The sequence below is a fragment of the Cucumis sativus genome, chromosome 5 (assembly GCF_000004075.3).
Source record: "Cucumis sativus cultivar 9930 chromosome 5, Cucumber_9930_V3, whole genome shotgun sequence".
Lineage (NCBI taxonomy): Eukaryota > Viridiplantae > Streptophyta > Magnoliopsida > Cucurbitales > Cucurbitaceae > Cucumis > Cucumis sativus.
Window position 1 is genome coordinate 2,519,875 of NC_026659.2, and position 144,179 is coordinate 2,664,053.

At 29.9% G+C, this 144,179-nt stretch overlaps 15 protein-coding genes and 1 long non-coding RNA gene across 21 annotated transcripts in view; 8 read left to right on the forward strand and 8 right to left on the reverse strand.

Moving 5' to 3' along the window:
- Positions 1-2,480, forward strand: part of LOC101220931 (elongation factor G-2, chloroplastic) — a 3,550-nt gene extending 1,070 nt beyond the window's left edge. The window contains exons 2-4 of the mRNA XM_004147564.3: positions 1-1,147; positions 1,270-1,782; positions 1,911-2,480. The exon at positions 1-1,147 is cut by the window's left edge and continues 268 nt beyond it. Coding sequence (XP_004147612.1) covers positions 1-1,147; positions 1,270-1,782; positions 1,911-2,078 — 1,828 coding nt within the window. The 3' untranslated portion in view covers positions 2,079-2,480. The remainder of the gene's footprint in view (positions 1,148-1,269; positions 1,783-1,910) is intronic.
- A 1,570-nt stretch (positions 2,481-4,050) lies between these two features.
- On the forward strand, positions 4,051-6,945 carry LOC101221167 (legumain). The gene is made up of 9 exons (XM_004147565.3): positions 4,051-4,539; positions 4,606-4,770; positions 5,120-5,276; positions 5,359-5,444; positions 5,548-5,747; positions 5,824-5,872; positions 5,971-6,183; positions 6,279-6,485; positions 6,585-6,945. Exons 1-9 carry the CDS (start codon positions 4,327-4,329, stop codon positions 6,765-6,767), a joined length of 1,473 nt encoding a protein of 490 aa, XP_004147613.1. The 5' UTR covers positions 4,051-4,326; the 3' UTR covers positions 6,768-6,945.
- Positions 6,946-20,933: 13,988 nt separating this feature from the next.
- LOC101221404 (NAC domain-containing protein 7) lies at positions 20,934-25,995 on the forward strand. The gene is made up of 4 exons (XM_004147566.3): positions 20,934-21,301; positions 23,713-23,900; positions 23,975-24,249; positions 25,006-25,995. Exons 2-4 carry the CDS (start codon positions 23,741-23,743, stop codon positions 25,558-25,560), a joined length of 990 nt encoding a protein of 329 aa, XP_004147614.1. The 5' UTR covers positions 20,934-21,301; positions 23,713-23,740; the 3' UTR covers positions 25,561-25,995.
- LOC116404156 lies at positions 24,804-27,973 on the reverse strand. The gene is made up of 2 exons (XR_004217096.1): positions 27,697-27,973; positions 24,804-25,518 (listed from the first exon to the last, which is right to left on the reverse strand). It is a non-coding gene; the product is annotated as an uncharacterized LOC116404156 (long non-coding RNA).
- A 4,474-nt stretch (positions 27,974-32,447) lies between these two features.
- Positions 32,448-36,798, reverse strand: LOC101214507 (thylakoid lumenal protein TL20.3, chloroplastic). 2 transcript variants are annotated; one of them, XM_004147537.3, is made up of 7 exons: positions 36,498-36,798; positions 36,188-36,389; positions 36,076-36,105; positions 35,706-35,812; positions 33,181-33,215; positions 32,885-33,013; positions 32,448-32,786 (listed from the first exon to the last, which is right to left on the reverse strand). In XM_004147537.3, exons 1-7 carry the CDS (start codon positions 36,637-36,639, stop codon positions 32,592-32,594), a joined length of 840 nt encoding a protein of 279 aa, XP_004147585.1. In that variant the 5' UTR covers positions 36,640-36,798; the 3' UTR covers positions 32,448-32,591. The 2 variants fall into 2 exon arrangements, with proteins under 2 accessions (XP_004147585.1, XP_031742192.1); XM_031886332.1 differs by having other exon boundaries at positions 36,188-36,393; positions 36,498-36,795.
- On the forward strand, positions 34,295-35,786 carry LOC116404108. Its single transcript, XM_031886333.1, has 2 exons — positions 34,295-34,512; positions 34,816-35,786. The coding sequence occupies exon 2, from the start codon at positions 34,837-34,839 to the stop codon at positions 35,563-35,565; it is 729 nt and encodes a 242-aa protein (XP_031742193.1). The 5' UTR covers positions 34,295-34,512; positions 34,816-34,836; the 3' UTR covers positions 35,566-35,786.
- A 4,597-nt stretch (positions 36,799-41,395) lies between the features above and the next one.
- Positions 41,396-43,826, reverse strand: LOC101214748 (axial regulator YABBY 5). The gene is made up of 7 exons (XM_004147538.3): positions 43,461-43,826; positions 43,148-43,306; positions 42,931-43,054; positions 42,437-42,485; positions 42,233-42,308; positions 41,997-42,071; positions 41,396-41,729 (listed from the first exon to the last, which is right to left on the reverse strand). The coding sequence occupies exons 1-7, from the start codon at positions 43,641-43,643 to the stop codon at positions 41,649-41,651; spliced, it is 747 nt and encodes a 248-aa protein (XP_004147586.1). The 5' UTR covers positions 43,644-43,826; the 3' UTR covers positions 41,396-41,648.
- A 9,082-nt stretch (positions 43,827-52,908) lies between these two features.
- Positions 52,909-57,318, reverse strand: LOC101214991 (monocopper oxidase-like protein SKU5). The gene is made up of 9 exons (XM_004147539.3): positions 56,926-57,318; positions 56,579-56,688; positions 56,220-56,490; positions 55,973-56,111; positions 54,556-54,922; positions 53,997-54,362; positions 53,835-53,913; positions 53,424-53,623; positions 52,909-53,314 (listed from the first exon to the last, which is right to left on the reverse strand). Exons 1-9 carry the CDS (start codon positions 57,067-57,069, stop codon positions 53,212-53,214), a joined length of 1,779 nt encoding a protein of 592 aa, XP_004147587.1. The 5' UTR covers positions 57,070-57,318; the 3' UTR covers positions 52,909-53,211.
- A 6,723-nt stretch (positions 57,319-64,041) lies between these two features.
- LOC101215227 (acid beta-fructofuranosidase) lies at positions 64,042-67,371 on the reverse strand. Its single transcript, XM_004147540.3, has 7 exons — positions 66,719-67,371; positions 66,422-66,430; positions 65,469-66,325; positions 65,225-65,386; positions 64,907-65,142; positions 64,733-64,820; positions 64,042-64,639 (listed from the first exon to the last, which is right to left on the reverse strand). Exons 1-7 carry the CDS (start codon positions 67,128-67,130, stop codon positions 64,346-64,348), a joined length of 2,058 nt encoding a protein of 685 aa, XP_004147588.1. The 5' UTR covers positions 67,131-67,371; the 3' UTR covers positions 64,042-64,345.
- Positions 67,372-69,398: 2,027 nt separating this feature from the next.
- On the reverse strand, positions 69,399-73,572 carry LOC101215470 (transaldolase). Its single transcript, XM_004147541.3, has 13 exons — positions 73,387-73,572; positions 73,174-73,288; positions 72,991-73,069; positions 72,811-72,886; positions 72,583-72,666; positions 72,392-72,496; positions 71,921-72,001; positions 71,747-71,811; positions 70,923-70,992; positions 70,727-70,804; positions 70,304-70,401; positions 70,073-70,208; positions 69,399-69,797 (listed from the first exon to the last, which is right to left on the reverse strand). The coding sequence occupies exons 1-13, from the start codon at positions 73,468-73,470 to the stop codon at positions 69,651-69,653; spliced, it is 1,218 nt and encodes a 405-aa protein (XP_004147589.3). The 5' UTR covers positions 73,471-73,572; the 3' UTR covers positions 69,399-69,650.
- Positions 73,573-74,258: 686 nt separating this feature from the next.
- Positions 74,259-79,531, reverse strand: LOC101215700 (3-oxoacyl-[acyl-carrier-protein] synthase 3 A, chloroplastic). The gene is made up of 8 exons (XM_004147542.3): positions 78,872-79,531; positions 77,834-77,982; positions 77,339-77,478; positions 75,648-75,753; positions 75,442-75,560; positions 75,222-75,286; positions 74,920-75,142; positions 74,259-74,750 (listed from the first exon to the last, which is right to left on the reverse strand). The coding sequence occupies exons 1-8, from the start codon at positions 79,060-79,062 to the stop codon at positions 74,529-74,531; spliced, it is 1,215 nt and encodes a 404-aa protein (XP_004147590.2). The 5' UTR covers positions 79,063-79,531; the 3' UTR covers positions 74,259-74,528.
- Positions 79,532-87,098: 7,567 nt separating this feature from the next.
- Positions 87,099-89,629, forward strand: LOC101221644 (hypothetical protein). The gene is made up of 4 exons (XM_011656489.2): positions 87,099-87,495; positions 88,055-88,129; positions 88,233-88,430; positions 89,178-89,629. Exons 1-4 carry the CDS (start codon positions 87,307-87,309, stop codon positions 89,457-89,459), a joined length of 744 nt encoding a protein of 247 aa, XP_011654791.1. The 5' UTR covers positions 87,099-87,306; the 3' UTR covers positions 89,460-89,629.
- Positions 89,630-92,800: 3,171 nt separating this feature from the next.
- LOC101221869 lies at positions 92,801-96,349 on the forward strand. Of its 2 annotated transcripts, none has more exons than XM_031886401.1 (6): positions 92,801-93,150; positions 93,669-93,902; positions 94,044-94,223; positions 94,385-94,472; positions 94,560-94,760; positions 94,858-96,349. In XM_031886401.1, exons 2-6 carry the CDS (start codon positions 93,792-93,794, stop codon positions 96,096-96,098), a joined length of 1,821 nt encoding a protein of 606 aa, XP_031742261.1. In that variant the 5' UTR covers positions 92,801-93,150; positions 93,669-93,791; the 3' UTR covers positions 96,099-96,349. The 2 variants fall into 2 exon arrangements, with proteins under 2 accessions (XP_031742261.1, XP_004147616.1); XM_004147568.3 differs by having other exon boundaries at positions 92,807-93,150; positions 94,560-94,754.
- Positions 96,350-108,377: 12,028 nt separating this feature from the next.
- Positions 108,378-114,093, forward strand: LOC101216186 (adenine phosphoribosyltransferase 3). Of its 2 annotated transcripts, XM_004147544.3 has the most exons (6): positions 108,378-108,797; positions 109,054-109,164; positions 110,717-110,809; positions 111,513-111,662; positions 112,278-112,336; positions 113,619-114,093. In XM_004147544.3, exons 1-6 carry the CDS (start codon positions 108,716-108,718, stop codon positions 113,670-113,672), a joined length of 549 nt encoding a protein of 182 aa, XP_004147592.1. In that variant the 5' UTR covers positions 108,378-108,715; the 3' UTR covers positions 113,673-114,093. The 2 variants fall into 2 exon arrangements, 1 of the variants encoding a protein (XP_004147592.1); XR_004216788.1 differs by lacking the exons at positions 112,278-112,336; positions 113,619-114,093 and adding an exon at positions 111,002-111,141 and having other exon boundaries at positions 111,513-111,654.
- Positions 114,094-115,555: 1,462 nt separating this feature from the next.
- LOC101215943 lies at positions 115,556-116,959 on the reverse strand. The gene has a single exon (XM_004147543.3). It carries the CDS (start codon positions 116,754-116,756, stop codon positions 115,881-115,883), a length of 876 nt encoding a protein of 291 aa, XP_004147591.1. The 5' UTR covers positions 116,757-116,959; the 3' UTR covers positions 115,556-115,880.
- Positions 116,960-143,687: 26,728 nt separating this feature from the next.
- The window catches only part of LOC101216432 (oxysterol-binding protein-related protein 2A), a 7,692-nt gene continuing 7,200 nt past the window's right edge, over positions 143,688-144,179 (forward strand). For 2 of the 3 annotated variants that reach the window (XM_011656491.2, XM_004147545.3), the window contains exon 1: positions 143,688-144,179. This exon is cut by the window's right edge and continues 278 nt beyond it. In XM_011656491.2, the coding sequence (XP_011654793.1) occupies positions 143,999-144,179 (181 nt within the window). In that variant the 5' untranslated portion in view covers positions 143,688-143,998. The other variant, XR_004216765.1, reaches the window with a different exon arrangement.

The following is a 144,179-nucleotide window of genomic DNA, read 5'->3' on the forward strand; positions in this document are numbered from 1 at the left end:
TCTTGAGGTGGAGCGGGCACTTAGAGTACTTGATGGAGCGATATGCCTATTTGACAGTGTTGCTGGAGTTGAACCACAATCTGAAACTGTTTGGAGGCAGGCTGATAAGTATGGAGTGCCGAGGATTTGTTTCATCAACAAAATGGATCGGCTCGGAGCCAACTTTTTCCGAACAAGAGATATGATTGTGACAAACTTGGGAGCCAAGCCGCTTGTTCTTCAATTGCCAATTGGCTCTGAAGATAACTTTAAGGGTGTTGTTGATCTTGTGAGGATGAAAGCAATAGTTTGGTCAGGAGAAGAGTTGGGTGCAAAGTTTCAGTATGAAGATATTCCAGAAGACCTTGTGGATCTTGCTCAAGACTATCGGTCACAGATGATTGAGACTGTTGTTGAGTTGGATGATGAAGCCATGGAGAACTATTTGGAAGGGATCGAACCTGATGAGGCTACAATTAAGAAGCTTATTCGGAAGGGAGCAATATCTGCTTGTTTTGTTCCAGTACTGTGTGGCTCAGCTTTCAAAAACAAAGGGGTCCAACCATTACTTGATGCTGTTGTAGACTATTTACCTTCACCAATTGACTTGCCGCCCATGAAGGGAACTGACCCCGAGAACCCAGAACTGATAGTTGAGAGGGTTGCCAGTGATGATGAACCATTTTCTGGACTAGCTTTCAAGATCATGAGTGATCCTTTTGTCGGATCACTAACATTTGTGAGAGTGTACGCTGGTAAACTTTCTGCAGGATCCTATGTAATGAATTCGAACAAAGGAAAAAAAGAGAGAATTGGAAGACTTTTAGAAATGCATGCAAACAGCAGAGAGGATGTAAAGGTAGCCCTTGCCGGGGATATTGTTGCTCTAGCTGGTCTTAAAGATACCATTACTGGCGAAACCTTGTGTGATCCAGATCATCCTATTGTACTTGAGCGGATGGACTTCCCTGATCCTGTGATTAAGGTTGCAATTGAGCCCAAAACTAAAGCTGATGTTGATAAGATGGCAACCGGTTTAATCAAGCTGGCTCAAGAAGACCCATCGTTCCATTTCTCACGTGATGAAGAGATAAATCAGACCGTGATTGAAGGCATGGGAGAGTTGCATCTTGAAATCATTGTTGACAGGCTCAAGAGGGAATTCAAGGTTTGTATATGTTGCTTGACATTTTACTCCGAATTTTGAAACTTTTTATTGCTTGAACTTCCATTTTTGTAAAAGCTAAGCTAACAGTAGAATTGGATGATTTGATTGCTTGGTTTAAACAGGTTGAAGCTAATGTGGGTGCGCCGCAAGTTAACTACCGAGAAAGTATTTCAAAAATTTCAGAAGTAAAGTATGTGCACAAGAAACAATCAGGTGGTCAAGGACAGTTTGCTGATATTACAGTGCGGTTCGAACCCATGGAGGCAGGCAGTGGATACGAGTTCAAAAGTGAAATCAAGGGTGGAGCAGTGCCAAAAGAATACATTCCGGGGGTGGTCAAGGGATTGGAAGAGTGTATGAGCAATGGCGTTCTTGCTGGTTTTCCAGTGGTTGATGTTCGTGCCGTGCTAGTCGATGGTACTTACCATGATGTAGATTCAAGTGTCTTGGCCTTTCAACTTGCAGCTAGGGGAGCTTTCAGAGAAGGGATGAGGAAAGCAGGTCCTAGAATGCTCGAACCAATCATGAAAGTTGAAGTTGTCACACCTGAAGAACATCTGGGAGACGTAATTGGAGATCTCAACTCCAGGAGAGGCCAGATCAACAGCTTTGGTGACAAGCCTGGTGGCCTCAAGGTATGCCACTATCCTAAATGCATTCACACCATGAAAACTTCACTGACACACAATCATATTCATTAATGAACAACTATTATACGTTCAATAGAGCATATGATCAACAACAAAGCTTCCATTGAATGCAGGTCGTGGATGCGCTGGTTCCCCTAGCCGAGATGTTTCAATACGTCAGTACACTAAGGGGGATGACAAAAGGAAGAGCTTCATACACAATGCAATTAGCCAAGTTTGATGTTGTTCCTCAGCACATCCAGAACGAGCTTGCTGCCAAAGAGCAAGAAGTTGCTGCTTGATTTTGGTTGAAACAACCTGCGATTCTTTGTCTGCTGGAAAGAGAGATCCGTTTTCTATTATTATTTTATGCCATGTTGTTCAAGGATTGGTGTTCGTGGAAGATTTGAAGAGCGACCTCTCTTACTTACTTAGACCATCCTACCAAGGTGTAAATGTAATTATTCAAATGCTTGGCTGTCGGATCTGTTCAATTCGATCCAGATGCAAACAATTTTGAATGTATAATTTCTTCACCAGGAAGTCAGAATATCTATTTAAATCCTTCTACAAAATTTTACTATTGATCAATGTTTCAACTATATGAAATGGGAATTTTCCATGGGTGTCATGGCAAATTCAAAGTGAATAATTTGTAGTCGTGCCTTCAATTGCAGATATGGTAAAAATTCTCAAATTTGAAATTTTGCTCTTTATGTATTTCAATTTTGCTATTTAGCAGTTGAGTTATCACTCATTTTAACTTTTGTACTTAGCTACACTTCTTATCCCTTTTGTAATAGTAAATACCAGTAGTAATATACATAAATATCAACTTTTTAATCTTAGTATGTATTTTCAAATTCTCACTTGACAAAGTTTTGATCATCTTACTAGTTTTGCCATGAAGAAGCTAAGCCCATATATATGTTTTCTACAGATACTGTAATGCGTAGTTATACCAAATATCTGTCACTACATTTCAAGTATTTTAGCAATATATCATTTATCAACTGAGTTCTTAAAAAATATGGATAATATATAAATAAGAGTGTACTATATATCAAGCAAAATTTTAAGTATTGAATCCTATATCAAACATCAAAAGCTAACACTTTCAATTGTATTTCACACATCTCTTATTATATTTCAAGTACATGTGTAGCATACGGAGTAATATTAACATTATATATATTGTATTCCATACATCAATTATTACATTTCAAGCATTGCAAAAGAGGACTTTTTGAACATTCCAAATTAGTAATTGGTTGGGTGCATGTTAACTACTACAAGTTTTTCTATTTAATAAATTTTTTAAAAAGGAAATTCATAGAAGCCCATCGGAAGAATGATATTAACAAAAGAGAAGTAGTGTAGTCGAAATTGAGAACTAATGATTTGCTCCATTTTGTTAACTTAGCTGTCACTTTATATTTAGAGTTTGATTGCGTTTGTATTTCTAAATCCACTTAACTAAATTATTAGTTTACAATAACAATCTTATTAAAACTATTGAAGAATAGTTTTGGAAGTATTATTATTGCGTAAATTTGAATGTGGTTGCTATCAACTCCATTTTAGTGCTAATCAACATATTTGAGCTTTCTTTACAAAACTGCCTTCTAAATTTAGTTTTCTTATATGTAAACAAAAAGACATGATTTGATTTAGCTTATAAGTATGCATCAAGTTTGTGGCTAAATTCATTTGTCTCGACTTAATTTTCATTTTGGTCTTGTGAATGTAAAAGTTATAAGCTAGCTAGTTTCTACAATGAATTTTACTTCAAGTGCAGTCATTTTAAAAGTTTCAATTAGTTTGTGTATTTTGGTTAAACCTAGTAAATCCCTCCAAAAATTTCATTCTTTTTCTCTATTTACTTTAACATGACTATCTTATACAACTAATCAAATGGAAATATATGTACTAATTTTCAAGTAAACACGTCTAGTATCGTAAGATTTCTCGTATGTTTAAGTCAGTAATCAACAAAAGATCAAGCATATAATAAATAGTTTATGAATTATGACAACTTAATCAAAGCATATGGATGATTGTTTAGAAAGAGAATTTAAAGCATAGAAGACAGAGTTGGTGTGGTTTCTTTTTTGAAGAATGTAAATATGTACACGTAAATTAAAGACTTGGAAATGCCAAATCTAAAATTAGAATAAAGTACGTTAGAAAGTTAAAGTTGAAAGGAAGCAACTTTACTTAAAGAGTTCATACGAATGAATGGTGACAACACGATAGATTCCGAGGAAAATGAAAAAAAAAGAGGTTTGAGAAATTTGAATGAAAGAGAAAGGTCTGCTGAAAATCACTCTCTTCAACACCACCACGAACAAAACAAACAACAATTCCGTCACTCAAATGACAAACCCACCTGTTAAACCCATGAACAATCAGGACCCACCATTTCCAATTTCCATTCTTCTTCGTGTCTTTCTCTAATTTTGCATGCCTCTGCTCTCACCGCCCACGATTTCCATTCTCTTTTAATCCACACCCATTTCTCGTTTCACGCAATTTCAGCTTTCTTTCTCCATGGCTTCCCCATCTACCTCCAATCTTGTCCTGTTTCTCCTTCTGTTTCTTGCTTACGGCTGCGCCGACGCCTCGCCGTGGGACCGGTGGGAGAGGACTATCCGAATGCCGACTGAGAAGGAGGAAATGGGTGGTGCTGGTGATCGAAAAGTGGGTACCAGATGGGCAGTTCTTATAGCTGGTTCTTCTGGGTTTGGGAATTACAGGCATCAGGTATTTAAAATTTGAAAGTTATTTGTGTAAACTAGATTGATAAATGATTGATTTTGGTGGGAATAGGCGGATATCTGCCATGCTTATCAACTGTTGAAGAAAGGAGGATTGAAGGATGAGAATATTGTGGTGTTTATGTACGATGACATAGCCACAAATGTGCTGAATCCAAGGCCTGGAATCATCATCAATCATCCACAAGGAGAGGATGTTTATGCCGGCGTTCCCAAGGTACACGTTAGATGATATGATATTAAATTTGTCGATTATGCTGCTTTTGGGTCCATTGGTGATTGGTGATTTAAGAGGGTATCAGGTAGATGAACTGCAATGTTGTTTCATACGCCTATTAAGTTAACCTTAATCCAGATTGAATAAGTGTGTGGAATTCAGAGAAATGAACTGATTAGCTAAAGAAATTGTTAGATAAAGAAGCACAAACAACAAAAGCAGATGATGGTAAAACTTGTTGAGACTTCTCTGTTTAGATATTATGTTGGATAAACCACTAACCCAAAAGCTTAAATGGAGTAGATAATGATGAATTTAACGTTTTGTTCATATTGTTTATACTGTATAGGATTACACTGGGGAGCATGTGACTGCCCAGAATCTGTATGCTGTGCTTCTGGGAAATAGAACTGCTGTTGATGGAGGGAGTGGAAAAGTTGTGGACAGCAAACCAAATGACAGGATTTTTGTTTACTATTCTGATCATGGAGGCCCTGGAGTACTTGGTTCGTTTTCAACAATAACACTAATTGAACTGATTTCGTTTGAATTTTGTTGAACTAAGCTTGTACATTTACTCTTTTCCAGGCATGCCCAACTTGCCTTTTGTCTATGCCATGGATTTCATTGAAGTTTTAAAGAAGAAACATGCTGCTAAAGGGTACAAAGAGATGGTAAAGGGAGAGAAAGAGAGGAAGAGATCAAATTTCTAAGCACAGTGAAAGTTTTGTAACGTTAGATTGTGTAAACATTTTTGTAATATTGCATTTTTTGCAGGTGATCTATGTAGAAGCATGTGAGAGTGGGAGTATCTTCGAGGGCATACTGCCAAAGGATCTGAATATTTATGTAACTACAGCCTCAAATGCTCAAGAGAGTAGCTTTGGAACTTACTGTCCTGGTATGGAACCGGCACCACCACCAGAGTACATGACATGCTTAGGAGACTTGTATAGTGTGGCCTGGATGGAAGATAGGTAAAAAAAAAAAAAAATCTTAATTACCAATCAACAAATCATTCAACTTTTAACATTTGCTCATCTTTTTTCCCAGTGAAACTCACAATCTGAAGAGAGAAACAATAGACCAACAATACCGAACTGTAATGGCTCTTTCTCTGCCACTCAATCACCATTTTATCCTCACAAAAATCACCACCCAAAAATTCAGTTAATCATTCTTCCACCATTTGTGGTGCAGGTGAAGGAAAGGACGTCAAATCCTAATAATTTGAATACAGGATCTCATGTAATGGAATATGGAAACTCAAGCATTAAAGCAGAGAGGCTGTACTTGTATCAAGGATTTGACCCGGCTTCAGTAAACTTGCCTCCTTATAATGGCCGGTACGAAATGAAGAGTATGGACGCAATTAACCAAAGAGATGCAGACATCTTCTTCCTATGGCAAATGGTAACAATTTTAGCTTCAAATACAATCCCTAAACAGTAAAAAAAACATGGGTTTTCCCCCCCAATTAAACTATGGCTGTTTTGATCTGTTCTCAGTACAGGAAATTTGAAGATGGAACAAACGAGAGAGCCCAAGTCCTCGAGGAAATTAGAGAGACGGTGACACATAGAACTCACTTGGATGGAAGCATCAGAATGATTGGGTTTCTTCTGTTTGGACCAGAGAAAGGTTCCAATATTCTTGATGATGTGAGAGCTTCCGGTTTGCCTCTTGTGGATGATTGGGAATGTCTTAAATCAATGGTACAACTCATAAATCTTAGGCCCTCATAAAAAGGCAACTCATTTGAATTTTTCTAGACCGAATGTTTTATCAAACGGAGGTTCGTCTTTTGTTTGCAGGTGAGAGTGTTGGAGAGTTATTGTGGTTCATTGACCCAATATGGTATGAAACACATGCGGGCAATTGCAAACATATGCAACAGAGGAGTTTCAAAAGCTTCAATGAGGGAAGCATCAATGGTGGCTTGCAATGGAGGGAGTTATGGGCTGTGGCATCCTTCAAATCGAGGTTACAGTGCTTGAATAAGGACACAAAACCATAATCTTCGTGTACAAAAATGTTGAAACATTTTCATATTTTATATACTAATAAAGCCATATTCTGTACCCTTATGTTTACTAATCAGAAATTTACACTACTCTTACAAGTTTTGTGCAATATTGATAGCTATTCTTTAATATATTTTTAACCATTTTCTTATTCAGATTTTTTCAATAGATTTAGTTAAAAAAAAAGAGGAAAATTATGATAAATTTACTTCAAGTGTTCTTTTTTTTTTTTTTTCTTTCTGATTTCTTCAGTTTCTTAATTATTATATGATAACCTTCTTTCAGTATCAAAACATTAATTATAAGCTACTTCTATACTTGTACACTTTTGTTAGTGATGAGATTTATTCCAGACAAAAGAGTCTGGATATTTCTTTTAGCAATTATAGAAACAAAATTTTAAAATACAAATTTAAATTAATAAATATTTTATTATTTTTAGATGAGTTAATATGTCTATTATTTACAAATATTAAATTTAGATTAGTATACTTGTATGTTTTGTAAATTTTTAAAGATATAATGGAAATATGAAACGTAAGAATATGAAGATGACAAAATTTCTGTTATTGACATGTGGAGGGAAGTTAAATTAAATACTATAACCTTTCATTTTATAATTCATTATTATGGAAAAAGACATCATAGATTTGTGATGCAGTACTACAAACAAATCTAGTGGATAGAAGTTTATGTTGGAAATTATGATGTTGGCATCGTCCTTGGATCTCAATTCAATCCATTGCTATTATTATTATTTATATCTTTTCAAGGAAAAAGGAAGGAATTAAAAATTGTTATTTTAATGTCCATATTAAAAATGAAATTATGTATCCAATATATGTCATGATATTATGGTTGAAACTAATCTATTGTGCCCTGATTTGGGCGGGCCAAAATTGGTATTAAAAAAATGAGTATAGTTGCATAATCGGTATTGTGTCTATATAAACCTCACATATTAACATATTAAGTAAACACATCATCGTAAAAAATTGCAAAGTAATCTATCAATTGAATAAACCTATCATATAGATCAAATTGATATTGTAAAAGTTAGGTTATTAGGCACTTGAAATTAAGTTATAAAAAATAATTGATCTTTTAAAAGTTACGTTGTTATTAGGCACTTGAAATTAAGTTATAGAAAATAAAGCCAAAAGTGATTTTAGCTTAATAGAAATTGCTCTATGTTGAGATCAAATAGGCAATTGTAATAAAAAAAGTCATTAAAAAAATGAAGCTTTGAAACTATATCAATAATAACTTTTAGTCGTATTCTGAATTTGTGGTTGAGAAACAACCACATAGATGAAAAAGAAAAACGACACAATAGAGATGGTCGTATTTACAAAAGAAAATCATGAAAAAGAATAAGAAAATGGGAGGAGAAAAATTCACAATGATCAAATTGAAAAAAATAAAAAACAATTAATTCAAAGTATTGATAACAATTTAAAACATGATATATGGAAACGTATAGATAAATGGATACTCAATATGTAGATAAAATGAGTTGAGACGTTTTACCTCACCTATAATGTTTGAACAAATAGGGAAATAAGTAGTGTAGGGGGAATGATGCTGTTGGAAGGGATAGAATTAATTGCAAATGCAAGGATGTGGAATATGAACCTATATGATATGAAATAACTTATAATTGAAGAAGAAAAAGAAAGAAACACAAATGATTGAGAAGTGAAGAGGCCCCAAAAATCTTAGCTAAAAGAAAATTCAAATCCAAATCTACATTGGTTTCACACTTTGGTGGAAATATATATATATATAAAGGAATGAGTTGAAGATGTGAATGCAAATTTTAATAGGGCACTTAGCCAAAGTATTTGATGACCCTTATCTCTTATGGAACCCACACCCACAAGATGTTTCCCTATTTTTAATGTCACTTTTTCCTCTTCTTCGTTCACATATTGCAATTTGTAATCTTTCCTTCACCATCTTCAAATATATCATTGCCATGTATGGCCATTTTTTCCTTTTTCATTCAATGTATACTTTATATCATTTTGTCTTTGAATTTAAATGACGAAATAATAATATGACCCTTCTTTCATCATCTTTAAAATTTGAATAATGGAATAAAATGACATGACATTTGAAATATTTAGTAGATTTCTTTTCCACAGAAATTGTATAATTACATTCAATGGGTCAATTTCAGTTTTAGCCCTCAATTCTTTTAACAATGAAACTAATTAATGTTATGTGACGTTCATGCAAGCATAAGATTCAAAATTCATTGATTTCTAAAGATCGAGTTAATCTTTATTTGGACCCTTGAAAAAGGGTCACTCGTACAAAAAATTCTTTATGTAATTAGGATGATGTCATGGTAGTTTGGACTTGGAGCGCCTGAGGTTACATGACAACAAAACGAACATGCCATTGATTTATTTTTCAATTGATATACATGTACTTCACCAATTTGAAACCAACTCTAAAATTTTTCTTTTGGGACACACATTTCTCCACATCCACTCATAATTTTCTTTGGATTTGAACCTGTATATGGACTTTTTTTATTCTTGTTTTAACGTGTACTAAAGTAGAAGTATCTTCTAACTTTGCTATGATTTATGGCATAGCATTATGTTTCATTTGGAGGTTATTTAAAAGCTTTAACACCACCTATGGTAACTAGTTTAAAAAAAAAAAAAAAAACTAATCAAGAAAGCTTCTCGAATTTTGGCACCTATGTGCTGATCCTTTCAAGTTTAATCAAGAAAGCTTTTCAAATTTTTTTAATTCATGTGCATTCAATTGCATGCCTAAGAATATTGATCAAGTAGGATTGATCATTCGATCGTGTGGTGTGTTAGAATCTTGGGATAAGAAAAATCCAATTTTGATAGAGCGTTCTAATCTGAATATAAAAAACTTGTTTCTTGATGGCTTTGTATCTAATTTAATACTTAGAATTCAAATCAAATTGATTAGAGAGTTTTTTTTTGTAATGTTTGAGATAATCAAGGGTTCTTTCTTAATTCTTGAGTCTCTTGTAATAATAATAAGAAGAATTCTCATGCCTAAAGCAAGCATAGTTCCAAATTATTAAGATTTTTCATATCATTTATTCAAAAAGAAAAAATATATATAAGACTTAGTAGTTGGTTATAATTGGATTTGAAATGACACATGTCGTTTTTTCTTCTTTCAATTGTTTGAGATTGAGATATATACGGGCATATCGTATGTCAATTAAAATGAAATCATCCATATTGAAATTGTATAAACAAAATTTAATAACAAATAAAATTGATTACTTGTGGAGAGTAAAGATTTGAGAAAATAGACTTTGAGAGAAAAAAGTGGCTAGACCTTGAATTAATTAGTGATGCTAAAATATGTTACATTCCATATGCATGTAGGAAATGTTATATTATTGTACAATTTATTAAAATATATATATATATGGAGACATATAATTCCAACAATGTAATCATAGATAAGTTGATTTTCTGTGTGCGTATTTATTATTCCAACCTCCAAGACTCGAAGTTAAGGAAAAAAACTATGGTCTTAATTAGATTATTGTTAATGAGTGTGTGTATAGACTACATATATACTAATAATTAGTCTCCAAACCAATAACCCAACAAACAGAAAAATAATGGCTATTCATTGGTCCATCTGATTTGGTGCCCCAATATTGTCGTTGACTATTGAAGTCAATGGTAATATACATAAAGCCAATTAAGCATTCTTATTTTATTTGTACCAAACAAAAAGAGCAAATGAACCCAACTAAAGTATTGTCTTTGCCTTCTAGATCTCTTAACTTTGATTATTTTTTTGAAAATATGTCTCATCTTTTCTCCCCTTTTAACTTTAACTATATGAAAGCATTTTAGGTTGAAACTAGATTGGTGGATATTAGTTTTTGTCACTCTCAAGTTTAATGCCTTTCATGGCTAATTTGACTCTTATCCTAACTTTAAAAAGATTCAGTAACTTTAATTTGTCAAGGTTTGAATAAGCTTAAAACGGTATCCACTAATATTAAATTTAAGTACTTTTTTTTAGTAAGATCGTGGAAATGGAAGAACAAACTTCCTACATCTAAGAAGGAGGGTTAGGTCCATGTATTAATATATTATACATTGAGTTGAATTCATTTTGAACTATTAAGATTTGAGTTAATTGAAAATTAATTAATGATAAAAGAAAGAATGAAATGATTTGTTTTCATGGTCGGTAAAATATTCATATATATTGAATTAATGATTGATTACATGAAAGAAAAAAAAAAAAAAAACTCTCAGGCATAGTTTGAAAATTTTAATTAGAGATCTATAATTTCATAACTATGTCGGTCATACTTTGACTTGAACGAAACTTATTCTATTATTATCTAATGAAGTGGAGATTATAAGAGTGCTAAAAGAGTGTCCATCTATTAAAAATACCCGAGTGCATATATTGATCCATTCGTATCTTTTTTAAAAAATAAAACTATTCAATGACAACTAAAAAGGTCAAAATTAGCCATCTTTAAACATATATAGATATCTCTCTACCTCATCTTGGCTTTTCAAATCCCAACTCAATTGCTAGCAAAAGTTTAGCATAATCGGTATCAATGAATGTTGAAACTCATATATCGTTCTTCGAATCTCTCCGCCCTAAATTTGTAGAGAAACTTTTTTAACCCTTGTTACCTATTCCTCCTCATGCATTACTCTAAGCAGAAATATATGAAATACAATATTACATAACTTTCTTTTCTCCATATGTTAAGTCACATATATGTATTCAGTAAAATCATTTCTTTCTTCTTCTTCTGCTTCTAATTTCTTAGAAAATGGGTTGGTTGAGATATACTTTATTTTGCCTATTCTATTTTAGGGTTTAATTTAAAAATAAATAAATAAAATTGAAAAGTTCATAGGGTTGGCCTTGGCCCCCTCTTTTCCACTTAAACCCTTAGATGATATCATGAGCTACCTGTATAAACATAGAGTTCAATATTCATTTCAAGATACTGGAGAACAAAAGTTAGTCGTAAATTAATTAATGGAACATATATTCTTTCAAGAAAAAGCTTTTAGCACTTCATAACTGTAAGTGTAGTATAATAAGAAAACGAGTTATTGATTATATCATTTCTTTTCCTAATAACTAAAGATATAATAGCAACAATGATTAGATTTGAAGCTTCAAATTTGAGAGACTAAAATCTGACTTTGCAAGCTTTTAATTAAGAGCGATATTAAGGAATCACTTATACAAATTCATTGTATATGTTTTAGGTTAATTTAATTTTGAAATTTAAAAGAGAAAAGAAGGCAGAAAAAAAGGGGGAGGTTTCATGTGTGATTGAAATGAAGCCATGGATGACATTATTATTATTATGGTTTTGGGACCAAATTTTAGAAAATGAAAATGCAGGTAAATGGTCGTGTTCTTTGATATAATTATATATACATATATAAACGTATAAACAATAAACTATAGATTATAAAGTAGAGGTATATAGGGTAGGTCTTTTTTCTCTAGCGTATATGCTACGTGTGTCTTCATGTTTGCCATATCTTTACTCAATATTTCACTTTTTTAGGTATACATATATACACCAAAAACAACTTTTGGTCCACAAAGATTTTCCCAATATACCATCACTCTCATCCCAATATATACTAATATCTTTCTCGATTCAACATCCTAGGTTTGATGATTATTATTATTAGATTGAATTATAAAGTTACCAACATGATCGTATTATATATAGTTTATTGTTAATTAACATGCATTTCTTTAGCAAGATCCGCTCCATAGAGAATACAAATCACTATGTATAGTATATCTTATATTAGAGAAACATATATACTTTTCTTTTTTGAGGTCGAAGGTTTTTAAGTTTAATCTTTGAACTTTTAACTTAGGTTCAATTTAGTCTCTAAATTTCTATTTTGTCTAATATTTGTCACCTTTGTGGACATACTCTGGAGTACCATTGTCAAATTTTAATTAATTTTATATCCACATGGAACCAATTAATGTCAACTTTTTATGAACATGTCATGCAAGGGATTTATTGAACACAATCTCAAAGTTTAAGAATTTGTAGGTTCAACGCTTACCCATTTTAAAGTTTAGAAACAAAATAGAAGTATTGATAATTTAAGCTAAGACTACGCAAAGAGAGTAATCAAAAGCTTTTTAATAACAAATGTCAAAGAAGCATCGTGGAAATATTAGTAGTTGCATTCAAGCATCTCAACTAGATTAACGCAACGTACATTCCATAATTAGATTGACCCATATTAAATGTTTCGTACAAACAATAAGAGCTAGAAGGCTAGAGAAAACTTCCAATCAAGCATAATCGTAAAAAGATTGTAATTAAAAGAAAAGGAGAGTGAGAACAAAGATCAATTTCAATCCTTCTAGTAGCTTGCTAAATATATTAATGCATAAATTTAAGCCCTAAATCTGTATTTGTGATTTGAATAATATGAGGAGAACAAACTTCTCTTGTGAAAATGTAAGGACTTGATATAGTAGTAGATGGGTAGCAAAGAACCCTAATGATGCATGAAGATAGTCCAAAGCAAGAGTTTGCTAGAGGAGTCACTGCAGATATAGATGGTTAAACATAACATAATATACCCAAACATATCCTAATATTCTTATTAATAACACCAACTTCCTTTGTGAGAGATTCATATATTTAGTTTATAAACAACATGATGAAATGCAGATATAAAATAGTGATGTCTCCAACGAATCTTTACAACCAAAATATTCAATGAATTGAAAATTGATATTTTATAGTTTGTCCTTAAAAATACTTTTATATATATGATTATTATTGTGATAGCCCAATGTATGAAAGTGTTCTTGGCTTTTGTGAGACACAAGTTTGCAATCATACAATGGAGAAAATTTAGGAAAAACCCTTGAGTGCAGCTTGGGTGCACTCATTTTTTCTTTGCAGTTCTACTAGTTGTACAACTACAATTTGTTATGTGGGGAGGTTATATTTAGATAGGTGGGGAAGGTAATAGGTAATAGTTAGTCTAAAAACCAATTGAAATTAATATAGATATGATAGTCAAATCTTCTTATTTTTTTTAATGTGGAATCTTCAACATAGCTCCCTTTAATATTATTAGTGTACTTTTATCACTCGATTTAGATCTCAAATTTTTCTATAGACAACATTAGTTTTGATATTATGTTAGATAACCATATGGTGTCATCTCACCAATTTACCAATGGTGGATGAAAGGTCTTACTTATTAAACTATTTTAATATTTTGGTTTTACTTATGTGATTAAAATGAACTAAAAAAAGGAAAATAGTTAGGTTGGAGTCACGATTGATTTCGTCAGAGAATTTGAATCTTAAAAAAAAAATGTTATGAGAGAGAGATGATAGTTGAAAGTGAAGTAATCTTATGATAGAAGCCTTTGGCTTTCATATTGGCATTGAAAATAGGAGATGGGAAGGGAAAATATCTAAGAGGAACCCCCTTTTTAGAAGTGTTAATATGTTGGGGTAATAACCATATGGTACAATATATATCTTTCTGTTGAACGTGGGGAACCGAGACAATAATGACTTTATATCAATTATCATCATCATTTTCATCCCCACCAATTTCTAACCATTTCATCTTCCCTTTTTTCCTATCAATTTCTTTGCCCTCTCTATTCTCTATCGTAACTAGATTCACATATTCCATTCATCTCTCATGATTTAAAATGGGCGTAAATGATTATCAATATGTTTTCTTTTTAATTAAAGATTGTGTCATACACGATTTGAATCTCTAATTTCTTTTATATATGTATTATGTAAATTAAATTATAATATTATGTTAAATCGTAATTGAATCAGTAAGAAGGTGCAACTAAGTATTGGTACGTACTAGGGATATATAATTAACTTATTAACATATAATTTAAATTCACACTTGATTTAAAATTTATTAATTAAATAGTGGATTAAAAAAAAGGGGATTCATCCAAAAATAGATCCTATCACTTTAATAAGTTTTAGTTAGATGATGGGTCAAAAAAGATAAATTGTTCATCTTTACTTTAATCGAAAGAGATACTAGAATGATTAGGGTGGTTAAGCCAAAGTTGATTTTTATTAGAAACATTAATGAAAAAATAGAATAGGTTATGAAAATTATATATATGTATAAGGATATTTAGAAATTTAAGGTTGATTTTTAAAATTTGTAAATATAATAAAAAAGATTATTTTAAAAAGGAATTGAAGGTGAAAGATCAATGAGCATACTCAAATATTTTAACTATTTAACTATGTTGACATATCTTTAATGTTCTCATTTATCACCCTTACCTATCCAATATAATAGAATGCATTGATACAAAGAGATAATACATAACAATAATCCAAAAAGTTAAAATAAGTAAAGAGATGGCTAGACAAAAGTCTTCCAATTTAGAGACATGTATGAAGCAGTATAATTACAAAATAAATTGGATCTAGTACTTCAAAGTGCATATCTACTATATATATATATATTTTATATTTTGATATATCAATCAACTAATATACTTTATATTTCAACATACTTTATTTACAGTAAACCATTTAGTATATGGATATCCAAATTACATACGACTAATTTATTATATATTCATCCTATCGTGTATATATATTTTATATTTTGTATGTAATAGTTTACTGAAAAACCAGAATTAAAGAGAGTCTACATAATCAAAATGATATATTTATATTAAAATATTTGCAATTTCAAATTCTTTTCCGTGCTAATTTAAAATATGTTTTCAGTGTATTAATAATTAGTTCAAAATCAAATATTAAATATTACATTGATGTATTAGTGGTTTTTCGATACTCTTTCGAAATTTATTTACAATTTTAATAGTAATATATCAATAGCATATATATTGGAAGTAAATAAAAAATTCATTTCAAGCAGACAATTGTTGTATCAAGTAGTATATTAAATATGTATCAAGTCTATTATTGGCATATCAAATAGTATATATTATCACTCACGTTTATTCCAAATCAAATTTTATTTAAAGTATAACGTAAGTATCTCAATAGTATATTTCAATGTTAACTTTAAAATTCATTTCAAGTATAACTTAGTGTATCATTAGTATACATCAGCATTAGTGTACCAGTATATAGTTTACCAACTTGCATTCAAAATAGGGTTACTTAATAGGATAAATTAAAACAGTGTAAGTTGACGATATATACTAAAACATCAACACTTTGAAATAAATTAATAAAGTTGGAAATTAAATCTATGAATAATTACTTTTAAATTAATATTATATATATTTATTTTTAGAGTAATCTTGCTTTTAAATACAAACCATTTGCTTTGTTTTGGTGTTTTATAATTTGAGATAAACGAATGAATTTTGTCTTAAAAAGACAAGAGACGTGATTGAACTAAAAAAAGATGGTTAAACCCTATTGCAATTATAATTAGTGTAGTCTATATATCTTGTTTTTTTCCCTCAAATTCAGCAAATAATGTGTGAAATCTGATCAACTTTTTATTTTAATTCTTAAAGTTTATTTTTGGAACAATCTAGATATATGATGGTGCATATCTATCAACTATATTTGTTGTTTTTTTCCTTTCAATTTCTTATGTTGTCAACGGTAGAAAAAAAAAACAAATGAACATGGTAAATTGTTTAAAGAATTTTACATTAATTATTAAATACTCGATAAAAAAAAAAAGTCTTATATACTTGTAAAAAGGAGAAAATCTTAGAAAATTAGTTATAGGAGTCATAATTTGTGTAGAAATTAGTAGTTGACTGCCAAAATGGTGTTTGGTAAGTCTGTAATCAATGACAAAACTTTAAATCATGATTATTAATTTATGTTTAAATAAAATCATTATTAATGTTAATAATTGACCTTTTTCTACCATATTTTTTTTGTTTCTGTTTATTATTTATTTCGTCAAAATAAGAAAAAGGGTGTTGCCACGGAAGCAGGATGTGGGGCCAGAAATGACACTTGGCTCACGTGTAAGACTTTTGCTTCACTTCTGTACTTTCCTATCCTAAGGAACTGCGCGCAAGAAAAGAAAACCCTAAATATTGTTTATATTTTAAGAAAAAAATATAAGGTTTATTAAACAATAGGTTGTCATAAATTTCGATGATTGTGTCTCTTTTTCCATTAAAATGTTAGAGAATACAATTAAATATATATACACAACTATATGTGTGTATATATATTCAATCACATTTAAATGTGATATTTGACATAGTTGAAAATATATACTATCCAAAATATCATCTATGTTTAGCAATCAGGATAGGAAAAGAAAAACATTATATCGATGCATTAAAAAACACTACAAAAAAATAGTTTAAACTTAAGAGATAATCATCTCGCACTATCTTAAGTATCGAGAAATAGAATCAATCTTTCACCAATATATTTTTGACATTGGAAGATTGATACCGTCGTATTGTATACTTATATGTCATTAGTGTTTTAAATAATATAGATGCATCTTATATGATAGGATAGAAAACACGAAATGATAAATATAAAATGGTAAATTATGGCTCTTTTATTATTGAAATTTAAAAGTTTTATAATAAACTTCCTATCTAATAAATTTGGTAACTTTCAATATTTTTGTTTAATAGACTTCTAGAATTTAAAAACTTTAATTTCTATTAACTTTTAATAAATATCTTATACACAAATACTTTATTAGATATAAATTGGAGGAATTAAAATAATACGATTATTTTTTCTAATTTAATATAGTACATACAAGTTTTTCTTAAAAATAGTTTCAATCTGTTTCTATTAATTTCTCAATTAAATACTAATACTCAGTGTAAATTACAAAATTCAAAATTTAGAAAGTAATTAGTTACGTTTTTTTATAAAAGAGTAAGAAAATAATGGATGCATTTTAAAATTTAAGAAATATTTTGGTAATACTGTGTTAACATATGTACATCATTTAAGCTGAATTTAACATTTAACAAACTATTGAGCAAATAGATATTTTTTAAAATAAAGAAAAATAAAACTAAATTATTTATTTATTATATTTTTGTTTTTTTGAGGAATAATCAAACTAAACTATTTATTATGATACGAAATGGTTAGAAGTAATTTTGAGTAGTTCATAAAGTAGGGTTAATATTTAATTTAGTGGCCCCCCTTAGGTGTAGGCGCGTAACCGGCCCGATTATAAGGAAAAAAGGACAAATAAGTAAATAAATAAATAAAATAAAAACCGAAACCGAAACAGAAAATGAGAAAAGTGGTGACTTGACTTGACTTATCGGCATTCTCAATTCACCAAACAGCGTGGGACACGTGTCATGTCAGCTTCTGTGGCAAAAAAGCGACCAATTCAGGGACCCAGTTATAGGATAACGGATGGACCCCACATTTTATTCCTTTTTTTTTCTTAGATATATATATATTTTAATTTTTTATTTACAACCGGGCATGCACCCCCCAAGTATTGTGAGCTTAATGATCGTGGGCTAGCCCACGCCGGACCATTAGCCGCCACGTAGTCACTCCCAAGAACAGAGAATCATTGTGAGTGGGACCCGGTCTCCACCATAAGTTCCTCCCAGCACGGAATTTCACGCATACATATTTTTATATATTAGACTTAAAACTAACCTTCACCAGCTCTCTTTCTCTCGGCTTAGCCGATTTAAAGCCGTCTCTTTCCGGTAATTAAAAGATAAAAAGGAATATATATATTTTGTATTTGGAGAGGCGTCCCCATCGTACTCTCCACTCTCCAGTGGTCGGTTCCCAGTGGGCCCCCACTAAGCTTCCCCTTCCCACACAAAAATATTACAATCATTCTTACTTATTTAAATGTGTTTGCGTTTTACAACTTTAATCACTTTCCATTTTAATTCTTAATATCTGTCTTTAATAACTCATCATCAAAACACTTTTTTTTTTTTTTTTTTTTTTTACAAATATTACATAACATATCAATACATTTTTTAATTCTCAAAATCAGTCTTTACCCTTCATTTTTTAATTTTAAAAACTTCAAAACCAATTACTTAATCATATATTTTGCTTTCGCCTTTTTTTTCTTTTTTTATTGTGAAAATTTATTTTACTTCCTCCTAATTTTCTCTACCCTTAAATCATGATTATTTGAAATATTGGTACACGAAAAGTATGAAAAAAATTGAGTTTGAAAGATAAACTAGGTCAACTTTTAAAAAACTAAAACTAAAAAAATTAAACTTTAATAAATTTAAATAGTGTTTGTAATCTTAGTTTTTTTTTTTTTTAAAAAAAAAAAAAGACTATCCACAAGATTTTAGACATTAAATATGTAATACACAAGATGATGAATGGAAATTTTTTACCTTCAAATTCATAGTTTTACGTTTACTTTAACAAAGCTATATTTTCAGGGGTTGAAAGACGAAAATAAAAACAAATATAAATTTGGGAGGAGATTAAAATTTATAATATAACTAAATAAATAAATAAAATGCGGACCAACCAACCAACCAGAGGCCGCGTGCAATAGTGACTTTACTTGAAATAAATAAATAAGTTTGTGTAGTTTAATTTCCTCAAACCTCAAGATAAAGTTTATAATTCTCTTTTAATTTCTTTCCTAAGTTTTGTTTGATATATTAAAATATTTGCACTTTTTTTGGGGTCTAAAATAGTGTGTGTATATAAAAAAGGCATTTATATTTGCACTTTATCTTAATATTCTATTGGGTGTCTCTCTATGTAATTGTACGTGTTGGTGGGGGTACATTACATTTTGGCCCTTTTTTTAGGACAGAAATGGTACGTGCGAAGAACCCCACAAAGCCACATCGATATTAAATGATTTTCATATATATATATAGAAATACAGATATTTTTTTTTTGCTTACTTTTTAAGATATTTTTATCGGACTTATTGTATTTGGATGTTCAATAGCTTTATTTATTTTATTTATTTTGTCATCATATTTTTTGTTTTAATAAGAAGATAAAATGATATGTTTTTTAATGGGTCGGTAAATGCTGGATAATGTGTGGTTTATTTTAAATATGAATGATAAAAGTTGCTTGCCTTCTTTTGCAAAATTTTTTTAGCTCGGATTCAACTTTAATTTGACCTATTTTACGAGAATTCAGATACATTTTATAATTATTAATTGTATTATGAAAGAGATAAGTTTTTTTAAATATTTAAATAAATGTTTCTGAATGAAAAAAAATTACCTTGAAAGTTGTGGAATTCAATTCCTTGAAATGTTTATAGATTATCATTATATATTATGATCTAATTTTTATCAACCCTCCACAAATTATCATTGCCCAAGGTCATTGAAAATTTGTGTTGTTCTATCTCCAAGGGAAATCTCTTCGATATCCATGTAATAAATGTCAAAACAATTTAGTATAGCTATTAGTATACATAATATGACATATTGTGTATAACTCAATTAGTTAAAAAAAAGAATCAAATGTTTATAATGTATCAGTCCAATAAGACAAAACATATCTTTGCCCAAAGATATATATATTCTAAACATTACGAGACAAATTTTCATAGACAAAAAAAAAGAAAAGACAAATTAATAACATTTAAAAAGAATAAAAAAGGAAATTGGAGAGGAAATGATAACCCATCTAGAAGGAGCTAAATTCTTTACAAGTAGAAAGAGACAGATGGGAAAAAAGAAAAGAAAGAAAGAAAATTAGTTATATTATTGATTAGATATTAATAATGATCATAAGTTTAATAATGATATGAATTAAAATTGTATGTGTAATATTCACTTTTTGTCCTTTGGAGTCATTTGAGAGCCTTCCAACTAATCCCCACCATTGGATCTCTCCATCTCTTTCTTCTCCTTAAAAAAAAGAAAGAAACATTGCCTTTATAGTCTACATCAGTTGCTGGTGGGTATGTTGTAAGAGGTTGCTGCTTGTGCTGTGATGAGCCATTTTAGCGCCACCCTTTAATTTTATTTTTCTCTTTTTTATTGCTTCAAAGCTTTTGTAGCAATCAAGCTCCCACATTTAAAAAGATAAGACAGACATAAAGAGAAATAAAATAATAATAATAAAAAGACATGAGAAGAAAGAAGAAGAAGAAGAAGAATATAATAGATCATATAGATTGTTGGGCCATATGTTTTTTTGTTTCTTATTTAACCCTACCTCTTCCATTCCCTCCAAGTCCTTTACTTTCTTCACCTTTCTCTTTTCGTCTACTTCTTGGGATCTGATCTCTCGATCTCTCACCGAGAGATCGAAAAAGAGAAAACGGAGAAGAAGGAGAGAATGGAGAAGTGAAAGACACAATTCCCAAAACACAAAGACTCTGTCTTTTTACTTTTTGTCAAGCTTCTTTGTCTCTCGATTCCATAAAGTTTTTGCCAAAAACAAGTGTTTTGGCTCTAAAAGCTATTAGATCTCTATGAACAAAGCTCTATAGAGCTTTGGATTGGCCTTTTTCAACTCTCAAAGCTTCCCCCAGGTTCACCTTTTGTCATTTTAATTCTCTAATTATATCATTCTTCTTCTTCTTGTCTTCATCTTCTTCACAACCTTCTTCATATTATTGTATGATTTGTTATATGCTTTTGTTTTGTTTCTATTTAGTTTATGGAATGTATAATATATGATCATTATTAGATGAATTAGTTATGAATATATGGTAGTAATTTCTTTGTCAAAATGTTACCTTTTTTATTAACCGCATAATTAAATAGCTTCATTGTTTGTTTCTTCTAATTAGATCTTGTACAAGGGAAGGATGGCGTTGGTTTAGATTTGGTTAATATTGATTTTTGTCTTAAAACTTATAGTGTTTTTTTTTATAAAAAAAAATAATTGCTCATAATTATTGTTTTTAAGTTGCTAATTTAACCTAACCAAGGCGAAAACGTTAAGTTATTTCTTCCAATATTTGAGTCTGAATTTTATTTTTAATTTGGGTTGCTACTTGATTGTTGCTTCTAACTTTTGGTAGGGTTTGGTTAACTTTTTTTTTGGACAATAGGGTTTGGTTTACTATTTAAAGCTATGATTACTTCTTAAAAACCTTGATTATCATAAGAGAATTGAATGTCAAGCTTTGATATATAGTGTTTTCATTAGGAAACTAATGCGTAGTATTGAAAGAAATTACAAGTGTTTCTTCCATCATAAATATACAATGCACTATGAACTTGTATCTTAGGTTAGAAAAAGATTGTCAGGATTATTCTTTGATAATCTACTTTAATTTTTATACATGATCAGAATTAATCAGAGCTAGTCTATGAAATTTATGTTAAATGTAATCTCAATTAGTAAACCTACTATTATCTTGGTTTTTAATTATTTAATAAAAAGAAATATACTATTTTACTTACCAATGGTGAAAATTTGAACCTTTTTACAACAATAATATGAGGGGTTTGAATTTGAATATCCGTTCACAATACGAGGGTACGTAGAATGCCTTTAAACATAAGTGGTGATGGAAATTCAAACTCTTGATTGGTTTATTTTTTCAAACATATGAACTTGGAGAATCAAACATTTGAATATGAATGTTCTTTGTTCTTTTTTAGTACAAATTTTATGTTATTTAAGTTGGGCTTATTTTAGGATTGTTGACCAATATAAATACTCACACAATTATTTTTGACATTATTTATGAATTCACGATATCATAATTTTAGTACTATATTGATTCATTTAGTTTTACATAACTAATTAAAAAAGAACCTTCATTTTGGTTGGGTTCTTTGACTCTAATCTTCATTTTATCGCTTTCACACATGTATGTGACTTTTGAGTTTTGAAGCGAATGAATCTCTTGTGGAAATGAGAAATGATAAAAGGGTTACAAATCTGTCAATCTAACTGAATATCATGATGCACCTATTTGATTCCTTAATCATGCAAAAAATAAATAAAATAAAATAAGAAACAACCTTAGACCACCATTCAAATGTGCATTCAGTTTAGTTTTTATATTTAAAGTTAAATAATTTTCTTCATACTTTTGCATTCATGGTCACATGGAGTATACAAGAGGATACACACAAAAGTAAACGTAACAAAATAGCTAGAATTTGTGTATCTTAATTATTATTTCTTTCAGGGATTACTTAGAATCTCTGTTCTTTTGTCTTCGTAGAAAATACTGTCTTTACTATAGCTCCGAAGTTGTAGGTGCACTCTTTCTAAAATAAATATTATTTTTTATGTATTTAAAAGAATGTTAATACATAAATATTTTCAATTTTTTTCCTATAATGTTATAAACTTTAGAAACAGTGTGTCATTTTTAAACTTGTATTTTTGTGTGTAAATCTCTGACTGAAAAAGGTTTAATTACGGAAATCTTTTACTTTCAATTGGTTGTCTAATAGATTTTTTAAAATTAACTTGATTATTAGATTTATAAATTAAAATTATGTTTATGTTCTAGTACACCTGCTCTCTCAAAAAATTTAAAAATTTCATATTATTCAAACTTTGTGCCTACTGCTCTACTAGGTATGTAATTTTTTTAAGAAAGTATCAAATTAATCAATAATATTATTGACTCAAAATTGGAAAATATACACGACCTCTTGGTTTTCTAAAGATATTTTGGAGCACCTAATGATCAATCAATCCTATCCCATCTTTCTAAAAAAATATGAAAATTGTGAGATAATAGACTTAATTTTCAAAAAAATTAAAATTAAACTACTATACTGAATCAGACCTTAAACGGTTGTCAAATGAGATCTAACAAAATCTATTATATATTTGATAAAAGTTTACAGACCAAACAAACGTGGAAGACTTAAAAGTTGAGAGGGTGTTAATTTGTAGATAGTAAGTTATTTAATTAGGGATGTTTATAATGTGAGTTTCTAATTTGGATTGTTATGATAAACCATGCAGGATTGTTGTGTAAAATTGGATCGTGGATATGAACTGTATTCCACATGTTCCCCCAGGGTTTAGGTTTCACCCAACGGATGAAGAACTTGTTGATTATTATCTCAGGAAAAAGGTCGCTTCCAAGAGAATTGATTTAGATATCATCAAAGATGTTGACCTTTACAGAATCGAGCCATGGGATCTTCAAGGTACAAATATATAGATGATGGTTATTATTATTATTATAATTATGAAACTAAGGTTTGCTTAATTATTTATGTAGAGCTATGTAAACTTGCTGGAAGTGAAGATCAGAATGAATGGTATTTTTTTAGCCACAAAGACAAGAAGTATCCGACGGGAACTCGAACAAATCGAGCTACCAAAGCTGGGTTTTGGAAAGCAACTGGTAGAGACAAAGCTATATATGCTCGTCATTCTTTAGTTGGCATGAGAAAAACACTTGTTTTTTATAAAGGAAGAGCTCCCAATGGCCAAAAATCTGATTGGATTATGCATGAATACCGACTCGAAACTAATGAAAATGCTACTCCTCAGGTAAACTCCATTAAACTCACTCATACGAGAGGTTTGTTGGCCAAATATCAGATACCCAATTATATTAGACACATTTAGGTTGAATGTCATGACCGTCATGTATCTAACACACTATATAACGTTTGTTGGACATAGATCGGATATATACTTGTTAAGTCATATAGTAGTGTGTCAATCAAACACTTTGATTTGTTATGGAACAGATAATGTTCATATTTGTTTACATAAAATAGAACTTTTTACAATATACAAGAAGTAAGAAGAAATAATAGGACCATCATAATATATTGCTTTTCTTACACCCGCATCATGCCACAAATTCACTGTAGAAATGTTTAAACAATAACTACACAATTTTTTTCACCCACATTTATAATTGCGTATGAAATAAGTATATATACATAAAGAAATAAAGTTTGAGAGTAAAAACTCATCAAGTTCATTTGTTCTTTTAGCTAAGTATATTTACTACTTTTCTTGTATAGATAATACTTACCAGGTTCACGTGTTCTTAATCTAAAAAAAAATGTTCTCACCAGTATTGGACTCTTATCTGTATAATTTCTTTCATTTTCATAAACATATAATCGAGGATGGAAGATTGGAAAAGAAAGAGGAGAAATTATAAACATACCCTAGTATGTGTAATACACAATCTAAATGGAAACATCAGAAATCAAGCATTATTATTACTTAGGTAAGAAAAATGTTATTATTCTAACATGGCTTCAACAAAATTGTCGTTGTGTATACCAGGAAGAAGGATGGGTTGTTTGCAGGGTTTTCAAGAAGAGGATGCCGACTGTGAGAAAAGCCGGTGACTATGGCTCACCGTGCTGGTACGACGACCAAGTCTCCTTCATGCCAGAGCTTGATTCTCCAACCACCCAAATCTTTCACCATCCAGCTTATCCTTGCAAGCAAGAGCTTGAGTTGCACTTCCATGCCCCACCACACGACCAGGTTTTCCTCCAACTCCCTCACCTCGAAAGTCCAAAAATCCCCACATCTTCAGCCACCAACTCTCTGCTCCCTTACGCCTATGACCGAGACACTGGAGTCACTCCGCTTTACGGCGTCGAGCACACCGTGGATCACGTGACCGACTGGAGAGTAATGGAAAAATTTGTTGCTTCTCAACTCAGCAATGATCAAGATTTGAAGCAATCCAACTATTCTCATGGAGCTATTTTTCAAGTGCCGCCCAACTCAGGTGGTGCTGCCACCGTGTCGGAGTGTGATCGTAAAGATATGGCGCCGGAGTTTGCACTGGCATCCCCATCAAGTTGCCAAGTGGATATGTGGAAGTGATCAGAAAGGAAAAGTTCAAAAACGAAAAAAGAATTATTTTCTACATGGTGTGTTTCAATAAAAAAAAAAAAAAAAAAGATTTAGAAGATATACAAAATACTAATTATAGGAAGTACAGTTGAAAGGAGAAGCCAAAATATTAATGATCTTATGAGGTTGCTGTACATAATAAAGAAGCAAAATGGATGGTATGCCTTTTAATTAACTACTGCTGAACTTTTTAATATATAATCAAAATATATATATATATTGATTAATATATTAAATACACACATACACACACATATATAGGGATAATTTTTAGAGTAGAATATATATATTATTAATTACTTATTATATTGAATAAATTTGAGGAAGTTTGTTGTCTATGATATTGATCCCGAGGGTTTATTGGAAATCAACTCGGTGACAGTGAATATATATGGTTTGAATGTATTTTTAGGTTATATTATATATTCAAATATTTACATGCAAAAAACCAACTCGGTCTTTTCCCATGTAATTGTTATATATTGAAACTTTATTTTTCTCTCTTCTTTTCTTTCTCTATCTCTTTAATTCACATTCTCTAGCTATTCGACAATTTCTTTAATTTAGAATATTGTTTAATTTAATTGCTTTTAATGAAAACAAAAATGAAGTATGATATTTGAAATGTAGGAATTCTGATGAATCATTTTGTGTAGAGAGCTTCGTTTTCATTTTTTTTTTATTGTATTGATAAAAAAATATTTGCTAATTTCTTTCTTTTTTTTCCCCCCCAAAAAATCTTACTTATTAAGAGAGATTTATTTGAGAACATACCAGGAAGAGACCATGGAAGAAGTTACATGAAAATATGTCAATTTAAGACGATATGTAGCAACATCATAAGAGTGAAAAATATTAGATTTAGTTGCCAAATAGCAACCACAAGTAGTGCGTCTTCTCAAATACGGTTAAAGATCCTAAATTGTTCGTTAAAAGTTCTTCTATTACGCACTAGTCAGGGATTCCAAAAAACAGTTTATTTGTGCATAATGTTGTACTCGTTTTCTAAATTAGGTTTCTAACCTGCTAATGTATTATGCCCATACAAATTTCTCAGTTAAGCATTTTTTTTAGTGAGATCAGTAGTATCTCGGTTAGATTACTATTTAAGAAGTCTACCTTAAAAAAATCAGTTCTACACACACTCTTATTTACATTATTTATTACCTTAGATATCAACATGTGTCAATATATGAGACTATATAATAATCAGACTACTACTTAAAATAAAAAACCAACTGAATATATATACTTTTAATGTAAGTATGTGGACATTTTAGGCTTTAAAAAGCCATATATAGGTATTATATGCTTTAGATCTCGCATTGAAAAGATAAAGAGAGCTTATATATATTAGAGAGAGAGGGGACAGAGTTAACTAGCCAATTTCATCATTGTCAAAGAGCTCGTGATTTATGCTTGTTAGTTTTTTAAACAATTAAATTTAGTTACTAAACTAAATTAATATTATATGGTCAATCTATGAATTTGGTAGATAAATAGTTTCTTTTTCTCAAAGAGATTGAATTGCAACCGATAAATAGTTAATGATTAATATTACTTAACTATAACAACACTTAAATTATCTTCTGCGCTTTTCTTGTAATTAACATTATGCTACACTGTTTCAAAAGTAGATATTATGCCATTGTCGAACTCATTAAAAAGGGAAAAATAAAAAAAGAACAAAAAAGGCTATATCCTACACTACGTATTTGGCTTGAGAATTAATATAATACAATGATCAAAGACTAATAATAAGAAGCTGACAATATATATAGTAATAGTGTTGATAATGTAAGGCCGACTTAAAAATGTTCAAATATAAAGTTATTATTACCAAACAAAATTCAGCATTAACTAATGCATTTTTTTAATAAATTAGTTTGATGCATCTCTTTTTTAATTATAAAGGGATGGGTAAGAAAAGGTGATTCTTTTCTTTCTTATAAACTTATAGTAGTACATATTATTTTATACAATAAATACCCAACACTGTTGCTCTTTCCCTTTGCTACTTTTGGAAAAATATATAGATAGAACAAAGTAGAGGCGCCCAATAAACAATCCTAGCTATAGCTCTTAGAGTTTTGCTTTGGAACATACCTGCGTAAACAAATCGGTGCGACGGTGGTCATGCATGGGAGGTTGGAGAAACCACAATGTGGCAGAGGAGATGGTGGAGCCGTGCGGTGCCCGGTCGACGAGGAGATCAGAGTGGCAATGGGAATAATCAATAAAATGAATGGTGGTTGGGGTTTGGTTGTGAAAGGGGAAAAATAAGAGGGAGTAAATTTTGATGATAACAATATGTTTGTTAAGTAGTAGTAATATTGAGAATGTTGGGTATCCAAATATATGTTGATTACTTGAGTTGAAGGTGAAGCATGAAAAGCTTTATAAGTCCCTTTTAAGCAATGAGATCAATCTTGCTCCACCAGACACAATAATTGGGCGTGCTCTCCATGGACTTCCAAATGCATCGTTCTCTCACTTTCACACTAAGAGATAAAAAGAGAAGGACAAAACTATACTTCAATTTCGTACCAAAGTTTCATTAAGTGTGTGTGTATATATATATATATAGTCTTATCTTCTTATGGTCCACAAAACCAAAGTTCCTGATGAAATTGACACTTTTTTTTTTTAACTTATAGTAAATTTGATTTTTGTAAGTACATATTATTCTCTTTGTTTTACCTATTCTATCCTTGAAAATTAGTGTAAGATTTAAAAATAAAACGGGAACGTAACTATATTAAAGAGGAAATATATTCTAATCTAAGATATATTTCAAAACATAAAGTTTATAGATTATAATATATTCTATTTTCTATATGATTTGTTGAAAGAGGAAACTATTTTTTAATCAACCAAATTACTTCTAAGTTATATTCATAATTATTTTATTTTATTTTATTTTATCATGGAGTTGAAAGATTTCAATTCAAACTTCTTGATAAAGGAGGTGTGATTTATGTGTATAAATTGAGTTATATACTTATTTTTTTCTCAATAATTTAATTTGACTGTATATATTGTAATTGTTTACAGGTGTGGAATGTGATCATTTTTGGGGCAAATGAAATTTGTCATTGTTTTAATTTGTGGGAAACCTAGGATGGATTGATCAAGTGTGTGTGAGAATTATAATTTGAGAATTATTAATTTGTGTAGAGAGTTGATAATGTAATTAGGGTTTTTTTTTTTTTTTTTTTTTGTAATTAAGAATGTAATGGTTTTGGTTTGAAGAATAAGATAACATAATTGACCATGTGTGGTTGCAATTATTTATGCACCTTTCTCACACTTTATTCCTATGTCCACAGTTCAAGTAGTCCAAATCCTTCCAAAGTTTCTCATCTTAATTAATAATATTAGATTTTTTGAAAAAAAATTATACATCAAACAATTTTGGAAAAATTTACTCCAAACCATTTTGTTGATTAAGTAAACACCTTTCCATTTTTTAAAAAAGAGAGAGGTACTAAAGATTAAGTGATCAGTAATTAAATGCATCTAGATATTTCAACTAGGTTTGACACATTTTTGATGTCCTGATCATATCTTGAATCCAAAAGTGATACATTTACTAAAACTTATATAAGACAAACTAGGACGAAAACTAAAAAAACGAGAAACTAGGAAAAATCCTTCCCGTCAAGAAAATTTTAATTTTTAAGTAAAAACAAAAATATTTCTAAAGATTACTTGAAGGTTTCGAAAATTATTTTTTAAAAAGAAATTGGGCTAAAATTTTCCATGTCTTGAGAAGTAAAATGTAGTATAAAAAAACAAAAAGTAGTTATATATAAAAAAAAAAATCTTTTTAAAAGTGAAACAGAAAAAAAAACATTTCTACCTCTAATTTTGACTTAAATTTAGACAGAAATTAAGTTTAATAACTTTAATTTGGCTTGTGTGTGAATTAAACAGACAATACTAATTGTTTTTGCAAACCCTATAATTAGTTGTAATAATTTTGTGTTTATCTATAGTGTTAACCAACAACAGACAAAAACACTTTCCAAGAGAGCTAGAAAAAAAATATGTTAGAATTATCAAATTTTTTATTTTCAAACAATTAAGATTTGAAGCTCAAATTCAATATATATTTTGAGAAATTACATTTTCTGAACTTAAAATTTTATTATTTTCTTTAACATTTCTAATTTTGTGTTCTAAAATTAATTAATTAATTACTTTTTATGGAATTTTTATGAAACGACTCTTTGGGAAGCAAAGACAAAGTAATTGATTAAAAACTTTACAAAGGATAGAAAAGAACAAAAATGGCCCAGTAATTATACTAAATATGTACGGAATGTTTAACTATAAATACTCTACAAAAAATAAAATAAAAAACTCAAATCATGATTCAAATACTTGTACGTATGATCTACCAAAACGTACAAGAGGACTAAACTTTATTCATTTTTTATCCTTTTTTCTTCCTTGTACCAAAATAATGTCCTTGGTACACTCATCATTTTTGTTAAATGATTGTGTGGATCCATTTCATTATTCTCTGTAATAATATAACATTGTGTTTCATTTAGATATTTAATTAGCTCTCATAGTTTTGTTTTATGTTCGATCTATAAAAACTATATCATTTAAATGAAACTATTGTCTACTTTTGTAGTTATGTTTCCTCTTCTAACGCTGCCTAGTTTGGACTTTAGTCATAGTCATAACAGTTCTTCCTCTCAAAACATAAGAACTTCCTAACCTCCCTTTCAATAGTCATTTATTTGTTCACCTTTGTAACTTCAGTAAAAATTATCTTTTCTTATCCAAGCTAGGATTTTCTTCTTTGGGACACATGACCACTTTTTTAGTAGAGTGCATGTCCATGGTGATGGAATATTATTGCTATGGTCATGCAGTCAAAGGCTTACCCACCTTTGTTGTTCTGTTACTCGGGGATTACATACATACATGGCCAAGTGTAGAGAGATGGAATGATATTCTGAAATCAATTGGTAAGGATCACCACAAATAATCCTTCATATATCTCCACATTCAACATAAGTGTTACCATGATCACTTTGTTTTTAACTTCACCTAGAAATATAACTAATGTATATTCATGGACGAGACTGTTCATTTCATAAGCCAATATATAGGAGACTTTTTTTTTTTTTTTTTGTCATGTTTCTAACTATTCCCTATCACATTTCGAGTTAATTAAAAATAAGAGAAACTACAAAGATATTTCTTTTTAATATAATACGATTGCGGTTGATGGATCAATGAATAGATCAAGATATTTCAACTAGATCGACACATCTTTAACCACTTTTTGTAAAAACAAGATGTAAACTATATAGTAATTTGATATAAATTTTTGGAGGTGTGTTAAAGCATGAGATGGTGCTGGTGTAGATATATCCCAGAGAGTAATGTAATGTTCTCTCTTTCTTTTTACTTCAAATCGCTTTTTGTCCAAGCTAGGTGGTAAATATGATCAACAGTGAAAGATATTATTAAATTAAGTAAAAAGAAGTAATGATTGTAGATTGGGCATGGGCATGACAAAGATGGAGAGACCAATTAACGACAACGCATTCCTCCATTCTTGCAAATGTTTGCTTTCCTTAGGGAACCACATTTAGACACAACTGTCTTTTCTTTCTTTTTCCTCTCATTTGAATAAGACAGTGTTAGACATGTTTTGGTTTGGTTTCTCTTTTCTGTACAAAGGGACTAAAACAAAAATTAACACACAGTAATCAAGTATAAAGCTTGTATCAATATCCCATGCATGATAATGTGCATATGAATAATATATTTTAGGTTGATCAATTGGTTGAATAATCTATTATTTTAAAATTCATATGAGATTTGCACGAGGGCAGCAACTTCAAAACCTAAATTTTTTAGGTTTCGAAAAAGTGCATGTTATATAAACTTTCTTTCTTTTATTTGTGGTTGTTGATTAAATCAATTATTTTATCTTTATTTGCTAATGTCGTAACATATATACTATATGTTTCAATATATATATTTAATTTTTTATATTTATGTAAATGTGACTTTTTAGGAGACTCAAATCTGTATGTGTAGTTTAAATTAAGTGAAAGGAAGTATGAAAAGAGAGAATTAATTCTTTTGGTGAGGATTGTATTGCTACCCTTTAGTTTACCGATGAACTCTAAAGTTTAATATTATATCAATAAACATAAATTATTTTCACTTTTCTTTTAGTCATTTAACTTGCATTTTAATTAGGTCTAAAATCACTCATTAACCTAAGTAATCTTTATTCTCTAACTCATAAGGACACGTGGTTTAATATTGTTGAAGGCATATATGTTGTTTAGACCACCAGTTTGAACTTCTTTTGGTTGGAGGAATAATGTTTGGGTTGGTTTATAAGAGACAAACTCGCACCAATGTAATGCTAAAGCCGAGATTATGTCAAATACGTTCCATATTATTTTTTACCTTTTATTTACCTATTTTTCATAAGTAAAAAAAAGTTAAGCATGTAATTTTGTGACCTCAATTATTGTCCTAAATCAAGCAAAATGATCCCCCACACATGTTCTCAAATAAAGTTTAGGGGAGGATCAAATTGGCACCTTTGACAAAAGTATTTTTTTTTTCCAACTATATGTCACACATCACTTTCCTTTAGTTTATTAATGATGGGAATAGCCTATGTTATGAATAATTTTTAAAACTTTCCAAAGTTGAGTGCACCCAATTATAAAAACATGTTATTTCAAACTTTTTGTATGCATATATGTAAAGAATGGGGAAACCATGTATTAGGTACAGGCTAATTACTCCCCTTTGAAATCTATGTATAGCTCTCACTTTCACAAGTTGGGTTAGAATCAGAAACTAAATTTTTTTTAAAAAATATACATAAATAACAGTAATTGCTTCTTCTTCTTCTTCTTCTTTTGCATGTAAAGAGTATATTATATAATATATATACAAACCAATCAACACTTTTTTCTGGAAAGTTCCTTCAAAGTGTATTTATCTACCTATTTAGTGGCCTCACAAAGGCCAGTGTCTTGGTCGCAGAAACCATCGCGGTCAAGCAACTGCTGCGGCGGCGCGCTCAGCAGTGGAGACGACGGCGTCCCATACGCATTTCTCCGGCTGTTCCCGCACCCTAAGCTCGCCCTCGTGCTCACTCCCGTCACTGGGTTCGTTCCACTCGCATACTTGCAAAGGGCCTGAAAATTATATTAATCACAATCAATTAATCAAAATACCCTTTTCCAATTTTTTATTTAGCTCCAGGGTAAATATAAATTGAAGTTTAAACACCAACTTGCTTCTGAGGAAGGTCAATGACGGCATCGCTGAAGTCGGCACCTACGATAATGGCACCGCCTAAATCGCTTCGTGTTAGCACCGATCTAACTAGTACTGCATTTGTAAAATTTGCTTCATTTAATACCTGAATAATAATCCCAAACTAAAGTTATCCTTTTTACCAATCCTTAAACAAAAACAAAAACAAAAAAACAAAATTGTATTAGGTGAATCTAAAATTGATCATATTTGTATTTTTTTTTTTGGTATTGTGTACTTCAAAAATATACATTCCTTAATTCAATAACTTACCATACGATCCATCAATGTGTCACTCAAATCTGCACCTGCAATAATAGTAAAAGTTGAGATGATATTTGATGAGTACAATCTGATATACTTTTCTCTGTCTTTCACTTTCTAACACACATATAGATGTAAACCAACATGTTGATATTTCTATTCAATAAAATAGGCCGATAATATGTAAGAAATCAATAGATATTATTAAAAAATTTATATAGAAAATCACAACATAAATAAACCTTTTATAGTACTTTTAAACAAGTTTAACTAATTCTTTGTTTATATCACATTTCTTTAATGATATTTTAATACTTATTTTTTAGGTTTTTATGATTGTTTCAATCATTTATGTTAATTTATAAACATATGAGAATGTAGAAACATCCCTACAATTTTTTAAAAGTTAACACAAGGGTGTTTAAATAACCTCAACAATCCAAATAATAAGAATTTAGTTAGGTTGAATTCTTTGTATATTTTTCTAAGTTGGTTTGGATTCGACTGGGTTGCTCCAACCAACTCAAAATTTTAATAGATATATTAGATTTTGAGATTTATTAAATGTTAGTTATTAAGATCTGTTTGGACAAATTTAAATAATTTAAGTTAATAAAAAAATATACTTACAATAAAATATAAAAAATAAAAAAATAAATAACTAATCAACAATCCAATCCACTGGCAGAAAATGATCTTATTTAACAGCTATACGTTGCTAACATTAGAAAATAAAATGATGAAGAATCACAAGCTAGGTTGGTCAAGTTGCCAAAGGAGATAAAGTGGTGATAAACCTTGTAAATAAAATGGGTCCTATGAAAAGTCCATCAACTCCCATTCTCTAAAAAAGGGATTGAATCCTCCATCGATAATAAAGTGCATAGGTTATTAGAAGCAACTCGAGTACATAGATACATAGATACATGTAGTGTATATACCATATCATTACTTTTATTTCCTCTAAAGTGATTCGAGTTGTGTTAAAAATCTTATTTGAATTGGTAACTCGACCAATAAAAAAAATTCAGGTTGGTCCAAAAATGTTGACCCGACCAGCAACTTGCGTATACACTGTATCATATCGAGTGTGTAAAGTCCCGGGTGTTTAATACTATTATTGTTCTAGAAAATGTTATTTTACATTTTACTTTTTCAGCTTAAGCGACGTCGTATCCGGTGTGTAAAGTCCGTCCATCCTCGCGGGAAATTTTAATTTCAACAAAGCTCTAAAGAACGGAAGAAGGAAAGTGAAGAACGGTCCAGCAAACCCTAGAACTTTTGGAGATCACATTGATACTGACGAAAAGATAAAACTTCACCTTTTTTAAGGATTCGAAGGTTAGATTTTATTTAGATTAATCTATTATTCTATTTCAAATATTCACTTTTCTGTAAATCGTGCCTCTAAGAACCATTAACTTGTTTATCTGTTTTTTGCGGTTCTGATTTGTCTGTTTTTTTTGTTCATTCTTCTTTTCTTCTGAATCTTCCTAATCCATTCTTGTGGTTTGTCAAGAAAACAGTGGTTCATTGGTTGGTTGCTTCAATTCAATGTTTGTATAACATTAAAGATCGTTTTGATTTAGTTATTTTGATGTTGTTTTCGTTAGAAGTGTTTAATTTCTTTTGTTATATGGTTAGGTTTTGATTTACCCACTCTCAATGGAGTCATCAACTCCGGAGGTTTCAATGGAGGACCAGCAACAAAAGATTTTTGCTCTTCTTCATTTTTTGATGGAGTGTAATCAGAATCATAGATTAACTTATAGGGTGTTGGAACCAGAGGACTACTCTTTTTCAATGATGAAGGATGCAGTACATGATTCTGCTATGGTAGTTGACCCACTTACTGTTTTAAGTCCTTCTGAAGATGAGAATGAGATTGTCAATGTTCCAAAGGAACATGTTGGGGATAACTTGCCTAAGTTTCATCCACCTCGTAAGGGTCTTTCGGCGATTAGAAGCTTTCCTCCTGGGTGTGGAAGAGGTGCTCCTCCGCTTACAATTCGAAATTCCTCAAAATATTTGCAGATGGATGGTTCAAGAGTTAAAAAACGAGTTTGGAATGCTGTATCATTAACCAAAGTTGCAAAGAAATCAAGTGCCGAGAGCTTCTCTGGAGCTTGTTCAATCGCTCGCAGGATTGGACCTGAAGACCATATCATTTTAGAGGATCCACTGAGGAAGACATCTAGGAATGGGGATGGAAGTATAGGGGAAGGGATTTCGAGAGGATTTGATAATGTGAAGTCCAAGCAAGGAAAACTTGCAAGTTGCCCTGAATCTATTGCAAAAAGAGTTGTGGTGCAGGGTTTGACAGCATCGTCAAATTGCCCGTGGAGGCAAGGCAAGAAGTTTAAATCAGTAAATCTTGAAGGCAAAGAGACTTGAGTCCGATGATTTGATCAAGTTTCTCCTTGATATTATGTATAAATCCATAGAATGAGTTTATGCCATACAAAGTTCTGCCAGCTCATGTGTAATGGTTTCATGGTCATTCATGATTCTATGATATTTAGTAATTAGTTTACCTGAGAAATTTGTCTTGTATGCAACAGCTTTTTCAAGATATGCGCCATTGAATGTACAGCCACTGAAATCTGATTCCCTCATATCAGCAGATGTGAAATTGGCTCTCCTGTATCAGTCATTAGGTTCAATTGGAATCGGTGAGCACCAAGTAAGATTGCGCCAGAAGTTATCATTTCAAAGCAAAGACTAGACTTCATTTACGTATTGACTGTTATAAATTGGGGAGGGGAGTTGGGGTTACTTTACGACTCCATTTTACTTATAGCTTTCCTTCGATCCTGATTTCAAATTGTGCTTAGTTTCAGAACAGGGATTTTATGAATCAAAGCAGCATTGCGCAAAGGAATGATGAAACAGGTGGGAAAATACCTGAAATTTTCATTAATATGCACTGCTTTCCTGTTCATAGAAGAAGTATATCGACTATCAGTATAACTAAGTGGCAACAAGGGACTGAATGGTAACTTCAAAGCCTAAACACCTGAGATCTGCAGAACCATATTGAGCGGCGGATCCAATTCCAAATTCACCACGGGTATCAGCCTCATACTTGTTGAGTTCAGCAACTGAAGGCATGCCTGAGCTAAAACCAATGACTGCAGCAGCAGCCAAAGCAGTTGAAACCAATTTTTGCCATCTCTTGGGCTCTGTAATCTTACCAATGTGCTTCCTCTCGGAACAATCTTCCTTTTCAAGGAAATTCAAGTTAGTGAAGGCATCAACAAGCATGGAAGGCAGAATTCGCCATCAGAACTAGAGAAACAAGGATGAAAAAGAGTAGCATGGTTCACCTTGAGTTTGATCCTTTTGTGGGTTTATCTGAGATACCATGGAAATTTGTTTCCTAGTTTGTAGAGAACATGGATGCCTTGATTTAGAAGAATTCAAGGGTAAACATTTTACCGATAGTGAAGAAATGGAAGAAAGTGCCATGAGAATTTGAAATTTGGGTATCTTTTCTGCTCCAGGGAAGAAAAATATTTTGCCGGAAAAGCTGAGAAGATGAGAAAGAGGGGAAAGAAAACGATTGGACAGCAAGCGATTTAGTGTTTGGAGTGATTTATCACCCGTTTCTTTCCGTAGGTTGACAACTTCTGGGTAAGGATTTGCATACGTGTTCGCTTGTTATTTGCTTTCCCTTTAGTAAAAATGGGCTGCTTTTACTTGTGAAGTCCTTCGACTTCATTCTCTTCGTTTGTGTTCTTCTTTCAGTCTATTGGGCCATATTAGAGTTAGTATAGGCCTGGCTTACAGGCCCAGTAGGCCGGACACCAATTTCCTTTGGATGCTGATCTGCATTCAACCAACATAGCGTTCATTCTTCAAGTTTCAACTTCCAAATTTTCAAACTCAATCCACTTTCTTTTTTAGGGGGTACTGGGGATAGGAACTTCCAACCTTGTGAGAAGGAGTACGTGCCAATTATTGTTAAACTTGTTTCACTTTGTCAAAATCTTGGTTAGTCAACAATGGTGTGTTGTTTTCAACTTGGGAGTTTATTTTCTTTGTTAGAATACTAAATCTCACATAGATGCGGAGATTCACATACAAACTCTTATAAGAAGTAAAAATGTCTTAATCAAGTAAAGTTTATATTGCATTATAAGCTCAGCTTTCTAGACTATATTACATTGTTAATACCTGTCATGTAACTCAATAGTTTGGGGATAGGTTTATGTTTTCACCTCATGGATCTCATTTCTTAATTTGACAAAAATGGTAATATTGTTTGTTTTTTGTAGTAAAAAGAAAAAGAAAAACTTGTAGAAATATAAAGGTAGATTCAAAACTGTAGAATTCCATCTTATGGTAACAATTTTGAAATATGATAAAAGAGAAAGCAGACATTTAACCCTTTGTTTGTTCCCATTACCTTTCCTTCCCAAAAAAAGACTACCCACCAAAACCCTAATTTTGAGATGGGACTACTACTTTCCGACCATCACTGAAAGCTTAATTAAAACTTGTAATAATGTCTTCTTCAACCTTGAGAAAGTGACCCAACACACACAAAAAGTGGGTAAAAGCTTCTTCCTTTCAGACCCAGCCACAACAATATCTTCTCAAATAATCAAAGCTCTTTTTTGCCTTTTTTTTTTTTTTTTTCTTTTACCTGTTGGTAAATGGTTATTGAGAATTTTACTATGCATTAAGTCACTGTCTCTTCTTTTGATAAGTAATAAAAAGTGCTTTAACCGAAAGCTGAATTGTGGAACTGCTGGAAGCATGCATGCTAGCATGTCGTAGTTGAAGTTGAAGATTTCATTTTGTTCTACCTTTCAAAAATCCCTATCTTTTTATTTATTTATTATTATTATCATTTTAATGTTTATAGAGATTGAATATATGTGGAGGGACAAGCATCAGAATTGTTACCTTTTTCATCAGCCAATGCCCCAGACACACAGACATTGTGGTTTCTGAAGCTCTTTTTTTCTTTTTTTCCGCCAAATACCTTTTTTTTTTTTTTTTTTTTTTTCTTTTTGTCAATTATTGCTTTTGGCTTTTACAAGTCACGCTTATCTGCCATAAAAAGATTGATGTCAAAGAGGATGAATGTTGAAGCCTTCATGAGTATTACATAATAATATCTTATCCGTATCTCTTTTGGATTCATTATTCTCGATTGGATCACAATAGATTTTATAGGTTTTGATATTATAATAGACACTATAAAACTCATCTCAATTAGTCATCTCAAAACTAATTGATAATGGTAGTTTATTTATTTTATAAAAAATGTAAATTTTTTAAAGAATTAGTTAGTATTGTGTTCTCTATTGGTTTTCTTTTATATTTTTTTTATTGGGTTTATTCCTCAATTTCCTTATCCATTTGTTTGCTTAAAAAGATCCTAACTTTCTTGTCTTGGAGAAAGGAAGCCTCTTATGTTGGAAGTACTTTGGGATGCATATTTTCTTTCACTCTTCTTGAAATTTAGTGGGTTTGAGTGGGTATCAGTGCTTCATCAGAAATCTCTCAGATGGCCCATTCTAAAAGCTATGCCCCCATTATTAGAAATCCAAAGGGATTTCTTCAATCTTAGATTGTTATGTATTTCCTTTTAACTGTCCATCTTTTTCAAACCATTGAGACTTTCCTTGTTTACACCTATGCTCACGTCTTTAGGTATAAGATTAAATATACATTCTTTTTTCTTTTAATCTCATGTTGCAATAATTTGATGACATGGTTATTCATTGAGAAAAAAGAATGTAAGCTTGAGAAGTTAATTAAAGTGTTTGGTATAGCTAGAGAGAGCTGAAGTTCACTTAATCAGAAGTCATTAGCAAATAGATTGTATGAACGTCTACCTAGCCCTCCATGTGTCAATGAAATAGTCTCGTTTGAATTTTTGCTACCTATCCAAGGCAAAGTGAATCATCCAATATTGAGAAATAAGACCTTTTACTGATTGAAAAAAAGGTAGTAACATTCTAGGCTCACCCAAATTACTATCTAAACTCATTGACTTGCAAGACCCAATTCATTGGTATGTAACTCCCCATTACCTTTTCATATCCTCAAATATTAAACATGTGTGAAGTACTTTTTCACACGTATATCTATATTGTCCAAAGATTCAGTCCCCCAAGATGGCATTCAATTCTATTCATGAAGGCAATAATATATTTAGTTTATCATCACATTCCTTATTAAAAATGAGGTACAATATACAATGATATAAAAATTGAAAGGATAGAAAGATATATAATAAAAATGTATATAATTGAATAGTGGTACGTGGGAGATATGTTGTAAAGTAAAGAAAAGTACAGTGGGCAGGTTTTAAATACAACAACTATTATGTCAGCACCGATCAATCAAAAAAGTGAGAACTCTCTACATCGTTATGTGTGTTGAAATTAATAAAATCTACTAAATTCAATTCAACATCATTCTGATCTAAATTCTTGTCCCAAATCACCAACCAAATTCACCATCTAGTTTGTCCACATACTATTCTTTCCTTTACGATTTTAATACGTATGATTCTGTTAGAAGTTTACGTTTCATAATCCTTACTGAGTTCTACAAATATTTGTGATTTAAGACTAGGAAGAAAAGTAATAATAAGTACATAAATCAGAATAATTATTTCTATCATTACAAGATCTTGTACCAAAAACAAAATGAATATTTATTTAAAGTAGAAAATATCCTACCATTGGTCGAGATTTATAATTTATAAATACAGTAACAAAATATGAGACGTTTAAATTAAAATTCAATTGTTAAATTTGTTTCTAGTGTATATGTACATATATAGATAGATAGTTTTATTTTCATTAAATCTATTTTATTTTGAAATTTTTTACTTAGGCCTTTTTACTTTTCAAATTTTTTAAAAAATTATGTCTATGATCACTCATTTTCTAAATCTAAGACTATATTCAAAATCAAATTAATGTATTAAAACCTATATTAACAACAATAATAATTTATAAATGTAACTAGAAAGTCAAATAATTTCACAGGTGAATCATTGTAAAGATTATTCAATGGTGGCTAAGTTTTTTATTGAAGACATAAATGAAATGGATGGAAAGAAAACTGCTTTTCGCAAGGAGATTTACTTGGAGGTACTTACCTATCTAAAACTTAGAAATCGTGAGAGTTTTCGTAACATTCAATTGTGTTGATGATATTGTCATACAAATATAGTTAATTTCATTAGTAATATTGTCTATGTCATATGAACTCGGAGGGATGAATTTAAATTTTTCTATATTGATAAATTCTTTTATATTGTACTAAATTCGTTAATACTTTTTGTCAAATTTTTATATTTGTAACTATTCGTGAAAATTGGAAATTAAGGAACCAAGCACAAAGTTCAAAACAAAAACAAAAAGTAAAAATAATTACAAATTTAAATAATTTGAATCTATATCTCCAATTTGTAAGTAGTTAAAACATTGTTTTTATAACGAGTAGGACTTGTTATACACAAGGATTCCAGTAGAATAATGTTTATTTTGAATTACAAGAGAAGAGACGTGATAGAAAAAGTAAGAGATTGGTTATTTCAAAGTTATAAAATTCAAAACCGGTGAGATATCAAAATTAAAAGGCAATAAGAGAACACATCAAAAAAGAAAATTGTCAACACCTTGGAGTTTGGGCCAACTGGCAAGTTGATGAATACATATTAATACAAAATTATTACCGAGAGCTAGATCTAATCAAACACCCTACAACACAAGTATCAAACAAGACATCAACCGAAGCATCTTGCCTAACTAATTTGTTTCGCAAAGAATGTGCTAAATAACATACTTACAAATAGTTTTATTGGACCCCTAAAAGAAAAAGGTAAGTAAGGTCCAAATATAATACCTTATCCCAAAATCTATAAAAAAAAATTTGTTTGGAGTATAATTTAACCTATAATGAAATAATAGAATCCCAAGAAAAAATTATCAAAATATAGAACAATATTCATTTGATTAGATCATCAAATACATTTTCCCTCAATATTCACCTACACAACACCCATCTAACCACACAAATATACATCTTAAAAAAGTACAATAATCCTCATTTCCAATACATTGAAAACACATGGACAAGTAATTATAGCTAGTCAACTCCAAACAAGCAAATTCACATCCTCCACAACTAAATAAATCCTCATATATATATGATAAAAAAAAACATTATTCACAAAGAGAAGAAAAAAAGGAAAAATAGTTGAGTAGCATCACAACACAAAGATGCATTGATCTAAGCAGTCATATTAGTGAACCAAATACATAGTAATTAAGCTAGTTCACAATTAACATAAACCTTAAATTAAAAGGAAATTACAAGGTAGCTAAACTTAATTAAATTAGAACTAGTAGCTAGAGAGAGTATTTAAGATATATATTAATATATCAACACATGATGATATCCCATATGTATTAATAATAATAGTAATAACCCCACCAACAATTGAGTTAGAAATGGGAGACACCAACATTGGCTGAGGCATAAAATCCATTGTCTTTCATCAGAACATTCTGAGCATCTCCTTGTTCCTACACAAATTCAAAATATATATATAAAAACAAACAGTCACCTAATTAAAAGGACAACGATCACTATTTTTCCTCTTTTTACTGTTCAAACAATTATAATATATTTTTCTATTCTACACACATATATATATATTACACACACACACACTATTACAGTATTACTATTACTATTACTATTCATTCTCTCCCTCCAAAAAACAAGGAGAATTAGAATAAATAATAAGCAAACAATGTATATATATATATATAAATATGTGTTTTGTTTACCTGCTGGCGGATATTTGTCTTCTTCACAGTCTGGTCGGGCATGAGACCAAAGTGAATGTGTGGAAAGTGGGCCCACTGCCATTACCATTTATTTAATTTAAGTTAATTACAGATCAACAATATGAATAAACCCTAAACCATATGAACAATATCACAGTTTATCCCAAATGGATTAGGGAAGAGTGATTATTTGAAATTTTCTTTAAGATTTGGTTTAGGGTTAAGAGTTGCTTTACATTCTTAGCAGCGGCACTGAAGGCTTCTCTATGGGATATATCGGGATTCACAGACTTAATGCGTTGGATCTCATCCCTGCATATCCAAAATAAATTTTTTAATTTTCATCATCCATTGATTAATATAATTTCTCTCTCTCTTTCTAAATATGAAATTGAAAAATAATAATCATAATAATAAAAGAGAAATGAATCATTACTCACTTGATGAAACGGTTGTATGCAGATGGCACTCTCTGTCTCTTCTCAGGAGCTGAATCATTAATTTCATGTATTATATTATTCAAATAACATTTACATACAAAAACATAATATCAAATATTAACAATTATCTTTTATATATATATATGTGTGTGTGTGTGTGTTTTCATCGCTCTGCTCAAGGAAAACCTAGCTTCCTACCCTATCCCACCTACACAACAAAATATATATTTCTCTCTTTTCCTAAAATTAACATTATCTGCAGGCTTCATACGTACCCTACATTATTATTCATTAATATTCATAAAATATATATATTTTTTAAAGCTATTTAAAAACTTTTATTCATCTCAGCTTTAATACAAAAAAGTACTTGAACAAGATCTAGCCAAGATTTATATATTGAAAAAAACATGCTTAAAAAAAATTGGCCTTTTTTTTTCCTTTTGTCATTAGTGAATATAAGAGTTTAATTAAAATCAATAAATGAATCTCACGTCTGTTGACGACGGGTGGCCTAGGGAGCTCATCAGTAACTCCTCGAGATGGCATACCAAAATTGTTAGTAGTAGCTCCAAATTGGTTGATCAGATAATTAGAATTTGGTGTAGCCATATTTTCCTTTTTGTCAAAATATAACACACAATTAATAATCAAACATTATAAGATAAAAGATGAAATTAGAAAGGGAAAAAAGAATTATAAATTAATTACGAGAATGTTATGAGAAGGAGAAAAGAAAGAATGGCCAAGCTGATGAAATTGATTAGGTGAAGGCAAAAGAAGGCCACGCATGTTGACTGGCAACAGATTAGTGCAATGTCCACATCTCACTGTCACAGTTTTAAACAAACTACAACAAGGAACACTAACCTGAAAAACACAAAAACAAAAAAAAATTAACCAAACCCCGTTTAAAAGAAAAATAAACACAAAAGATCAGAACTTTATAACAGAAAAAATAAAACGAAAGGAAGAAACTTTATTATAAATTTTTTAGCACATATATATATATACACACACATACCGCAAGGACAGTGTCACAAATGTTGCAATGGACATAACATAGCTGCTCAGGTGAAGAAGGAAGGTGGTGGTCCAGCAGCTGTTGTTGTTGAGACAATAACGTAGTCGTAGTCGTAGTAGTCGTAGTGGTAGCAGTAGTTGTAGTCGAAGTAGGAGAAGAAGATGAGCAAGAAGATGATGACATATCCAAGAAGAAAAAGAAGAAGAGGGAATTATTGTAAAATTGAAATGTTTGCTTTTACAAAAAATTGATTGATGATTGGTAGTGACTGATTGATGGGATTGACAGATTAACCACCTTCCTTGGATCTGCCTTTTCTTTTTCTCTTTGATAATGAGTTTTTGAATAATATTGGATCATCTATTGGATCTGCTAGATATAAGAGAGTGAGTGAGTATATGACTTTATGTATGTATGTATGTATATATGTATGTATGTATGATAAAAAAAATTTAAAAATGGGATTATAATATCGAGAAAAAAAAATGAAATTAGAAAGGGACGTGTGCATGGGAGTGAGATAGCTTTCACACACTCACCTGTTGTTTTCATAAGTTAAAGAGAGTGTTGTCTTGTGGTTTTGTGTGGTCTTAAATCCACAACCCACTTTTTTTTTTTTTTTTTACTTTCCTCAATTTCCGAACCCTTTTTTACATTTATTAATTAATTTCAACCATTTTTAAATAATAATAATACAATTAATATTATATCTATGCTGTAATATCTCTTGGACAATTAAGGGTCATACCCAATTGTTTGGTTGGAGTTTTAGATATATGGTCACACCTTACTCTTTTTTTCTCAGGAGTTAGGGATAGTTATAGCTCTCTTTCAATTCTTTCATAAACTTCACTTCTCATCACTTCCCTCATCATAACTCAATTATAGCGTTATCATCATTCTTCTCTCTCTCTTTCCTCATCCAAAGGACCCATTTTGTGTATATCTCTTCTCATACAAATTTATCATTTTTAAGTTGAATACGACTTATCAAATATAAAATTACAAAAAATTTATTAGGTTGCTGGTAGATTTTTGGACCAGAAAGTTGGGCATTGAGTACGTATGTATAAATGTAGTTGAAGTATTCTCGTTTGTCTACTAATTTATTTATTTATTTCTAGTTTTTTTAGATGGTTAAATTTTAGAATGTTTATATATATAATGAGAAGAATTATATTTTTTTAAGAAGAAAATCTCTCTATTGTTCAACGGTTATTGGAAGTAGTCTCGTTCAAATTTCTTTTCTTTTTGGGAAATGAGTGGTGGAGACATGTAATATATATATATATATATATATATATATATATAATATTAGAAAAATATATTTCTTCCGGTTAAGTGTGACTTATGAAGCACGGATACTTTATGTGAGGCAAAGAATCTATATTGATACTTCCAAATATGTATTTGATATTCAATTTGGTGTATCTCTTTTTATGCTAACGTAAGTATCTATTTTTATGTTGATTTTTATTTAAAGAAAAAAATATAAAAAGACTTATGTAATATTTCTCAACTAAAAATTGAACAACCTATTTAACATGTTCATTATTCTCGTGCCCAAAACTAGAAGGATAATCTTTAAAAAACAAACAAATCTTAGAATCATTTAATTATCATCATCACATTGAAATCCTACAAACTTTTGTAAAATGTAACCATTTTGAATATATTCAATAATTCTATGAGGAAGTTATTCACACATTTTTTCTTTAATTTTATTCCGCTCCTCTAATTAATTTGTGTTTTTTCTACTGCCCTCTATTAATTATTATTCCACGACTTTGATGATGTTTTTTTTATATAGTATTTGTATCATTGCGATTAGTTTGACACATTTTATGATTTTTCGTAAATCTAATAAATTATATTTTAATGATTTTATATTAAATTTAACCTATATCAACTTAGATTTTATTTTTAACGTATTAGTATCTTAATTTTTTTAGAAATTGATATATTAACGTATTTGATCATATTTGTACTTCGCATCTAGACGTGTGTTTGTGCTTTCTAGGACATGAGGAAAGCACAAGTTTAGTTTAAAATATAATAAGAAAAAACTAATTTCTTCCACCGTTTCATATGATATTTGTCATAGTACACCTTTTTTATATAAATATATATAGCATTGTACAGACATAAATTCCATGGAATTGGTTCAATTTCTAAATGTAGAACTCGGGTTATTTCTTTTTTAAAAAATAAATTGATTTGATTTATTATTAGTATATGGTTACTACAAAACATGATGAAAAGACATCGCAGACATGACACAACACATCCATGAAAAAGAAAAAGAAAAAGAAAAAAAATTGTATTCATTATATTTATGTCATCATGGTGATGATGAATCTTTCAACAAATAATAATATATAATTAATATACATTGTTTTCGATTAAGAAAGTTTGAGGCTTTTATGATCCTTTGTCGTTTGTTCTTCTTCCCCACCAAGAACACACAATAAATAAAATATATATTACTATGAAAAATGAGAATTAAATATATAATTAAAATATAAAATAGATTTATAGATTTATAGAGATGATTTGACTACTCATTCTCTTTTCTTTCTTACACATAGACAGATACGTATTTAAGTCAGTAAAAACCAAATCAGAATGCAGAGGTTCTCTTTTTAAATACCACCTTTGTCCTTTCCTACAATTACCCTTTTCCTTTGTGTTTATGTTAACTAATTTAGTTACTTTCTCTTTTACTATTTTCCCATTTCTCTCTTCCTCTTTTAATATTTACATTAATATAATATATACAAACACATATTTGATTAGGGCATTCTTATGAAAAAGATGGTTCCTTTCCGTTCCATAAGTTTTTAAAATTTTCATATCTCAAAACCCTTTTCTTCTCTTTTTTGATTTTTTCTGTTTTGGGGAATTCAGAAACCATCACCATCGACACTCGGTAAAGTCTTTGGGTTTGTGGCCTCTGGAAATTAGCAGCAGCTATGGCAGAGCCCTTTTCCCTATAAAATTTAAAAATAATTAAAGAATGATTTCTTTTCTTTTTATTTTTCTAAATTATACAACTCTTTATCTTTCTCTATCTGAAAATTTTAAGGCGTGAAGAAGGGGAGTCCTTTGCTGTTGCTTTGCTTTGTTTGTGGGCATTTGTTGTTGAATGTTTTTTCTTTAAAAAAAAACAGTAAGAAATTCGGCTTGCCTTTTTGCAGACCATTGAGTGCCCAATTCAAAATTTGAATTATAAGTGCAAAAAGAAAAAACCCATTTGAAGGAAAGGAAAAAAAAGGTTCTTTCAAATTTATTTATTTTTGGTGGGTTGTGAATATATGACTTTGCATGAATGTTATGTGTCTTTTTACAAGTCAAGATTGAAAGAGGGGATGGGGGAAAAGAGGTATTAATTTGACGGCCGCAATCACATTTCATTTAAATGAACATAGGTAAAAGGGAAATAAAACTATTAAATAATATATATATATATATATATATATATACATACACACACACATTCTTCATAAATATTTATATATTTTTGTGGATTCAATATCGATTTGAACTAAAATGTAAACAAAGATTTGTACATTCAAACATCAAATACGAATATCACTAATACGATATAAATTGTTAAACAACATCCATACTTTAAACTTTGTATCTATGATTGTTGAGTGATGTTTTTTTTCTTTCTCTTTTTGATATTTTTTTCATTGTTTCGCTGTCCTTTGCTTTTGCTATTGTTGGTTGCTTTTAAAGTTAGAACATCTTGAGATTTGTGCATCCAATCTAGGCATTAGGGTTTGGAAAGTGGAAATGCATTATATTATTGTTGTTACTATTAGTTTATTATCACCTTTTTTCTAAACTTTCAAGTTGCCATGAATTAACTTATTATTTTTCATATTGAACTATATCCTTTTATTCAATAATATATATATACTCATGTTTGTTGTTGTAGAATATCTTTTTAAGATATTCATAAATTTAGGAATCTAGATACCCATAATTATTGTATTGTATGCCTTTGAGATTCCCACGAAATCTAATAACTTCAATGTTTTCCTACCATGCCCAAAATAATGGAAAAGGAAATGTAAATTTTAAAATATTCTTATGTAGAATTCATTTTTTTAAAAAAAAAAAATCAAACCAAATATGTTGTTACCTAAACAGGTGTGCCTATTCAATTTTAATACATCCAAATTTTTCATGAAAAATAAACATTAAAAAATGTAGACTAATTTTCACATTTATTAATTCGGAAAGAAAATTAAAATGGCTCTATTGATCCGATTATGAGTATAGAATTTAAGAATCAAAACAATATTCATTTTTCTTATTGTATGATAATTATATTAATAAAAAGAAAAAAGGCATACCATAATGCTCTTCTTCTTCTTCTTTTTCTGTTATAAGTTATGTTTTAGATGAATTGTAAAGTGTAGTATACTTAATTTGTGTATAAATATGTGTAACTCTAAAGTCACATAATCATAAATACACAATTTTTTATCAATCCAAAAAATTGAACTAGTCAAAACATATGATGATATCAAAATCTGAATAGGAGAAATATATGGTGACATAAATAGTGATTTTTTTTAGTAGTGAAGGATATACAAAACCTACATATCGGTATAGTGTTTGCTACACATATTTTGATGCTTAAGTCATTGAGTGAAAAGGAGAGAAAGCTGTAGAGTCTTAAAGTAGAATTAATGGTTAAAGTTATATGAAGTCATTGTAATGTATATATTTATAGAGCTAGCAATTGATGTATTTATAGATGTAATTGATACGTCGTTATGTTAGGATTCTGGAGTGAAGAATAAATATGAAACCTACCCAGCTAAGGAGAGGGACCAATTTCATGTTTGGCTAGCTAGGTCGGTCGTAGATAATTTGGCCAAAATCAAGCATCTCCCCCTAGACCAATTTTTGGTCCTAAGTGATGCTTTGGGTTGGGACATTCAAGGAACACGTCCTATTATCTATTTTGTTCGGGTCATTCTCTGACCTTTGTCTTAGTTAAAGATTAAGGTTAAGCACATGAATTTAGGCTTTAACACAAACTAACTATTTTTCTCAAGTCCATTATTTAGGTCTAATGTACTATATTTAGCCTAAACCTTGTTATTTTCTCCTTATGGCTTCTATTATTTATTTATTAACAAATTATACCATTTTAGTTAAAAATCAATTTTAACAACATATATCTTATATATGGCAAAAGTTAAGTGAAAATCAACTAGCATTTCAATTAAACTTTGTCAACCAATTACTTGAGTTTAACTCAATAATAATTGACATAATATTTTTATTACAAGGGAAAGATTCGAATATCCCACATTTTTTTTTTTTTTTGTTATTGTACTGAAAAAATCAATTACAATCTATTCATTAATTTACATAACTCCCTTACCTATTACACAAACTTAAATACATTCTAACCCTAAACTTTATTGGATAAACCTAAATCTAAGAGCGTGTCAAACATCCCTATTCCTATATCCCTATCCCAATGGTGTCCCCTATCTCCATGCCCAAGTGTGTGTGTGTTTTGAATTTACCAACTGATGTCATGTTTAGTCAATTTATTATAAGAGAAAAAGTCAGCATGTATACCTAGCTAATCTAATAGTAGAGAGGGAGATGAGGAATAAGAGAATATATATAAAAATTAAAATATGATGTGGTTGTGTAGATGAGAAGTGACAATATTTAATGTATATGTGAAGTAGAGGGATTTGATCCAAAGCATATTGGAAGAGCTAAAGAGATAGAGATAATCAGATAAATAGGAGAAATTTTGGGTTAGGTGAGATTAGGGCAGGCAAAGGAATCTGATCCAAAGTCCTTCCTTTTCTCTCTCCCTGCAAACAGCACAAGGCTCGAGCTCTCAGTCACCGTACTTTCAAAATAAAAAATAAAAAGCTTCAACCCCAAACACATTCACCTTATACTAAACCCTAACTAAATAACCCGGGATAAACCACGTTTATATGACCTTTTGTTTAAGATTTCATATCGGAAGAGAATTTGTAATTTTTATAAGATATATTACGATCCGTAGCTCTTTCTTAATGAGATCAAAACTTATGTTTATCTAACGTGTGTATTAGATCCCAAGTTATAAAACTAAAATGAGTATTCAATAGAAAAAAAATATATAGATTTGATGAAAAAATGGTAAATCCAAAAAGACATCAGTTTGAGGAGCATATAATAAAGATCCCACAGTATATGAACAACTTTATCTCTCACTACCAACTAGTTTTGAAGATGGAACGTTGTCACTTTTGTCTAATATCCCTTCATATATCTTCATATAATGTATTGATATCGATGTTCAATTTGGCTATAGATCACCTTTGTTAATTAACTTTACATTTTAAGTTCACCCAAATCGCAAATTTTTATACCAGTGTTGACATAGTCGCTCATTTCAGTCTTATATATGAACCAACTCTAAAGGTCTATCATGCACTTCCATCCAACCCTATTTAAAGAAACAACATATATGTATGTATGCATGTATGGTAGGAAGGGGAGGAAAAGTTATTATAAATTGAAAAAGAAAAGAAAAGAAAAGGGTGTGAATAGGGGAGCTATTTAGGATGCTGTAGGTTTTGGATATGAGGATCTTTCAGCTTCTTTTCAATCTCTCTATGTTTGTCTCTCATGAGGTGTCATTGGATGTTTTTGTTGGTAGAGAATCAATAAAGTTTACTTAAAACATTTTCAAATAATCAAATTGTTTTGTGTTGCTTTTCTTTTAATTTTTTTTTCTTTTGTTTCTTTGTGTCTTTTTTCTTTTCTTTTCTTTTCTTTTCTTTTCTTTTCTTTCTTGAAGTTTTAACTGATGAGTGATGACTAGTGGATTTACTCTTTTGCCTTTGGCTTTCTCCTTTGAGTTACAATTTACAAGTACTTGAAGGAATTGACTCTAAAAGGCAGTGAGGGGATCAGTTGGTACCACCATTTCTTCTCCTCCCTTTAACCTTTTAACTCTTTTAATTACCATCTCTATACATATAACATAAACTCTCTCACATGTCATTTTTATCAATAATAATGAGTTTTGTCTTCTTTTCTCTTTCCTTTACATAAAAGTTAAGTTATGTTAATGATAATAACATATACAGTTAAATTATAACTTTGATCACTTCTCTGTCTATTGAGTACAATGTATATCTTTAAATTTTATATTTGTATGAAACCTTTCATCTCTTTCATCTTCCACCCATTTAGTGTTTTTTTAAAAATCATAAATCTACAAGATAAAAACTTTAATTTTGAATTCCATTTGATATAAAAGGTCAAATTAATACATATTTAGATACTATAATTACTTTTTAAAAAAATTGCAAAATATATGTATATATATAATAAACATAAATTAAATTGAAAATGCAATTATTTGTTAAACATTTTGGATTTAGTGACATATTAAACTAACTTTTAAAGGGTTTAAAAATCAAATAGATGGAAATTTAAGAGCAAAAAAAGTAAACTAGTAATTTAATATCATGAAAAAAAATAGCCTAAGATTACTTGTGTGTTTCTATAAATACACTAAAAATAAGGTGAGAAGTTTAGACATTATTAGGAATAAGAATATATTTGTTTTGAGTATGTTGTAATTGAAATCTGAAAATGGAAATTTGAACCTACCATTTTAAAAGGTGACCAATATTACCATATAAAGAGTTGAGTTTGACAAGTAAATATATATGTGTGTGTATATATATATATATATATATATAGTTACAAAGTTTATGATTAAGTAATGATGGGATTGTGAAATTTGGAATTGATAGTAAATGAGGAAGTTGTTGGGTTGAATCACATGGTGAGGCAATGGGATAGAATGGCCCACCCCAAAAGGAAATAGAAAAGAAAAGAAAAGAAAAGAAAACATATGGATTTACTTTTGGGAGAAGACAAAGGGAAAGAAGTTGAGTGTATGTTTCCTTTCTCTCTATTTTGACCATTTCTCCATTCCCTCTCCCATCAATGCCTTTGTCTTTCACATCATTTTTCATTCCATAATCCCCTTTCCCCCCATCTTTTCTCTACTCTATATTATCATTCTTCTCAATTCCCCATTATTCACTATTTTGTATAAATCTATTTCCAAATTAATTATATATATATTAATTTATCCCACAACATGTGACACTTTATCACAACATTTCTCTATCAGCATTTGCTTTTGTGTCTTTGAGGCAGATGAAATGTGTTATATATGTGTTAAAATGTCACACTAGTTGAGATATTCAAGTCCATAATTTGTTGATTAGACATAATACTACACACCAGAATTGATTATATATTCAAGTCCATAATTTGTAGTAATCATAGAAGATAAGGTCAAAAAAAATTTGATGTCGAACATGTAAGATGATAGACGAAAAAGAAATAAATGGGCAGAGTAGATAAAGAAATTCTTGAAGGGAAAATCTACAATTTATACTTCATAAGCTTTTTCTTATTTTAATGGTAAATATTTTTCAATTTTGTTCTATATACTTAAATTAACCCAAACAACAATGGGAAATGACTACCATAATACCCTTTTATATTTCTAATTAATTTTATGATGCCCTATTCATTCTTTAATAGTTCTTTTTTAAAAAATATGTTGAACCATTTTTGTACTTAAACAAAAGAATTTCAGGATTTAAAATATAAGTATTAATTATTTTAATTTGATTGTAGATTTAACTTTTAAAAGTCATAGTTATTTTTTCTCAAAAAGAAAAGAAAAGAAGTCATAGTTAATTTTGATTGGGCTGATTTATGACATGTATGAATTTAAGTGGACTAAATTGTTTCATGGGGTAGATATGACAAACGATGTGGATTGGATCTATGATATGGCCCGATCTAATTTCATTATTTACGAGGTTAATTGTAATTGATAACCATTTTAAGAATAATAATTATTTAAAAAAATTGCAAATATAACAAAACTATCACGAATAGACTCGTATCGTTGATAGACTTCTAATAGACCAATATTTGCAACATGGTCTATCGGTGATAGACTTATATCATTGATAGAATTTGACAAATTTAGCTATATTTGCAAATTTGTTTAAATGTTACTATATATTTAATTATTTTAAATTTAATTACCAAATTTGCAACTATCACTCAGATTTTAGGCATAATATTACACACCAGAATTGATTATCAGAAATTGTACCTTCTTAGTTTTGACCTTATCTTCTATGATTACTACAAATTTGATAATGCCCTCTTTATGTGTATCAATTATATTATTATTCTTGGTTTATTAATTAATTTGAGCTCAAATGTGCTTGCACTCTATCAATTGAAGTCGGAACAATTTTGCAATAGAAATGAGCTGTGTAAAAGTTCAGTATATGTTTTTGCGAAAAGAAATGAATAAAAACTGTCCTAAGCAAAAAGCAAAGAGAACTGAAAAGAAATACGATGATAAACAACACGTGAGAAAGCAGTTGAATTGAACATCGATGAATCGTTAATGGGACAGTTGGTGTATCATGACTCGAGAATTAAAAGAATGATTAATCCAAATCTAATGAACTATGAAAACCAAAGATACATCTTCTACAGCTTGCAGCATGTTGGAAAAAAAATGCTATGCAAAAATCATGAAAAATTGGGTATCCACAAGACTTACACAGACCACCTACACACTCAACCACAAACCTTACTGAGACGCCCGACATTTTTGACAACTTACATAACACGAGCAGCCATAGAGCAACGGTGCTTACTGCAAAGCACAGATTACAGTGGAGATGATCATCAGCAGAGTGAATAACATCTTCAATCTATCGCCAGTGATTGAAGTTGCAGAAGAGATATCTTGAGGCCTGAGTGATAGAAGAAAAACAAGAAAATTAGAGTTCATATAATCAATACAATTTTTCAGTTTCCAAAAGATGAATAGAAATATAGTTGAAAAGGGTATTTGTTCCATACTTTTGTAATTTACCAAGCTGGCCACAAAAGAGAGCATTGTCTGGCATAGGCAGTTCTGTTTTGTTAGTAGCTTCAGGATTGACAACCCGAACATATGTCTCTTGCCCAAGATACCACGAGTCGAGATTCTCTGTTCTGATGTTCCATATTCCCACGTTATCAAGAGATACCAAGATGGCAGTCCATGCTCCAGGATAAACCTAGACCAGGAGATGAACAAGTCAGATTTCAGCAAGCATAAAACATATAATCATACATCACCCAACAAGCTTCTCAAATTATTGAATTTCAATTTTACATGTCAACATAAGGTTAAAAAGATTACTAGGAATTGATTATACTAGTAAAAGAAAAGCTATAAATCACATCTGGGCAGGCACAGAGGTAGCAGATTACCCCATCAAAACGTACCTGAATTGTCGAGCGAGCGATTCCATCCCATTTATTGTATGTACCTCTGCTATTCTCGCTCCACTCGCCATAGTCCATCCTACAACCATTCAATCATTGAGTGAATACAAATGTAATTGTGTCTCATTACTAGTGCTCGTGAACATAAATGATAAAACATACCCCACGACAAAGAAGGCATATCCATTCATGTGATAGCTCTGCATCTTGGTGTCATTATTCTGCAGTATAACCTCCATAAACCCTCTATATGTTCCATTAATCACTGATGTCTCTGCCTTTGGTGGTCCTGTAAGCGGCCTAGTGGGGAAGTCGAGCTTATAAACACCCTTTAACTTGAATTGGTCAGCCAATCTGATTGGTGTAGACGGATTAACAAATGAGATTCCACTTAACGTTGTTCGCATTTTACCATTGATCGATACAGGAGGCTTATTTTTCAAGACATAAACATCAGTTACATTGATTGAACCATATCTGAATGATCCTTGTGGATTGGGACGAGCACCACTAGCGGATACATTCCATCTGCAGAATTTATTAGCAAATTTCTTAGATAGCACAAAATATTAAGAATGCCAAATTCTCAAAACTTACAAGTTTGCTTTTGTGACTGCATATCGTGCAATTTTTATTAACCACAAAAGTCAAATCCTTGTAACACTCCACTAAAAGAATAGAATCTTCCTAACTTTCTTGGTACTTGTGATTGTGGACATACCTGATTGATCTTGCCTGGTTCATTGAGAAAGTTTTGTCAAACTCATCCTTTGGTGCTTCTGGAAGAGGGCCAGCTGCCTTTCCTTTGGAATTAGAGTAATGCAAGATAGCAACTCCTGTAACTCTTTTCCAAAGTGATTCGTTGACAAACCGAGCACTAGCTACAATGTAATAATCAGTGCTCGCATTCTGATCCATGGTGACCAAAAAAGAATACGACTGTCCTACATGTATGTCTAAGCTAGTATAATTCTGTTGCACTGTATATGACCCCTCTGTTTCAGCTAAAAGAAGATTGTGGTTTTGGATCCTGAAATTCAGACTAGTAGATATTCCAACATTGTGTACACGAATCCGATATGTTTTTCCTGTTCAACAGAAGCAGAAAACCCATCAATCTTTAGACGCCTCCACCACAACAACCAAGGACTTGCTAACAACATTGAGGAGTACGAAAGAAGTCGAAATGCTTTTATCATAACTGTGTGAAGATTTTAGACACATAAAGATTCTTAAATATTGGATAACTAGGCAACCATCTTAGTGCCCAAACGTGAAATCAAGAATATATTGTGTTGCATTGATTCGTACAGTATCCACAGCATCCAATTCAAAAAAATAATTATATGCCTTCCAACTAGTCTTATACTCCCACAATCAGGTTGGTCAAATGAAGGAGAAGTTAGGAGGAAGGATTGGTTAGCTGACACGCACATAATTGACAATATAACTAGCATTTTTAGAAGTCCAATAATAAGAGATTCAGACTCCCAAGAACATGAGGGTGAGCCTAGTAGAAAGTTAGTAGGCTTGCTTTAGGGAGAAGAGAGTAGAAAGAGAACCAAGAACATGGGTTTAGGGAGAGTTGGCTTATCTACCCCACATTAGTTGGAACGAGAGTTAGTAGTCTTGTGTTCAGAGCCCCTTATTAAATGTGTTCAAAGCCCCTTATTAAATGTGTTCAAAGAGGATTTTCCATAGGAGAAAACTAGAAAAATAATGCCATGTTTGAACATTAGAGTGTCCCACTAGGTATGAAAACCCTGCTCTTTGAGTCTGCCAATCGGGTTTATCACCCATGCAGATGGACCCAAACAAAATAGGCTTAGGGATTCTCCTCTCAGGCTAGAACCTAGATGATGCTCATTGCTTAGTAGTAGATTGCGCACTGTCCACAATCAGAAAAGCAATCCAATTGTGCTCAATTATATAATGTTGTAGTTTTAGCAAATACACAAATTAAAGTTGTGACATCAAGCATCTAATACTGAGATAGAATTCCTGAGGCAATTCAAGTGAGAGAATGATATCAGAACACGTTAATGCAATTTTGGTAAAAAGAAAGCACATTTTAAACCAAAGACAGAGTAAGAAGACAATCTTTCTCTTCACCAATTTTGTTGAGGTATTGATGTTACCTGGATGAACTTCAATTGTTTCATGGTCAATACCATCAGGGACTAGCGTGTCATTATATCTGTAGGGGCCTTTGCCATTAATAAGAACACCATGTGGCATTCCAAGATCCTTCCCGTCATCAAGGGATTTTCTCAGAGCCTACATACCAATCCATAAAGTATTAATATCAAGCCAAGAACCATTACATACATTTACAACATTGCAATTAGCTAGACCAGACATTTTGTTCCTTCAGCAAACACTAACCGTGTGATTCCGTGTGTACCAATCGCCCATCAAAATTGTAATGTCTCCATCTGGGGTTGAAAAAGGAATGGGGATTACATCCCTATTGTTAATAATAATGCCACCAAATCCACCCGACGCTCTCTGGAAATGGAGTGATGGAAAGTAAAAGAAGCTCCCTATCTGATCCTTAACTTGAAACTGGTAAGTCCAGTTCCACTTGGGAGGAATTGGACAATTTGTTCCTGGAACTCCATCTTGCCACGAACTTCGCCGTTGTTGAACTCCAGACCTATTACTCATCAAATCAGTCCTTCCATTCTCACAAATCAACATAAATTCCAAAAAAAAAAAAAATTGAATTTTAAATCAAACAATACCAATGCATGAGCATGCTCTCATCCAACTTGTTCCGGACATTGATAACAACATTGTTATTAGTAGTCACATTGACAGTAGGACCAGGAAACTCCCCATTAATAGCAATAACCTGCAGAACCCAAGTCAGAAATCACAACAACTACTTAGATATAGTCTTCCTTCAGCTCCTCTTAGCTCAATTCCAACAATGTACTCTGTTTCTCAAAAACATAGCAACATAACAAGAAGATCCAGAACTAAAAAAAAGAAAAACACACAAACCCATCTAAGCATGCAACTAAAGAGATCCCCCAGAAGTGGAAAAAAGGAAAAACAGAAGAGGAAAACAAGATCCAACAAAACATACCTGTTGAGGGACACCCAGAGGAGAAGCAGTGATGTAGGAGACTTCAAAATCAAAGAAAGCGAACGGATCTGCGGCGGATGAGAAGGTAAGAAACAGGCAAAATGGAAGGAGGAAGAGAGATAAGTAACCAAAAGAAGCCATCATTCTAAAACGAATCTTGTGTGAATGAAGGAAACGCGAATTAAGAGCTGAAAAACTTCACTGGAAAAACCTCTGTTTTACATTATCAGTGGAGAAATGCGTTGAGAAATGGAAGAAAGTGAAGAGCGAGAGAGAGAGAGAGAGAGAGAGAGAGAGAGAGAAGAAAGGGATAAAAAACGGCTATATTTCACTGCTTTTGATAATGGAAGGGATGCAGAGTTTTGCAGTGGTGTGTTTGAGCTGGTGGGGCGTAGTGTAATGTAGCTAAGAAGAGGAGTGCGTGAAAGACAGAGCAATTGCGTTGGCTATTGGTTTTTTTTTTTTTTTCTGACTAAGATGGACATGGTTCTGTCGGTTACCGGTCACCCCTTAATTCACGTTCAAGCCAACGGAGAGGATAGAGAAAGAGATAGTAAGAGAGACAAACTCCATTACTCTCTAATTATTTTTATATTTTACTCTTTTTTATCATCTACGCAACTGTCTCTTTTTTATTATCTAACCTACACCTTTCTTTTTTATTTCTTTAATACAAAATTTAATTGGGTTACTAACAATTTTGTAATTGTAGAAGAAAAATGGATAGAGTATTTTAATTTATTATGTACGAAAATTATGTATTTATTAAGAACCAATCAAGGTATGGGGGATTCATGCAATACTTCTTTCCATTTTTGTTCTTATTAACTTTAGATGCTTTTATTTTTGTTTTTTTAACTTTCAAATCTCTATTTTGTACTCTATCATTTTTTAATAATTATTTTATTGATTTGGTTTGGTTTTGTTTTTAACAAATTCATAATCTTAAAATTATACACAAATAACTTTTATTAAGGCACCAAAGTGAAAAGAATTGACAATTTCATTAAAGAAAAAAGAAAGGCTAAAATGAGTATAAGTTAGTGTAATTTATGAGTTGATTTAAGGGGAGAGTATGATATTCTTAAACCTGATTGATAAGATTAATTGAGGTAAGGTGTGTAGTGTTATTTTTACAAGAAAAGGTTAGCAGCTCCAAAACATAATATTGAATTGTAATTGGTAAACTATTATATAAAATACATTAAATGTAAAAAATGAAAAAGAATGGGGAATGGGGAATGGACATAGAGAGAAGAGTCTGATATAAATAAATACATTGAAAGGGAAAGAAAATAATAAATACAAAGAAGAAGAAAAAGGGGGGAAACGGGAAACGGGAAACGGGAAGAAGGGTAATATAATATAAAATTTGGGAATTAACGTTTTTATAAAAAATCTGTCTGAAAGCGGCACGTGATTGCCAGCCGTTAACCATTTTGACGTCAACAATACTGGGCCCCCACCATAAATGTTTAACCCCTTTGTTTCTGTGGGCCCCTTTCTCTTTCTTTTTTCTTTTTTTTCTTTTGGCTCATACGTATTAATGAACATTAATAATTAAGATTAGAGAGTTATTAATGATTAAATTTCAAAATTTTGACACACCCATTCACTTTATTCCCCCTCCTTGTTTGCTTAATTTAATCAAAATTTAATTTTAGAATATGTATATTTTAAATGGAGTTATTAAATCTGATTGTTTTATTAGCTTTTGACCTATTTTTTTAGGTTCAATTTCATCTATGTTAGCCTTTGCATTACACTACTTTCATCTTTTTCATTGCTACGAGTATCCAAACTTTTGAATTTGGTATTTAAGAGGTTTTTGAATTTTGAATTTTCTTATTACTCGATTTTTTGTATGTTTGATAAATGTCATAAATAACTGATCTATAACATACTCCTCCTCAAAGTCCAATTTTCATCAATTCAACAAAAATTTAAGACCCTTCAATAAGTTGAGAGCCCAATAAATTTATAAGATCCAATGTTCTCATATAATCAACATATTTTGGAATAATGTTAAAGATAAACAAACTTCTTAGGATGCTTTTACAAACGCATTTCAAGAGTTTTTTACACGTTCTCAAGATTTTAAGATACTCATAAACAACATGTCCGCTTTTTCCTTCTTAAATCTAATTAATTAATTACAAGTCAAAGAATAGTAGTGAGGTTGTTTTTTTAACATTATATAAATTAAAAACATTTTCGAGTATAATTCCAAAAAAATAACATATAGTTATCCAAATATGTGTAAAATAATTATGAATATTTGAATAGGTAAGACATTTGTTACTTTAGACCTCTCAAATTTTGGACATTCAAACGATCAGTTATCTCCATTAAAAAAAAAAATCCACAAAAATTGATATTGGAAGTCTAAGGATTAAACAACTTTTATAATTTAGAGACAAATAGATGCATACATGAAAGTTAAATTATAAAAATATATTTTTGCATCAACTTGGCAAGAGATCCTATTCTTTGGTGGTAAAGGAACAATTGTAAATATATCAAACAGACTCAAGGTATAATTTGGAGAAACGATAAAATTTAGATTTAATTTTAAAAGTTTACTAATGATTGACCATATCACTTATAGAAGTTTAAGATTATAATAGAATATTATTGCTCAAATTTAAACACAATTGAAAAGATAATGTAAAGTCAAAATATTTGTCAAAGAGCATCGTTTAAAATAATAATGGACATGCTTATTTATTTTGGTTTCTCAATTTTCAAAACCTTTTTCTTATCCCATGTACATTAAAATGACAATTATTTTGGCATTTTCTCCATCATATTTCAACATCTAATACCTATTTTGTCAAATGCGATCATGTTCATATTAATATATAAATACATGTAGTCAAATTCAAGCTTTTAATCAATTAAAAAAATTAAATTAAAGGCAATGGGAAATCAAATTTTTTTGACTTTTTCTAAAATAGCAACAACTTGAAGAAAACTTATTAGGTGCAGAAAAATCAAAGCCACCATTTTTTTCCGGAGAGAGTGGACACAAGCAATAGCATCACAACAAAAAATTATGTATAAAATTATCAAACTCAATCATCATTCGAGCGAGATGATAAGTCGTTTCGTTCGACACTCTAAACCAAATAGAAAAAAAAGAATAGTTTGAAAGGTACATTTTAAAAGAATGAAAAGAAGCTAAAGTGAAAGATGTAGGAAAGGAATGGAAGCAGATTAATTAGAAAGTGAGGAGATAGACAAAGTTTCTTTTTCTTTGCCGTAAAAAACAAGAAAAGGGGGGAAGCAAAATAATGGGTACATTTAGGGCATTACATTATTAGGAGATGGTGGGCATAATTTTATTGATTAAAATTTGTAAGAAATTGAAATAATTGAATTAAATAAAATTAAAATTATTGAGATTGATATTGATATTTAAAAATTATTAAATGATAATACAAAGAAAGAGGATTAACTATTAAGGGTGGTGAAGGTGAAGGTGAAGGTGAAGGTGAAGGTGAGGTGAGGGCAGGCTGTCATTCAGAGTGAAACATCAATATCTATTGTACAAATTCTATAGGCCCATTTTAGACAATTTGTACCTTTAATTTACCTTTTTCAAATTTCACCCCTTTATGTAACTTTTGTTTCCACCAATCTATAATTTAACAAACCATTAGACATAGAGCTATTCAACGTTTAAACTCTTTTTTGGGAACTTAATTTCAAAAATTTAAAGGGGAAATTTATAATTTAAGTCCCCACATTTTTAAAGAGAAAAGAAAGAAAAAAAAGGTAATACGTTTTCTATTTCTTTTTCCATTTTGATAAAAGTGTTTTTCATTGAATTGAATATTTTTATGGGATAATTACAAACCCGAAAAATTGCACAAACCACCTCTAAAAATATGGACTTTAAAAATTACACGATCTATTTTTAACTTGTTCTATTACCTCCCTAACAAATATCTAAAAATTGATTGTTTAAATAATTTTAGTTATATATTTTGAGTTGAAATAACCAATAACTAACCATACTCATTTTCAATATAAAGTTGTAAAAGAGCATTATATTATGCACATGTTAACTCTTGTAGCCTTAATTTAGTGGTGTAGGAAACTTGCATCCAAACTTTGTATCATCTTCTTACTCCCATGTCGCTTGAGATTGCTTCTCCATTTTGGAACGATTGAATTAGGTTATTAATAGAGGCGTTTGCAAAAATAGCAATTTTTTTAATTATAGATTTGATATCACTACATTTTCTAAATTACAAAAATAGCAAAATTAAAAGTTGATAACCCTAGATAACTTTCTTATATCACTAATTCTTTGTCATATTCGCAATATGCAAAAAAATAGATGTCATTCATTACTTTTTTCTAAATATTTTGTCATTTGATACAATTTTATTCATTTATATGACATAAAAGATGTATAAGATAAAAGGGTCATATAAATAAGTAAAATTGTATCAAATATCATGTCAGGTTATTTTCTATTGATATAATTTGGTATGTTCTACTGATTGATTTAAAATTGAAAGGACTTTTTTATTTTTTACACGCGTTCTCCCATACCATGCTTGTTCACTTAGGTTTGGGTCTTACCTAAGGCAACTACCAATAATGTGAGTATATATACACATACTTATAGAATAAACAATATCTTGAAGTTAACTTTTGATTGTAGAGTTGAAAATATAAAAGAAGATGAAAAATGTATGGAGAGAGAGAAGAGGAGGGGAAATGATGGGTTGGCATTAGAATATAGAGCGTGGAGAGATGGGTGTAAAGTTTTGTTTGGTGGATGATTGTTCATCACCCATCACATGTAAACATCAAACCTTTCATATGCCAACTCATTATTTATACCCACCCACACCACCACCCTACTAAATCTTTACCTCATCACATACCTATTCCAATATTCATCTATTTATCTCTACACACCTTCCATTCTCATTTCAATACGCCAATACAAAATAACTTCGACTAAATAGTTTATATTTTTACTCTTAATTAATTATATTATACTAAAACAATGAATTTAAATAGCTTAGGAAAAAATTTAAAAAAAGTTGAACAATTTGGTAAGATATATATATAAAAAAAAAAAACAAAAAAACAAGAAAACTTAGTTCAAATATATAATTAAAAGATTATACAATAAAGTTTTCAAATGTGTCAAATCATGCCTGTATTAAGTAAGCGATCATACAAAACCTATAGAAATGTCATGCAGTGCCAATTTAGTCATGGATTGAAAACTACTATTCAGCCAAATATATTATAATAACAAGAAGGAAAAAAAAAGTACAAAAGCTATATATAAAAAAATGGCAATAATTAGAATTATAATTATAACACTTATATAAGTTTGATATTTAATTAATTATTTCCTTAAACTTGAGATGAGAGATTGGAATTAAAAAAAGAAAAAAGAAAAAACATTGTATCAAACTTTCAACCACTTGTCTACATTTTGATGTGTGTAAATAGGAAAAAGGGTACCATAAGTTGAAATAATTGAGCCATATCCAAAAGGGGAAAAGCTGTCAAATGGGTGCACAAAAATGAGGAAGCATAATTATAATTTTTTGGCTCCAATGTTTCCCAATATCTTTTAAAACCATATCATAAAAGTTTTGCCTCAAATTATACATTTTTCACTTTATTTTATTTTAATGTATGGCCGTTGGAATAGTAAAGTTTCCGAATCAATTTTAATTTATGTTTCATCACACAAGTATGTACTAATTCACGTACATGATTAAATATCTTTTTTTTTTTTTTCTCTTTACTTTAAATAAGTTGAATTCATGCCTCTATTTATGATAAGTGTTATTGTTCTCATAATTATCTTTATGGTATAACAAATTATAACAATCATAAAAACTATACCTATCTTTTAAAAGAACAAGTTCAAACATAAGTCATTCATCTATTGAATCACAATGTGTTTTGTTTAATTTTTCAAGTGCAAAATTTTAAAAATAAACATGTATTGCCTCTCTCAAAATTAACTTTTTTTTTAACAAATTTTTAATGGAAGAGTTAAATAAAAATATCTTTTTTGCAAAAACAATTTTTTCTCTAGTCAATCCAATTTGAATTTAGCTCCACCTAATCTTCACCTTTAAAGTCGAATATTTAATTTAATCTGTAGGGATAAATATTTTAGCAATAATAATTAAGGATACACCAAAATTTTAAAAAAAATTGCAAATATAGCAAAACTATCACTGATAGATTTGTATCGCTGATAGACTTCGTATAGTCTATCAGTGATAAACTTATAACATTGATAGAATTTGATAAATTTTGCTATATTTGTAAATTTTTTAAAATGTTTCTATATACTTAATTATTTTGAATCTAATTGATAAATTTGTAACTATGTCTAGTTTGTAACGAATAGTGAAAAGGGTTTGGATTAAATTGAAATAAGCCCAAGCAAAAAAAGTTGTTTGGGCTCAAAGTCACTAAACCCAACTGGCCAAATCTATACGGTATCCTCACAATCCTATAAATAGAAAGATAAAAATTTGTTAAAAAGAAAAAAAAAAATACTCCACTTTAATCATTTCAAAGTGAACAGAAAGTTAAAGCAATTTGTCAAAATTCAAGAAAATAAATTTTGAAGTTTAAATCTATTTGGAAGCTCAAACATACAATCAATCAAAAACTATTAATTTACTCTAAATGCATATTAACAAATCGGCTCACATAGAAAAAAAAAAACTATAAACAAAATGAAGTAAAGGAGAAAAGCTTGCATACTTACATTTTTTAAAATAACAAAATAAATTAACATCACTCATACAATGTCTATTATTGATAAAATTTGAATTTGAAACTTTTGCTACATATTTGTAAATATTTTATCAATATTTTATCAAGTTTGTTATTTTTTACAATTTTTGGGTTAAAAATGGTATAATTCATATAAAAATCAATAGAAATTATTTTAATTAAAAAAATCATTAACAACAAAATTTATTACACCTTTTAAATTATTTTAATTCAATGAAGCTCGTTAAATCCCTCCACAACACTTTTAAACGCCATTTCTAAAAAAATCAAACCTAAAATCTCAATAGGAAATGTAGAAACATTAAAAAAAGTAAAAGAGAGAAAAAAAATGTATGTTCATATTTGTGTTCTTCAAATAATTACAGAAAAATGGGAAATAATAAACTGAATATAATCATTTTATTCCTAAACATTCATGCCTTGAATATGTCATATTAAATATATCAACAAATATGACATATTTAACCATCTACATGTAAGAAACAAAAACACTATTCTCTTCCATCATCTTTCAAATGAATTTCATTTCACTACACAAATATAGAATTTATAGAAACGTCAAACATATGTACAAATAACTCTTCTTCTCTGCAGAATTTCTTCAGGCTTTACTTGTCTCGACTCAAACTTGCACATCCCATTTAATCAGATGCAACAATGAAACTAGTAGGAACAGGTAGATTGGTAACAAGACCACACAACTTTTGGATGAGTCGTGATCTCCACCGGGGTGGTATGGGCGGATAAATGCAGGATTCATCTGCCATATCGTGAGGGAGGCTGTAATATTCGTATCCTTAGCATTGTTGAATACGAAGAGCCGTGCAGCACCATAGATGGCTTTTGTTGGATAAACTCTTGATGTGATGCAAGTTCTTCCACCTTGAGCAAAACTTTCCACCACTGAATGATCAACCTGAATGGCCACACATGATTCAATCTCAACTCTGTTCAACTAACTGATTTGTTTACATGTGAATGAATGAAAGAAGGGACTCTTGGGACTTACAAGTATTCTTAAAGAGAACTTTTCACCCTCTAGTACTGGAACGGAACTTCCATAAATTGGCTTGTAAACGTCGTTAGCCTCCGAGGATCTGAAGCACCGAAATGTTTAGACTTTAGAGTTCATTCACTATCTCTATTTGGACAAAACTGAATTCGAATAGGAGAACTTGTATACCTTGATTCATCAGTGCAAAAGAAAGTCTTGAGAGTACCATTTTGGCCTTTTGCAACATAAAAGTAGACTGGAGTATGCTCGCTGAGGGTCTCGTCTGCAAGTACCAAAAGACCAAATGGTCCCAATGCGCCACGGATAGCTGCCCCACCCCTTCTTTGACAGCTGAATTCTACATTGGTTTCAATTGCCTTTGCCACAGCCTCCTTGTCCAACTCGAACTCAGCAAAAATATCTAGCTGGGGAGTTTCACCCTGATTGTTAGCAAGAAAATACATCTATCACATTGGCAATGATTGAAGATGTGTTGCAAAAACAAACCTGAGTTGATGAGCCAACTTCAAGGGGTACCACCGATCCTGGATGGATCACCAAATTGTGGAAGGCATGGCTTCTTTGTCTCAAGTTTTCTATCTCCTCCACTGGCCATTGGAGTAAATTGGTTCCAGTTTTGTTATCAAACAAAACAGTCCTTGGAATTCCCTGCCAAAACGCCTTTGTATTAGAATGCTACTAAAGATGAATCCATTAGATAATTTGGGAACTTATAAATGAATCAGCTTACTTGCAATGATGCCCATCCCTTCTGAACGTCAGCATATTCACTGTCAGCTTCTCCAATCCAACCCCACAAAACTCTTCTTCCTTTCTTATGATCAAAGAAAGACTTGGACGCATAGAATAACCCATAATCGTATCTCAAGCCAATCCCAACATCAATCTTGGGATTATCAGGAACCCAAGTAGCAGTCTTCTCATCATACGTTCCAAGTGAATAGTAATCGTGTCGATCATCATCAAGGCTTGTCTTTACAACATGCTTCACGTCAGGTCCATTAACTGAAGTATCCAACCCAATTTTCCCATCTTTAGATACAGGAAAGAAGTCTAGACATTCCCACATTCCAGTACCAGCAACAGCACAAAGCAGATTGTCCAACAACTGAAAATGTTTGAAGTCCTCAGTATCATACACTAAAGAGATCCCAGTTCTATTGACTTTTGATCCAATCGCTATCCGCCATTTTCCTTCGGATGTGAACCACGCAGTCGTGGGGTCACGGAAGTCCCTGAAATCAATGCCAGGTGGGGGAACAAGAACTGGATTACCAGAGAATTTGACCCAATCGATGAGCAAAGGATCAGACAAGTTGGCTGGATATGCCAGGTTTTGAACTTGGACATGCTCTTTTGTGGAGCCAGTGTAGAGCATCATGATTCGGCCATCAGGAAGAATAGTGGCAGAACCAGTCCAAACTCCATTAATATCATACCATTGGTCTGGAACTAAGGCCAATGGAAGGTGAAGCCAATGAATCAAATCTGTTGACACAGCATGCCCCCACACAATGTTTCCCCACACTGCAGCACGTGGATTGTACTGGTAGAAGAAATGGTACCAACCATTGTAATACAGAGGACCTATTACATTTTCAAGTTTCAATCATTACCCAAAAGGGGAGGCAAACACAATCAATACTCAATTCTGATTGATGAGGCAAAATAAAAATGGCTTACCATTAGGATCTGAACCAGAAACAAGTAGATTCCCCCAAGAAGCACAATCAGAAGTTGCAAAGAAGCAGAAAACAAAACAAAAACACACATTATAGAACATGTTATAGTGGTATATAGGATGAACATTGTTTTTTTCTTGCTTTGAAAAGTCAAAAAGGTAATGAATGACTTTCCATTCCACTTTTTGTTTGTTTCTTTCATTTGAAGATTCATAAACGTTCCACCATATCAAACCCACGTAATTATAAACAAGAAGAGATTTAATTCCTCAAAGAAAAAGGGAAAGAATAAGAATACCATTCATCCAATTCTCCTCTGGTTGGAAATGGAATGCGGTTCTCTGCCATGACAACATACTGTTATTCCAAGGAAAATAAGCGAGATTCTGTCCAATAAAGTGCCGGTTGGCCTTTTCCGATACACCTTCCGACACCCCACGTGACACCGGAGGCAATATCTCCGGCGACTTGGAGCTCAAGAACGAAAGTCCTGGAAATGTGGCAACAAAATCCACATTATTCTGAACGATAATGGCGACCAATAAGCAAACCAAGAAAAAGCCAGATGAAATCAAGAGGGTCCGCTTAACGGGTCGCCGTTGAATGGAGGGAGATTGAAGGGGATCGCCAGGAAGAGGACTGTAAAAAGGAAGATTTTCCGGGTGATGACCGGAGGCAAAGAAAGTAGGAAAATGATTAAAAGTCACCATATATGAATGGGAAGGGGAATGGTTTGAGATTAATGAGAATCAGGTGTTGATATTAAGCACTTACAAAAGAAAAGAAAAGAAAAGAAAAGAGAAGAGAAGAGAAAGGCAATAAAAATGGAAGGTATTGATTTGAAGGAGAAGGGGTATTATATTTAAATTTGTTTGGTTGTAGAGAAAGAAGAGTGGAGAGAGAAATTAGGGAAAGGGAAAGAAATGTGGGGCTTTGCTGATATACCAAAATGGAAGGAAGAATTTATATAGAAATGTATATAAAGATGAAAGAATTTATATAGAAATGGATATAATGGCAATTTGAACAACAAAAATGTTGTCTTTTTTCCACAATTCTTGGCTCTCCCAACTTCCGATATTCATTCGTTCTTAGATGAATCACATCCGATTTCCATCTCTTTTTTTCTCTTTCTTTCTTTCTTTCTCTCTTTCTTTCTAATAATCACTCTCTACTCTTTAATTATCAACACATACATCAAATTTACACTTGTCTTCTCCTTTTACCTTTATTAATCATTTGTAGAATTACTTTACATTTTCAAACAAATATCAGCACTTTAATGAAACAATTAACACAAACCACCCAAATTTCTATTCTAAGTTTTTGTTTTCTTTTTTCTTTTGAAGATTCATAATGTATTGATAGTAACTTAGAATTTAAAAATAAAAAATAAAAAAAAAATCAGCCATTTAATTTAAGGTACTTTCAAATAAATAAATAAAAATTGGATCGCACATTTTATAATTAGTTTTGAGTCGTTTTCATTTCATCCCTAGATTTCAAAATACTCCATTTTATCTTCAAGTATTTTTGCTTAAATCTAGTTTGAAATTGCCTTTTATTTGGCCTATAAGTATAAGGTTCGATATTTTACACGTTTACCCTTAATTTCTTTAGCTAATATAGTTTTATTTAGTATTTATTATTTATTATTAACTTTCACTTCAATTAATTTTAAATAGTAATGATGTTGAATTTTCTTTTATTAATTTTAATAGTGAAAAGATTGGCAAAAAGAATAATTTTAATAACATCTTAAAACCACGAGAACAAATATAAATTAAACACAAAATTTATAGATAAAGGTATAATATTTTAAATCAATCCGAAGTGTTTGGCTAATAGAATTTTTCATCAATTTTGAAAGCGAAAATGAGAGGAAAGAGGGCGATGTGTGATTATATAAAACCATTTATTTAGTACATTATAAGTATAAGTATTGAGATTGGAACTATAAAATATGATATGGGAAATTGTTGTTTGGTTATGGGATGAAAATGTATGAATAAAGATTCAATTGGTGTTTCCAATTTGCATATGCATCACTCCATTAGGTTCTCTACTATTTTGACTTTGGAACATGACGTTTTCTTGTCCTTTCATTATTTTTTTTTAATGGTCCTGATCCCAATGACCTAACTTTTATTAAACTCAAACGATATCAAACGGCTGAAACACTTTGGTGTACGAAATGAAATCTGACTCTAGCTTTTTCTCCATTGTCGCTCAACACTCCCTCAATAATAAACTTGTATGTATTACTAATAGACTCGTATGGTATGAGGAGAGACCATTGAGAAAATGTATGAGTGGTTTGGTTTTGTTAGGAATCGAATCATTTTGTGCTAACTAGGAGATTTAAATTAAAGTTGAGATGGGGGTATGCTGGTTGATATAGTATCTATCTACTACTAGGAATATTATTATGAATGCATTGCATTTCCAAAATCTAATTATATATGTATTTTAGATAACAAACAGCCCATTGTTTAGAGGATTTTCAGGAATTACGTTTACATATTTTAGGGCCAAAACCAACCCTCTAAAGTCTAAATATATGGTTTTCATGTAGATGAATGAGAAAGGAACAAAACAGCAGAGAATTCAGTATGGTATTTTATGAATTTACTCTTCGTTTTGATTCTTTCCCTGCTCGGGTATTGATCGGGATACCTTGGGGTGAATGTGTGTGACCGCATAATTTATAGTAATCCATAAACCTAAACTTTTAGATCAATTGGTAGTATATAATATTGTATCAAAATATGACATTCTACGTCAAAATGAGCTTACACATTGATAATTTGCGTGAAATTTAATCTTAGAGGTAAGAGATTCAATCTTTTATTCTCATAATCGTAGTACTAAATACAAATATAAAATATAGTTTTGAAAGTTTATTTTAAATAGTTTTTATAAAAAGAGTATAAATAAAAATAACTTTTTAAAGGGAAAAACACTTTTCTTCCACAGACTAATCCAAACATACCATTGGAAATTTAAAATAAGATGGTAGAGCGGGTAGCCACTTTCAATAATTTCTACAAAACAGAAAGTTGAAACGGAAGATTATACAACAAACACATCTGATTTTCTATCATTAAGGGGTATCAGAAAAGCAGAAGTTGTAGAACAGAATTTATTAGAGTATTCAGACACAAACCATTCACCAGCTCTTATTCATGAAGAAAAAGCAACATTTCTGTAAATACCAAAGGCCAAGGGTTTCATACATTTGGGGGTGGCCAAATCTTCTCGAAAAGCTCCTCAACTCGCTTTGTTTGGTCAGCATAACCTTCCAAACCATTAGCAAGCAGCTGCAAAGCTGCAGGCCCCATTCCTGATGCAAGGCTTAATTGGTCCCATTTTTTTACCTGCAAAAATTATTCATTTTCCAATTATACATACCCATTTGATGAATTTTGTAAGAGTTTTCCAAACTTGAAAATTAGCAACTGATGCCTTCAGATAAAATAACATCATTATAGATTTCATTTCACACAAACACTTTTCAAAGTTCTACCTCTTCCATAGGATATAACATTTCTTGACAAAAATAAACAAAGTTGAATAAGGCAATTTCTTGACACTCATGTTATAAAAAGCCTAATGTGCGAGTATAATTGAAGGTCAAGGAAGGAAAATGGACCTCGTCCTCACTGAAAATGTAATTAGCTGCGGACTGCGGAGAGAGTTTCCTAATAAAAGAGTACTTATCATCCGGAGTGGTAACTGATTCTTTAAGGGACTGCAATACCTTCAATGGAGCAATGATATAATCCACGCTGAAGGAAGAAGAAAATGGTGATGTTAGCAGGAAACGTATTTAGACAAGTATGACAATTTCACAAATTTTCATTGATGCTATCATATGATTTACCCCAGAAGACTGAATAAATCTTGCTTATTCCTAACTGCTGCTGCCATCAACTTTGATCTGTATCCATATTTGTGAATGTAATGGTGAGCCTTTGTCACCTGCAATAATGGAAGGGCCATTGTATGAGCATTCTTTGTACCGTTCTGTTCAATTTCTTGACTCAGTAAAAAGATGCTGAACAGATTTGAGAAATATCGAAATAGTGTTTGGATAGAAAACTCCAATTACCACCTTAATGTCACAAAACTATGGGCTTAATGTCACAAATGACAAAACAGTGATAAGTGGAACTGTAGATATATTGTACTCAACAAATTGTCTGCTTGACATTCTAGAATGAAGTGACGCTTGGGGGTAGAGAAAATAATTGAATAAAATGGACAGTATTTCTTCAGCTGAACATCATTATCCAAGTCAACTAACCAAAGCCAGCCCAGGATCCTCTCCTCTTTTGAGTGCAGCTTCTATTTCAGGGTCACCAGAGTGATTCCGAGCCCAATCCTGAAGGGTAGTTATGTGTATCAGCAATGTAAAATAAAAAGTTTCTGAGTAACATCATGAATTCAACAAGATAATTTAAGTGTTTCTGATTAGTATTAGAAAGAGGTAAGAAAATTACACGTAGACGACCAACAAAAATCTGAATGACAGAGGCACCAGCTTGAGCAGCAGCTGCTGCTTGGGCAAAGCTAAAGAAACATGGAGAGAGACTGTCAATAAAATATGAGAGCTAAAAATGAATACAATAAGGGTATTGGTTGACTCGTGTTTTTCCTAGTGTGATAGGCACTGGCAAGGCGATGGCAGTTGAAATAGACCACATATTCTAACTGAATTTATCATATGCTAAAAATCTTCTTGATTTTGTTTCATCTTAATTATATTGAACAACATTGATTTGACAAAAGAGAATTTCCAGGAACTAAGATTAATGATTAATGCGGGATAATTATCAGTTGGACAGGACAGCACCATGGTAATACTTATTTTACATTTTATACAATGCAATCGGTTAGACCATACAGAGAGAGAGCCAACGATATACAATCTCCATGTTTTAGCTTGAGGAATGAATTAGTTGGTAAGCATGAGGCGAAGGCTTGACATAACAGTTAGTACATGAAAGGGTATATATGTAGACTGACAGAGAGATAGGAAGATAGACATCTGTATCATATATACATAAAAAGATTGGCATATAATCATAACAATTAATGAGAAGCAAAAACATGTCAAATAAGTCCCTAATCTTTCAATTTTGTGTCTAAAAGGTCTCTAAGCTAAAAAAATGTTGAATAAGTCCTTTAGCTTTTAATTTTCTGTCTGATAGATCCCTAAAATATTAAAAAAAAAAAAAATCAGGATCCCAAACTTGCAATTTAGTGTCTAACGTATTTCCAAATAAAGCACAAAATAGGTCCTTGAGCAAGGAGGTTAGAATACCTATATACAAAAGTCAAATGTGTCTGTATTCCCTCTGATTCCAACAATCTTGAGGCCTCAATACCCTAATATCGTAATTGTTGGTTTGCTGATCAGTATCATGACCCCAGATCCATAAAATAAAATTTTCATAATCAACAAGACAGACTGTTCTGCCCATAAGTCAGAATTCACCTGCCAAGTTGCTGGAATTTTGAACAACAACCGCTCAGGAGGAACATTGATTTCATTGTACAATTTCAGCAGGTCATGCACCTTTGATCCACAAACAAAAAACTATAAAATTTCTAGGTACACAAGTGAAACATCCAACATCTGCATATGATTTATACATCCCTGTAAACTAGACACACAAGCATACCCATTGTACTGAATGGGTAAAATTATTATGCAATATGAAAACTCTGACGAATTGAAGAATCTCTAGTTAGAATGCTAAAATCGATATTCAATCATTTAGATCCTCCCAAAGGAAATCATTATTGAAACAGAACAAATATAAAAGATTGAAAAAAACTAGAGGTTCCCCCAAATGAAAAAAGAATTAGTTCCAAAAGATCACACAAGCTAGGAAAATAAGGCTAGATCCGACATGATTGAAGTTATGTAATGGTTTACAAGGATGAGACTTAAAGAAGGCTAAACCTTTTTTATAATGCCATGTGTGTCATACGCAACACGCGCATCCACCTCAGTCGAAACACGTCCAGGAACTAGTTTTGCCAAATCACCACCAACATTTACTAGAGCCTGCAAATCGACCCAACTTACCATTTATTGATCTCTTCAAAATAGTGAAATATTTCCAACAAACAAGGTAAAATGAAAGAATCAACCTTGTTAAAAATACAGGAATATTTCAATTGGGGGTTGTCTAGCCCAAAACATTCGGAATCAGCCAATGCCATATCAACCGCATTCTGTAGAATGTCAGAAAATTCAAATTTGAATTGCAACACCATAACAATAAATAGACCAAATGGTGAAGCTATTATCTAATAAATAGAAAATTCCATTTTGTAACTATTATCTAAAACAAAGAAAAAGAACACTGAATCGCCTACTCTAAATATGGTATCAGGAAGGCCACATATGCCCAGAAGGAGAGAAGAGCTAACAGTAGCAGCAGTAGGAGGAAACCTGCAGTTCCAAATTAGAAATATAATCTCACAATTCCAAACAAGCACATCCAACTAGATTTGAATCAAATGATAAGAATGTAACTAGAGGGTTGGAAATTATACCTCTCGAAATCGTCAAAAACGACAGTGTCAGGAACGATCTGACTGAAGCTAGAAACAGCGTCTAACTCAGATGTCAAACCTGAAAACAAGAACATGGGGAGGTAAAAAAAAAAAAAACAGCACGTTGTTGAGCTGAAAATAACGGTAAAGGGTAAAGAGAGAGAGAGAAAAAAAAAAAAAAACCGGTGTCGAGGGAAGAGGAGAAGCCGGAGGAAGCAGAAGTTAAAGGAAGAGATGTAGGGGAATGGGAAATTAGAATGGAGGGTGTGAATAATCCAGCTGAGAAGCCCAATTTTTTCTGAAGAGGAAAGATTTGAAGGATTGAATCAGTCAGCTCACCGATATCATAATGAAGGATTATGGTAAATGTAAAAAGAAAAGATAAGGGAAATTGACCTGAAGGAAGGAAGAGGAGGAGGGCGACGGCGAGAGAGACGGGGGGATGGTTGCAGACGGCGGAGATTGCAAAGAGAATGACATTTTGGAAATGGAAACGGAAACGGAATTGGGAGTGAGAGTGAGTGAAAGACCGTTAAAATGAGATTGAGACGAAATAAATATTCTCTCTTTTTCACTTCACATTTCTAAAACTAAACGCCTTTTTCCTCAATATCAACCTTCCCAACACAAATCATTATTACACCCCCATAAACCAACAACCTTTATTAAAATTTTAGATTCACAACTTATTATATACAATCTAAAATTTTCCAATATTTTGTAAATATTATTATTTACAACTCATTTTTCTTTTATTAATTCTTAAAACATATATATCTATTTTTAAATATAACCAAATATCTTTAAACCTATTTGGAATACATTTTATATTTCACTATATTTATAGATATTTTTAGAAATTTTTTCATTTGAAATAATTTTTCAATATTAATAAATCTCTATTAAATTAAATTATATTCCAATGAGACATTAGATTTCCAAATTGAGTTCAAAGACGTATTAATACTAACATCTAATATAAATGTATTAATACTAACATCTAATATAAATGTTTTAAGTAGTAGATAGACTTTTAACTCTAAAAGTAAATGGAGAATTTCCTTAAAATCTAACTTAAAAGAGTAACAATCATGACCACTAGAACAATACCAATAGTCTATAATTTTGATTAAAGAAACAAAAGCCTGAATTTTATTTGTAATTCAAAATAACAAGATATAATGATTTCATTCATAAAGATTAAAGAAAAAAAAAGATTTATCTTCCCTAATCAAGATAGATTTGACAAGAACAGAGGTTGAGAAAAGTGGAAAAAGAGAGAAGAAGGGGGTTACATTAAATTAAGCAGCACTCAATTATTTGTGAGTCAGAAGGAAAGAATGAAAGTTCAGCTCTAGTGTTCAAAATCTCTAAAAAGAAAGGAAAAAAAAACCAAACAAACAAGTAGAAGAAGCCAAGGGGGATTGGATTGTCATCAAGCTAGTGTCACTGTCATTGCAGCATCCCAAAATCTGCAATAACATATACATTTTCTCTTCTTACTTCTAGTAGAAGATGATATTTGGGACTTTCAAGTTTCAACCCCATCTAAGAATTGCAGACCCCCAGGTTAGACCTGCCCCGAAACCTGAAGTTGCAATTGTATGCCCCGCCTTCACCTTCCCACTTCGAACTGCTTCGTCCAATGCCAATGGAATGGAAGCTGCACTTGTGTTACCGTAGTTTGCCAGATTCGATATCACACGCTCTGATGGAACCTCTAATCGAGCAGCTACTGCATCGATGATCCTTTGGTTCGCCTGCATATTTTTTAATGAAGATTTTAAGTAAATACTTTGTTATTGAATCCCTACACAGAACTTTTTAAGTCACAGTTGAATTTAGAATTAAGAAGATTAATCAGTTCGGCTGGATTTTCCCTGTTTCAATTCAAACTTTAAACTAAAGACAATAAAGTCCCACAGATACCTGATGTAACAACAACCAATCAATGTTAGATGCATTTAGACCAGCTTGTTGAAGGGCAGCCTCGATTGACTGTGGCACACAGCGAACAGCAAATCGAAACACCTCCTTGCCGTTCATATGAATACAAGAATATGACACATTTTTGGGAGGAAAACCAGCCACAAAGCCGTTAGAACCCAAACTTTTATCAGTTTCCTTTTCCTTGATCCCAGCATTCAAATGCCTGTTCCAGACTTACGTTTCTAATCATACACCTCACGAAACCATAAAATGGAACAAGGAAAAATATCAGAAAAGCACACCTTTGGCCATCCCCATCACTGTGCAAGTCAAAACCAAATAAACCATCATCCTCAGTATCACATGCCTGAAACCAAATAAATTGTTGAAAGAAATTCTTAAGTAATTCCACTTGTTTCGTAGGAAATAAACGTTAGCAATAAGATGTAACATATTACATACGTCAGAACCTTATTACAAAACGGTTTCTATTGTTTACTGTCCTCACTATAGAACTTATACCTGCAGTAGTACAGCACCAGCAGCATCTCCAAAAAGAATGCAGGATGCTCTATCAGACCAGTCGACATAGCGAGAAAGAGCATCAGCACCAATGACAAGAACATTAGAAAATCCACCTCCTGCAGTTATAGGTAAGGTAGTTTATTGCTTTAAAACCCAAGGGGAAAATTGATCTAAGCAACAGGACTAAAACAAAGATTCTTTACCCCTTATGTGACAAGCAGCAGATACTAAACCCAGTAGAAATCCACTACATGCAGCTGTTATATCATAAGACAGAGGATTTCTTTTACAACCAAGAGCTTTTTGGACCTGGAATGCAGTGGAGGGCAATTAGAAAAGCATGTGATTTAGATAAATCCAGTAATATCCACGGAAAAATCAATCGAAGGTGAAGTTTGCTAAAATAGAACAATTGCAAAATACGTATCTTTGGTAAAGTACAAACATGGTTGATCAGCAAAATGGCATCAGTACAATAACAAGACAACAAGACACAGAAATAACCAATTTTGGGGTTTGGATAGTTAATGCATATCTTGTTTTTTTTCTCTTGTTTGTAGCTTTCTGGGGAATAGGCTGCTCAGCTTGTTTGGTGTTGCCTAGTAAAGCTCCGGATCCCTTCCATCAGCTCATCAACTCATCATTGTCATAAAAAAACCCTTACCCTAAAGCACCAGCGAAATTTTTTTGGTCCAATGGTGGCTATGCCCTCCTCTAACGGTTTTGGTTTAAAAGGAATTCCAAAATCTTTCTTAATCAAAAGACAAACAAGGATGTTTTTTGGGACTTGATTACCTTTTTTGCTTCTACTAGGTCGTTTTCTTCTTCATTTTTTTTTTTCATTTTGTTGCTGTAATTATAGACTGACACAGATTTACTCTAGTTAGGTCTCCTTTTTTAAACCGTGTGTATGTGGGACATCTAATGTCCCCCTCCTTTTGTATTTCTCTCTTTGATTATGAAAGTTTTGTTTATTATTAAAATAAATTAAATTAAATGTGTGTGTATATATAAAGGGAAAAAAAGGATTTCATCACTTATATAAACTATTATTAAACCACCAATTCACCCAAAAGCTTAAGTTGGTGATTGAAGGCAAATTTAATTATATATCACCAACAATAAGTTGAGGAGGTACAATCTAAATCCAAACTAGAAGTTAAGTTTAAGTCAAATATATCACCAACAATAATGTAATCTTTTAAGCCAAATATTACATTCTTATTTCAACTTGTATAAGCAAAGCACGAGAGAAGTTGGTGAAATTCATAACAAATTTTACCATCCAAATTAGTTGTGCAAACATTGATAGGGAAAGAACACCTTAGACAAGCTTCAAGGCAAAGGCAATATACAAGAATCATGTAAATCTTCTTCAATAGTTGCTCAATAGCTATGCAAACAAGAACTAGGGACAAAATCTTCAAAATAGAAAGGAATCAGTGGATTTAGTTTTCTTATATGTCCGTGAGTGTTCAAGCTTGCTTGTGCGTATCTCCGCTAATCTTATGGAACAATCAATAGACTCTCCTACATTTTGTTGATAAAGGAAACATGATTTTAAATCTTTAGTTAGTGGCATAGTTTGAAACTATCCCCTCCAAGCTCATTTTTCTCATTGCCCCAACTACCTCCAAGTCAACCTGTGGTGGTTAGAAGAAGCAATGGATTTTTATGAATGGAAACAGCTATATAACCGCCCTAATTAGGTGGCATAGTAGAATGGGGAGAAAAAGAATGATTCTCACTCCATATCCCCACAAAAGACAGTAACGGAACTTTCCAGAATCCAGAGAACCAAGCAACACATGTAGTTCAGTTATGAACTTATGTCTTCTACTTCATATCGAATTATTATTTAAATATTGGGATAAATGATCTGCGAAACACATACCTGTGGAGCATTGCCAAAAAGATCCTCTGGTGTCGAAGTGCACATTAATACCAAGTCTACATCATCAGGTTCAACTTGAGCCATTTGAAGAGCTCCTCTTGCTGCCTCTGCTGCCAAAGCTGTCAGGCTACCATCCTTGCCTGTGAATCGGAAGAAGAAAGCTTAAGTCTTAAAACCACCATCCCATGAGCAGAAAAGGCTACGAACCTTGAAACTAGAAAGCCACGAAGTTGTCGACTTGACATTCTGTTATTCAAAAGAACTCATGAAAGGCTACTTAGTAAATTAGGATCATCATGAAAGATATATTGTACAAGGAAATCAAATAAAGAAGTGAAATAATTGGCTAGTAAGATCCATATAACAAGTTCAAGAGTAACTGTGCTACGGTTACTATCTAAACTCTAAACAACAAGTGAACGAAGTCATGCAATTATGGTAAGTTGTTCATTTGGTTGTAGACTCCTACTGTTTACTTCATGAGGTAGCACACACCTGCAATCACCCTTCGATTGCGAATACCAGTGCGAACAGATATCCATTCATCATTTGTATCAACCAATTTTGCAAGATCGTCATTTGAAATCTGAAGACTTGGTACAGCTGAACCACACCCAACTAGCTTGCAGCCTCTGGTGAGGATCCTGTAAAAGTAAATTTTTTTTCCTTTTTAGCATGACCATCTTAATCAGCAAAAGAACATACAGAGGTTCTCTCGAAAAGAATTTTGTCCAAAAAAAGAGATCATATAGAGGGTTATCTCCTAACTAAAAGTACTATTTTTATCCTTTTATTGATAACCTTTTATTGATGTAGCAAATGTCTTTATCATAAGATGAAGGCCTGAGCTTATCACTCTAATTTTTATCCCAAGTTAAACGCCAGTTGCAAAAGGACGTAATGGGGAAAACATGAAGGCACCAAACTAGTTAAATGTCAAATTGTTCTTCCAGAATTTTCTTTCCTTCATATCCGTAAAAGTCTGGACCAGCTTTCACACATTTGAACCATTCTCACAATCTCACTGCAGTCAGTTTGCACGAAAATATTCTTCCAGAAAATTGAAACAAAAATGTGGACCATCTTTCACAAATCTAGATAAACAAGATAAAATCTGCTCCGAGCTATCCTCTAAAATGCATGACTATTGTAAGTTGTCTCCCAAGTATCCAGATACTGTAAAAAGTCCAGACAGCTACACTCTCTATAATCACAAATCCAAATCCAAAACCACACCAACTACCGCCACTGTTCTACCCGCCGAGAAGGTTCAAATAAATTATCATCTCAGGAGTTTGTGCTAAATTCTAGGTACATGATGATTCAACTATAGATTTTCTTGCACTAATCCACGAAATTCATTCATTCAAATTAAGTTCCAGTAACAACTCGTAAACAATGCTAGCAATCTCAACCCCCTCAAATGAGCAGGAAACTATGCCGCTCTCAAGAACCATTTCAATCCAGAAGAAACCAATGAAACAACCAAACCAGATAGAAACTGAAGATGAAAAAGAAGATATAGTAATTTACCTGGGCACACGAGATTCAGAAGGGGAAGCTCCAGAAGAAACCTTCTCTGCGCCGATAGAACTAGAACAGAATATTACTTTAGGAATTCTATCAGATGATCTAAACCCAGATCGAAAACAGGCTCCTAATGGAAAATTCCTCGTCCTTAGACTCGGGACTGACGTTGCAAAGAACCCAGATGTATTTGCCATTGTACTAAACACTGAGAACCCACAACACAAAAAAAAAAACAAAGAGAGACTTGGGAAAGTAACAACAACTTAAAAAAAGTGAAAAATGGGATGAAAACAGCATTCAAACCCAGAACCCATAAGACGGAGAAAAAAAAATGGAAATGGCGATTTTCGATGCTTATTCTGCAAAAAATCCTAGAAAAGTCCGAGAAAAAGAAAAGAGAGACAGAGGAGAAAGGGAAAAAAGAGAAAATGGGGGCGATTACTCCAAAACCCAAATAGCGGAAACTCCAATGTTTAGCAAATTCAGCTGAAACAGGAAGGATCAGACATGCATTGCCTTGCCCTTTCCCCCACCAAGATTTGATTTTTCATTTATAAAGTCTCTTGTAGTTAGAAGGAAAAAGAGAAACGTATAAATCTTTCTCCTCTAACGCATAAAATAATTTCACTGCTTCGCAAGTCTAAAATTACTTTGAACTCCCTAATGTTCGTGATGCAACTCCCATTTTCCTTATGCCTATTATGTAATCTCACAATCTGAGGCTGAAAGTTGTTTAGCTACTTTCGTAGTCTCGTTTTTCAAATTAGTTGCCTCCTCAATTTTCTTTTTCTATTCAAAATTTATTCTCTTTCTTTTTCTCCTTCAACCATCACATACAATTGATGTAAACACACAAATACATACTTCCACTAGTTTTGTGCAACAATTCGCTCCACCTTATAGTATTTAGGTATAAATAAGCTTAAGTGAGACTAATTTTTAGGTATTCTCATATAACTTGAATTTAAAATATGTAAAAAGATGTACAAATATTTATTTGAGAAAAAAAAAGATTGACAAATTATATTTTAACTTTTCTCAACCAACACTTATTTTGTGTAGTTAATGCTTTAATAATGGTTTATTAATGTTCTAATAGTGTAGGTTTATAAATAGTCATTCTTTATTAATGTTTTGTAAATGACTTTATATAATATAAGGAAAGAAATATGATGGTCAAAAGATTAGTCATCTAAACTCAATTCAATAGGATACACTCCTTTGATTTAAATTATGATCAACTTCATGTAAACCTAATCCTTTATCTCAATTGGGATTAGTTGTTGTCTCTTTTTAATGAATTATTTTAACTCCTCTGAATGTAATGAATTTATGTATCATATATTTTGGTTATGTGTTTGAGTTGGTGAAATTAATATTAATTTTATATGTTTTACCTATTAATTCATTACTTCAATCAATCAAAGTTTGGAAGGTTATTGAAAATCTTTCTTGGTAACTACTTTTAAACCATCTATGCTTCAATTATAATAACTACAGACTTTAAAGAGTAGTGATGAACACTGAGGGACGTATATACTTAGATGTCAAATGTATAGGAAGATTCATTAGTAAAATGTTGAAATTACTTTTTGTCCATCCAACTCAAATAATACAATTGTCAATAAATAAATTAGATGAATTAATTATACCTTCTGATATGATATTAATGATGGAAAAATAGGCACGTGGAGCGAAAATTGGATCAAGTTTTACCATAATTGTACTAAGTTAACGTGGATAAACCCTAAAATAAAATCAAATTAGGATTTGGTGATTATACATATCTTTGTAGTTCCTAATTTGCTCGTTACTTTTCACGAACATGAACTCGGACCGCCCGATCTAGCGTTCATTATCCACTATTATTTGGACTTAAAATCAAGTCGTAGGATCCGATGAGTGGAAGATTTGTGTGTGAGAGAGAGATGGAAATTGAAGGTTGGACTTAAGGTTGAGAGTTGGAGAGAAAATAATTTTAGTGATTTTTTTTTCTAAAAGACAATAACTTAAATTGTCAAAAAAAATTCCATTTGGTGTGATCGTCATGAACCTCCACTTAACTAACTAATGGTTAGTAAAATTATACAACGTTGTACTTTCTCTTAGTCGGCTTTGTGTCATCACTATCAACCTCTACATAGCTCACTAAGAGTTAGTGAGATTATCTCGAAATTGAATTTCTCTTTTACCAACGAGAGGGTGGGACCCTTTGTTCAAGACTTAGATTTAATGTTTAAGGGAACATCATATTTTACTAACTCTATAATGAGTATAAGTGAAATTTCGTCTTGCACCACATGTCTCTAACTGTACACTCAATTTTACCTCTGAAATGCAAAACTTGTTGGGTCAACGTTGATGAGTTGCCCTCACCTATATAAATCTAAGGATAATGTCGTGTGAACATGAGTTTATAGTTAGCTTAGAAAAATTAAGTTACCTAGGTGATTAATAATCGATATAGTCAATTTTATATCGTAAACGGTGTTATAACTTAAAAGTGATTATTTCATGCTTCAATCTTATGTAAACTCTTTACATATGATGGCCTCCACTTTGATGTCTCTACGTAAACGATTTAAATTCACATCATTTTTATTAATTACAAAGCGAACCATATTCGTAATGTCTCCAAAATAAGGTGTCTAACGTTTTATTCATATACTATATATCGTTTAAGCTATGCACTCGAACTTGGTCCATATTTAATGGGATTTTTTCTATTAAAATAAATCAAATTACAAACAACAAAAATCCAAACTTTGTAGATAACTACAAAAAAACATTACAAAATATCGTTAACATAAATCATTCTCAGGTCAAGAAACATCAAGTAATAAAGTCTGAAGATGATTGATTCTTTAAAACTTTTGTATGCAACACAGTGCGCCGATGCATTTTAACTACAACAAATATCAGAAAAATCATAAACCCATGGTAAAGAAGTTTGATGAGACTTTAGAGGAATCAACAGCAACAAAATCATTCACCATAGAAAGCAATCAAATTCAACCTATTGAAGTGATACTCTCGATCACACCTTATTCAAAAAGTTTGAGAAAGTGACCAAATTCCGATTGGTCCAAGGCCCAATGGGCCTATATTGGGTCCAAAAGATATTGACATACGCATGTTTGAACGGAATTCAAGATTCCAAGCGTATTTTAACGGTGAAATTCGGAAATGTCATGGATTATTTACACATAAGAAAAGGTAAATAAATTTTGCTATATTTTATAAATTAAAACGTTTCTTGTTACAATATATTGTAATTTTAGAAATAATAACTAAATATATTGTAATATTTTTTTAGAAAAGAATACAAATATAATAATTTGATAGACTTTTTTTAATGATAAATTCTTACAATATATTACCAATATTTGTAACATAGTGTGTTATGTGATAATTTTGATAAATTTTATATTTACTATTTTTAAAAACTGTTATTATGTAAACTAATATTTTAAATCTAATTAATATTTCAAAATTAAAACAGATTGATCCATACATTTTCTTTAATAGGCACTATATGTGTTTCATAAAAAAAGAAATAGGCAGTATGTGATCTTTAAGAAAAATAGGCCTCCATTTTTTTTACTAATGAATTTGGTACCGACTAACACATTTCATTACATTTATGACAAATCAGTAGTTTTTTTTTTTTTACTTGAATAGCATTGTCCCTCTTCTATAAAGTAATAACATCCCTAAAATAATAAATTTTCCCTCTCTCAAGAAACAGAAACAGAAACAAAAATAAAATTTACTGTGTTTGACTTGAGCCCAAGGGGTAGATCAATACTTCTGGTAAATTAATAAGATAATAACTTTTTGAAGGCCCATATATAAATTTATGGTCCCTTCAATACTATAAATTAATAATTTCATAAAATTACACATATAATTGGAACAACTTGGTAAAATATGATTTGATCACGGTCTGTTTTTTCTTAGAGTTTCTATTCAACGATATTTCAATATTTAAATTTTCTCGTCACATTAAAAGCTCCAACATTGTGTTTACATACCGTAACAAGATTGCAAATAGCTCTTATCACTCTAAATATTTTCTTAAACTTAATTGGTTACAAAAGCTCTTATCTTTGTTGTTCCATCCTCAATAATATTTTCAACAACACACTTTCTTTTCGAACTTTGATCATCTCATATATTTAGATAGTAATGTTTTGCTTATTTGATAGTTATGGTTGATTTCTAGACACCTTTTACATAAACCATCATGAATTGATTAACAAAAAATGTTTGATGCATGTAGTGGTTTCCTCCCTTGCTATATATATAAACTTGCATTACGTTTTAATTAAATAGCAATTACAACAAAGATTACATGTTTTTTTTAGGATGTAAATCATATTTAATTATGAACATGCACATTGTATATGTTTTATTCATAAAGATTAAGGTAGGCCATTGAATTGGAAAGGAATAAATAATGAATCTATTCATTCATAGCTTTTTAAGTTAATAAAATTACATGTTTTAATTTTACTTAATTAATTATATTTATTTCGCCATACCCACAATTAATTGAGTTTTATAAATTTTGTAATACAACCTTGGCCAATTTACTTTTCATGTTTAGGTTATTAGTCTTGAAAAAAAAAAAAAGGATAGTTGGGCATAAGATTAATTAAAAAAAAAAGAAAAAGAAATTAATTGATTATGTAGCCATTCATTTGAATGCAATGCGTCAATTACACAATCAATTTTGGGAAGGAAGAGTAAATGAAAGTTTAAATTGAAAGAAAAATGATGTAAAGTTATGTGAATACCATTAAATAATTATGATAGGAAAATATGAATAGAAATAATTGGTTGCAAGTTGGAATTGCAGCTTACTATATAATAAAGCTAAGAAAAAGAAGATGAAGAAATGAAGGGTTAGGATGGGAGAGAGAGTATGAAAGTAGGGTATGGTGGAGTTGTAGAGGATTGAAACATACAAAGGGAAAAAGTCGGCTAGTTAAAAGGAAAAATGCTACCCCGCAGGCGACCACACTGTATGGGACATGGGTACTCTCCCCTCCCGGTCCCTGATTTCAGTCTCATTTTGTGATCACATTAATTTCCTTTATACGATGGCCCCATCCATGTGATACTCAATTTCTTTTCATATCTAATTCTAATCTTTTCTTTTCTTTTTCTTTTACACTATACTAATCATCTTTCATTTTTTCTAATTAAACATTATTACTTCATGCTTTCATGATTTTGAGATGCATATTTCACAACCATATTCGTAGTGAGGAAGTCGATGGCAAAGGCAAGAAAACAACCATTCTACTCCACATCTTTTGTTGCTCATCTAAAAGTTTTTCTTAGAGGTTCAATGTTGATGTTGCTTGGTTTTCGGTTCTCTGTTACAGTTTCAGTGGTATGGGTTGGACATGTCAACGTTGAGATTACTTGGATTATATTCATCTAGATAGCTTGAAGTTTATCTCTTAACACACATGAATGAAACTTCTTGCAGCAATGATGATTTGCTTTAATCTTGAATATCTTGGTTGATTCTAATCGTTGAAAAGTAATCAATTTCTTGAATGTTATTAACAGACAATTTCTCTAGAGTTCCCTTTATTATGAAGGCCAAGTCAATAATGATCAGTGAGCTAGAGTTTATATCTTTCTGTCATGTTCACTGTAATCATAATGTATCAATCAATTATATTGGACAACAAGTTTTGGAAGATCGAGTCTTCAATTAGGTTGAGTGGTGTACTCTATTTATGTCTATGTCTAAGTTTTTTATCTATTTGATTTCTATCCTAAAAATTCTTTTAATTATTAGATTATATACCTGCCGTTTAAATTTGGAAAAGCAATAAATACACATACCTTTTATTTGAATTATATATATATATATATTACTGTAAACATATTTAGCATAATGATCGTGTAAATATTGTGCTTTTAAACAAAAAAAAAAGATCTATCATTAATATTTTTTAATTTCTAGAATATACCAACACCAATATAATATAGATTTAGTATGAACATCCATATCATTGACTTCAATAATAATAGCTATTGGTCAACTTTCTTATTAATTTACTACATTATGGTGGCTAATTTATAAATTCATGCATTTATTTTTCATTATTATATCTATAATATCTCTTATCCGTTAGTTTCTTTTAGTTCAACGTATATATATATACATACATATTAATTAGGAAATTGAAGAGCTATGAATTTTGATGTTAGTTATATTAATTAGGTTAGACAAATAAATTAAATAGTTTCTTTAATTTAGGGAAAATAAGTCAAATTTTTGGAAGACTACAATTTAGTGGATATAAAATATGAGAGGTAATTAATATATGAGGGCAATATGTATATATATGGTCCCTTAGTTGTTCGTTGGTTTGAGGTTTCTAGCAGTTTCCATTCAATTGGAATAACTTTAAGTAGTTGGGTAGGGAAATAATTGATAATATTTCCAAATCTCCAATTCTTTCGGAATATTACACTTTTCAAAATAATAATATTAATAGTTTTTATTACATGTGAGTTAATTAATTTGCTTAATTTGCCGACATGACTACGACTCTTTATCATATCCTATATCTCACTCTCGACTAACTTGATTAAAACAGTGTAGAGTAATGAGATTGATGTCTCATATTTTTATTTTGTATTTTAAAAATATATACGGCTAGTTGCACAATGTAAAGTGATAATTCTAACTTTGAGAGTTATATGAATTATTTTTCACTATTTATATTAATAAGTATTTTTTAGTAGGGACTTGTAAGCTCTAATTGGCTAAGTTGATTTTCTAACTTTATTTGTTAAATGATTTATTTTTAATTAATAATTTTAAAACTAGTAGTTTTAAAAAATTTGTTAGCTCTTGTAATATGGTTAATTACTCACTTTAATACCTATCTTAAGGACACTTTTATGTGTTTATTTATCCTTTGATTGCACTTAAAAACATTGAAAACTTTTCAAATTATGTAGTTATGTGAGAAATATTTATAAATCACGACTTGGCTTTTAAATATACAAAATCAAACCGTTTGTAATAATAAAAAATTATTATCAGATAGTTTATTATATATATTGTACGTTTTGTTTAAAAATAACGGAAGAAACAAAAACAACTAAAAAAAAGTGGTCTAAGAAAAACAATTATAAAAAACATATATAGAAATTTGAAAAATAAAAACACATATCTAAATTTAGAAAATTGTTTTAAATAATAAAGTTGTTGATAAATATTTACAAATATGGTAAAATATCACCGTTTTTCAACAATAGACCACAACAGATTAATGTATCTCAGTTATTGAAGGTAACATGAATAGTGGTTTTTTACCGTGTAATAAAAAATAAATTTTAGTTATATTTATATATACTTTTTTTTTTGTTATATTTTGAAAGTTTCCATCTAGATTTTTATATTTAGCTTTTTTTTTTTAAAGTTGGGTTGAATTTCTTAATCACAAATTTAATATTTTATGAATTAAGTGGTGGTTAATATAATTAATTTTAAAAAACAGAATTAGTTTCAAATCAGTTTTAATTTTTTTTAAAAATGTACTAATTATCTTCTCAAACATTTTTTTTTCTGAAAAAAGAAAACAATAATTTAGAAATCTATAACTCTTCCATCATTATTATTATCATTATTTAAAAACGTAGCATATATGTGTGTGCCGAAAATACAACTTCTAACCCCTTTGCCACCCATTATATTGAGTTGTTAATCATTAAGGTATCAAAACTTGATAGGACATAAATGGGTATCCATCAATAATGCTTCCATTTCCCACTCTGACAAATTCTTACGCATTGCAAACCATATATCTTTATTATCATTATTTTCTTTTGTTCTATATCCCTAAATATTTGAATTTCAAATAATAAATATGGATATATAAGTGGGAAAAATAATTGAAGAAAGAGCCGCCTTTCATATATATGCATTTAACTAATTTACAATATGGAAGTTATTAGAAGAAAATAAATTGGATGAGATATATATTACAAGACTTGCAATATGATGGTCTCATGTGGTCACCATTTTCCAATAATTTATAATTTGATTTTGAGAACAAAATAATTTTTTCTTTTAAGAAAAAGGTGGAGAATAAATAGATTAATTAATTGGCATTCTGCTGCCCTCGTGATTCTTATTAAATGTTCATCTTTCTCTCACAAAAATTCAACCCCAAAATAAAGTTTTGAAATAAGTTTTTACATAGAAAGGGAGAGTTTTTTTGAAATATATAATTTAATTACAAGGCCGCTTTAAATTATATATGATGATACTGATGCTCTTCAACAATTCATCAATCTGATCATCTCTGCTTCCATAAGTACTTTCTCTACCTCTTTTTTCTTTCACATATTCTCTGCTCCTTCTACAACGACCGTACACACTCAGTTTTTAAGAGGTGAGTATGGTGAGAGAAGTTGAGAATAATTCAGTTCCTGAATGGGTTGAAATTCTTCTGGGGGAGAAGTTCTTTACTCCATGTTCCCTTCACATCTCTTGTAAGAAGAATGACAAGACTTTCTTTTGTTTGTTTTGTCGTTCTGCTATTTGCTTCTCTTGTTTCTCCTCTCATCGCACTCATGCTCTTCTTCAGGTATACCCTAAACCACTTATCTATATTTAAACCATCTTTTTACATATACTTGATATTGCACATCTCACACTCTAATCACTCCCAACTATAAATATATAGGTTTAAGATTGTGATTCTATAATTAATTTATCTCTTTCTAAGTCTCGTTTTTCATGTAATTAACATTTCTCAATTTGTTAATTAAGTTATATACACTATTGCCAAAGCATATTGTAGAACTCTAAAAAAGTACATGATAATAATTATAATAGTAACTAAATTAAAATGCTCAAACTTTACCGGCCTAAACTTTTAGTGTAAGTGATAGTTTAATTAGCTTAATTATATGTACTGTACGATGCATGGCATACACAACCGATTAACTGTATAACCTTTACAAAATCAATTTGTATTTAAATGCATACACCCACAATTGATTATTAAACCTACAAAAAGCACAAAGTGAGTTACAACCATCGATAGTTCACTCTCTCATTCTCCTTCTCTAACATAATTACTATGGATATTAAGTTTAATTTTGATTCAATCATATTGTAAAAGTTTCTTTTTTGTTGAACAGATAAGAAGATATGTGTACCATGAAGTTGTACTGCTAGGAGATGCTGAAAAACTCATGAATTGTTCTCTCGTACAAGTAATTTAGTAATTTAATTTTCCATTGAAAATTAATAATTAATTAGGTTATTTATATATATATATAGTGATTTGTGTGTAATATTAAATAACTGTGAACGCAGCCATACACAACAAATAGAGCAAAAGTGGTGTTTCTAAAAGAAAGAAGAAGGGGAAAGAGAAGGGGTTTGAGATCATCATCATCATCATCATCATCAGGAGGAGGAGGATGGAGAAGTAATAATAATAATGGAAATTTGTGCATCACATGCTTTCGCAACCTTCAATATCCATATCTCTTTTGCTCTCTTTCATGCAAGGTCTTCTTTTCTTATTTATTAATTATTCCCTTTTAATTAACTTTAACTTTAATTATTCAATTATATACATTACATTCTTCTCTTTTCTTTGTTTTTTAAACATTAATTATTCTTCCACCTTATTCTTCACTTAGTAGTTACTCAATTTAATTTCTATTTTCATAAACTAATTTATTTAAATTTAAACTTTTTAAAAAATTGAAGATGCATGTATACAATTTGGTAGTTTTTAAAGTTTATATAAACCAAATAGATGTCTACATCTTTAAATTCATATACTAAATTTGTAATTTAAATTATATAGTTTATTTTACTATTTTCTTTGTTTTTCTTTTTAAAAAATTAGTACAAACAAAATATGAATATTTAAAGTGTACCTCAAATTATTATTGAGTTATATATTTATGATAGAACAATCATGACTATATAAAGAGCTAAATTTAGTCTCACCCACTTTCTTCTTCTTTTTAAATTCAAGATTTTCTTGATTTTGCGTTTTTATCACTCTTTTTTATAAATATATTATCATTAAATAACCTAACAATAAAATTTTAAACTCGTAGTTTTCTACCAACTTAGAATTCTAAAATTCAAATTCTCTATACATAGATATTGGAAACTTATAGTTGTAGTTAACTTGAAATTTAAAATATTGATATCATAAATACAAGGATGGAATCTACACTTTGTTTGCTACCAATAATTTAAATGTTAATATTTAATTATGGTATTTTTCTTTTTCTTTAGATCAATCAAAAGGTGAATGAGAAAATTGAAATAATAAACAAACAAAAAAGGAAGTATGAGAATCTTCCACCCCGAACCACAACAGAAAATCAAACCCCAACCTCCGTTCTGGACCGGGATTTCTCCTCCGCTGCCGCCGTTAAGTTAGCCAAGAAGAACAACCGTAGCTGTGTGAAGTCGTTAGCGGCGGTTCTTTGCCGGCCGAGATGCTTCCCTATATCCGGTTTCGCCACCGCCGTGAACCGCCGAAAGGGCGTTCCTCAAAGATCGCCCTTAACTTGACTTTTGGCTACTCTACCATGTATTGATTATTATATATGTTTTTTTCATCATGATCATAATATATTAAGTATGTAATTAAATTTCCTATTATATATATATATATATTGTAATTATGTCCGATTCAATGTGTTCCAATTTTATAATCCACACCTAAACTAAATGTTTATGATTTTGAATGTTATATATCATCGATTTCAAAATCAAAATAAACTACATGTTCTTGAATAAATGACCTACTACAGTTTGTTTCAGTGGAGAATGGTCTAATTAACCAGCTCATAGCAACTCTATCATTATCTAAAATATTATTGTGTTAGGGATTTCCTCACCCTATCAAAAAATGGTTTTTAGAGTGGTAACAAATTTAGTACATTCAAATCTTGTATGCATTTCTAAAAGGGCACGTTTAATCTAGCTAGTGCATCAGTGCTGGTAATGTATATAAAATACAAAGAAGGTAAGTATTTTAAAGCATTGGTCACATGCAAGTATTTTAAAGCATTGGTCACATGCCTGTAGCCATGGATAAGGACCTATCAAAGCTAAACAAATTATTATATATATATATAACTAAAGACTATTCACACATGTTTTTACCAATTATTTTCTCTATGAATAATTTTCTACTTTACACTCGATATTATTTGATTCGTATCTTCAATCAGTTACCTTAAATTCTTATTTCACCTTATATTATAATGTGATATCAATTTTATGGTACATACATTTATATTTTGGACAACTCGATACTCATAAAGCATTAATAATAATTTATGGTTGTCGGTCAATAATAATAGTGTTTTTGATACATTTATACACAAAATTATTCAAAATAACATTTAATGTATCTATACTTTAAACCATTCATTTCTTTCTAAAAAAAAATCATTTCAATTTTCGAATCAATGTAGCAAATATGGTTCTTAGAAAATGTAGAGAAAATATTGTTATGGTCTCTTTTTTTCCCTTTTTTGAAAGTGTGTTATTTATTAATAATGTCCATTGTTTTGGTAGGAAACCCACAACAGAAGATAAGCATAAAAAGGTAAACAGTAAACAACTAACACTAGATATACTAGAGAGGACGGGTGTAACAAAAAAAATAATTATACAACCCGACCTGAAAATATGGGTTGGGTTGAGAATATCTACTGACCAAACTCGATTTCACCCCTATTAGAGAGTTATAAATATAGTGCATTCATCTAACCTTTAGAGGCAAAATTGCAAAATAATGTAAGTAATCCAGCAGAGAGCTTCATGTTTTGTAGTTTGAAGTATCATAATAATAGATTCAAGACATTTCAACATTGTTATTGGTAGATAATATATACGATACATAGTCCAAATAAGTCCAAACACGTTTAAATTTCTCAAATTATCATGTTGTTCCCAACAAAGTGAAACTACTTGTATTCATCAAAGAAATAATTATAAAATTTTGCCCATAGTTGTTCAAACTTTATGTTAAAACGTTTAAATAGAAAACATGCTCCCTTCAATAAGCTTCCAATGGGGGACTTTTATAGTTGAATATAGATGACTTATGACTTAGAGACATTAAAAAAGTACTATATATAAGATTTTAATTTAGAAAGTGTAACGTATATTTGTTTATCAATTTGGACACGTCTTACTCGTTACAAAAACTTAAATATCCTACCAAAATTGTTGGCACTGACATAGAAGGAAAATATATTTATAAGATTTGGTTTGAACTTCATTAGTGATAGTGAAGGGGACCAAGCTATAAAATTTAGTATATTGCATAATAAAAGCAAAAAAGAAAAAGAAGACAATAGGTAAACTAAAAGTAATGAGGAAAAAGTTGTTTATTTGCCTAAAAGGGAATGGAGTATACTTGTGGTAATTAATTAAAGAAAAATTTAAAAATAAATAACACATAACTTAATTTTAGTATCTATAGAGAATTTAAAATCTACAAAGTGAGATAAACTGGAGGGAAAAAGAAGAGAGAGAGAGAAAATAATTATACATTTTCTTCTCCAGTTAACCCAACTCAACCCTTCCGTAACGTCACAACAAGTTTCTGTATCTCTAACAAAAGGTGGAAAAAGAAGGAAGAGAAAGTTGAAAGCTTTTGTTTGATGTAATCCATGAGTTAGCAACCCATTTTTATAGCCTCTAAAGTATTGATATTGAAATGGTGAGAAAATGTTATAAAAAATTGCTAAGTGTAGGATTCTTTCCAAGTCTGAAAATTATGCACTACTAGATAGTAGCTGGATAGGGGAATTGGCAATTGCAAAAACCATTTGCACTTCTCTTGAATTTTGTCCCTTTCTACATAAATGATAAAAACCACGAGAAACACAGTAAGGTTAATTAACACACCAATTCTTAAGTTAAATTCATTATATATAACGTGTTAATAGTTAAAATACCCATATATGTTACGTAAAAAAATGTGTAATCACGTTGAAGAAATAATTTAAGATCTATAGTTGATGAATAATTAAGATTTTGGTGCATGTATGTACGTGCATTAATGCGTAATCGTTACAAACAATTTAATCAATTATTTTTTAAAAAAATCTATTAATGTTGTTTAGCAAAATATTCCCCATCTATATTTTTGATAGAGAGTGAAATATGTATTAAGTAATAGATACATATAATTATATAATATATATTATTAGATTTAAAAACAATATGTAAGGGATAATTCAAAATTCTTATTATGAAATTAGAAAATTAATGAGGCATGTTATGTGTTAGGTTTGTGGAAGGATAAACAGATTTGTACGAGATTTGAATGATTCAATTAAATTAAAGAAGAAGAAAATGTTGGTAGAGACAGAACCAGCTGTCCCCTAAAGTTGAAGCTACAATTAAATACTATATTATATTAAGAAAAGAAACATTTTTGAAACTTTATGTACTAATAATAAAATGTCATTTGTCTTTATTTTGAAAAGAGATTCTTTAGAATAATCAATGGTCTGTATTTTGTTTGCAATTTAGATTCATTATTCATTTCAGAAATGTGTATTAGATTCTTTAACGCTAAATGGTAAAAATGTTTCTCAAAAATATTTAGTCCTTACATGTTTGATTGAATTAGTTTATATCCATTTCTTAAAAACAAAAATCTGGTTTTTTTTAAAAAAATCAAATAGAGTGAGTGAGTAATCAGGATATCCACGTCAGCAGGAAGGGAGTGGGCACGTAAGCAAATTGTAAGTTGAAACGGTCGTCCACACAAGAAAACCTGTGATGATCGGTTTTGCAAAGCCATGAAAAAGAGAGCTACCAACTGTTATTATTATCATTATCATTATCATTATAGCTTAGAACAAAGAATCATATTTCTTTTGAGAGAGAAAGAGAGAGGAGAAAAGAGAGCACAAATATCAAATATTGAAATGAATTGCAACAAAAAGGTTGGTCCAGAAGAATTTTTCCTTTTTCCTTTTCTCTTTTTTCTTTTTTATGTTCAAGAAAGACGTACTTTTTTCTTTGCGATCCTTTCCCAACGCACGCATTTTTGCTCTTCTTCTTACCCTTACGCCCTTACCCCCTCCTTCTTTCTCTCTCGGAATCCCAACTACAAGCGAAAACTCAACAAACCCTTCTCTAATTTCACCTTATCTTTCTTCTTCATTCATCTCATTCCCTTCAAGCCACGAACAACAACCCCATTTTCCCTTCTTTTGGATCTTCTCTCCTGGTACACTTTCTCTTTCTCCCTCTCTGTGTTTTTCCCCTGTTTAATTTCTTATTGCATTTTCTGGGCTTTTTATTAACTATGTCGAACTTCACTAAAGGGTCTTCCATTATGTTGAACTACTCTTTCTTGTGGACCTTTAAATGGGTAGAATCGTTTTTTGTGTATACTATGTATGATTTGTTAACAACTCTAAAGATGAGCTGAAACAATGGTCAACTCCGGGGATCTTGTGAATTCTGTCATTTGGGACATGTTTCGATGGATGGAGTGTGGACTTTTTATTTAATGATTTCAGAATGAAATGAACAAAATTCTGTTCTTGTTATGTTACAATGTTTTAGTGGAATAGTAATAGAAATTTCACTTCAGTTTATCGATAAATTGTTTAGTATTTCTAAAGGAGGGGTTTGTGGTAGGTAGGATTTGCATCATACATTATTGACTGTTATAACGTTTAGCATTTTCTTCGAGAAATCTGTCTCGGTAGTTATGGAGCTGAATTTTACAATTTCTTTTAGATAATTTACAATGATGGCTGCTGGTTATTGAAATCATCCACGTGAAGCATTCGCTTATGTTACGGCTAAAGACAGAAAGTTTTGTTCCAATGTGAGGTATTGTCTGTTCTAATTAAGGGAGAAATGTGGGTGCAAGGAGAGTTTAGTTCAGATTCAATGCAAATGTATTCTGATTCATTTAAAGAAGCACTGAAGCAAACCATGCTGAGCCAGGAGGTTATGTTTAGGAAGCAGGTATTGGGGATGCGCATTTCATCCTCTGTTGTCATTTTTTTTGTATTCAAGAGTTGGTACCTTTCAGAATTTATGATCTCTGATGATGCTCCTTACCTGTAACTTGTTTTGTTATTTATTCATCTCCTCAAATTGCTCCAGGTTCATCAATTACATCAATTGTACAGTGTACAAAGGATATTAATGCAGAATTTTGGCTTCAAGGAGCTTGATCGATGCCGTTTTAAGAAAGCAGGGATAATACCAACATTCATGCCATATGCATCTCCCACAAGATATGATCCATTCATGAAAGAAACCGTAGTTTCCTCAATTTGCATGGTAAATGAGTTTCCTGACTTTTAGGAGTGTAGTGTCGTTAGTGTAAGAGTTAGTTTGTAGGATATAGTCAAATTCCTTGCAATGCCGAATGACTTAAAACTTTTATTTTCGAATTTTCAAGTTTCAATTTTCTAGCTTTAATGAGAACCCCTTTTCATCAGCGTGAAAAGCACCCAGCTAAAAACCACAAGCTTCGGCATGGTCCACTCGATTTACAGCTTCCTCCAGATCAGTACGTTAGCCTCATTGGTAAGGGTTCTCAAATGTACCTGATCTAAATATAATGAAATTCAAAAAGTAAGATTTCTTGTTGTCGTGGTAATCTTTGAGAACCAGACTTGGAGGAGTTAGATCTTTCCCTTGATCTCAAAATTGGGAATCCAAAAAAGGAGAATGACAAGGAAATACTTTCGTACAAGAAGTCTCGTCGTATGCTCTCTGAAGAAGTTATTGATTTGGAAGATTCAGTTGATGGGGATGCAGAAAATGTATATTCTTTGGATCTAAATGTTCCAACAATTCAACCCGTAGGTAAGGGTTAGTCTCATGATCCATAGGAGGGGGGGTATTTTCAGTCTGCTTTCTGTTTATCTTATTTCCATTTAGCATTTCTCAAGTGCTGTCTTTTCTGCAGAATTTGAAACCAGCCTTAATCATATCTCAAGTGACAATCTCCGTATGAAGAATGAGCAGTTGAGACCCCGTGAAGCAAGATATCTTGACCTTAATGAAGCTCAGAGCGATGATATGATTACAACTCACTATTCAACCTCAAGTTCGTCACCCGGCATCAAGGAAGCAGATATCAAGGGACAACAAGCCAATTGCTCCTCACGAATTTGGGTCAGAGATAAGAATAACTACTGTTCTGCTGAATCTTCCACACTTGAACAAGATGCAAATCTAGATGTGACGGATTGTGGAAGTGGAAATGAAAGAAATGAAACTCACTCAACAGAGTCCAAAATTAAGGAAACAAGTACAGGTGAAATGAATAACTGTCAATGTGATGAGGCTCCAATGGAGTCATCAGTAACCTTTTCTAAAGAAAGTAAAAAATTGGAGGCAGTAATTGAGCCTCCTGCTGACGTCCATGCAAGGCTTCAAAAGAGTGAAGTATGCTCTGATTGTAGTCATGCTGTGGAAGATGGTTGCAACAGCATATTGACGGCGACTGTATCTGGTGCATCTACCTGCAACGCAGAAAATGACTCAGGTGGGGAGAAGAAGGTGCAAAATTTGAGTCTCCCCATGTCTAACCAATGCTATGAAACTCAAAAGGAGCTGCATAGTACAGAAACCATCTTTTCCAGTGGGCAAGATCATAGGTCTTCTGGTAGCATTGAATCAGAACATGGTGAAGAATCTTCTAAAATGAAAGTTCTACTTCAAAATGCGGTTGAAACGCTTATTTATATGTCTTTGAATGATTCAGCCTTTGATCATGATTGCGACACAAAAACAGAATCTAGTGAGATGGTAAAAGATCAGGTGGATCAACCACAACACTCTTGTGATTCCTTTGAGTTACTAGTCTTAAAGCAAACAGAAAACAAAGAGGATGATGAGTTCTCCATGTCATCATCACAGTTATCTGAAGTAACTGACATGGAAAATATGAATTTTGGTGTTAAATTAAGAAGAGGACGAAGACTGAAAGACTTCCGAAAAGAGATACTTCCTGGTCTATCCTGTCTTTCCAGACATGAGATTTGTGAAGATATTAACATTATGGAGGCTGTTTTACGGTCAAGAGAATATCGAAAAAACCAAGCTAAAATCCGAGATGGACAGAAAGTCTGCAGTCCCGTAAAAAGCAAACGATCTCAATCTCGATCTCGGCTAAACAACACGAGACGAAGAATCATTTTGTGAAAGTTGTTTGTAATTGTGTGAGTGTTGTAGTTAAATGGAGATTTAATTTATTCTGACCATTTAATTGTTGAAACAAACATGTATAGGATTGATTAGTTGCATCATGTGTCCTACCAAGCTGCTCAAGAAATGAGATATTTAAAGATTTGATTGTCAAATTATTAACTCATCAAGAAAAGAGATGCCTGAGAATTATCTTTAGACATCTCTTTTATTTAATTCCATTGTCAAAGATTTCTTGGTTTGAATTATATTAAAGTTTTTTTAGTTTCCTTTTAACAAAATGTAAAATTAAATTGTGTTGGGCAAAGTTGGATGATGATTAGACATTGTAACATAGGATGCCTCTTTGATTTGATGAGGGCAATGTTGGAGTTGAAATTCCATTATCGGGTAAGTAGACTTTCTCCTTTCCATTGGGCCAATCAAAGGGAACATCGTCTTTTACACTTTTCTTTTTTGGCTAACAAATGAGATACACAGACAATTCATCTCAAAATATGGAAATTGATTTCAAAATGATTGATTAATTAATTAATAATTTGTGAATGTTCATAAATCCCTTCATTCTTCTTTCTACAATCTAAATCTTTAAATCTTAAATGCCTAAAAAAATTGATAAACAAATATATAACCAAATCCTAAATGACCCCCCCAAAAAAACAGGAAATAAAAAATCAATTAGTAAAATAAATAAAAACTTGATATAGGGAAAAAAAAAATGAAAGCTTTCCTTATTGATATGGACATTTGAATTTGAGATTTTGTTAATCTATTAGCTCGAACAAGAATAAACGTCAACCACACATCCAAAACCAATTTCACTTTCATCCATGAATGTGAATATGGTAGCTTCTTCAGTCAATTTTCACTTTCATCCATCCCTAAAATTAAACTGACTTGAAAGTAAACACAATTTTCCATATATGTAGTTAATAGATTGAAGATAATATGACCATTACGCAATACTACTATATGATAACAACATATGTGAATATGGTATTTATAATTCAGAATAACAACGCCCATGCATATTATTCCTACTTTTTCTAACAGTTCAAATTAATAACCCATAGTTATTGCCTAAATAAATTATGAGTATTGAGAAGGTATTGTAAGGAAAAAAACGATCATTAAATATCATATAGAAAGTGCAAAAGAGGGCATCGTGCTCAATGATCATTACATGGTATTAACTTACACATTATCCAAAATATGGAGCTTACAAAATATGTTGGAAAACTATTAAACTTAAGAAAATTATGTAAAACAAAAAATGGTGAACATTTCTTCTTCTTCTTCTTCTTCTTCTTCTTTTCAAACCTAATTGTTTTATGTTGTTTTTGCATATTTCTTAGATCCATGCATGAATTGAATACTTTGTAGCCAATTCTTTTTTTTAAAAAAAAACTAACCTAATAAGTTTTAAATTTTTTGCTTGATTTTTAAAAACATTGGTAAAAGATAGATATGAATTCAAGAAATGTAGAGGTGAAATTAGTGTTTATATATAACTTAATTTTTTTAAAAAAAAGTTACTAGATAAGATGAAGACTCAAAGAAGTTAATGATATTCAAAACTATTATTTGAATTTCTAAAATCAAACTTAAAAAACACAAATGATTTTACCTATGAATTTATTGATTTTGTTTTGTTTGTCTTTTTTTTTTTTTTTTTGATACTTTCCCGAGTCAAACTAAGTTTTGAAAATAATAATAATAATAAAAGAAGGTTTTATTTAGAATTCGTTAATAAATTCAAATATTTTCTCAGGAAAAGATGAAAATTATTGTAAAGTGCAAAAACAAAAAATAAATGTGAAACATTGTTTATTAATGAATTGGGTTAAATCCTAAACTTTATTTTTTTTTTAAAGAAAAAAAAATCTTGAAGAAGAAAAAAACATAGAGCATTAAGTGAAAAGGAAGAAGGGAATCTCACATTGCACATTGCACTTTGAATGTATTCAAGCTAAGAATAATAGCTCTTTAGACATCACAAAAGGAAGATTGAGTTTCTTGAAAATGATCCATACACACATTACAACTTTTTCATTCAATCTCCATCATTTATGTTGAAATCCTTTCTCTCTTTTCTTTTTCTTTTTCCTTTTAGAAACTTAAAAATAAAACACTAACATGACCCACTAACATCTTCGTGGAAAGTCCATTTTTTTGTTATCAACATTTCATTTCTCTTTGGCCCCATGATATCATTCACCATCTTGAAAAGTTAAAAATGAATATAACCCAAAATACACAAAAGTCAAGCATGATGATGTTTGTAACAAGAAAACTAACAAGCATATAATAACTTAATATCAAGCAATAGAAGCAAAGACAGTGAGATACATAGATTAGTAGCTAGTTCGATGCAATATCATTACATTAGGAGGGTTATACGTCCAACAGAAATGAACTTCATTATACAAAAAAAAAAAAAAGTAACTACAATGGATGTACTTATTTAATATACCCTCTCTTTAGTATGTCCTCACTTTAAAATTCCCAATTTAGACTCTTGTAAGTTTGAGTTCTCCCAACTTTTAGTATAAAAGCTTCTCCAAACTTAGTAGAAGGTGCTTAAGCTTTCCTTAAGTATGCAATCTCCCACCTTCATGAGTTTTTCTTAAACTTTGGTTGACTCCCTTCAATACAACATAAAAAAGTACGTAATATATGAATGTTACGATTTAGATAATCTCTAAGTCTAAAACTTTCAATACAAATGTAATACAAAACGTGTTGCAAATGGGTTAATATTAAGTAACTCGTCTAAACCATTGTATGTAGACAATTGAAGTTTCATTTGAAGCAAAATATATGTTGGAGAATTTATGGTGAATTTAGTTCACAATTTAATTTTAGAATGGAAGGATACAACCAATTTTAACCTTTAATATTGAGTTTGTAGGGTGAAGTATTTTTACTGAATGACAAAAAGAATTGAGTAAAATAAATTCAAATGAAAATTCTAACAAATATATATATATATATAGTTTAGGTTTTACTTTCAAATGTTTATACTTTATTTTAATTAATTAACTTTAAATTTGTCACCTCACTACTATTTTTCTTTTTAACTTTGTTATAAAAAGGAAAGTTTGAATTATACACACAATAATATAAAATTAAAATTCTTAAAATGGTTATATTTTATTTAAAGATTTTCCATTAAGAAAAAAGATGTTATGTAGAGAGATGTGTAAAAGAAAAGTGTACAAATGAAATAATTGTAATCTCCATTTTAATGATATAGAATGGAATTGAAAGAGTGGATAGAGTACTTTGACCTAAGAAGTAGAAGTTAAAAGAAAAATGTAACTGCTAACTTCATACTTCACTTCTTAATGAATTCAAAGAGAGTTTGTGGCTCAACAACACAACTAAAATAGCAATTTGGTATTTCTTACTAATTATTTAGACCATCATCAACAATGAAATAAGTATTTGAGTTTTTATAATCTCAAATAAACATCCTCTAAAGTTGAAAAAATTAATAAGGACAAAAAAAAAAAAAGGGTATGAGTGCATTAAGAAGTGTGTGTGTGTGTGTGTGTTTGATTAGAGAGAAAGAGAGAGTAGGGACAAGAAGATCTTAGAGCCCAATCTTCTAAGATCTCCCATTTGTGAACCCTATACTCAATAGTATCTTCATCAATTCCCTTCATCTGTGGGGCACCTACCCCTAAACCCTAAAACCCTATATACATCAAATATATATATATAGATAGATTAGTTTTTAGTTATACAATACCCTATCTCTGCCTGCCTCAATTACTCCCACTTCCCACTCATAACAGGGGGGGCCATTGGGCCAATGTCCCTCCCCCTCACAACCCTTTCTTTAATGTTGTGGTTTTTCTTTCATCACAATTATTACTTAAATTTTTAAACAAACATAATTTAAAAAGGGTTTTCACCATTTTTTTTCTACAAATTTTGACTTAATTTTAGTGAAAAACCAAAAAGAAATGGTGTTTTTAAACTTAATTTTCAAATTTTCAAATGAGGAATCATAGTTTTACAAAATTAGGACTAAAGTATTGGAAAATAAAGTAAGGATTGGATATAATATGAACAAAAATAACCAAATATGGAGAAAACTTGAAAAATATCAGGTAGATTATTACATAATATTTTTAAAATATATATATAGAATTTTGATGTTTAATATGTTGGAGAATTGAAAAAGGTGAAAAGGTTTTGTAGAATGAAAAGTTGGAATTTAAAATTTGGAGAAAAAGGTAAGAAAATGGAGATGTAATAAAAGTTGGAAGTGAAGTTATAAGTAAATGTCGGGGGACGGCGGTGTATATTTATTGTTATTGTAAAGTGTAAAAGAGAAAGGAAAGCAGAGAAACCGACTGCCGACAGTTAGGAGAGTGTCGGTCGGAACTTCACCAACACCCTTATCAACAAACACTCCAAATTGTTACCATATCACATACAATATATATCCCTTCCCCTTTTCTTAAATATTTATTATATTTACACACCCAAATTATCAACTCTTTAAATTCAAACATTCAACTAGTTGTTGTTATAATATGTGGGTTATAACATTTTGTAGTTAATTGTAGGTTATAATAGTTAAAACGCCAAGTACTATATATAATAAGTGTTTAGATGAGATTATCTTTGTTCTTTTATTTTTATTTTTTAATCAAAAATAAAAGTAAATAATGAGTGAGAGATTGAGCTAGAGTTTGTATAAATAAATGTGAAATGAGAATGTTAATTCATTTAATCTCATGGAAGTTTTGACCAAAGTTTGAGTTATTGCATGAGAAAAACAAGAAAGGTTATTTTTGTGTATTTAAAAAGAAGAAGAAGAAGAGATATTTGGAGAATATTGATAATGTGGAAAAATTAAAATAATATGGACCGTACAAAATGAGAGTATCCATTTGAGCATTCACTTCCACTACTTTTGGTCTCTTCCTCTCCATCCTTACAATTCACAATAACTCAAATCTATTTCTTTCTTTCTTTCTTTCTTTCTAACGAAAAAAATAATATATTGTTTACTTACAAAATTTAAAAGTATCGATTATAGGCTTAATTTTCAATAACCCACAAATTTTAGGGATAATAATTATAATAATTTTAAAAATTTATAAATATAAAAAGGTCTATAATTCTATCAATGATAGACTTGTATAATTTATTTGTGATGGATCACCAATGTAATAGTTCATGAGAGCCTATCAATATATATAAAGATAACAAGAAACTTTGTGATATTTTGTAATTTTTTAAAAATATTGTAATATATGTTGATATTTTATATTTGATTGTTAAATTTGTATACCGTTCTTTTTAATAACAAAATACTAAAAGTCAAATAGTTATCAAATTAGATCCAAAAAAAAGTTTTAAAGTACACTTTTTCTTTTTATTTCTTCTTTTAAACAAATTTGACTAATGATTCTAAGGTTCCATTGCTTTGTTAATGATAGTGGAAATTTTAATTGAAAAGGGGAAAGGAAACAAACAACTTTGCTCAATAACAAATTTTGAGACCAATCACAAATTGTCAAATTTATTAAATTAACTATGAAAAATATAAATAATTGAAATTGAAATTAATTAAAAAATTGATATGTCCCAAATTAAAATTGATGACATAATTGATCGATTCTATTGATGCAACATGTTTTTAAATATGACCTAAACTCATGTTGTTAAGCTCATGGGTGTGATTCATGGACCAATCAGACTCAAACTCATAAATTCCACAAAAGAATTTTATAACTAGATGAGTTCTTTTGATTATTTGTAAGGGGGAAAATTTTTACTCTAGAAAGTCTATAGAGAATTATCTGAAGAGCTAGAAGACTCCTGAAGCCGACTACGCTCGAAGATTGAAACTCCTCGAAAGATACAAATTTTATTCCAAAACTCCAACTTCAAGAACATCATGTGCTCTCTGCTTCCTCCAAATCAAGCGTAGACGTTTAGCCAATAGAGAATCAAAGAAACAAATTATAGAGATCGGACCACATCGCATCAAATCAACACAAATACAAGTTCAACTCTACAAATTAAATTTCTCCCGAAATCTCATGTGAACAAATTTACAAAATCCAAAAACCAAATAATAATAGTTATCAACATAAGACCTTAAGTATTCTTTTAACTCATTTTTAATGTGGAAAAATATTGTGTTTATAGTCTTTTGAGTATGATTTTTGATTTGATCCATAAATTTCAAAGTAAGGCTAACACTTTATTTCAAAATAATATTCTAAATTCAAGTTAATATTACACTTCACCAATATTCTTGTACTCATGGATTAGAGTTTAGTTTTTATTTCAACTCGGCTTTTCTTTTGAATTTCTACCGATACTCATTTTCTTTGTTGTTTTGTAATATTTTTTTATTAATTTGTTGTATTAAATTAGGGTTCATTTGGATTGAATTAAGAAGAAAATGTTTTTCAATAATACATTCCTTTTAAACATTTTTTAAAAAAATGAATTTAAAATTTAAACAGTTAATGTTTGGTTAGACTTTTTTATAAGCTTTTATATGCGAATTTGGTTTTTAAAGATTTCTCCAAAATATATTATTTTATAAATTAATTTTTAAAATATGCATTATTTTAATTTGCAAACACTACTTTTTTCAAAATAGTTTTTTTTTTTTTTTTGACGAAATTAAACACTTTAGAATCTCAACCAAACACACCCTTAATTTTTATTGATTCTCGGTTACTATTAAAAGTTTAATTGAAATTTTCACATTTGTTATTTTTAATTAATTAATTGAATTTAACACCAACCTTTGCCAACCATGGTTCTTTTCTTAAATAGAAATATAAGAGACTACGTAAAAACTAAATTTAAAACTCAAGAAAAATGTAAAATTGGGAATTTAGAGATCAAAATATATAACATTTTGAGACCAAAATAAAAGTAATATTCAAAACAGATTAGAAAGATACATTGTTTTTTTCTTAATTTTATTTGTTTACGTTCGTTTGTTTTTAGCTTTTTTTTTAACCTAGCCATTTGAGAGGGAAAGAAAGGAAAATTATAAAAGAAAATAGAACATCTAATCAAATATTTAATGAAGTTTAATAAATTTTGTCGGTTTTGTGTAAATAATTTGTTGATTTTTTTCTATTTTTGAAAACAACCCCATATAATAACACACAAATTTTTTTTTAACAAATGGTAGAGAATTGTGAGGATAAGAGATTTAGCTTTCAACTTGTAAGACTCACTTTGATAATGAAATAAAAACCTTACTCATATTGAGAATAACATTCACTAATTGAGCCGACCTACACGTAACAATTCTTTAGATTGAGTTGAAAAATGTAAATATGAGTTTATTGTATATAATGACTCATGAATGTTATCTAATTGGATTCGAACTTTTCATTTTTTATCAAAAACAATACGTGAAAAGTATAACATTTTCTATAAAAGAATGACAATGGAAAAAGTTGAAATAATGAAAAAGGACATCAAATACGGAAGGAAGATCGAAGTTAACCGTGTGTGTATTTTAATTTAAGTGGCAAATGCCAAAATTTGAATAGAAAAAAAGAGTAAGACAACACGTGATGATAATGATAATTTTGTTTAGAAACGGAAAAGTGTGATTTGGAAAAAAGTAATTTGTACGTTAGTGTGGTGTTTGTCACATACACTTCAATGCTTAAGTCAAAAAGCGAATTAGTATGAGAATCAACTTTATGATTTGAGAGTGAGAATCAACTTTATTTTTCCTAAAATTAGAATGATGTATTCACATAAAGAGATAACTTTAGTTATCCTTTATAGAATTTTTGATCTATATTAAGATAACTCTTTATCCCATCGAGTCGAGACATGCCTTATTGGCCATTTTGCTAGGTTGAGGCATAACACATTTCTCTAAACCATTTTTGGTCTTAGAACAATGTTGTTTTGGTTTGAGCATATGCTTATATTAGGCATTTTGTTAGGTTTGGCGTCACCGAAGACCCAAGTTGAACCTTCTTCATCACCTAGCTAGGTATGTTTCGGCTATAGGGTGCTACCATTTAACTCGGTTCTTGTTATTTCTTTAGTTTTACAATATTTTCTTGTTTTATGTTGATGATATTTTGTCAATCAAAATCATCCAAAACAAAAAGAATTCAAATCAAATTTAAATTCTCATGATTTAATAGGAATTGTCGTAAGTTATTTGTGTTATAACATTTCAATAAAAAAGTGCTAATAATAACACATTCTAATAAATTTGATTAACCATCTATTAAATAACTATTCTTCAATTAAAGATAATCCCAAATTTCCAAATGTGAAAAAGAAACAAAACTAATAGATAATCACCAACAAATTATGACAAGATCTTAATAAAATGATTACCATCTAATTGGCTATATATATTATTTCTCTAGGAGTGATTATGGGTAGTTAATTTTGATAAGCCATCTTCCATACCAAAATTACTCAAATTGGTGGTCGCAAATTAAAAAGAGCAAATCCTTTTGTGCCAAATCCCTTTCAAACTTTTTTAGCTTATAAAAAATATATTTATTGCCAAACTTTTATCCATTATTTGATCAGTATGAACCCATCCATTCATATTGCTCAAAAGCTAATCCCTTTTTAACTTTTTAAGCACTTTTAATTACAAAATATTCAAATATAATACGTGTGTATGTGTGTATGTGTGTTTATATATATTTCCTAAATGTGGGGTTTGCTTAAATTTTGATTGGAAGCCAAATTTAGATTTTTACTTGTGTGTATTGGATTATTGGGTTAACAGAATAAGAAAAGCAATTGATAATAATGCTTTTAACATAATCAAGTAAAGAACATAATTGCCACTAGGATATCCACCTACACATTTCCCTTCATTTGTTGCAATGTCATAATGTTTGCTTTCTTATATATATAAATCCTTTTCCTTTTTCAACTTTCATATAATATTGAAAAAGACAAAAATATTAGTGACATTATTTATAATTGCAATTAATACTCTCAATAGTGCTAAGGGGCAAACAAAAAAGGAAAAGATTGTTTAATTTAACATGAATTCTCTTCGTATTATGAAGCATAGGGATTGAACTTCACCCTCTTTTTTATGTACTATATGTTTTCAACCTTGTTATATATTTAAGGATAAAGTTAATTACTTTTTTTCTTCTATTGTTTTTATCAAAGTCTTTTCGATAATGATGCAAACCAATAAAACTTAAAACCATGATGTAAAATCTATAAAGAATTCATCCTAGAGGTCATGCATAATATATATAAAATAGAAGTTTGGATATGATTCATCAACAATCTTTGCCTATTTCTTTGATTTCAATTGCTCCAAAATTTAGAATATCACTCATATTGCTAAATAATTATGATATAATAGATGGTAACTAAAAATATTAAATGCAAACTTTAGAAGTTGGAGGGGCAAAGTTCACAGTCTACAAATTTTGAATTAAAGAGGAAAAAGAAAATCAAAAGATCCCAAAAACTCGAGATTGCAAAATTAATTATTTTGTTTTAACCACAACTTTGGTCTCCAAAAAACATAGCACTAATTTCTTAATTATGTGCATAGTAAATTATATTTTTTTTTAATTTTATTAAAAATATTTATATTAAATTTATCTATAAATAACCCCTAAAAATTTAGCTTATTTTCAAACAAATATCTCTTAGTTTACCATAAAATTTTCAATTCCAATCATTATTCTACCTCGAGTTTGTAACAAAATCGTTAAACAAAAGAATATGAAAAACTTATACGAAGATAGTCCATAGATTTACATGATTTATTTATTTTTAAATCGTGAAAGATCAATATATTAAATTAAAAAGGAAAAGGAGGAGGAAACAATAAGGAAAGTTTAGGAAGCTATATATTATAGGATCAAATATTTTAAAACATGCTAATAGAACTTTAGCTTTATTCAAATAGAAGAAGAAAAAGAAAACCAAAGACAAAACATTTGTAATGAAAAGTTGATAAAAATACATCATGCCCATCTAATCATCCCATCTAATCATCCAAACACTCCTCTTAAAAAGGAAAGTAATTACAACCAAATTTCCACAACATTAAACAATATATATATATTTTATAAATAAATCTATGCACTTACCATTTCTAAAAAATGTTTGTCCTTTGGCCTTTGGGTAACATTTATTGAGGCCATATATATTTATATAAAACACCATATGATATTGACACATCAAGATATATATATATATATATATATTGGTAGGTGCTAAGGAAGCATGCACAAACCTAAACCCTATGGTACATTATTGTGCTAAACTTAAAAGTACATCTTATCTTATCATAAAGAAGTGCAAATTTAACATAAATACCCATTTTGTTTTTATTTTGGATTACAATGCCATTTTAGTTCATTTCATTTACATCATTATATTTTAAATGTCCAACCCTCACTAAATCATCTTACAAAATATTCACTCCACGCCAATGTTGATTTTTAAAAAAAGAAAATATTTATATTAAAAATCATAAATTGTTTGGAATAGACCAAGTAAACTATTATTTGTGTTTATTAAACATAAATAGTCTATCTTCATAGAAAAATTATAATATTTTATAAATATTTTTGTTCATTTTGTTATATTTGAAAATAATGTTCTTGTTTGCTTAAAAAAATATTTTTATATTTAAATTTAACTGATTTTAATAATAAACTAAAAAGAATAGGATAAAAGTAGTAGGAAGAAAAGGGTATTTTAATTTTTAGTGGGAATATAAACTTAATTTTAAGCAAATAATTTATAAGAAAGTAGTTGTATATTTTTCAAACTTATGTTTATTTTTAGCCTCTTTATTACAAAGGGGCCACATCTATAACATGGGATATACATAAGAGAAAAAGTAGCCCTGTTTTTATTTGGTCACATTAATGACCCTAAGAGGAAAACCACTTTACCAATTTTGGATATATAATAAATAAATTAAATAAATAATGTTTTAAATAAATGCAATCATAACAAAAAAAAATCCAACTTTCTTTTCTCTCTTTCTCTGGGGGTTTTAATTTTGTATTGTCTTTTTAGTCTTCATATCTATGTTTTTCGTGAAAGTTTAATTGAAGACGTTAAATAAAAAAAATGATCAATCTATCAGAACATTTGAAAATATTGTCCAAATTACCAATAAACACCTACCGCAAGCAATCAAAGTGTATGTGAACAAACGTACTCTATTTGAACTCAAAACGACATCGACTTTAATTGATTATCATATCCTCAAGTTCAATTATATGTATTTCGACGAGAAATAGATATGGTTAATTTTGAAAGATAGTATCAAAATTGAACATAGGATGGATAAGAAGAATTTGAAAGCAGGTACATGTTGCTATTAAATTAAATGTGTGTGTGTGTGTATAGTTTTTGGTTAATGTGAAAATGATGGAATTAGGAAAAGAATAACACCATCAAGATTTGAAAGCAACCTTTGGATTCTCATCTTAAAACACAACAAACAACTTTGATAATTAATTTGATTTTTAGCTTTTGATTGTTTTAGAATTGTGATTATTTCCTTTTTTTTTCTTTTACCTTTTTAATATGTGTAAATAATTATATGTTTTTCCCAAGGCTATTATTTAATTTAAGAAAACTTTCAACTTAGATTTTGAAAAATAATATTTTTAGTAAATTGATTAAAAGAAACAAAGAAATATATATAAGTAATAGAAATAAAGAAACTTAAATAAGTCAATTTTGAGTTTTAAATTTTGTAATATGTTGTTTTAATATTTTCTTCTACATCTCAATTAGTACATATTATTGATAAAAAATAGGTACCGTTGGACCGATAAAAATAACTACAAATATATTTATGTTTCTACTTAAAAAGAATTGAAAAATATACATAAGTTTATATTTGATTTAAAAATTGTTTGGTTGTAATTTTCATAATATGTAAAAGGAATATAAAGTTTAATTGAGTGCACTCTATCCTTTACATTTGAATTTTCTTTTTTGTGTGTGTAAAAGAAGTTAATTTGTTATCATTAATTGTGGAAGGAAGGAAGAATAAACAAATATGGTCGTTATTTAGCAGGGGGGAAAGGCAATTAGGATGAATTATATGTGTGGATTTTTGTTTAAAATTCAAAAAAGGAAAAGAAGGAAAAGAAGTGTGGTAGGTTTAGGAAAGTTGATATGAAAAAAAAAGAACACATTGAGAAGAATTGTTATAATTTTGTTAGGGCAATGTATGGGTAATAATAATAATGAAATGGGAAAGAAGAGTTTTTGTTCAAAATTAAAAGATATCCCTCAAAAACCAATGGGACGTGTGAGTGAGAGTGGCAGAGCGCGCGAAATCACCAAACACACTGCGCCTTTCCTTTTCTCCTTCTTCTTCCTTTCTCCTCTTATTACTTCCCTCTTTTTCTTCTCTCTCAAATCCCCTCTTCACAATTTCCAACCACTTCCTCCATTCCCAAATCCCCTTTTCTCTCTGTTTCTTCTCCTTCTCTGCTTTCAACTCTTTTTCTCCCTCTCCATGCCCTTTTCAACTCCCTTCTCTCTCCCATTCTCTGACTCACACACTCTCTCATAACCCCTCTCTTCACCTTTATCTTCTTTCCCTCCTCTAACTTTTCACAATGTCAGCTTACAGAGACGAAGATCCTCGCATCCATGGCATCAGGACTAGGATTCGTGTTGTCCCTAATTTCCCTCAACCAGGTTGGCTTCTCTTCACTGTTTTCGGACTCTATCAATTTACTGCATGTCTCCGTCAAATTCAAATTACATGTGTTTTTTTCTTGTCAAATGGTTTCTGGGGTTCGTTCCTTTTAAGGGAAGAAGATGCTTTTTTTTCTTTTCACTTTTTTGAGGTCTTAAGTTTATAATGAGAGAACCCATTTTATGTTTTGGTGTTTTTTTTTTTTTTTTTTTTTTTTTTTTTTTTTTTTTTTACTGTTGATGGGTTTAATGGCAGGTATCATGTTCCAAGACATAACCACTCTGTTACTCGACCCCAAAGCATTCAAGGATACTATTGATTTGTTCGTCGAGCGATACAAAGGGAAAAACATTTCGGTTGTTGCAGGTGAAAAGGAAATATAATATTCTTTATTCATTTTTTCCATTTTTTCCATTTTTGAGTAAAGATTAATGTATTCTATAACTTTGATGAGGATGATCTAAAGCTGGGTAGAAACTTGTCGCTTTTGATTAGCCTGAAGATGGCGGGGTCCATTCTTTCGAGAAAAAAGTTGCTTTAAATGATGCACAAGTGCCCCCATTGCATGAATTTCCGGTTGTTTTTTATAATGCTTTTGGTACATTTTAATCATTGATGAATGCAAGTGACTGTGGGTTTTGGGAGTGATTCTATGTTTGACTATGAGCTTTACTGGTGGGCTATGCCACTGATTGCTGTATGTTACCATTTTTTTACCTGATCAGCTAATATTGGTTCTCTCTCTCTCTCTGGCTTCTACTTTCTCTTTCTCTGGCCTTGTGATTCATACTTGTATGCACTCATGGGATAGATTTTTATATTGAACTATGACATTTTGGCTCCACCAATAATGTGCATCTCCTTTTTTTTTTATTCAATCGTTGGTTTCCTTTATCAACATTTCTATCTTTTATATTCATGCCCATGCTCTTTTTTTCATGTAAAAAAAAAAAAAAAAAAAAACAACTCTCTTTAAACTCAGCACTGTTGAACATCTTGACAATTTTACTTTGTTGGTCTATAGATTTTATTTATTGTGGTTCTCCTGTTTAAAATACTGTTACATTATTTATTGTTTCAAGTACTTCCTTTTTGGATTAACCTCTGATGATAACATCTAATGAAGAGTATTTGTAACAGTACAAACCAATTGAGAATATCTGGGGGTTGTGCCAGGAAGAGAAAGAACGACCACATATTTATATTTCTGATAATGATATCACACTGTGGTGGTTGTAGGATAATGAGCTTTGCATTATAATCTTAATCCTTTAACTCCAGCTTCATTTCTTTCAATCACCGTAATGGTCTTTTGATGATTTATAACCTTTTCATTACTGTGCTCAGTGGACTTTAGTGGACCCACATATTCGTATCGACCTTGCATTAATGCATATCTTCTTTTACAAATAACTCTAATTGGTATCTAAATGTGAAATAAGTAACCATTTCTGTTAAGGTGTCTTTTATCAAATGGGGGCATGTGGTTCAATTCAGTGAATTCAGCTGAAAGATTTTGCGTCCATGTTCTATTAAGGATATGTGGCCCTTTACTTGGAAAATTTAGTACTCAATCAGAATCCCCGTTCATGAAGTTTTAATCCATTTATTTTGACCAGCACTCCATGCCATTTAGCTGGTAAATAAATCTCTCTTGTGATATTAATATCATGATGAGATTAACTAGTTCTTAGTTTGACCAGGTTTCTCTTATTCATTTCAAGCATTATTTTCTTTCCAAGTAGTTTCAAGCATTCAGCTTGTCTTGTTTTTCTATTCCTGCTTATCTTTCTTAAGCTGCCTAGCTACATCTGTTATTATTTGTCTAGAAGTGATGTGGTTTACATATGACACTTTTCGATCAAAGTAAATAACATGCCATCTACATTGATTTCTGAAATACGGTGTTGCTTGGCAGGAATTGAAGCTCGAGGTTTTATATTTGGCCCTCCAATTGCATTGGCTATAGGAGCAAAATTTATCCCTTTAAGGAAACCAAGGAAGCTACCTGGTAATCATGTATACCTATTATGCATTCATTTAATTAAGTGTGCTCTTTTTTTCTGTGGCACAAACGTGTCTATGATCTGGAAAACACGTCCCCATGGAGTTCTCCCTTTCTAATGAATAAGCCATACACCAAATGAACTTCAGTCTTTTTCCTTGGTTCACGTGATTGTGCATTATACTGATTCTTCCACAGGCATTCAAGTCTTCACTTTGCTTAACCTCTTGCCTCTTCCAAGTTTCTCCTTATACCTTTGAGAGAAAGTGGTTGTACTAAAGTAGTTGTTCTTATTAGCGTTGAGGGCCTGTTTGGGGAGTGAAAGTGATTATGAAATGGTAAGAATCAATTTTTTCATGTTCATGATCAGTCCGAAACATGTGTTAATAATACAAAATCAATTTAATATTTGGTTTTACAAATTTGATTTTATTAAACTTAAGTTTATTGATTAAAACCATTTAAAACTCCAAACTTCCTTGTTAACCTTTTAAAGCTCTCAAGTAATTAATCATCGTTGTACCTTCCATATTATGCTTAGGAGATAAACGACGATATTTTTGTGGAGAACATTGAATTAAATTAGAAGTTGGATTTTGGGTCCTTTATTCATGCTTGTAGCATAAGTTAAATTATCTTAGATCCTGGACAAAAAGAAATTCCTTCTATGTCAGTAATGAATTTCAATCAACTACTATCACCATATCAGGAGAAGTTATTTCTGAAAAGTACATATTAGAATATGGAAGTGATTGCCTTGAGATGCATGTCGGAGCTGTCAAACCACATGAACGGGCCTTGGTGGTGGATGACTTGATTGCGACTGGTGGCACTCTCCGTGCAGCTATGAATTTACTTGGTGAGCTCACTCTGATATTCTTATGTAAGCTAAAGAAGGCTTTTATCCTTTTCTTTTTTGTTCAATAACTGTGGCGTCGGAGATCAAACCTTCGAACTTTTGGGATGGTAATTGATGCTTTAACTAATGGGTTACACCCACATATAAAGGGATATATAACATATGGCATAAGAACTATTTGCTAACGGTAGAAAAATCTATCATATAAAGACTGCAGTTTTGGGTCCAGATTCGATGCCTGTTTTTGTTTGATATGAGGTCCTTTTGTCATTTAAAGTATTAGCCAGTGCCTTGAAGCTTTAGTATAAAGACAGTGCATAAAAGAGATTCTGTACTTACTGCAGAATTTGTCTGTTTCAGATAACAAACCAAATAATTGATGTTATAGTTCAATATTATGACTAGTGAGTGAAGATTCTAATAAGTTTACATGAAGAAACTTGGACATTAAACCTTACATGTTGCTCATATAAGTTGTTTCAGAACCTTGGTTTTGTTTAATGTAATGCTGTTTTAAACTTCTCATTCTGTTGTCTGGTGATCTATACAAGTAAAATTAGCATTTTTTTTTCTTTTTTATTCAAATATTTGTAACCTAAATGCATTGTTTTTCAGAACGCGCTGGAGCTGAAGTAATTGAATGTGCTTGCGTCATTGAATTGCCAGTTCTAAAGGTATGCATAACTCTTCAAACTCCTTTTGTCTATATTTATAAAGTTAAAAGTTGGTGGAATAGTTAGTTAGGACATGTTTGGCTTCTTCTGTAACTTTTCTTTCCCCTTTTTTTCTTTTCTTTATTTTTATTTTTGTGTTCTTCTCACTGTCACAAATTTGCGATTACGTGTAAATGTTTTAACAACCATTTTGGGTTAGCCTAGTCGTAAATAAGAAGACAGCCTCAATGGGTTGGCCTAGTCGTGAAAAGAGGTTATGGTTCAATCCATGATGACCACTTACCTAGGAAGTAATTTTTTACGAGTTTTCTTGACAGTCAAATGTTGTAGGACCGGACAAGTTGACCTGTAGACTAATCGAGGTATGCATAAATTGGTCTGGACACTGGTGGATAACGAATATTCTAACCACCATTTGCTCACAAAATGACAAGTTATTAGCATTTGTTTTCCTTCAGAAACCGCAAGGCTTGACTAGTCCAAGTTAATATTAGTTATTGATTTCAATGATCTTCTGTTGGATTTGACAAATCACGGCACTAGAATTATAATACTGATAGTGAAATGTTGATAAGGACACTTACGTCTGAAAGACTATTCTTTAAGATTTCTCTATTCTGTTTTCTTTTTAATTTCTTCTTAGATGACTTACATGTAGGCCGATTAGGACAAGCTAAGTTATTCTTTATGCTGAAACTATAGGCAAGTAAAGTAGTAATTAGAAACATGTTCGGAATAACTTATCAATTGCTTAACACTTCAACTTATTTAAGTACTTGAATAGCCATTTCAAATAGGCCCTAAGGGTAATAACTTGATTTTGTGGACTGCCCTACTTTTTCATGAATAGTTTTGAAAAGAAAACAAAAAGCTTTCTACGGAGACCTCCTAGATAGGAGAACTTATTTCGTAAGGCTGCCACAATGTGGTTGGTAATTTTCACAATGTGATCATGAAAGAAGCAACTCAAATATGTATTTGATGGCTATTAGAAGACTTAAGAATTTTTATTACATATTCAACGGCTATTATGGGAGAGTCACATGGAATAAATTGTCCCAAATAATGGAGTATGGTTAGGTGAATTGCTGCAGCCGCAGGTTACATTTTTCTGTTTCTGTGGACCCATCTCCACGTGAAGCCAAGTTGTTTAATATCGAATTGACAAGATTCAATAGTTATCTCAATGAATGTAAATTTGTGTATGAACTGGATTTAAAGAGTGATTTTTTTGACACCCGTTGTCGATAAATGCTGAAATGATGATTTCTTGATGATGCAGGGTCGGGAACAATTGAACGATAAGCCATTGTTTGTGCTAGTAGAGTACCAATAATGCAGGTAGATGAACTTTCATCCATTGATGCACCAAAGATGGAAATTGCATCTGAGGATGGTATTGGCTGCTTCTCAATATCCACCTTATAATTTTTTATATTCACCTCAAAAGCCAATGTGACAAATCAAGCCATCAACCCTTTCAACCTCTGCCCCACTTTCTAAGGAGAATCTGGTCAAATGCCATTTTCACTGTCCAATGATTTGGTGAGTTTGGGTAGGAGCCTTAAAATCTATCTTGTACACCATTCAATAGTAAAAAAGGCTTTTCTGATAGATCCTTGTAGTTGAGAACTTGAACACTCTTTGTCTTTCTAGTTTCCTTCAAATAAACATCATCACCGCTATCTAAAACTAAAACTAGAAAGTTCTATTGTGTATATTCACAATGATATGATATTATTCACTTCCATCTCCTATCTTCAATGTTTTATTCTTAGACTCTTTTGAAAAAGACGCACACCCATATTTCGATTGATGCACGTTTATGTTCACGTCCCTACTTGTCAATGTGTTGGTGAAAATAGGAAACTAAACTACATATAGGAGAATTGTAGAATTGTGGATTCATTTGTTTCGTTAATTGGATGTTACTTTAATGCAAAGGACTTTGCTTGGAAGCATAGATGAGGAATTTGATGTTGAAGATTAAAAAGAAAACTGGTTGGAGCTTTTATAATAGAGTGAAGAACATGTATATAGAGGATTTTGATAACTTTATGCAGCTTTGTTAAATAGGGGAATTAAAGATGGAAAAAGTTGGTTGCGAAAGACAGTGAAATGGCAACATCTAAATTAGTTTTTATATGAATATGCCTTTCATTTTCTGTCAAGGAAAGCAAGGTTTGTGCATTACAACCTTGACTTGCGCTATACTTAATCCCATTTTCTTTCTTCCATTTTTTTGGATTATCACTCTATATTTTGTCTTCTTTGCTTTTCCCCTTTTGGCTTCTCTTGCAAAACTTTATCTTATTTTGGATTTTTTCGCTTTTTTACAATACAAAAAACCGGAGAATTGAACTTTTGATTAAGTAAGATTTTTTAAAAAAATTTCCCTACGATGAAGTCGTTAAAGAAGTATTCTACAAACTTGTCATGAATTTTCAATGAAAAAACAAATCAACCATTGAAAAAAAAATGTTTGCCATCAATTTTGGAAACTCTTCTAAACAAATTAATGAAATTGAAGTAGGTACAAAATTATGTCTTCATCCATGCATCAGATCAACCTTTGAAAAAAACTTAGAAAAGACATCATGACTTTTCAATAGAAAAAGAAAAGGCTATAAATCTATATAATTAAGCAGGTTTCTTATTCATTAATTACATATGAAGATATTGTTTAATTATTAAAAAATTATGATCAAAGATTATCTATATATGTTTATTTTCTTACAACTTCTATATCACTATTAATCATTCTAAATTAATTTTTCTTAATGAAAAAAAAGATTACATGGACTAAAAGCATGGATCTTAATTCATATGATCTAATATAATAATTATCTTCAATACACATAATGTCCAAAAAAACAAAATTTATAAACTACTGTAACGGATCATATTTGGAAACATTTCGTTAAATTCAATTTCATCCATAAACGACAGAGATTCAAAAAGACTTTACACAAATACAATAAATGCTAAATCAATTCAATTATATATATACATATAACCTTAAAGTTATAGAATGGGAAATTTAAACGGAATATTATTATTTGCTAATTTAATTTTTTTTTTTCCCCATCATTTTCAAAGTACAAAATCTTTCCCTTTTCCAAATTGCCAAACACGTGAATTTCTGGGCCAATTCGATGGAATAAGGATTCCTACAAAATCTTTCGTCTTAAATGCTACAAAATTGCATTTAGAATAAACTAAAATAAAACACCCCATAATTAATTAACATTTAAATCCAAATAAACCGTAAAGTTTGGTATTAGCATTTATCAACACAATTTTTTTTACATTAATCAAACGATTAGTATTAACAACGGTCACAAACAAAAAATGACGCATTAAAGAAAAAAAAGCCCCCAAAATTAGAGAAAAATTGTGTTGATAAATGCAAGATGATGAAAATTGAAAAGATTTTCAACTCATCCCCCCAGAAGAAAACCCAAAAAATCCGAAAATATAAAGAAAGAAAAAATTATAATAATGGTTCTTGGCATTTTTTGTTCTTTTTTTTTTTTTAATATTTTTACAATTTGTAGATGATGAGGAAACAAGGAAGAACCGCACGCGAGTCGAACACGAGTAACTCGCCATTATCCCCACTCACTGAGTCCAGTCCAACTCGGCCTTCCAGATACGGGTCGGGTTTCACCACTTGCTTTGAAACCCGACCTGCGATTACCCGACATACCAACATCGCTCTTCTCCCTCTCCCGCCGCCGGCGTTCTCGTGAGCCACTCCACTTCCGGCGAACGTACAAATCGCTGCTGCCGATGACAACCCTCTCATTCCAGGGAAACTCCACGCGCCGCCGCATCCGTCGTATTTGGCCGAGTCGGAAGTGGGACCCATGCAGTGAAACCTCATGACCTCGTTCCCATCTGCGACACAACGCGCATTCTCCTCGTCCGCGGGACATCCCATCGCTGCCTTAGCCTTAACCATTTCCCGATACTCTTCAAACCGAGCAACCGTCTTCGACCCATTCTGGACCTTGAAAATCATTTCGACCCGCCCTGTAAACGCCTTCGGACTCCAGCTCGTGTGGAAGATTATCTCAACCACACTCCGGGAATGGTGCCCCTCCGGCAACTCCGACACCGCCGGGAAGATAAGATCGTCGGCCCTGATTAACGGACGGGACGAAACGCTCATTCTGGGCCGGGAACTGGGAGTCGAGCCGGGTTCCGATTTGGCGAGCCTTGGGTTTTTGGAAACCGGTTTTTTCTCCGGCGGGGAGTGTTTGGGCTTTTTGTGCTTCGATTTGGTGGTTTCAACGACGTCTTTGAGACTCTGAACGCTTTTCCGGCAACTGGCGCTGGGGATTAGATTTTTAGGAGATGGATGATAAACGTCTTCGAAGGCTCTGGATTTGCACTGAAGGGATTTGACCCACGCCATTAACGGAGCTCAATGCAACACCGTCGAGGCCGCCGCAGTCGTCGCCGTTGGAAATTCGCCGGATATAGTTTTTTGGGTGTATGGAAAAAGAGAAAATAAGGAAAGGGGTCAAGTTGGGGATTGGGTGTGTCTCATTGTTCGTCGCTGTGTGTAAAGGAGAGAAGTGGAAACGGAAGGAAGAGGCGCAGGCGCCATATTAAATGGAGGTTTTTATTCACTACACCCACTCATCTTTCTTTAATTACTACTTTACCCCTTCTTTTTTTTTTTTTTTTTTTTTTCCATTTTCCGTTCTTTTCCACTCTTATCTTTAAATAAGTTTTTAAAATTTTAAATTCCAATTCATTAGAATAAAAAATTACCTAACCTTTTTTTAACATCTCTCAAATTTTAAAAAAATAGTTTAAAAAATACTCTTACTATTTTTTTTTTTGGATAGTTTGGGTAAAAAATACCTCTACACTATTGAAAAGTAAAAAAAAAAAAAAAAAAATTACTCTCCCAATTCAAATAGTATAGTGATAGATTTAAAATATCTCTATCTAAATTTATTTACAATCTTTTTAAGTTGAAAAATAATCAATTAAAAAATTATATTGGCTTCATTTGATAATGATTTGTTTTTTTAATTAAATTTATAGACACTACTTCTACCTCCAAAATTTTTCATTTGTTATTTTTTCAAATTTTTTTTTCTAATGATTTAAACTCCCTCTAAGCTTAAAAAATCATTTCCCAATAAATCACAACATATATAATAGTAAAGAGAATAAAATATGTTTACAATACATGTAACAATCATTCGTCTAACACAAGTTGAAACAGCTACAACAAAACAATACAAATATTGCTTAAGATAAGTTGAATGATCAACCGTAACTTCCATAACAATCGTAGATGTAGATAGGAGAAACATAAAAGACAACCATAGATAAAGAATATATATTGTAGAATGAACATTTATGTAGATCATCTATCTTTTTAAAAACAATCACATGTGTGTCAATTTGAACTCAAACTTACATGATTGTATCAATTTAACTCTCTCATATGTTTTTTTGTTTTTACATACCACTTATGAAAGTTAATAGTTTAAATTTATATATTTATGTAAGTTTATGATCTAATTTGATGTATTTGTGAAAAATCAAAGTTTGAATTGATATAAGTATTAGTTTATAGTTTAAATTGATACAACTAGATATTAGTTTAAAGTGTAAATTGGTATTTGTTTTTAATTTGTAATTATATGCTTTTAAATAGTTGTTTGTATTTGAGTAGTTAATAGAATTGAGTAGACATATGAAGAATTTGGATCAAGAAAAACGAAGAAAATTGTGAGTGCATGATGTGAAGATTGGAAGGGAATTTGTAGAAATTGAATTAAGTAATGTATTGTAATGTATTGTATGTGTGTTAATTGGAGGTGGACCAGGTTTGATTTTCTCCCAATCACACATCAGAAAAGAACATTGAGAAGATGAACAAAAACCCTATTTAATTTTCACAAAACAAAAATAAGAATCATGAAATGCCCTTCTGACTTCTGTGGTACCCACCTTCTCCTTCTCCTTCTCCTTCTCCTTCTCCCTCTCTCTTTTTCTTTATATCTAATCACACTCTTTCATTTAATTACATCCACATGATTACCTGATTTTTTACACTATCTCTAACCGCACTTTATTATTACTTCCTACTTATATTTTCTTTTCTTAAAAAATAATCACTTTTTTTTAATTTCTTAAATAAAAACTAACTGTATTTAATATTGGTCTTCTAATTAACCCAAATTCAATAATATAATTTTACTCAATTCAATTACAAAATCAAATTTTGTCAACAAAATATAATAAATTGTTTTTTTTTATTTCAATCTAATTCAAATGAAAGAAATAATAAGAATTTTGTTTTGAAATTTGAATTTTCTTTTTTTAAATTGACGTGTGATATACGTGTAAGTATATGTTTCATATGTATATATAAAAACGACTTAGATATATCGTAAAAGTTCAAAAGAGTTTATATCATTATAACTATTGTTTTTTCATAATTCTTTTTTGTTGTTTTTCTACCAGTACTATTTTGTCTATTTGTTCAACAACAAAATTCTTATATATTTATATATATGAAATAAATCTTATGCTTTTCACACTAACATGTTGTAGGTTAGAGATTGTATCGTGAAATTAATATGTAAATTAGTTTTAACACTTTCATATGATGTATATAAAAGAAATATCAAATTTAAATATAATATATAATAATAACAATAAAGTGTTTGTCCATAAATTTGAAAAAATTTCTATTGTCTTTAAAATATTTTCTTGACAATTTTATTTTGGATAACAAAATATTTAACATTCATACCAAATTTTAAAAAATTAAAATAAAAATTAACCTTTCTCTTATAGCGAAAAAAAATCTAGATAATTAAATTTGAGATCTATTGATATTTTTTTTTCTTTTTTGCAATTCTTATACTTACGTCATCATGCCTATTCAAACAATAAGGCAAAAAAAAAAAAATGTAGCGAATATAGTAATAAAATTCAAAATAATTAAGCATGTAGCAACAATTTAAAAATATTACAAATATATTAAAATATATATTAAAGTTTATCAATGATAGAAGTCTATTATTAATAAATATGTTGCAAATATTGATCGATTACTGATAAACTATAAGAGATTATCTCAGATAAACTTTCCTATATTTACGTTTTTTTTAAATGTTACTATATACTTAATTATTATCCTTAAATTTACTACAAGTTATAATTATCCTAAGCAAAATAAGTTTAGAAAAGTTTAAGTTCATCTATGGAGATGATTATTGTATTAAAATTTTATCACACATCAATTAAAAAGTGACTGGATATTTTTTATTATATAATAAAAAATCAAAACAACAAAAATGAAACAAATAAAATATAAATAATAAACGTGGTAGATTTGTTTATAAATTATAAAAACTTTGAATTCATTATAATTTTCTTGAAAAATAATATCAATGGACGTTAGCATATTTGTGGATATTTTATTCATATTTTTATAAGAATGAACTTTGATATATTGACATTTTAAACTTGTGATGTTTAGTAGAATTATTAAATTTTGAGAACATGATGCCATGATGAGAATTCTCTTACAATCTTTACTTTTTTCTCTTTTCTTTTTGGATTTCTTCTCTTTTTCTTTTTTCTTTTTTTCTTTTTTTCTTTTAAATTATTATTTCTCTGTATTTTAAGATAGGTCCAACACTTGATAAACCTTGAGTTAGAAAAGCATAGGTAGGCATAAAAGTAAAAGGATGTGACTAATAAAAGACTATATTAAGATTAAAATATAAAAGTTTTCTGAAAACTTCAAATTACATTAAAGATATAAAGAAGAAGGGTTAAATAGTTTTCAATCATTTGTTTTTCCCTTTCCTCTCGCAATAATAATATATATAGTTACCAAAAGACTTTCAACTTTTTCACTTATTTACAAGATTAATTTTATAGAATGATATATTACCTTTTTTTTTAAAAAAAAAAGAAATTTTATATTGTGAAATTTTGAAAATTTTATAGAATGATAATATAGTTTATGAAAATTTAAAAAATTTATAATAAAATAGAAAACAAGTTAAATGACACAACTGTCATTTTTTATAAAAAGAAATTTGTAGAACATGCTATTTATTGTAAGCAATAATAATGAGTAAAATATAATCTCATAGAAAAATAAAAAGCAAAGAATGGGAGATATTCATAATAACATGTGTGTGTCTATTTGCATGCATGGGCTTATAAAATAACTAAAGGAAAAAATGTGAGCTGAAAATTAATAATTTTAGAGTTAGTTTAATTTTATTTCAAACACTATAATAAATCTTAAATTCACTCGTTTAAAATTAAGATTTATTAAAATAAATAAATAAATAATAATAATTTATAGGAGTAACATGCGAATATATATCTTTAAATTAAATAGTAATATAGATATGAAATTTGTTTGAACAAGTTGAAGTAAATTAATTTAAAATATGTTAAATATAAATTCAGTCTCTAATATTGTTTGACAAAAATTAGAACTTAGACGGACTATAATTAGAATCCAATCCCTACATTTAAATAAAATCTTTGTTAATAACTAATGATTTTCAAGGATTATTTTTTTAAAAAAATTATTAAATACAAAGGCTATTGTAGAGACTAAATTTATAATTTGACAAATAAAATATAAGAACATTTATTATATTGTTTGAAACTTTATATTATATAAAAATAAAGTTTGTGTTTTTTAAAAAATTGGTATCCTAATTTTGTTTCAAAATGTTTAGATTGAAATGTGATTTGAAGTTTGTATGTATAAGTGAATAATAATTTGGAGCATAAGGTCTTATGAAATAAAATGGGTGTTAAAAATGACAAAATGAGAATGGGTTGATGTGATGTGACAAATAAAAAAAATACTTTTATACTACAAATTTAAAACCAGCTCCAGCCGAATTGTCATCGCCAAATGTATGTATATATATAATAAATATGGGGGTTTTTATTTATTATGATTGATTATATGTTTTGTATAATTTATTTTTTAAAAAAAGAGGAAAAAATAAAATGGAAGAAATGTGGGTATTGGAATTTGAGAAAGATGAGACAGAGAATTGAATATGAAACAAAAGAGGTCAACTGAGTTTTGGACAAACACTTTAATTTCGCATTTATGTCTCAAATCCCCACTACCCACCACTTACCTTTCTCTTTTTCTCTTATTTCTTTTTCATTTTAAACCTTCCCCACTTTTAACTTTATCATTTTACTTCTTCTTTTACTATAATTGAACTATAATATGATGATTTAAACCATTATCTTTCTTTTAATGAAATCAATTTTGAACATCAATCAATCTTTTCCTTTTTTTCATTTTGGGAATGCACAAATCTTATATGCTACTACTTCTCCAATATATTCATCATTGTATCATACATTGTTTTATTTTAAAATTATATATATAAAAAATAAAATAGTTAATTAAATGAATGAAGTTCAAATAATTCAATTATGTTTACCTATAAAATATATTAGAGAGTAATTTTTTTTGAAACAATTCTATGCTCCAACTTTTAATGTATATAACTTAAAAATATTAGTCGCTTTCACATTTTTTTTTTATAATCTAAATAATAAACATAGTACAATTATTGGTCAAGGTGAAGACATGATTATAACATAGATTAAGAGTTTAGAAGTTTGAGTAGTCTTTCTCACATCACAATGAACTTATGTGTGTGTATATATATTGTAAAAAAGATGAAATAATTTTTATTAGTCATTTCCAAAGATCCACAAAACCCTAAAATGATATATATATATTCAAATTTCATTTTAAAAATAATGCTAAACATACAAAATTACATTGTAGCATAAGATAATATTAATTAAGTTTCTGTAAATTCCACAACAATTAGTCATCTCTCTCTCTATACCACAAATGAGTAAGCACTTTGAAAGTTTTTGTCACACTTAATAATTAATCCTCTCTCTCTCTCTCTCTACCTGAAATGATTTAGGAGAGACTCATCAACTGTGGGGACATATACTGTGAATAAATATATATTTGATATCATAATTAAGAGTTTAAGGGTATTTTCGTCATTTAACAATAATTAAATGTAAAATCCCACAAGAAGAAAAATAGGGGAAAAAAGAGAGAAAGGAATCTTCCATGGAAGTTTTGAATGGGAGAATAGGTGGGAAATAGGAATAGAAGAATTACAAAACAGAATAGAAGCTTAAAAAAGCACTGAAATTTAAACATAATTAATTTAGGGTTTAATTGATTATTATCCTAAAAATATTGTTATGGGTTAATTTAATAATATAGGGGGGTTGTGGTGTGGGAATTACAAAGCAAGAAATTTGAATAATAATAATAAAATAGTAGAAGGTTTTTTTTTTTGTAAAATATTAAAGTAATAATTAAAAGGGGGTTAGGAGACAAATGCATAGAGATAATCAACCAAAAATGGGTATTTTACAAAATGAATGAATGATTATGTTTTGGTTTAATAATTGCATTTGGGAAACCCCATAAAATGAAATTATAAATAATAACAATAATATAAACTCACCATTTCGTGATTCTTACGGACTCCTAAACCCTAAGAACAGACAACACTACACTACAACTCTCATTAATTCAAAATCAAACTTCTCTTCCCCAATTTTTTTTATCTTTAAATTTATATTTTGTTTTCTACTTTAATTACTTCTCTATACAAAAATAAAATAAAATAAGTTTTGTTTTTTTTAAATATTAATTGAAAATAGATAGGAAAATCTAGAAACTAATAATGGGGAGGGAAGGTATAGGGTTTGTAAGATAGGTTTTCAAAAATCAAATAACAAAACTAAAGTCATGTTTAATAATAATTAGTTTTGGATGTTGGATTTTAGTTTTTAAAATTAAATATATGAATACTACTTGTTTCTTTCTTTTTTTATTTGGATAAAAAAAATTAGTTTATGAAAGACTTGTTTTAATCTTTTTTTTATTACAATATGATTTATAATTTAGGTTAACTCTAAAGTATAATAATCATACATTTTCATATCAATCTTTTATTTATAAAATAAATAATATCTTAAAACGATTTTGAAATATAGTAACCATTTATAAAATTATAACAAAATTTTAGATTCTACGAATACAAGATGATATTATCTACATTTTTCTAAAAATATTTATAACTTTGTTTTACAATCAGTTTTCTAACATCAACTATATATTTTAATTTTTTCACCTGTCTTCAAAATTTAATTATTTTTATATATTTTGTAAAGGGTTTAGGATTAATGTATGGAGCAAGAAAATTAAACCTCTAAATTGAACTAAGCTAATTTCAAACTTTATTTCAATAAAAAAAAAGAAAGATATATATATATTTTTTAAGGCTTTCAATAATGTTCAAATGTATTGTTTGTAACAAATTACAATATTCAAGAATAAAATTGAAATGTTTCAATGGGTAGAGGGCATAACTAAAATGGATCAAATATATCAAATTGTACTCTACCAAATATATCAAAACTTTGTAGGTATATGGAGATATATCATTTCATCCTATTTAATTGCGTTACATTTATTAAAATGTTACAATTATTTACCTTATTAAAACATTTGTGAAACTAGTGTTTAATTTGCACGTGGATATTCAATAAATTATAAAACATTGACATATAATTAGAATGATATTAGCAAATACTTAACATATTGCTTAATTTTTAGTGTTATGCAAACTTTTCTACCGCACAATAATGTAAAATTCAATTCAACCATCCTATAAATTAAATATACTAAAATTATAAAAAAAATATAGAAATGATGAGATGTTGATGAAATAATAGAGACCCGTGCTATTTTGGTTCACAATTAGCACATCATTAACTACCAATATATTACTGAAAAACAATAAATGGTTATAGATTATATAATCTTAAATTTACCATTATGATCATAAGCTAAAATTAAAATTTTAAGTCATTCAATGAATATTTAAGATGATATCGAATCATATAGTTTAGGAGGAGAACTTCTGTTCAAACTTGTACAATACGATGGTATTAGATAAACGGAGAATTTAAGATGTAGAAATAAAGTAAGAATGGAAGGGAGTTAGAAAGAAATAGGAAGATATATAATTTGAGGGGGGAAGAAAAAAGATAAAGTTAAAATGGGAGTGGGGGCTTTTGACAGCCTTTGGTGTCACGCCTGCACACCCACACACATTCTAATTTCAATTCAATCTATGCTTTGTGTTCCGAGAAACTACTTTGTATCCTAACCTAAAGCCATACCCTTTTTCTTATTTTGTTTACCCTTTCCAAACCTTGGTTTTTACCAACTTCCTTCACTCCCTTCCATTCCCCCTTTTTCTATTTCTATTCCCCCTTTTTTACTACTTTCACTAACACACCTATCAACTAACTTTTCTTTTCCATCATGTGTTCTTCACTCCAAATGTAAACTCTCCTATGGTTCACTCTTGTGTGTATCAATGAAGATATATTCAATATGGAATGTGATAGTTTGGGTATGGATATTTTTTATAAATTTAGGATGAGCAAGTAAAGCACCATGCTAAACCCTAATTAATTTAGACTTTTTTTGGAGATTTTTAATTTAATAAAAATGACAAAAAAGGAAAAGTTGGTTTATAATATAAAAATTGTTATCCGGTTGAAAGATGTGTCCGTACGATAACTTCTATGTATATAAAACCTAGGGGGCAGTTAATTGGAGATATAAATCCTTATTTAAGTTCTCAACTCTCAATAATAATAATAATAACAATCAATTTTAAAAACAATAAAAAGAATGTGACAAGTCTAATTTTTCATCCTTTTTATATTATTGAAATTGAAAAAAGAAAAGAAAAACTTCCTAGGCAGTATATATGAAATGATTTATTGAATGATTTCTAGTTGGTTTAAAAATAATTCACTTGAACCCAAATTACATATTTTCTTAACTCAAAATAATAATGTAATTGCATTTGATCAACTATCAATATATTAGAAAAATTAATGTAACAAAAATAAGGTACAACATTAAAGTTATAGTACATCTAGAATTTCTTAAAAAGAAAACATAAAGTGTCTAGTAATTAATCCCTCCAAGATCAAGATAGAGGAAATTCATTTAAATTATATCTCATTTTCACATATTAAATCTAGTGAGCATCAGGTAGAAATTATGAATATAATTATCAAAACATTGATGGTATAGAATTCCAAACAAGTAACTAGGACTATACACTAAAAATTTATTATATTTTTCTCTATAAACTTTAACATATATTATCAATGTTTTTGAACCATCATTATGATAGTGGCATTATTGTCTTGGTTGCTCAAAATAAATCTTTATTCAATTTTTTCTTTTGGTGAAGAAATAGTTAATAATGGACATGAAGTGGTAGGGAGACACATGAATAGAACTTAGGCATTGATAATATAAAAGTTATATAAATAGCCTATATGAAGATACTAAGGATATAATAATAATTGTGTGTTTGGAAAAAGGCAAATATTAAATGTATGGAAAACCTATAGCATCAATTAAGGGAGAGATTGATAGCAATGACTTTGACCAAAAACACAAAGTTTGAGTTAAATTAATATATAGCATAAAAAGTTCAAACCCTAAACTTAATGCGATAACTTCATGAAACACAAACCTCCTTTCTTCATTTAAAGCTTTAGACCAATCCCAAACAATCTATAATAACTCACTCTTCCTTCTTTCCAATCCTTCTTCATAAATGCCTTCTCTCTAAAGTACTCACCATTTTCTTTTAACTATATTCATTTTTCTCTCTTTCATTAAGAGGGAAAAGAAATCAACAACTTATGTGTTTGAATAATTCTATATTTAATGAGATTCTTTTAATGTTTCCAACGAATGACACGTACGGATAAAGGATGTGAACCGATTTTTTGACCTCTTGATTCGAAAGTATATTAATTGTATAGCAGTTGTTGGAAAAAACCTCTATATTCAACAAAAATTATAATCATAAACCATGAAATTTTTACTATGTGAAAAATTATTACATTTAACATAAAATGATTCTTTCTAATCATATTACAATAACTCTCTCACAAAACATTATATATATCTAAAATACTAAACTTCAAGCTCATATTTCATAGTATATCGTTTAAGTTCAACGTAAGACAACTATTCTTATAATATTTTGTCAAAAAAACAACCATTCTTTGTTATCTTTTGAGCTAGCTTTCAACATATTACTAATTTAATTAGTTTTTGAATCTTTAGAATAGAAAATATGGTTAGAAGAATAATTATTATTCATCCTTTATTTTCTTAGGCCCTCTTGTATATATTATTTTTTTCTTCAAAAAATAGGGAGAGTATATATAAAGTTAAAGAAAGAGAGAGTGATTAAGAAGTGACTTTCATACTAAATTTAACTTTACTCTATAAACCTATTTAAATAAGAGTATCTTTAAATGATATGTTTTGAGCATATAAAAGTATAATAGTAATTAGTTAGTTAAACATTGAGGGGCTTAGCTTGTTCATAAAAATATCATATCTTATAAATTTTATATTGTGAAAGAAATAAAATAATAATTCTTTTTTCCAATAATTATTCACAAAGACAAACGTATTTTAAAATATACTCGTTAAATTTATTGTGCAAAAGAAGTTTGAAGCATGTGATAAGACAAAATTAAATTTTTAAGTGGGGATCTCATATAATTCTAAAAGATTTTTTTGTAATTATAACTCCATTATTACTTGTTGTTATTCAAATCATGATAAAACCCCACAAAACAAAATATATAATACTAATTTTCTTTTATATATATAGAAAGAAAGAAACAGCATGATTTTAATTTTATCATTTGCAATGTTATTTTTTATTACAATATTAATAATACTGTCTTTTCGACATAATATTGTCCTATATGTTGTTTTGATTTTTCTAGTTTGCTTAATTTTATGAATGCCACATATTGGGATGAATATATATTAGTAAATAAACAAGTTCATCATAGGCCAAATTTTGGGTAGAAAATAGAGTATAGGTTATAAAAGGGTAAATTATTGTAAATGAGTATAGTTTTATTAATTAATTTTTATTTGTTTCAGAGATAGTAGGTGAGATGTTGTTTTTCCTAAGATCATCAATTATTTTTATTATCGTTGTCCAAATACTTTTTTATAATAAAAGTTTTTATTTTGCAAATAAATTATTTGAACAAACACAGTCTACTCTAACTTAATTATTTGTTTAAGTTAAAATGATGTAGTAGTATAATATGAAAGCTAAAGTCAATGAAATTGGATATGAGTTATATAATATAGATGAATGGAAAAGAAAATACAAAATGAAATTGATAAACATGAAAGAAGAAGAAGAAGAATAAGAAGAAGAATAAGTTGGTAGATAGTAGTGTATAAGTTTGGTAGAAAATGGTAGGGAAAGCATATGGATGGTTTGGTAGGTTTGCAACTTCATGTATCAATCTATGATATTTACTTCTCATCAACCACCCTTTCTCTTCTTTTTATTTTCTTATCAAACCATATGGACGTTTGCTTCCAATCCCCTAATCAAATCACTTCATTTTCCCTTTTCAATAATACATATATATATATACATAACAACTTTTATAGTTTGCTTCAATCATTTATGACTTTTGTTTTATCTTTTTCATTCACTCAAACTAGTTAATATTGATTTTTCATATTATTTTTACTATTTGAAATTAGCAAGTTTAATATTAAAATTTTATAACTTCTCTATGTTTTTTTTTCATATCTGAGTTAAAATTGACAAGAAGTATCGTGTAGTAGTAATCAGTTTTTGAAAATTTTTTAGACTTTTTCTAAAGTAGCTTGTTTGGTGTTGGTAGAATGTATATATATATTATAATTGGGTTTGCTTGAGGAGAGTGTGTGCTCTATTTGGATTGTCTTTGGAGCTAGTGGAATCTTCGAAACGAGGTCAACTTCATATATGAGGTGTCGAACGTTGTTTCTTTCAGGATCAAGAAATCTTCCTTGCTGAATTGTCCTTGTAGTTGTTTTGAGTAGAGTCAAGATAGCTTCTCTTCGATCTCCTTTTGGTTTTTGTCGTCAATTAGAAGTTGAAAGTTAAATATTAATGGGATATGGTGTCGATGGGAGAGAGGTTGAGGCAGGCTTGACTAGATTGTTCATGATCGTGTAGGCAAGATGATATCTAGTGGCTGCTCACTCATTTAGAAAGGTGGGATCATTGTCAGCTTGTTAGAAAAGTTAAAACGATTTGGAAAGACTTATGTGTGATTGATTGAGCGTGGGTTGACCAACCTTCCCATAAAGTGGAGTATAGATTTGTTAGAAGTCATTTGTCTCTCAACATGAATGTGGTTAATTTCTTTTTTGCGATCCTTTATTGAAAGTTCTTTTTTGTTGGGAATGTTGTTAATATTATATATTTTTGTCACATCCCTCAAGAGATCAATTTCTTTATTGTCCATTTTGTTCTAGTTTTAGCATTCTCTTAGAGTTGTTATTTAATTTGTAAAGATGAGTTTTTCAAATTGTGTTATTTTCCTCCTACTTGTTTAGGAGCTACGAAAGAGTTGGTCGTAGACTTTATGGATGACTTATCTTTGTGAAAAAAAAACTAACAAATAACATGAAAAAGAAATGCTAAAAAAATTTGAACGTCACATGTTAGTACATGCAAAATTACAAATTCTTTCAAATTAATTGAGTATTATATACATCATATCGTTGGTTGATCACTAAAATTAAACAATAATAATAGACAAAACTTAGAAGTTAACTTGTGAAGGAATCAACAAAACCATATATAGCTTCATCAAGTGTTATAGAAGTTTAGTTAACATGTGGTTATCTCTTAAAATCACATGGTTAGTTATTAGCCAAAATAATGGTTGAAAAACATGGAATATTGTGGGCTGTCATTCTCACTCTCTAATATAATTTTGAAAAAGCTTAGTTTATAAAATGTCAACAAATTCATTTCCTCTTTTTGCTCCCCACACATACAACTTTGTTCTTAAAACAAATCCAAAATTACATACATACATATATATATATTATACTTACTTATGACTTGTCTCTTAGCTTTGTTTCTTTCACACCAATAATGATTAAGATTGCCTCAAAATTGACACGAAATCTTTATTTAATTACATATTCTCATTCCTTCTACCTTTGACTTTCACTTTTTTTAAATTTATAGTATTACAAATACTAATATTGTTTCAAATTAATACTTTGTTTTTTTCTTTTTCTTTTGTTATAGCCTTTTTTTTTAGTTTTGGGTGCTATTTTCTTTAGTGCTGTTTGCCTTTTTTTTTTCCTTTAGGTTTTTAGAGAGTGGTTTTCATTTTTTTAACCTTCCAAGTGGGTTCCTTTGTTGATGATGTTGTTCTTGATTTCTTTTTTCTTTCTTTTTGGCCTTTTTTGGAGTCACTTTAGGTTATATTCTCTTCTTTTTTTCACCATTTTTTCTCCTTTCCCCAAACTTTTTGCTAAATCCTTTTTTTTTTCCTTTGAAAGTATTTTTCTCTTTTTCCAAAATTTTCTACCTTTTTAATTAGGTTATTATATATCATTATAGTCAACTATCCACTTTCAAAATTCTAATTTTACATCCTTTTTGCTTTCATTTATAAACCTATGGTTTTGTTTCCCCATAAAAAAAAAAGTCATATTTTTTTAACTGTGTGAATACATATAATGTCTTATATATATGTAATGAAAAATGATGGTGGGTGTTATTTAACTATTTTAGATAAAAAAAATTTACTAAAAGTGTAGATTAAAATTAGACAATTGTTATTACATCGACCAAAATGATATTTTAACACTTTCATTTATTTTTAAGCCATCGGTTTTCATATATTAAAATAAATTGAAAATCATATGTATGCAAGTATCCAAATTGATTTGTTATCTACTTTTTTCTATGGATGCTTTAAAAATGAACCCAAAATTAAAATACTAAAACAATAGTTGTTAAAATTTGGGTAGAAACAACTTTTGTATTTAAGAACAGTGCACATCAAAATCAAAAGTAAACTATGCTTAGTTATTACCCTTGGCCAATCATCATACTTAATTTAAAAAAATCTTTGATTAAAGAACTTATTATAAACAACAATTCATTCTTTGTTAGTTTGTTATATGTTATGGTTCAATAATCTAAATTCAATTCCTATTTGGATCAATATACAAGTGGGCCTTGAAGCTGGCTCATTGGGCCTTCTTATTAATCTGGGCCTAGAGGGACAGAACTTTCCATTAAGATTGGTTCTATTAAAAATCAAACAATTAATTAATTAAACTTAGTATCTATATTAACTTTTTAAAAAGTGCATCATATCATATAATTGGAGAAAGAAAAAATGTCTGCTTAGTAATCAAAGACCAATTTTCTGGCTTGTAGTTAACAAGCTTATAATTATAAATTATCACATTTGTTTTTTTTATGCTACATAGATTATATGTAACAATACCAACAATTAATAAGAAAAACAAATTAGAATAAATTGTTTAACTCATTTAATTATTAAGAGTTTTTTAATTAGAATCTAATGTCTTTCTCCCGTACAAAACATTGACTACAAGTCAGTTTTTTCTAATATATTTTAATTATAATGAAGCAATTAAACGTGTTATTGTTAATAAAGTACATTTTTTATATATATATAAATAACAACATTAAAGTACTTTCTTTAATTCAAAATTGCCCAAAAATATTTCTATTTTAGTTTTTAATATGCCAAAAGTTGTTTTTTCTTCAATTTATTTATTTTATTTCTAACATATTTCTTTCATTTTCCCTTAATTTCCCCCCCTCAATGTGTTGTGGTTAATAGAATTATTTCTCTTAATGGCATCAAAGAAAATTTCTAAATAGGAATAAGAAAATAGTTTTTTTTTTTTTTGTTGTTGTTATTTTGCCCTTCATTTGGGGTTTTTTTTTCTCCTTATGGTATAATTTTAATTTATTTGGTTAATTAAAAATTTCATTTTCCTATTCATTAATACAATATATATTGGATGCAATAGTTATCATGCACCCAATAAAAAATTTCTTAAAATTAATCTTATTTATTTGAATTGGATTTTGTAAAAAAGTCATTTACCCACCAACGTTTTAAATCGGTAGTAAATAATCCAACTTTGTTAATAAGTGCAAACATTTATCAAATAATTTAGTCTTTCTATTTTTTAATACTTTCACATAATTGACAAGAAACTCAATTTTCTCCTTTGCCTCTAATTTCACATTTACTACCTAAATTCCTTCCCATTTTCTCAATCTACTTTTCAGTGTCAAAAAACTCAATCTTACAACTCTAAATGTTTTAAAAAGACAATTTCAATGTATAGTATATGTATGTTATATATAAACTTTTTTAAAAAATAGTAAAAGTAAGGTATATATATTGCTTTTTTTGATGAGGACTAGAATAAAAGAAATTGTATATGGAGGGAGACATATAGCAAAATTAAGGTAAAAGAATGGCCATTGGATGCTTTAAAAAAAAAAACTTGAGGAAGGTTGAAGTTTGAGAGAGACATAGGCAAAGAAAATGTTTTATGTCCCATGTGCAAAAGGGTCATATGTCACTTTTCTCTCTCTCTTTCCTTCTTTACATATATTCACGTTATTATCGTTTTTGAGATAAAAAAAACATACATCGACCACATCTATACCAAAACCTCACCAGACATAATCAAAGTAAATAAACCATTCATAATGCTAAGTAGATAGCTCAATTGCAATAATGTACTACATAACACGCTAGTACATTATGCATCACCATAAATACGTGAACCCTCCTTTCCTCCTCGTCATTTTCTTTATAGTATATACCAATGTTTAACTTTACATTGTTTTTTTTATTAGTCTTTGCAATAATTATCCATTTTCTAAAATTAGAGTTAAAATTGTATCTTAAATTAAAACAAATTATAAAATAACAATAAATGGTGGTTTTAAGATTTATTTGAGAAATATGTAAAATAAAAAGAATATATACTTTCTTTGTTTTGAAAACTCTTTTTAGAGTGGGGAAAGGGCCACATCTTAGATTTGGAGTGGGATTGAATAGGTAAAGTTTTATTCTTTGGATCCTACCATCTCCCCCTTTTACTTTTGTTCTTCAATACCCAATTATTGAATCACCTCTTCTCTTCTCTTTCTTTCTTTTTAATTTGGACTCTTTCACTTACTAAAACCTAAAGAGCTAATCTATCATTTTATTATTATTATTATTGTTGATAAATTGATAATATAAATTTAAATAGTTTAATTATAATGTTGAACTAATTTTTGTTTTTAAAAAAATTAAATTATTTTTTCTACCTGAAATTTTATAAATTTATTTATGGTTATTTTTGGGTGGTTTGGAATATGAAGTATTAGAATTGAAGAAGAAAAAGTAGGTAATGAAGTTTGGAGAAAAGAGTAAAAAAGAAAAATCTTATCCAATCTTGAAGAGCTTATTAAAAAGTAACTTTTCTAATAAAAAGGAAAGAATGAGAAATTATAATTTAATTAGTTAAGTAATTAATTAGAAATAATAATAAGAAAGAAAGACTTTGGTGGGAGAAATATAAAGGCTATGTCAAAGGCTACCCCTAAACCTACCACCGACTATCATTTTGAATCTCTACTTTTCAACAATTCCCATTTGGACCTTCCCCCAATCATTTTCTTTTTTCTTACAATACTCATATTTAGTTTGTTGTATTTGTAAATTCTTTTGCATGCATGTTATATATTAATTAATATGTTGGACATATGATTGGTTTATTTTGTTATAATCTGATTATTTATAAATTGGTGTTTAATTTCTTAACTTATAATAATGATACTGTTATCTTGTTGTTGGTTTTAATGGAAGAAAGATCAACATACAATTGAAATAGGTGTCAATTTAACCTTTTCCTCAAAAGTCTTCTATGGCTCTTGTCTTTTTATAATTGTCATAAAAGATATATCATATAATTGCTTGATTTCAAGAGATGTGGAATGTCTACATTGAAGTTGGATTGTAGTTAATTTAATACTCACACAAATTAAAAAGAGCTTGGATAGATATATATAGTTGGATTTGGTTTGAGCTATCCAAATCATTTTAAAAGACACACACAAAGATTTGGTTTGAAGTTATAAGATAGTTTGATAGCAATCACTATGTATATCTTAAAATTTCTTTATTATGAAATGTGGTATGAGCAAAATGTTGATTAACTAGATCCATTTTGTAATTTCTAAAGTAACTTTAGAAATTACTATATATCTTTTTTTTGTTCTTTGGAATGATTTACATATTTCTTAAATAAAAAGTTGTCAAATGCTTGATCAAATTTGGAAGTTTTCAAAATATTAGTTTGGTCTTTGAAAATACTCATATAAAGTAGATGATAAATCAAGATAAAATTAAAATAAAAAAACAAAGATGAAAATAGATATAAAAAACAAATAATATCTTTAGAAAAACAAAATCTCCATCACAAGATCTTCTTTTGATAGTGTTCAAATAGATTAGGATCAAAGTTTAATTTTACATGTGGATCTTTAGGAAGAAAATTCACAAGCTATAATTAGAAAAGTTCAGAAATAAATGAAACATTATTTCTTTGGCTCCACTCATTGACCTTATTAGTTGTGATTTAGGATACAATCTTTATCAGCAAATTTAAACATACAATAATATCTTAATTAAATAATTTGAATCTCATTCAAATTTTATTATCTATAATAATGAATATATAATACACATCCATATATATTCAATGCAATAAACATACACATATATTCCTCGATATTTAATAGTAATGAAGGTTATGGTAATCCACATGAATTGGTCTTGGCTTGTTGAAACATAACATATGACTATGTTTCTCTAAATTGGAGGGATATCCCCTTTAGGCTTTTTATTTATAGGTTCATGGATGATTCCTCCTATCTTTACATAATAATGGTTCCTCTTTAAAGGCTAACTTTCATTTTAAAAATCTATACCTTTTTTTTTCCTTTGGCTCTTTCAATCTTTTTTGCAATTACTCTCTTTACCCTAATCTACCACAAACTGATATCATTGTCATTGACATGCCTATCTTCTAGGACTCACAAAAATTTGTGTCTTTTTTATTGAATTTGTTTACCCATTTGTGTGTAATGAAATGTAAAACTAGTGGACATATGTTCTTCCATTGTGATTTTACTTTGTAGCTTATTAATTTTCATCCTTCCATTTTCAGGTCTAAACTGTTAAACTTCTTTTAAATCAACTGACATTAGATTGTCTAAAACGATCTTTCTTCGTTTCTTTTTTATGTTATCAAACACGTCAATTATATAATTTAATTGTTTTTTAATATGATGTTACATATAAAGGACCGTTCGACTCTCAGATTATGAAGGAGTGGAGTGAACTATTTTAGCTCACTCCATGTTTGCTTCAAGGATTATCACAATCCTAGAATTATGACTATTCTATTTTTCTTTTCTTTCTTATTTCTCTTACTCCTCACTCCCTCCTTTCATTATTTCTTACTTTTCCAAATATAGATTATAATAATTAAATTATAATAATATGAACTCCAAATACAGACTATAATTACATAATTCACCGACTATAATAACTTATTTCACGCCCCACAACATTCCGGAAGAGGTTACAACTATATATTAATTTAACTTGTTAGATTTTGAAAGAACAGTGAAGTAATTTGTTCTTAAAATTGAATGTAAATTTTATTTTTATTTTAAGATACTTGAATTGAAAAAAAAGGTAAAAAAAAGAAATAATAATTGAAAAGGCGCCTGAAACAGTGAGTGTACGACACGTGGCAGTGTGGAATTATTACAAAAATGATATTCATAAATTGATGAGAGACGACTAGTCAAACCTCTCTTGATAATGACCCTTCCTTTCCCTTTTACCGATTACCTTCCCCCCTTTTTCTTTACTTCAGGAGACCATTTTTTTTTATGTTTCCTTTCCTTTCCTTTCCTTCCATTTTTGTTTTATGTTTTTAAATTAATTATTGTATCCATTTAAATTTCAAATTAATAGTTATAGTTATGACAAGTTAAATCTAGAGAGCTTTTATTAGAGTCTTTAGATAGAGAATATGCTCAAGTGTAATTCAAATGGATGACTACTATGGCAGTTGAGTTTGTAGTTGAGTCTCTATAGATTAAATAGTACAAGATCTTTAGGGTGTGAAACAAAAGTAGAATGTTATGAGAGTTATGTATAGACAATATATTATATGTGAAAATAGAATAAGAAAATCAAAATTCTAATATTATACACACCCTTTGACACAGAGAAAGCAGATTTTGGATGTATATAACTGCATGAGAGAAAGAAGGTGTTGAGAGAAAAGAGTTAGATTTGATTTGAGACGCCATGCATGTCTTTTTGTACATATAACATATATATATACATATATATATATTATGTGTAAGAGATTTAGGCAGAGTGTGTATGGAAAGATAAAGCAGAAAGGGCCTAAGGCTGAAGAAGGACCAGAGATTTGCTGCACAAATTTGGAGATTTTGGAGCTATTGCTCTTATCTTATTATATTCTTCCATCATTTTTACACACTCCTTTTCTTTTCTTTTTGTTTCTTCCCAAACTATACACTTTTTTCTTTTCCTTTTAAACAAACATATCCTTTTCTAAGAATCTCACTCACTTTTTAAAAAAAATTTCCCCTTTTCTCTTTTTTAACTTTCGTTTCATGTCCATTCTATATTACTTCATGTTAGAAATGCATGGGTCGAGAGGTTTTTTTTTTAAAGAGAAACATTCATACATCATTTCTAATCACTTAAATTTGGTTTAATATTTACTTTTACACTTTTGAATGAAAATTCTCTCTTCTCATAATTAAAAGTGTGTTTAAAGAGTAATTTTAATCATTTTAGAATCACTCTCAAACATGTCTTTAGAGTATTTAATATTATGTTTTTATTTACTTATGTGATCTTTTAGCCATTATATCGTATAACTAATATTTAATGTTGGTTTTACAACATTTTAATTCTTTTTTTGGCAAGATATAAGATGAGAGAATTAAATTTTTAACTTCGAGCTTGATATATATATTATATACAATATGTGAATTGAGCTATGCTCATTATTCTATTAACAACTTTAGGCTAAGTGTGTTTGAAACCCTAACTTTACCACCTCTCTTATTTATTCTCTATGATATATTTAGTTCAAAGCACAAACTAGAGGACCTAGCCTATCTCGTTGACTCTAAACACAATTCTCGTTGCATTCACTACGTCATACCAACCACACAATAGTTATTTGTTTAGTTAACTTTATTGATAAAACTTTAAATACCATTTTAATTTAAAGTCATGCTTTCAACTATATTGAAACTTAAATGATTAATTTTAATTATTTGGAAGATGTAAAATTGATATGACATCATAACACAATTGGAGTACACTATTTTGGTTGAAATAAGTTGATTAAAGTAAATGTATGCTGTCAAAAGGGAGTGATTAATTAAAAAAGATATGAAAGTAAGAGCTTAATGATTAAATGAGATTTAGATTTGATAACTATTATTAAAAGTCTCCAACACCAACTAGTTTTAAATTTGTTTTTAATGTGTTTTACTACTATTGAAAGTGCTTTTTTCTTTTCTTCTCTTTGGTCAACATTAACACTATTATCATCCATTGAATCACGTGCATGTGAGGAAGAATCTCAATCCAAAAGAACAAAATTCCAAAACCCCAAAAAAGTATTGAGAGAAATATTCACATAATATATATATTAATTGATAAAAATGTAATCATTTCAAAACCTCATAATTTTGCACCACAAAATTTTGGCATTTGGTCAACACCAACCAAATGAATATCAACACCCAAAAGAATATATAACTTCCTTTTAACAATTATTTTAACTAATTATTCACAAATATAAATATATTGAATATTTAAAGTTGTTTTTTTTAGCAGTTTTAGTTTAATGTAAAAGTTTATATTAATCAACCAATATCATGTTTTAAAAAGATAATATCTAATATTTTTTAAAACACATGTGAGACAATATAAAGAATGACATCGTCATATTCTAAAAAATATAAGAAATCATAGATTTAAAGCATTACAGTCGGTATGTTGTTATTATTATGATTTGAGAAAAAAGTAATAGTTGTAAAAAGGAAAAAATTCTTTGTTTTTGGACAACACAGTACGTTGGGTCCAAATCAATAAATGGTTTATACAGCTCTGTCTATTACACACGTAACAACCAACCATATCATAAATATTTTTTCTTACCTCTAACAATTATAGTGTACGTGCCTGTGGCACGTGTAATGCCGGTGGAAACTCGAGAAACCAATAATAATAATAACAACAACAAAGGTCGAAAAAAAATGAGGAGGAAGAAGAAAGAAAGGGGGCCAGTTGGTTTGCCTTGGGTTTCCCAGCTGGATGTTTTTATAAGTTTTATAAGTTTAGTAGATGGTGATGGTGAGAAATAGTCCATTGTTTGGTACTCTACAAACATGGATTTGATAGCCCTTTTTGTTTCTTTCTTTTTTCCCCAACCTCCCCTTTTCCTATTCTAACAATCATTCAATTTGTTTTCATTCTTTTCTCTTCGTGTGTTTGTGCACACAAGGGTATGAATTCAAAATTCCAAATTGGTTGAATTTAGATTTGTTAGGGTTTGAGACATTCGTCGTCTCCATTCTATGTAGAGTTTTGTTTTAGAATACCTAATGGGGCGACAAATTATTAGTGAACCAACTTCATAACTTTTATTTTTTTTCAAATGTGCGCGCGTGATATTTATCGTACAACTTGACGGTAAAGAGATTGACCACGTTATAATTTGTTTATTTTTTTTTTTGAAAAATAATTTTATAAAAAGGGGATAAATACACCCATCTCTTTTAAGAATTTTTGTAAGTTTTTGGGGTTGGGTGGTCCTTGCTAAAGCTTTCTTTTTCTCTCTATTTATTTGGTTGTGGGATACTTTTGAAGCATTAAGTGGAGTAGAATATTCCAAATTAGAATCATTGATGCTGAGAATATAATTATGAAATATCTCCAAAACTATAAGATATAGAAATGTATGTTTTTCTTTATTTATATATATAGATATGGCTCATTAGAATCTTTTAAAACCTAGATGGTGTACCAAAGTTTTGGAACAATGAGTTTTGGTTTAGTAGGTTAACTGGTCATACATCTAAATATATGAAAAAGTGAAACTAAATTTGTGTTCAAAATATATGAAAATGGTCCATTGACAATAAGAGAAGCAACAAATGAACAACGGCTAAAGAGAGAAATTAAAAGAGATGTAACGGCATGGGGCTATGTTGATGAGGAGTGTGTGTACATGATATGTATATATAGATTCAAATTATATATATTGATACACCTAATTTCCCATACTTGATTTGCTTCTTTGTTTCCCTCTCTCACTCATCAACCAACCATCTCCCTACTCTTTACCCCACAATTTTATTATATTTTGAACCCACTCTCCCATCACTATCCCCACAATACTTATTCCCTTCAATTTTTGATATTTCATTTATGTATATAGATTCAAACACATATAGGCGATGATGATTATGCAACCCACCACCATAAAACTTAAATTGACATAAAATTGTAATTTCAATTTCAAAACCAAACCTTCCGTTTCTCACCCTATATGTTGTTAAGAAAAGAAGAAGGAGAAGAAGAAAGACATAGGTTGTGTTCAAATTGATACTCTTAATTTGTTTTATATAATGTTTAATGTTTTTTCCAAGGATTATGAATAAAATAAAAATGGAGAAGATTTTATAATACGCTTATTAAGAACTGTAACTATAATGATATAGTAATTTTAGAAACTAATATTAAATGTATAACAATTCTTTAAAAATTTGTAACTATTACAAAATTTATCAATAGGTTTAAGTTTGATTGCTAAAATATTATATTAATTAATGTTTATTTTATTTGGAGGTAATGAAGTCTAGAATCCAATATCTACCTGGGTAAAACTAAAGAATAAAAAGGAGTGAATTGAAAATTATGGGATGATTAATTAAGAATTGTACACAAAAAAATTGATCTAATTAATTAGTATGAAAAATTTAAAAAGAAAAAAAAAAGTGATAAAGTATGGATTTTATTTAGGAAAGTGGGGTTAAATTTAAAGGGAAAGATGAAAATTAGACGCTACGTTATTGATGGGTTGGAGTGGAAGAGACACTTTGCCTCGAAAATATGAAATGTAAGCAAAGTTTAGGGATTAGGGATTAGGGTACCCTAATCCTTCTCTTTTTCTAAATCTCATTCCTTGTGTATTAAATACCCCACCCTAATGTCATACTCTTACATCATTTAAATAATTGTCAAAATTATTATATGCGTTGTATATAACTATTATTGTACTAATTATTGAAAATTAATAATAATTATTTATATATATTTTTTAAGGAAAATTTTTAGGGAAGAGTTCTTTCTCTTGCCCCCAAACCCTAATTACTTACTTGTCCAATTTTTAGGAGTGCACGCTTGAGTGAGAGAAAGTTGTTTAACTTTGGAGAGCAATTGACATATACGATTTTGCACCAATGTCCGACCGAATTTTACTTTTAAGACAATAGTTACACACGACACAACATGAGCAACATTTTGTTTTTCCAATAGTATGATCCATTCTTATACTTTTAAGTTTTATTTCAGTTTAATACATACACATATGTTCAATTATTTAATACTAGAGAGTATTTAATTAATTGAGCTAATTATTATAGTTAGTGTTTAGGGTACAAGTTATTTTAATACGTGGACTTTAACTATTTGTGTTTAAGGTGTAAACTAATTCATTTGTTTGGATAGAAATAGTAAATATTGAAACAAAGAAGGAAATAGACTCACAAGTGAAAAACAATAAATAATGTAGCAAATAGTAAAGATTGTACCAAAAAGATTTTGAAATATAATTTATTGTACTTAATTGTAGGTAATAAATAGTTATATACACTACTACTATTGTACATGTCACAAGCATAGAGTGGGCTATCCACCAACTTATCGTTGATGCTTGGGTCGACTCCTTGGTATTTTAACCATTAAAGTTTTCATCTCCTTTTCTCTCTTTGAAATCGACAAATGAAATTTTTAAGGTTAAATTATCGTCATTTAGTTTAGTATTTATTTTTTAAACTTTTCTTGAGTCAAAGTTTTATATGCGTTGGGAAAATTATGCAATTTTAGAAAAGAAAAAATATGCTTGGGTCTTTTTTAATTTAGACTTAGAATTTGAATGATTTTTTAAAAGGAAATTTAGGAATTATATGTGAGAAAATCATACTGAATTTTAACTAGATGGAAACCATTGCAATAGTTATTGAAATCAAACACTAATAAGTTTAATAATTTATTATAAATAGATGGTCTATATTTTGGAATTATTTTTTAGTTAAAAAAAAGAATAATTTGAAATGAATTAGGGATATGTAAATGTATAGTAAAAAAAGGAAGTGATGTGAAATGGAAAAGAGTAATTAAGTTGAAAGATAGAGAAGGAGAGGAGAGGAGGGGTAATGAATCTGAGGTGTCAATCACGCGTGGCAGATACCTACCATTTTGATATTACATTTTACAAAGGGGCCCTCCACTGTTAGAATCCCACGTGGTTTTCCTATTATATAATATAAAGATAGAAAAAAAGAAAAAGAAAAAGAAAAGAGTTTGTAAATAACGTAAGGAGTTGGAATCTACCTCGTTTTCAAGGCTTCGCAAAACTTTGTTGTATCCACCGTTACGTCAATTTCATCATACCTATTCTTTGACCAATCCAACCCACCATTTCTTTTACTCTCTTTTTCTTTTTTCTACTTCTCACTACTCATTTCAACTCTTCCATTCTATTATCTTCTTCTAAACACAAATACACAAACCATGGACATTCCACTCCAGAAAAAAAAAAGCTCATATTCACACACATAACAACATTCAAATGCTTCCTTTTCATTACTATTTTAACTTTTTTATTCCTAGACTTTAATTATATTCATCACAACAAGAATGAAGTTTGGTTTTAAAGTTGGTGTTATCATCTTCGCCTTTGTACCAAATTTTCTTTAACCACATGTGTGTTTTATGATCATGTCGAATAACGTCAAAACGATAGATATAGTTATACTTTTTTGAAAAAAATAAAAACCTTGACTTTATCTAGTAGTATATATCATTTGAATTTTAAAAGAAATTTTAATTAAATGAATTTGATTTTTTTTAATTATATACTATAGAGATTCTAAACTTAGTTTCACACAATATCCTTTCTCACTTACTACATTAGTTCTTTTATATTGAATTAAGAGAATAAATACTTTTTTCTTCTTAGTTAAGTTACAAATTTGACCCTGAGAAATGAGTACTCTTTACAATTTTAATTTGATAAAACTTTATTGACAGTCTTCAAGAATTGATAAAATTTCTCATTCGTGAAAATTCTTATAATTAAATAGTAATTACAATAAGAGTTATCACAAAACACTACTTACTATATATATGTGTAGAACAAAATGAACGGTAGAAAAAAAAAAAAAAAGGCAATGCCTTTGATGTGAAAATCTAGAGATCTCTAAAAAATCCATGTTTCGGTTTTTAGATGTTCGAGTGTATTAATTCAAAACAAGATAGATTCTTATAAAATCAATTAGTTAAGCTCTTTACAGATTAGGCCAGCAAAAACAAAGAGAATTTAAATTCATGTAAATAAAATAAAATAAATCAGTGAAAGCAAGTCATTATTGTTGAATGAACAATTTACATTTACATATTTTTCTTGAAAATCTAGATATAATATGAGCCAAAATTATGGTTTATATCATTGAAAAAAAAACCTATGTTGTATGTAGACATTTTTCTCTATTATTCTTTTAATTGAAAAAAGTTCCTAAATATTTAAAGGAAAAAATGTACAATTTTTCTAAAAAAATATTTTAATATCCACGTTCTAAAATATTTGGATATCCAATTTAATGCTTTGATTTAGATTATATTAATTATTTACTCCATAAAGTTTAATTAATATCTGAAAATAGAGTTTAAAATTTAAAATGATTTTATTAATGAAAGTAATTTATTTAAGCTTCATCAAATTAAAGTTTAAACCCAAGTTGATTCTTAAAAAATATTACTCTTAGAAAGTTTGGTTTTTATTGGGACTGAAATTATTTAAAAGCAACACTAATTTCCCAAATAAGCCATTTATTGGTGAGTAATATAATAATTTGAATTAGTTTAATTATGAGTTTTCTTTTCTTTTGTGCTTTTTAGAATTAAACTCTTTTTTGGTACTCACATGGGATGCATAGTATTTATGTTGATCTGACAATGAAATTACTTGAGGAAAAAAAAAAGTGAAAGAAGAAAAGAAAATAAATGAACAATAAATAAAAAGAAGAAGTGAGTTAAAGAAGCAGTTGCCAAATGCCACTCATTGTCAACCCCCCCTCTCTCTCTCTCGTTCTAAACCAAAGTAATGGTAAAATTTAGACTAATAAATGATAAAAATAGTATATAATCAATACAATTTAAATAGTTATGCAAGTTCGAGGGAACTTAATTTTGAAATTTTAAAAGTTTGAGACTATACTTTTTGGGTTAATAACATGTGTACACAATTTTTAAATTAACAACTTAGAACTTTATACTTACAAGCTTGAAAAATTAGGGTTTATGATACATAATATTTAATTAAAGAGGCGGTTGCAAATTATATAGCTATCATGCATGGTTCAAATATTAATTTGTATATGTACGTGTATGTGAAATAATTGTGAAATAATTGTTAGATATAAGAAATATATAGATTTAGGTATTGGAGTTTAATTAATAGTAATAAATGATAGAGTTTGAGCATAAAGTTTTTAAATATATTTGTAATGGTTTAAGAATGTTTCTATAAACTTAATTATTAGTGATGAGAGTGGTTCGGAATAAAAGTATTATAAAATTTGAAAAAGATTAAATAGAAATAGGAAAGGTTAGAGAGTAAGGAAAGATGGGAAGGTTTTTTGGTTTGGGATGGAAAAGGAGGATTGGATTGAAAGTAGTAAAATCTAAAAGTGAAATGGTTATTACGAAAGTGGAAGAAAGAAAGAGATGTTAGATAGTTTTTAGTTTTTAGTTTTTAGTTTTTAGAAGGAAGATATAAATTGGAGGAAGTAATTATTAGAATTACAACTTAAATTGATTTAATCATAATGTAGAAAAAGAAAGGAGAAAAGAGAAAAGAGAAAAAAAGAAGCATTAATTTCAGCCATCTGCCACATCTCCTTCTATGTCCCACTTTCTTCCTTAGCTCTCTTTCTCCTCTGTCTTTCAATTCTTTGCTGTATATATAAGTAATCCTTTCTCTTCCACCATTTTTTTTCTTTTTCACTTTCTTCTTCGCCATTGATTCCTATCTAATTCTTTCTCTCTCCTTTAACAGTCCCGTTTGCAACGGGCACACACTCTGTCACCATTTCTCTTAAATACCTCAACTTCCCACATTTTTCCCTTTTATGCCTTTTTTTCCATCTTCTCCATTTCAATTGACCGGAGGGGACATTCTCTGGATTGATTCATGAGGGTAAAACGGATTCCACCACAACAAACAGAGGCAATATGAAGGTGAAGGAAATGCACCCTCTGTGTTGCATCTCGGTGGATACTTTTGGAATCGGACCATGTGGTGGTGATGGAGATACTAGTAACTCCAAGGATGAGGCTGCTGCGGCTTTGGCTCTCTCTAGAACCAAAAGCATGCCCGCTAGTTTAGCGGCCTTTTCTGATGGATCTGATGGGA

Excerpts from the sequence above, each read along its gene's own strand:
- LOC101215227 (XM_004147540.3), bottom strand. The coding sequence starts at position 67,130 with ATGGTGACTTTTAATCATTTTCCTACTTTCTTTGCCTCCGGTCATCAC. Across the intron at positions 65,387-65,468 it reads AGGGATGGGCATCATTGCAA|GGAATTCCAAGGACTGTTTT; the intron begins GTAAGCTGATTC and ends GCGTTTTGGCAG. Across the intron at positions 64,821-64,906 it reads TTTTGCACTGATGAATCAAG|ATCCTCGGAGGCTAACGACG; the intron begins GTATACAAGTTC and ends TCGGTGCTTCAG.
- LOC101215943 (XM_004147543.3), bottom strand. The coding sequence starts at position 116,756 with ATGGCGTGGGTCAAATCCCTTCAGTGCAAATCCAGAGCCTTCGAAGAC.
- LOC101221167 (XM_004147565.3), top strand. The coding sequence starts at position 4,327 with ATGGCTTCCCCATCTACCTCCAATCTTGTCCTGTTTCTCCTTCTGTTT. Across the intron at positions 4,540-4,605 it reads TTGGGAATTACAGGCATCAG|GCGGATATCTGCCATGCTTA; the intron begins GTATTTAAAATT and ends TGGTGGGAATAG. Across the intron at positions 5,873-5,970 it reads TAGACCAACAATACCGAACT|GTGAAGGAAAGGACGTCAAA; the intron begins GTAATGGCTCTT and ends TTTGTGGTGCAG.
- LOC101214507 (XM_004147537.3), bottom strand. The coding sequence starts at position 36,639 with ATGGCACTTTCTTCCATTTCTTCACTATCGGTAAAATGTTTACCCTTG. Across the intron at positions 33,216-35,705 it reads ATACAAGACAAATTTCTCAG|GTGCAGATTTGAGTGACACA; the intron begins GTAAACTAATTA and ends CTATTATTGCAG. Across the intron at positions 33,014-33,180 it reads ACACATTGATGGATCGTATG|GTATTAAATGAAGCAAATTT; the intron begins GTAAGTTATTGA and ends ATTATTATTCAG.
- LOC101221869 (XM_031886401.1), top strand. The coding sequence starts at position 93,792 with ATGTGGGTGCAAGGAGAGTTTAGTTCAGATTCAATGCAAATGTATTCT. Across the intron at positions 94,224-94,384 it reads TAGTTTCCTCAATTTGCATG|CGTGAAAAGCACCCAGCTAA; the intron begins GTAAATGAGTTT and ends CCTTTTCATCAG. Across the intron at positions 94,761-94,857 it reads AATTCAACCCGTAGGTAAGG|AATTTGAAACCAGCCTTAAT; the intron begins GTTAGTCTCATG and ends TCTTTTCTGCAG.
- LOC101221404 (XM_004147566.3), top strand. The coding sequence starts at position 23,741 with ATGAACTGTATTCCACATGTTCCCCCAGGGTTTAGGTTTCACCCAACG. Across the intron at positions 23,901-23,974 it reads CGAGCCATGGGATCTTCAAG|AGCTATGTAAACTTGCTGGA; the intron begins GTACAAATATAT and ends TTATTTATGTAG. Across the intron at positions 24,250-25,005 it reads ATGAAAATGCTACTCCTCAG|GAAGAAGGATGGGTTGTTTG; the intron begins GTAAACTCCATT and ends TGTGTATACCAG.
- LOC101214991 (XM_004147539.3), bottom strand. The coding sequence starts at position 57,069 with ATGATGGCTTCTTTTGGTTACTTATCTCTCTTCCTCCTTCCATTTTGC. Across the intron at positions 54,923-55,972 it reads AACAATTGAAGTTCATCCAG|GAAAAACATATCGGATTCGT; the intron begins GTAACATCAATA and ends TCTGTTGAACAG. Across the intron at positions 54,363-54,555 it reads AACCAGGCAAGATCAATCAG|ATGGAATGTATCCGCTAGTG; the intron begins GTATGTCCACAA and ends TAAATTCTGCAG.
- LOC101221644 (XM_011656489.2), top strand. The coding sequence starts at position 87,307 with ATGGTGAGAGAAGTTGAGAATAATTCAGTTCCTGAATGGGTTGAAATT. Across the intron at positions 88,130-88,232 it reads TGAATTGTTCTCTCGTACAA|CCATACACAACAAATAGAGC; the intron begins GTAATTTAGTAA and ends CTGTGAACGCAG. Across the intron at positions 88,431-89,177 it reads TTTGCTCTCTTTCATGCAAG|ATCAATCAAAAGGTGAATGA; the intron begins GTCTTCTTTTCT and ends CTTTTTCTTTAG.
- LOC116404108 (XM_031886333.1), top strand. The coding sequence starts at position 34,837 with ATGGAGTCATCAACTCCGGAGGTTTCAATGGAGGACCAGCAACAAAAG.
- LOC101215700 (XM_004147542.3), bottom strand. The coding sequence starts at position 79,062 with ATGGCAAATACATCTGGGTTCTTTGCAACGTCAGTCCCGAGTCTAAGG. Across the intron at positions 75,754-77,338 it reads TTTTTGGCAATGCTCCACAG|GTCCAAAAAGCTCTTGGTTG; the intron begins GTATGTGTTTCG and ends ACTGCATTCCAG. Across the intron at positions 75,561-75,647 it reads TGCTGCTTGTCACATAAGGG|GAGGTGGATTTTCTAATGTT; the intron begins GTAAAGAATCTT and ends CTATAACTGCAG.
- LOC101216186 (XM_004147544.3), top strand. The coding sequence starts at position 108,716 with ATGTCAGCTTACAGAGACGAAGATCCTCGCATCCATGGCATCAGGACT. Across the intron at positions 109,165-110,716 it reads AAACATTTCGGTTGTTGCAG|GAATTGAAGCTCGAGGTTTT; the intron begins GTGAAAAGGAAA and ends GTTGCTTGGCAG. Across the intron at positions 110,810-111,512 it reads GAAACCAAGGAAGCTACCTG|GAGAAGTTATTTCTGAAAAG; the intron begins GTAATCATGTAT and ends TCACCATATCAG.
- LOC101215470 (XM_004147541.3), bottom strand. The coding sequence starts at position 73,470 with ATGTCATTCTCTTTGCAATCTCCGCCGTCTGCAACCATCCCCCCGTCT. Across the intron at positions 72,667-72,810 it reads TTCCTGATACCATATTTAGA|AATGCGGTTGATATGGCATT; the intron begins GTAGGCGATTCA and ends GACATTCTACAG. Across the intron at positions 69,798-70,072 it reads ACATTTTCAGTGAGGACGAG|GTAAAAAAATGGGACCAATT; the intron begins GTCCATTTTCCT and ends TAATTTTTGCAG.
- LOC101214748 (XM_004147538.3), bottom strand. The coding sequence starts at position 43,643 with ATGTCATCATCTTCTTGCTCATCTTCTTCTCCTACTTCGACTACAACT. Across the intron at positions 43,055-43,147 it reads CTCCTTCTCATAACATTCTC|GAAAATATGGCTACACCAAA; the intron begins GTAATTAATTTA and ends TTTGACAAAAAG. Across the intron at positions 42,309-42,436 it reads GCATACAACCGTTTCATCAA|GGATGAGATCCAACGCATTA; the intron begins GTGAGTAATGAT and ends TTGGATATGCAG.